The sequence below is a fragment of the Leptosomus discolor genome, chromosome 11 (genome assembly GCF_034619465.1).
Source record: "Leptosomus discolor isolate bLepDis1 chromosome 11, bLepDis1.hap2, whole genome shotgun sequence".
NCBI classification, from domain to species: Eukaryota; Metazoa; Chordata; class Aves; order Leptosomiformes; family Leptosomidae; genus Leptosomus; species Leptosomus discolor.
Window position 1 is genome coordinate 21,834,905 of NC_141401.1, and position 122,603 is coordinate 21,957,507.

Consider the following 122,603-nt stretch of genomic DNA (forward strand, 5'->3'; position numbering starts at 1 on the left):
ATGATTCTTGGTCTAAAATTGGTAAGCAGTTTTGCGTATATATGATGCTATTTATTTGTTTAGCATGGGCCTTATTAAAAATAAAAAACAAAAGCAAAAACTTGAGCAAGAGTATCAGCTGTCGCCTGTTTGGCCCGATACATTTGCAATGAATTTTATGGAAGAAAATGTTGTCCTAAACCACTATTGTTCCTCTGTTTCTGACAAGTAATGTGATATGCGGTGAAATCCTGTCCCATCCTACAATTTTGGCTGTTGATAGTATTCTAGGTCTCTCCTAAATGTCACAACTTTTATGAGAAGCATGGAAAATTCTGTATAATGAATCTTTTACCCAATAAGAAGATATTATGAACAAAAAATGTGCCTAGAAGTGTAAAGATAATAGTTTAATATAAAAATCTCTTGCTTTTATATTTTTATTGGGGGAGGAAAGGGAGGTCGCAAAATTTGTGCCCGCAGAAGAAAGAGGGTCATAGGTAACAATTAAATAACGCGTGTTCTTTGGTCTAATCAAAGGTAAACACTGGATATTGATCCTCAGCCGTCTTCTGCAATAAACTAACATCATACCAGCTATCCACACCTTTCTGTCCTGAACCACTCCTACCAGCTGTATCACTGAGCTCTTTTGTGCTGTGATCTATCCCCTCCTTCGCTGGAAGAGCAACAACGGCAATGCAGTGAACCACTTAATTTGGAATCGAACATTTCTGTTAGAGCCACTTAGTTCTGGTATCTTATAATCCTCAAAAAAAAACCAAAGAAAAATTGAAACACTTGGAAAATACAGAATGATGATGGACTCCTCTAATCATGGAGGTCCCAAGCAAAAGGTGCCAAGTACAGTTCATTATGATCACAAACACTGATCTATTTGAAATCTGCATCTAATCTGAGATACACTTTGTTTCAAAATGACAAAATAATTTTGATTTTACAGTCATGATGTTTGAGTCAACTTTTAAAAAATTATTAAATGGAAAAGCAGAATCTGCTAACAAATAATGTTTGCTAAATCTTATACCATAGCAATGCTGTGCTTTCAAATGTTGGGGTTTTTTTCCCCAGATAAATACTGAGATAAATTTTCCTAGCTCCTTATGTATCTCGCTATTGGTTGTCATCTCTAATATAAGCCTATTCTCTACCCAGTTACCAACTATGTATTAGAGAATTAACCACAACTGTTAAGGTCACATCAGGTCAACTTTAAAGTGATAAAACCTTAATGGAGTCAGGGATCACAAATGTAACAATATCTCTTATTTCTGTTTTTTACATGTCTGGAGAAATACTTTAAAGTTCACTAAGAAATACTTATCTAAACATACTAATCTTTTCATATTATTTCAAATATAGCTAGTGGAATTCTAAATCCAGTTGATACAATATTTCAATAAAATAAAACATTAAATAAATCATGTTGTGGATCTTAGAAAAATTATGCAAATCTGCGATCCTAATATATACGTATGTTACTATTCCCAGAGGGCTCTAAACAAAAAGAACCTTGCATTGTTGTGTTTGTTAAGATATTTAAAAATTTATGATATAATAAATTACCCCTCTTTTGTTTATTAAGACTTATCTAAAAGCTGGCTAGAAAACCCTTGGCTCTAATCTCTCTAATCTCAACCAGTGATTTTGTTGCCTCAGTATCTAACTATCAGAGATCCTCTAGCTAATACTTTCAGCATTTTTAAGGTGTTATGGTCTTACAGCTATATTGGATGAGAACTTTAAAAACAGTAAGATAATTACTTAGATGATATTTTAGTTCTGCAAAAAGAAATAGTACTTTTATTAAAAAAAAAAAAATTGTTGCTGTTTGGAAAGAGCATGTTTGTCCTTGTAGCGTTACTCCTGCCAACCTTGTTTCCCTTTTGTAGCTCCTCTTTTTCTCTTAAAATCCCCCAGAAGCTCACTAAACATCACTAGAGAGGTTCCTAAAACTTCCCTTTAGTTATGATAGAGGCTGATGGACTCTACAACTTATTTCTTAACAAAACCTCTCTTTCCCCCTGTGGAGGTTTGGTTTCTACTATTGACCTCGCTCTTTCTTGCTTCTCCTAATCAAAAGAATAACTGATGGAGCTAATTTCTGCACACCTTTTTTTTGAAAGGCTGCCATTAACCTCTTGCTAATCTTATTTGTAAAAAAAAAAATAATTTAAAAATATTGTAATGGACTGACATATTGGCCGACAATTTTTTCAAAATCTCCATAACTTTTTTCATATGTTCGCTCTTCTCCTCTTTTGTGTCAATACCTTTGTATCAACATTACTGTTAAGCACTTTCATTTTCTATATTGATATTTCTATTTTTTGCCTTCCACTAATCACATTTGTCTTGTCTTTCATTTCACCTCCATTTATCCCATTACACTGCATGTCTCGGTGCTCAAAGTTAATCTCCTCCAAGCATTTCTTCTGTTTTTCAGCTAATACTTCCGCAGAAATCCTTCAACTACACACAGACCTTCTCCTTCCAGTCAGCTAAGCCGTGCTGATTTCCCCTGTGCAAACCTCTTCATTAAAATCATATACAGTCCATGTAACTCAGGGTAGAGAACTACATTATTCTTGCTATATAGATACCCAGCTACCTATATGGGCGCAGGACGGCAGGGCCATTGTCGCGTGGAGGGGCAGCATCCGTTAGAAACTTGGGAAAGGAAACCAGAGTGAATGAACGGGTGAGTGGGAGAGCGGCGGATGAGAGAGGGAACAGGCTCGTGGGTGACTGGGAAGGAGAAACGCAGTAGAATCAAACAGTGCGGGGGTGAGGGACAAAAATAATGGAGAGATTCAGACAGAGGGCACTGCTGAAAGCAGACAACAATCACAGAAAACTGGGAGCAGAAAACGCAGAGATGACAGCACAGAAGAGCAGTAAACAGGGTGAACAGTTGCTGTCATGCTGCAAACGCAGAAGGTTAACACGCTGAAACGAAGGGACGGTGGCAGGACAGCATGTATCAAGGCCAAAAAGCTCGAGCAGAAAGGTTGCAACGAACATTTATTACAATAACGAGTGCAAAGCCGCCTCAGACCTCATCACTCGCCCCGAACTCGAACCCCTGGCAGCCCAGCGCCACGCCAGGAGCCAGCTGGTCCCTGGCCTCCGGTCAGGGGTCCTGGCCCTGTGCCCTCAGACTGCAATCGCTGTCACAGGGGTCCTGCCATGGCGTCACGCTGGCACCACACTGTGCGAGGGAAAGGGGGACGAGGCGTTTCAGCTTTCACCGCCTGGCAGCAACGGATGAAACGTGGCTGCCCCTGACCCTGCCCTCCGTACCCGGCAGTGCCAGGAGGAGGCTTGGCCGGGGCTGCAGGCCGCGGCGGGGCGGAAAGCCAGGTCCCTCGGCCCCGCCGCGGAGGAGGGGACAGCGGCAGAGCCGCCACCTCCGCGGCGGCAGCCGGTTGCCCTGGCGAAGGAGACGCCGCGCAGCAGCCCCCGCGCGAACAAAATGGCGGCGGGCGGCGGCAGCGGGGGCCGGCAGGGCGGGGGCCTGTCGGGGGTAAGGCGGCGGCCCGGGTACGGGGAGGCGAGCGGGGGCGAGGGAAGGGGCAGGGTGGCCGTGCCCACCGCGGACACTGTCTCGTCCTCGTTGCAGATGCGGAGACCGCCCGGCGGCCCCCTGTCGCCCGCCGCCGCGGGGACCGGAGTGGTGAGCGGCGGCTTGCTGGCCAAGGAGGAGCAGTACAAGTAAGGAGGCGGCCGGGGCGGCGGCCAGGCCCCGTCACCTCGGCCTTACCCCGCTCGCTGCTGGCCGCCCTAACGGAGTTTACAGTTAATCCCCTGTATCCGAGTCCCTCGACTAGTTCCCCCCGAGCGCACCTCTGACGGGAGCGCCAAAAGCAGTGGTTTGAGGTTCTCCCGCCGCCGTTATACACGGGCACCTCGGGCAGGCTGTGCGCTGCGCTAGGCCTTGCTTCCAGCCCACCGCAGTGGACATCAGATTTTTCTGGGTTTCAAACACTGACATCACATTTAAATTATGAATAAATAAGTGCTTAAGCCTGTTAATAAAGGCGTAAAAGCTTTAAAGCTTGTGGCTACGGCAGTGAAAGCACGTTTAAAAGCACATTTAAAAGCACTCACGCTGTCAGTTCTCAGGCCCTGTGAATGGTGAGGATGCACGAGGAGCCATGTCTCAGAAACTCGGTCACACTTCATGGAAAGCTATAAAGTGAAGCATGCAAGAACACAGGCTTATTTTAACCTGTACTTATGTATAGCGACACATACTAGTTACGTGATCAAGTAATGTACTCATACAGGATTCCTTCCCCGATCCCTGCCTAAGTATGCTTAAGGTAAGGACTCCCTTAAAAGTATTGAGGAAATAAAAGATGTAAAATGTGTGTTAAGCAATGACATGGCCAAAACCAAGGAGACCCATTACCTCTCAGAACTATAGTCTAAACCTTACTGTTTAATGGGTGTAGGAGTTTCATTACTATTGGTTTGACAGAAACACAGGAAATTGTTGAAATGTAACTTTGTTAATACCCTTAAGTATACTTTGGTGTTCCTTTGTAGGAGTTATTAAAATTTTACCTAGTTCAGGCAGAGATACTGTCATGAATACATTTATTTATTTAAAATCTTTAAAAAAACTCAGTGACGAGCATTCTTGCTCTTTCAGGCGACTGAATGCAGAATTAGAAGCAAAAACAGAAAAACTGGTGCGTCAGGTTGAAGAAGTAATGGTGAGTAGGTTATGCAGACTGTTACATAATTTAGCCTTGGTTCACATGCACCCAGGGTCAAGTTTCAAAAGAAAGTATTTTAGACCATGACAACTACAAGTATTTTGGTTTCAAATGCAATCCAAGCTTTTGATTTTATTTTTTTTTAAATTGTAAACTTCTACTAAAAACACATCCAAAAATAGTTTTTATATAATTTCATCAGGTAGGTAGATGTTAACATAGATGTGTAGAGCATTTGTGCAGATACATATATAAAACCACACAAAAAACTTGTTTAGTTCTTAAAGAAAAGTATCTGTAGGTGGTTTTATGTCTTAAATACTAAAAAATAATTAGTATTTGAAAATATACTGTTGCAATAACGTCCTAGAGAAATAGGATCCACATTGTTTAAGCTGAAAGAAATACAAAGAATAAGCAACATAAATAGAAAATACATACTTAGTGAGAAGGAAACTTTCTTAAAACAGAATAATTTCCTGTTTGTTGTCAGTATTGTCTTTTGACATTGGGTGGCATTGTACCAGATAGAGTCAAGTTTTTATACGAAACTTGGACAAATTAAAAGAAGGGAACAGGGCAGGTATGATTTATACCCAAAACAGTTTGGAGAAGGTGTTCTGCATATTAGATATATTCACTGTAAATGCAGTCACTCAAATAAGTCTTGAAAGGCAAATTATTAAGTCTTCTGGTAAGCTGTACTTGGACACACTTTTCCTGCTGTTGAAACCTCATTTTTACGTCCTGTGAAAACATACTCTTCTCTTGAGCTGTGACAAGCTGAGGCTAAGTGCTTGGCATTTGAACAGAGGCAGATGAAGCAGTCAAAATAGCATCTAGTCTTTTTACGGAACAGCAACAACAAAACCACTTTTTTTTTTTTCCTTCTCTGAATACAGCAGAAGATCAAATATTCTTAGGACACTTACTGTACCACATGGCACTGACAGATTGCACAGATATACATTTAACAACAACAAACCCCCAACAAATCAAAATAAAAAAAAACGCAACACCAAACCAGACAACTGCATTTAGTTCTGGATTATGCTTTCTGACTGTAACTTAGCAACATAGAAGCTGTCTGAACATTCAGACCGAATTGTTCTCTAAAGTACATACAACATATCAGTGTCCAATTATGGTCATATTGGATGAATAAAGATTCATTTTTAAGGCTTACTGCACAGTATGGAAAATTGAAAAATTGTTCCACCTGCTGTGCATTTGCTACTCCTATATTTTGGAGAAAAAGCAGGGAGGGTAACAGCATGTGAGATGATATTAAGGTGGGCAGAAGCTTTACAGGCAAAAGGCAGTTAAATATTGTGGAGCAGAAATAAATGTTAGGGGATAGCAATGGCATTTTAATTTTTAGCCACCTTTTCCTGTGTTTGAGAAGTTCTTTGACACAGTAGATTATAGTTTCCATTCTTTTCCATAGTAGAATGTAGTAGTTGTGGTCTGTGATTTACAAATATATGATACATCTTTAATGAATTATATTCCCCCAAAATTGACTTTTTTTTTTTTTTTTTAAATAAAGAAAGGCCAACAGGAGATACTATCTAGACCAGTTTCAGTACAGACTAAGTCACATGAAGACAGCAGACAGAGGTACGTGCTTTATAACTGCTGATATAATTCGTGGGGAGTCTTTCACCCTGACCCTGCACATGCTGACTTGCGCCCTAGTCATGCTCCGTTTTGTCTGCCTTGGCAGCATACTGGATTGGTGGACTCTATTTTTTTCCTATTATTTGAAACAATTGATACTAAGTAAGTGTTAGTTCCTTGTTGTTTCAAGGAAGTCTTAATTTCGCTGAAATGTTCGATCTGGGATGCTAAGTAGTGCCAACATCTGTGAAGAAGTAAGGTAAGGTAACAGGTGCCTTGGCAGTACAAAACAGTAGACACTCAGCAGTAGATGGTTTTAACCATTTCATCTGACAAAGCTGAGAAACAGATACAGGTTCACGCTCAACTTGGCCTAAATGTTCCTGGGGCAGGAAGTGCTTGATAAAAACCGAACACAAAAATCTACGACAGACAAACATTCAGCTGCCACCCTCTGGAACTTGGATATCATTACACTTCTGAGGCCGACCTACCTTTGGCCTGTATGAACACACGTACAGCCAGGGGTTTTGGCCCTTATGTTCCAACCCGTTAGCTCTGGAGTGGATACATAGCTGTATTTCCTTAGTTGTTCGGGGGTATTATTATTTACTTAGTTGTTCAAGGGTTTGTCTATTGATAGTACAGGAAGTGGGTGAATTTAAGATAGACTTTGGTAGGTTCCTAAATTTATGATGCCACTAATCTGGATAACAAAGATACAGGGCTGGACTACGAGGTGCTTCAAATGTTAAGCTGCAGTTGGGAAACTGTTTTGAAATAGTATATATGAAAGTCTGCTAGAGGTGATAAAACAATTCCTCTGTGCAGAGTAAAAGCAAAAACAAAAAGTGGGCTTTTTTTTTAATGAACATAAAAGGGTTTTTTCACACAAAAAAAGGTGTGACAGCAAGTCTGTGATAGAAGCCTGGCTATACCAGCAAAAGTTTGCTACTATAGTTAAAATTGTTCTTGAGCTATTTTAAAGCCATATCTGTCAGTTGTAGAGGAGGAAAAAAAGAAGAAACTCCATGTCTTATCAGTATAATCATGCTCTGCAAACAAATTCTGGATCATGCTGTAGTTTTATGTTCTGTTAGATGGATTCCGAACAGTAAACAGAAGATTTTTAAGAACAACAAACTGGAGTTGAGTTACAGGGCTGTTTTATGAAGTACTGTGATCAGAGAATTCAGCCCCACAAAGGGAGCTAACAGCTTTGGTGGTATACATTTGAAATGCATAAGAATGCTGGAAAAATTAAAAACAATATTGGCAGTTAACATGTCAGAGTAGCAGCTGATCAACCAATTACCTACATAAATTAAAACACCTTAAAATAGCCACAGTCTGTGTTCTGGTAAACATTTAGGTGAGAGAACAACTGAAATCCCATGCTGTAGTGAAAAAAAATTGGAAATGTGTGCTAGGAATTAGGCACACTGATTATCCATGAGTGAACATTGAGGCCATTCAATTAGATTAGTTCCAAGTATTTAATATTTAATTAAAATTTTTTTCTTTCAAAATTGTGCAAGCGGATAGGCCATAAATCTAAAGGAAGCACTTGAGATATTTTTGAAATATCCATTTGAGGTTTCCATTGATTCCTTTAAGGAGAATGAACACTAAAGTGACTGGAAAGAAGGGGAGAAACTGAAGCAAAGAAAGAGGTAGTGTGCGGGGGGAAGTCAGATTAAGATAATAAAAATAGAGTAAGCAAAAAAGTAAAAAAAAAAGGCAACAAATATTGAAGTCACTCTCTAAGTCAGTGTATATTTTAAAATTGTTGTTCTGGAGGTTTTGTAGTGTAATTTTTTCAGAGAAACTTGAATTGCCTGGAGACAAAGTGGCTCCAGTGGCACCGCATCGAAATCCGCTTTTGTTTACCCTTTCACTGGTCAGAGCCTGGGCAGGCCGGGGCGATGGGAGCTGCGCGCAGGGGCAAGCGACATACGGCTTGGGGTGGGCTTAGCGAGCACAAAGGGTCTGCTCGTGGCCCTGCTGCTCGGGTTTGCAGGCGGGCATGGGATCGTGGAGCACCAGCTTCTGGTTCAGTGGTGCCACAATGCTCTAGCTACTTCCTTGCACACCTTTTCAGGATTTACACATTAATGTCACGTAGCAAACAACTACAGAGCTGTAGTGGGAGGTTTTGAAATGGGTGGTCGCGTATGAGGAAGAGGAAAGAAACTATAAATGTTAAGCAAGTTTGAGGAATTTAGTGAACAACCGGGTGCGTTTTTTGTTGCTTTGCTTTGTTTGCATGGGTTTTTTTTGACAAGAAAGCCCTGATATAAAGATGTAGTACGGATAAATGAGTCTATTGATGGAAAGAATATTATTATTTTCTTGAGTACAGTGTTGTGTTTTCATATTTTTCAGAGTAACAGATAACTGCTATTTCTGTGGCAGCAAATCCTCACCTTCTGCATGCTCCTAAAGCTAGCCAATAGGAAGGAAGCATGAGGAAAATAGGGTAAACAGACAAAAACTAATCATCCTATTCTTGAAGTCTGTTGCCAACCACACACAGATGATTTCTCCAGGTTTTTTTTGGGATTAATAAAATATGGAGCTTTGTGCAGATAATTCTTGTTGGTGAATGGATGTCTGAGAAATTGTTAAAGGCAAGACCTAAACATTTGCTCAAATCAGCTGGGCAAAAAAACCTGAGGTGACTTGATGTGTCTGAAATTTAAATTTTATCCAAATCTTTTATAAGCTAGCATTTTAATTGAAGCAAAAAATTATGAAGGAGAGTAAAAAAAGTAGCCTTTCAGTGCAATAACACAAATCCATATAACTCATTCTGAAAGCAAAATAGACATATATAGGACAAGAAACTTGACCTGAATAGTACACAGCATGCTAAAACTTCCTGCTTGTTTCCAGCTGATTTTAAACATAATTATTTAACCTGAAGTTCAGTTGCTAAGAGGCATGGTTTCCAGCCAAGTAAGCAGATAAGAAAGCTGCTTTTTTTATTCCTCTTTTTTTTTACATCTGTAAAATGGATACAATATTTGTAATATGTATTTTAGAAACAATTCTGTGAGACTTAATTTATAGATTGCTCCCACCTCACACTCAGCTGATTGTCAATTTACTTGACAACAGTCTGTTGAGCATACAATTGCACGCCCTGTTAGGATGTAGAGGACACTGGTTTGTACCTTCATTTTCTTTCTATTCAGTCAGGGATTTGATGTCAGGTGGGTGTATTAACTACTGAGCTGCTGTGATCTTTGGTGACAGATTTTCCGTCTCTCTTGCTGAGGCTGGTAACACTGCCTCCTGGCTAGGTGCTCCCTGGCACAGGCAGTCATTGCTCTAACAAGCCAGTCGTTGCAGCAAGCGCCTGCATTGCAAGAGATGAGGCTCAGATGCTGGCCCACAAGTGAACTGTTGGGTTAGACACCCTGGACTCGCCAGGGGATTCAGATAGCAAATGAGGTAGGATGGAAAGTCAGAGAATGAGGCTCAATGTGCGACTGAACTTAGCCCACCTTCACTATGTCATTTATTCTAGATGTAGAAAATGTTATTCTTCAGATTCTAACGAGGTTGAATTTTTATTGTGAAATGTTTATTTTGTTATACGTGAGTTTTTTTGTTTTTTTTTTTCCTGCAGAAATCCGCTCTGCCCTGAAGTTTCCTCTCTTACACACTTATATGCCAAGGTAGCAAAGTCAAGACTATCCCGGTTAACTTCTCTTCTAGTATTATTTCCACTTATTACATCTGGTCTTGAGGCTGTGCTACAGTGGGGACTTACATGGGTGGGAAGCCAAGAGGAAACGCTGTTCAAAGCAGTGCTACAGGGACGGTGTTACCAGGGTTTCTCAGTGCCACTGGTGGTTAAGTGGACTTCTATCACGTTTAATTGTTGTGTTCTAAGTGTCTTCTTCTGTAAAGCATTGGCAGAAACGTTCAGTGTTTTGAACACCAAATTAGGAATTCCAAGTGCAAAATACTAGAACATAATTCACTGCTTCATTTCTCTCCTTCCCTCCCCCACCAGCATAATACTAAAGGCAGTACTGCTGTCTTCTAGATGCAATAATAAACAAGCAGTCAAAATAGTTGAATAGAGGAAGAGAAATATAATGGAAAAAGGAGATTGAAATTGGGAACAAACTCGATAGTCTCTAATTACAATTACTTTTAGGAGGTGAGCTAAAGATTCCAAAATACTGTCTTCAGTTATTTATCAGAGTACAGTAGGAAAAAACCCGCTATTTCTTGAAGAATATTTATTTGGATGAAAGCAACAAAAATATCGTAAGAGTTCCTGCTACAGGGAATTTGTAAGATTCAAATAATGCATAAAAATAGCATGGTTTTGAAGGTATGATAAGCATTTTTCAAAGAAATGCACTCTGTTGACAATCCAATAGTTATTATCTTGATAATAGCTGAGAGCCTTGCTTATGCATGAATTTATTACGAGTATGTGTGTGAAAACTCCCACAAGAAAATGACTATTGGATGTACTGTAATTTGGGCATATGGACATAAAAGTGGCAAGATAAAGACGAATGCAAATACAGCTGAAAAATCGTTCTTTTGAAAGTTCAAAAAGCATATTTTGAAAAGTGTCCTCGAGTCTGAATATATAAAAACCAAACACACACAAAAAAAAACCACTAGAAAAAAAAAGTAATTTCTAACTAATTAAAAAAAATTACTACTTTCTGAAAAAAATTTGTAGCTAGCAAACAAGAAGAAATGTGCTGCCGCGCCCATGGCTCAGAACAGACCGTACTCTGGAAGTAAGGGAAAAAGACCAACTTCAAGGTACGTTATACACATCTCTTTCTATTTGTAATAAAATATTTTAGTTGCTATTTTTGGCTGTCAGGTTATTTTTATTTATGTATGCTTCTACATTTATATATATTTGTATAAATAAATGTATGAAACTTTTGGTCCTCCTAAGTCAGCTCCACCATCTAGCTACCTCTGTTTACTTGCATGGAGCACCAAAAAGTGTTAGTGAACATGTGATGAATATTACAACAGTGAAGCTGTTGCTTTCTACTCAATCACTTCTCCAGGCTGGCAGCTAAACTGTTAACTCCTTCAGTGAAAGGATGCCTGATGAGCATATGTGTGGGAAATGTGTCATCTGAGGCAACCTGTGAGAGTACACTTAGGTGGTGCAGGCTGATTTGGGATCAGGCTTGTGATGGGAAACATGAGGCCCTCGAGGGTCTCCTCTGCTTTGGTGGATCTTGGGCTCACGGGACAAGAAAGAGTTAGTAATAGGACCATGGCTTTCAGGGGTTTCAAGCTGAAAAGCTTCAGCTCTTTAGATAGCAAATTCAAGGTTGTAAAAGCATTAAATGGAGATCTGGACAAAAGAAAAAGAGTAGAGAAATGCATAAATTCCTGGGAGCAAATTAAAACTGCCACAGGATTTGGACAAATAACCAAAATAGGATGAAAACTATCTGCAAGGTCACAGACTGTGGAATTGACCCAGGCCGAGGTTATCTGTCAGGACTTGGAAGGCACTTGTGGACCCTTTGGACCTCCCTTGGGTGGTTCAGGGGAGGCTGTCATGCTGGCACCGCATCATGAGGTTTGGAAGTGTGCGGGAGCTGCATGAGGACACTGACACGATCAATGTGATCTAACAAGTGAACCTTTATTTCCGTGTTTCCAGTGCAATATATAACCCTCGACCACACCCAATAAATACTGATTGGCTTCATCGCAAATAACAGCCCATAGTCCAACCCGATTGGCCACATTGTGAGTCATGTTCAAGTCACGTTCACAGATGTTCACACCCATCTTCAGGAATTAAAACTGCGTCATTACTGGCGGACTACTCTTCTCCTGCCCCTGTAAGATGTTCATGCCCCCTGCACCGGAAGTTGTTTATACTTTCAGCAGTTCCGGTACGTCCCAGCTCAGATTCTCTGGAAAGGCTGGATTGTTCACATGTCCCTTATTTCATAAATGTCCTCCCACAGAAGTGGAACTGTGCAGATACAGGACCTGCAGGATGAACCCAAAGTTGTGGGAGAAAGTGAGCAGCTAGGAGGAGTTTGGAGGCTGCACTGGGATGAGGATATACTGGAATAAGAACTTAGGAGCTTCCGATCCTGTGGGAACTAACGTCACCTTTTTATAAAAGAAAGCGTGGAGACACCCTATGCAGCAGATGTGTCACGTACCTTGTGTCTTGGTGTTATGACAACGTTGGTACGCAACTTCCAGGATCAGTGAAGTTTCCTAGGCCAGGCATAATGACAGAGAATTGGTGGTAAGGTAGGAGTACAGCTTAGAGAGGACGGAGTTCTGGAAGTTAACATGTGGGGGGAAATGAGGAGAATTTAAGGCGGAGGATAGTAGCTAAAGCCAAGAGAACATTCCTCTGTTTCTTTCCTTTACTCTGATTTAGTTATGAAGTTGTTGGCTGGGAGGGCCATGCCAAAATCCTCTCAGTAGCAAATGGTACTGGTTTCTCTGCCTTCTACATTACAATATATAAGAATCTGTAATTGTTTATGTGGAATACGGTAAAGGTATCTTGCATAAAGGAAATGAGAAATTACCATCCAGGCGTCTTTCATATGAATGCAAGCAATGAAGTTGCATTAGGTAAACAACTCTGCATGCTCTTAAAAATAGAAAATACACTACATTTTTGTAATTTTTTTTGTATTGTACATTGAAAATCTAGAGTTTGCTTTATTTTAGTTCAGAAATAAGAAACCTGGAAGTACAAAGTGCTGATGATGTTGCAGTACTGGAGGATTGCATGGATTTTTCTTTAGCAAAAACAGTAAGCAAAATTGAAGAAAAACTACAGAAAGGAGGCTTACCAGATTGTCTAGACGACGATATTATTCCAAGCACTGGAAATGAAATTGGAGCAGGTAGGTTTCCTCTCATGGTTAAGTACTTTGATTCTTACTTCCCAACTGTAATGAAATGCGAAATTTCAATCATGGGGAAATGGGATCTCCTGGGGAAAAAAGGAAGAGTTTCTGTAGAAATTACAGGGAAAGTTCTAAAGCCCTTAAGTCAAAGGAAAAGAAGGTTTTCCTTCTTTATGTAGTCCTAGAGGAAGATCAGGTCACATATGAATTACCAAGGGGAAAAGTAATTTTTTTTTTTTCTTGATTTCCACCTTTGTAGGAAGATATTTGGATGGTTATGTATGCTGAATACGTGCATAACATTTGATTGATTTCACTGGGGAAATAGAAATACACGGTGCTAAGCTTGTATTTCCAAAACGATGAGCTTCAGTCCTTTGCACAGATTTGGCCTTAAGAGGAAAAATCCTTTCCTCAGATCAATGCTGTGGATCTTAGTAAGTGGCTTAAATGAAGTAACGTTCAGGGTACAGTGCTTGAATGAGAATCCTCCAGATACTTTCCCACCCCAAATCGTGTGTTTATGCTTGTCCTAGAAATAGAGCAGGAAAGGGGATTGCAGCATTTCCCAGTGAAGCTACAGGCATGATGCACATCTGCCTTTTTGGCTCTGATGCAATAAAAGTGAGTTTATGTAGTTTCTTACAACGCTAAAACAAGCATGAAGTCAGAGATTCACTGTGGCTGTACAAAGTGCCCAAAACCTCTATTAATCTAACAGCATGGTGTCCACAAGCAGAGAGATAGCTTGGTTTCTCACCTCATGCAATTCTGTGCACGTCTTCCGTTAAATCTCCCCAAACAGATCTTCAGATATCTTTTTTGTTGTTCCTAAACTAAAAAGAAATTGCTTTGGCCTGCATTGGAAGCTTACACCAAATAAAGTGAAGGTAGCTCAGGAAGAGTTATTACTGATGTCTGGTAATCAGGTCTTGTGGACCAAGGGCACGTATTTGAGCGTTGAGAATTGTTTCTGTAACGTTACTGATGAAATGAAAATACTCTGGATTGCTTTTTGCTTTTTAAATTTGATATTGACTCTTCAGGACACTCCAAATGCCTCCTTCATACACTAATTTATCGCAGAGCACACGACCAGTGTTAGACTCACAGAACAGTCACAGTTTTCACGAACAAGGAAGTGGATATAGCTGCTAATAGGCCCTATTACAGAGCAGGCTGATGCCTTGGTGGGAATCTCCTGGTAAGGGATCCCTTAGGCTTCTATGCCTGTGCTACACTTTGTAGGCCAGTGCACTAATACAGTTTCATATCATTGGCCTTTCCCTGAGCTTCTGGCAGTACTCCTCCTGGACTTCAATTCCAGACCTTTATTTCATGATCCCAGGTTATCACAGCGCAGCCAACACAGTACCTTACACATTATTTTTCTCAGGGGCTGTTTTTGTGGGTTATAACTCAACTCTGCAGTAACAAGCAATGACAGAAGCAGCAGACATGTAGAAGGCTGAAGATGAAGCTCTATTTTATCTAATATATCCCCACACATACAAACAAAATACCTGAACATGTTTTTGCACTTCTTCACAACTAACCTTCAGATTATCTCAGGAATTCAATGCACCTCTTCTTTCTTGTAGGGTGTCAGAGACTCTCAGATGTCCTTTTGTTGTTTGCCATTCCCTGTAACCTCTTGGTTACTTTATAACCTAAGACCATCCTATCAAGTGATACACCTCCCCCATATCAGCCTCAGCAGGTGATTAAAATTGACCAGTTAGGAAGGTAATTGTTCAATTATCTTCACCTCTTGTGAGAATTCAAACTAATTTTGGATCGTAGCCACCTCCCAAGGCTGACCTGGTTCTAGTCATGCTCTTGGATTTTCAGCAGGGTTTACTACTACCTGCTGTTAATGACACACAGCTGTCTAAGACAGAAGAGAAGTCTGTGGACTAGTAACTGAGTAAAAGAGGTCACAAAATGGTAAAAAGAAACAAGCAGTTTTTGCAGGTAGTGGTATAGCCTTGGAGTGATCTGTCACGGAGCTTACATTGTTCAACATACAGAAAAATAATCTCGAAAAAAAGAACAATAGCTGGTAAATAAATTTGTATAGGAAACAATTATTTTAGGATAGTTAAAACTGACATTGAAGTGTTGTAGAAAAATCTCATAGTGGCGAGAGAGGTGATAGCATGGAGGATTGTATTCAGCATTAAAGAGTGCAAAGTAATGCTGATTGATAGAAAAAACAAATTCCATTACACCTACTTCTGAACTGGACTTTGTTTGATTATTACTAATAAAGAGGTCTCCAAAAGCATAAACTTACTGCTCATTCACAGTGGAAAAGGCAAATTGTTTGTTCGAAATCCTTCAGAAGATAAGAAAACCCAAAATACTGCACTGTGATCGTTATGCTATTGTATAATTGATGCTACCGCAGCTTGAGTACAACACACAGTTCTGTGTGTCCCATCTCAAAACCAAGACATAGAACTAGGAAAGATACAGGAAAGAGGATATAGTAGCAGTTAGAAGCATGGAACAACTTGAATTTGAATCTTGAATCTGAAAACAAAACCATTGAGGGCAATATGAAAGGTCCTGTAATGAAAACAGTAATGGCAAAGGGAAAGCTCTCTTTTTGTGATGCAGATGCTGGTAAAAGCCACATTAAATTAGATTTAAAGCAAAATATACAAAGTGGTTTTCATTCACATAACGTATAATTAAATTAGCCAACTTATTGTGATGCCAAACTACAATATGTTTTATGAAGAACATCTAACAACTTGATAGTATAGAGGCACATGAAAAGTATTAAACTTGATGGCTTCCATAGGGGCTCCATCTCAGGATGGCCGCTAGTTACCAGAAGCTAGCAAGGATGTAACAGGAGGAAAAAAGTCAGTCTGTATCTTATTTTTTCATAGTGTTTTCCTAAGTCCTAGTGATTGTTGGCCTCTGCAGAGTTACAACTTAAGATGCAGTTGGCAGCTGATAAGGGAAGGTGGGTGAGATGAAAAGAATTCCTGTTACAGCAAATGAACACAGCTACCTATCCATCCCTTCATGGTCAGCTCCAGATGCTCCTCCTCCTCTTTGTTCTTTTCCTCTTGAACCTGCTGTGAATAATGGTTATTCCTGTGTCGCTCGACTTGACCCACGTACTGTTTCCATGCTTTGTGCCTGTGGAAGTTCAGGGGGAGTTCCTTGGGAATGATCTGGGGAGAGGGTCGTGAATAGGGAGTAAAAGAACGTACTGTTCACACATAGCTTGTTTTGCCATGACAGTAGTACATTTCTTCACTGTCCAAGAGCAAGAAAGTACTTCATTTGGAAAAAACATCTGATTAAATTAATTAATTTTAAACTATTAATTGAATAATGTTAGCAGTGTACTTTAAAAAAAAGCATAGACTACTGTGTGGGAGGGGTATTTACCCATTAGGAGGGTTTTGCAGTCTACATTTAATTCCTTGTTGTGAGCAGTTTAAAACTACCGTGGATGTAACTACACCACTTGCAGCTACAGATTGATTGCGATGTAGGCACGCCCTCCAGTATGGATTTCTTGACTTCAGTCTCAAGGAATCAGTAAGTATGATGAAAGTTTCCAATAAGCTGCAATTTTGAGAATTATGAGTCTTTTACATTTTAAAGATGTCGAGTTCAGTCATTAAAAGGAAAAATCTATACAAAGCTTTGCCCAAGAATGAGAAACTTGCAATATTTATTTAGAAATCTGAGGTTTTATTTGCCTGTTTCTCTAATAATTACAACAACAGGGTCTGTTTCTAAAGTGAGTTCTTGCATCAGTCTTGCTTCTTTTCTGCACTGAATAATGAGTACTTGTGGATATTAAGTGTAACTTTTTATGTTCACAGAAGCCCAAATCAGATTTCTTAAGGCAAAGTTACGTGTTCTGCAGGAAGAGCTGGATAGTGTAGTGTGTGAATGCAGGAAAAAGGTAAGAGCTGAGCTTTCTTATCTGTAGAAACAGAGTAGGTTCCCCTTTAACAAATAATCACAACAGAATTCCCTCGACCTTTCCAAGTATGAAGAGCTAAGGTTCTGGTTTTTTAAATTCCTGAGAATTTGGAGTCAAGGATAGTAATTTCTGTGTAGATGTGATCTTGGGCTAAAAGCTTGCAAAATACACTTAATGAAAAAGAATTTGAGGCAGGAAAGAATCGCTGGGCATGAAGATACATCCCCGCTGTAGAGACACTGGGGTGCTGCAGAGTGCCCTGGCTGTCACTGCTGGGAAGGAGAGTGTCACCAGAGCCTGAGGAAGAGGAGGAGGATGCCGTCGCAGTCAGGAGGATGCGGTCGCAGTCAAATACAGATGTGGGCATACAGAGAGAAGACGAGTGGTGCCCAGAGCTGGCTGATGGGAGGAGAGGGATGTTTAGGGCAGAATGGGAAATAAAAAAGCTTGAGGAAACTTAAGTCAGGTGCTTTGGGTGGCCTTGGTGGAAAAAAGCATGGAAACGGCTGATCTGTGCTTCACTTTAAGTGAGGCTTTCTCCATTCTCAGGATTACACTTGATCTGGACGAATTAGGTATTTGGTCAGATCAGATGGAAGTGAAGGCATTGTGCAGCTACACTGATATTTTACTGTTAAGAGTGTCCTACAAGTGAGTTTTATGATCTGCACGGTCTGGCAATATGTTTTCTGGTGATGCTCAAGTATCTCTTGAACTGTAAAACCTGAAATAGTTTGTGTCCATCTGCCAGAGGGATCATGTCTTTTTCCTGCATTTGTAACCAAGCAAGGTTTTTGAACTAACTTTCCAGTTTATGCAATTAGATTATTCTTCAGAGTGCTTTTTTCCACCTGTTCCCCAGGCCCAAATGTGATGATGACATTCAGAGTATGTGGCAAACCACCTGTATGTTTTCTCTCAAGCTTTTAATTTAGAGTTATGGAGTAGGATAATATTAAATAAGTTTTTTGAGATAAGTACCCAGAGAAGTCTTCAGAAGCAATTAGATTTTGATTTTCTATCTGTACTTTATACCTTATTTCATTTTTATCAATGCAGGTGCTTCTGCATTTCAATACTTTTGTGCTGTGATCAGAAGAAAAATGTTACATTAGATTTTAATGCCATTTTCAGTTTCAAAGCAAATACAATTTTGTCAGTAGCTATTGAACTTCATCATTCCACGCTAAAAATACTACAGAATTCAGTTACTATAGCAGATGATAGAAGACAACCTTGCACCTATTCTTGTCCTGCTCCCATATCACTCTGCATGTAAATGTATAATTTTGGGTACTAGTTTCTCTGGTGTGAAAATAACTTTGTTACACTCAGAAGGTCACAAAAATTTTATATTGGCAAAGCCTTGACATAGATTCTGGGTTTTGTTCCAATTCACAGTCCAATCTGTTTTAAATATAAAGAAGTGGGAGTTTCTGAGGTGCATGCAGTCACATGAAACTTGGGGTAAGGCATGGGTATTTCCCAGGTGAGAAGTATGCATTCCTAGGGGCCGAGAGGACAGGAAAGAAAGACTTATTTTCAGAGAAACTCCATTTTTGTATGTGCCTTGATTTCTTTTTCTTAAAGAAATGAAGGGCATGATGGATCTCTGAAATAATCTACATTAGTATTCACTTACAATGTTTAAAAGGTTATGAAAGAAAAATGGCTTGAAATTCTAATGCTTAACGCCGGATGTAATTGCCAGTAGGTCATGAATCTAATACAGGATTCACTTGATGTTAAGAGAATCTTGAATTTGAATACTTGATGTATCCTGGATCATTAGCTTGCTTTTAAGTCAAAACCAGATAATCTCCTAAAACATAATGGGTTGGTTTATCAGTAATTATATTCTCTTCTTTTTCCCAGAGTTTTTCTTAATATGTGCATTTAGCTCTCCTCACAAAAATGTCACGAAATATCTGTGGGCCACTGTTATTCATATTATTCTATAACGTTTTGAAAGTTAGTTCTCAAAATCTTGGAACTACAAGAAATTAAATGTTTTACATGCTGCTACAAGACAGTTCCAAGTAAAAAGATGTGGAAAATTAAATGAGAAAAAGTGTTACTGTTTCTTAAGTCTTGTCCTGGGAAACTGGTGATCTGTTTTCTTAGTTCATCTTAGTTGTTTTCTTTCTTAAAATTGTCGTGAAATCCATCATGAAGGATGTAAACACTTAAAAATAATGTAATTTAAAAAAAAAAGTTATTTCCATACCTACAATACGTGTATTTTTTACTGCCTTTTATTTACAGAACTTAACTATCACATTATTCTAGTGCTTCTTTGCAATAATTTAGTTGGGGTTTTTTGCTAATTGCTGTCAAACAGGATGATGAAAATCAGAATTTAAAATCTCAGCTTAAAGATGCTGAAGAAGAAAATGCCAGACTGCAACGAACCATCAGTATGCAACGTTCTCAGACTGAGAAGTACAAAACGGTGTCACAAGAAGCAAACAAAAAAAGTGAAGGGTTACAGCAGGAGGTCATCGCGCTTGAAAAGGTATTGCAGGTATTAGTCTCGTTTATCTCACGTGAGGGAAAACATCGCATCATCCCACTCTGCACCCTAGATTGATGCATTTGGATCCAATGATCCCATTAGTGTTGCAATCTCTGATAGTAGTTTTAGAAATGTATTTTTAAAAGGTCTAACCACTTTTTTAAAGCAAGAAATATTTTGCTAATTGCTTTTCTTCTGTTTCTTCATATATTTCTGTGTTTTAAAACTAAATTCTTGTGTAAAAGACCCGCAAGAGACAAAACAACCTTTTCAGAAACTGTGGTCAAATTCACGAAGGAATCTTGACAAATACAGGGAAATTTTATTTTTCTGGGTTTAATTATAATTGTTAAAAGTTACTTGTGGTAAAAAGAGTTTTATTGTAAAGCATTGAACCTGGTGAACATTTTAAAAAAAACCCACCTGCAGCTTATATTAATACTTTTCTGCAGGTAGAGGAAAGGATGTATCTTTGTTCTTGAAAAGGGACTGTTTGAAAACCAGCCACTCCAATTTGGATGAATCAGAATTAACCTGGCTCCTGCTGTAGGCCACATACCCAAAATTGCACACGTGCCTGGCTGTAGCAGATGGCATGCATCCACAGCTTTGTTTGTTTGGAACTTAATTTTAGAGCAGCATGTATTTTTCTTTAGTTACTCAGAGCTAGAGAGATTGACTTCAAAATCATGTAATATATGTATATTGTGCAGTGCGTGTTCTATAACCAGGAGAACATTGCACTTAAAGATTTGGGGAAACCAGAACACAACTCAGCCAAGCAAAGTCTCATTATACTGCCATTAAATCATACTGTGCATTTGTATAGGCATGCTTTCATCTTAATGTGATGTAGTTCTGGCGTTTTAAAACTAGAATGTCCTACATTTGTGTGCTCTCTTTGTGCAGCTACCTGGAGGATTTCAGTGCCCTTAAATAAGTAAGCTGATTGTTGATTCTGTCAGGAAAAATATTCCCTAGTAGAGCTCACACTGCTCATGGGCTCACAGTAGATGAGGCTGAGAGATGTACAAAGTCATTTAGTCCATTCTCTTGACCCAAGACAAGATAGGTTATATTCAAACCGTCCTGGGCGTAAGTTTGTTTAACCTGTACTTAAAGCCTTCTGTGATGGCAATTTCGTCATTTCCTTAGACAGTCCGTGCTGGTTCCTGTACCCGGTCACAGTTAGAAAGTTTATCCCAGTATTTAGGAGATGTCTGTTGTGATGGAAAGCTTATCCATTTCTGCTGTACAGCTACCATATCCAAAAGGGGGTTGCTTTCCTCCCTGGTCTTTGCTCTGGATTGACCATCCTCCGTTGCTTCAATTATTCCTCATAGGTTCTGTTTTCTAGAATTTCTCAAGGTTACCGATCAGACATGGTCAAGACAAATAGTGGTAGTTCTTTAAAATACTAAGAAGGCAAAAAAGGCAAGTATGTGTAGTGAACGGTTCTCTGCTAATTCAGAAGTTGTTTTATGTATTTTTTCTGATACAAAAAATTAACTGCCAAAAATGTGCATTTAAAAATAATTTTGCAGTAATTGCTTAAATCTCCTGTGGCCTTAGCAATATGAAAACGGTTTTATTCTTTAGGTGTGAAGTATTATTCAGCACTGTATAATTGATGTAGTTGCAGATTAATTGTAGGCTTATGTTTAAAAACAATTTCCTGTGAACATGGGCCTGGATTTGTACTGCTGTACCCCCACAGCTCGCACTTTCAGTCTAGAGAAAGTTTTCTGTAGAGTTGAGATAGCACAAATGTAATCTCTGATTTTGGGGCTTTTATTGCTTTTGCTGTGATTTCTGTTGCAACATAAATGATGGAAGACTTAAGTTGTGATACATGCTTTCCCAAGCTTCCCTAGATTATCAACAATTTACGCAATTTCATTAATCCCCCAGGTACTTTTTGGTATGTGCCTAGGCAAAGATTCTCACTTAGTTTGCACGATTTACCTGAAACATGGTAATTAGTTTGCTGGTTTTACATTTCATTGTTTTGGTGTTTGGTGTCTGTCAGCATTTCTGTTGGAACACCCACCTCAGGCAGCACTGCATTCTGATGCTCCCCAAAACATCCATCCTTTTCTTTCCAGCGTTTCTCTTTTTTTCCAATCACTTGACCTAATAAATGATATCACCTCTCCTGTCTTTTTTCACTGCCTGTCTACAGGAACATTCCTTCCCCTGTGTTCTCTCTCACTTGTTAGTTCATTCTAACTTGCTGTTAAGCAAACGTTCTCTCTCAAATGTGTTCGGGGGTGGACAGGTGTTGCTGAGCTTTCTAGAGACAGAAGTGCTGTGCGTGCTTGCTACTGGGAGGGAAGAAAGCCTGCTGGGGAAGGGTTACTTAGGGACGAGCTCCCTGGTATCACACCCCCTACTGATCTCCCACTGCCTCAGCCATGACAGAAGAGTGGAGAAAATCCAGAGATTGAAATGAGATGCAGTTTTAGAACACAGTAGGTCCCCCCCCTTAGAGAAACATTATATGAGAAAATTAATCCAGCTTTTACTTAAAGTATTGAAGAATCAGCAGAAACCTTGCCTACTTACAAATAAAATACTTATTTCAGGCATTTTTTTAAGATGAAGAACTCTGAGTCAAATATATTTAACAGTGTACCCTCGCTGGATGACTTGCAAAAAACTCCTTGATAAAGTATTGTATATGAGCGTAAAGGCCAAAAAGCCCTAAAAGAATTATTAGAATTCTTTCATTAAATGATATGATTAGCCAATACATCATTTGCATTGCATGCAGACTGTTTTTTTGGTCATTAAATGCTTGAAAGGCTGTATTCCAAAGCTTTTCATATTAATGCAGCATAAAATACATAGCACAAAAGACTGAGTTGGCTGTATTCACAGCTCCATCATCTTCACACAAGACAAAGAGGCTTGCATGCTGTGCCGCCTGTTTTCTTGGGAAACATGGGGGTCAGTTTCCAGCAAATGAATTTGCATTCCCTGATGATGCACACACATCTGCTGCCCTACAAGCTGGGCTCTTACCCATCCTTTTTGAATCAATCAGATGGACAGGTTTGCGACAGAACAGAAATGTTGAAGGAATGTCTGGTTTTGTGAACCCTTGGAGGAGGCAGACTCACCAGCAGAATTTTGGAGGATCGGTGAGGTACATCTTACTCTCATGTTTCCATGACCCATTTTGGAGAAGATTCAAAGCTTCCTGGAAATACCTATTCCAGTCATAACGTCACCATCATGTCCTTGCTGCATACACTGAGCCTGTAGTCAATTAGGATGCATTTCTCGGATAAGCGATGTGGAAGCCATAAGCAACTACCACAAGAGCTGGTGTGAAATTGAGAAAACAGAACAATTAGTCAGAAATAAGGCAGTCTGAGGGTAAAAGGTTAACAAGCTCCCTCTCTACCCTGATTTGGTTAGAAGAATCTTTCTGTGCCCATTACTAAAAATTTGATAGTCTTTTAAAAAAAAAGTCTATTTCTTTTTCACAAATGACAATATGTGCTCTTTCTGCCGGAATTGTTTGTTTCTTCTACTTTGTCTTGTATCTGTATTCCCTGATCTTTAATCTCATTCTTCTGTTCCTCAGCTTGGTCTTTTTCTCACTTCCCCACTTACAGCACTATGAAATACTGTCATCTCAGCCAAGAGGGGGCCGTTTTGATTGTTGCCATAAACACTCAGTGAAGTGTTTTCTGCTAGATGAGATCGTTACTACCCTCAGCCACCTTCAGTAGGCTGTTTTAACTTTTTGTTGGCAATTGCATGTAGTAATCTCTGGCGAAAAGAGGTAGAAGGAACAGGTGGGAAGAAGCAGTGGGGAATATTCGTCACCATTCCAAAATCTGCCACAGCATGGACAGACCGGCAGTTCTTCCTCTTTTTCCTGACTGAGCATACAAGGTTTTTCAGTCAATCCTGTGGTCTTACATGATCAGCTCCACAATGATTCTAAGAGAAGTTGAAAACAAAGATGAGAAAGATCCTTTTTCAGGATTTCGAAGGAGAAGGGGATGCTTTAATGGTTGGATTAATTGTCTTTGAGAGAGATTCTATCTGCAGGCCAAAGAGGTCCATAGACTTCAGTTTTCAAGGGTGAGCCTTGCCGTAAATGCGTTGTCTGTGCAGGATTCATTGAAGTACCATTATTCATAATGTTTGTTCTTATCCTTTGCTGCTTAAATAGGAACTGGAGAATCTCAAGCGTGTACAAAAGCAGGCCGCAACCAGTCAGGGCGCCACAGAGGTTCGCTTAAACAGGGCCCTGGAAGACGCAGAAAGGTATAAAGTGGAGCTGAATAAACTGAAGCAAAGTAACAAGGTACAGTGGCTTAGGCAAACAAGTTCCAGTCTGTAATCCCTCAGTAATGCCAGAATGAGACAAAAGGCTTGGTCAGCTTTGGAAGCACTGTATCTCTTAGAGACAGTCTCAACATTTACTTAGAGCAAGTCACCAAAGGGCTTGGTAAGTTATTTCGGACGACACTATTGCAACCTATGCTGGAGGAAAAAATGTACAGAATAAAGTTACAGACTTTCTGATTTGACACATTTGTGTGAAAATTAGATGCGTTTAGAAAAAGGGAGTACACATACACACCTAATACATACACAGGCAAACCATGGCTGTTGTCTTTGAGATTTGCTAAGTTTTGATGTGGGAATATTTTGAGTAATCTCATTTATTTTCAGAAATGCCAGGTGTGGCTACCGTTTGTTACTTTGTTATGTAATGCCAGGTTTCATTGGTTGAAGCACTACTTTCATAAATAATACATTTCTCCTTTTCTTCCCATGGTAGGATGAAGCTAACCAAGAACTCAAAATAATTGAAGAATTAAAGACAGAAAACAAAAAACTGCAGAAACAAAAAGGAGAGCTAATGACAGGGTTTAAAAAGCAGTTAAAGTTAATTGATATTTTAAAGAGACAGAAGGTAAGGACCAGGGTACTGTTATATCTCAGTTAACAACCCATAGCTAAACGTGTCTGTTGTCAGGTAAGGTAGGCACATAAACCAGAGCCCCAAGACTGGGAAGCTTCAGTGCGAAGGAGCAGCAGCCTCACTTTTATTAGTGCCTGTCACTAAGATTTTGCTTTATATGAAAGGCTGCTCTTCTTTTTAGTTCACCCCTTTCCTAACTTGGAGCATACCCTGGCATGGTGAGAGAAGAATCACTAGCTTTAGGACCAAGAGTATCTGTCTGTTCAAGAACAAACACCATTGAGGCAGTAGCAGCAACTCCTTTGGTGCAGCGTCAGCAGAATCCATCTTAGCACGGGAGATTTCCAGCCCCCCCGCAGCGTGTTACTTGCCGTAGCAGCAGCCGCAGCAGCGTGCCCCTCAGGAGCGAGCCGTGCCATTTTAGACCAACCTCCTGCCTGGGTTCTCACAGCGGGTCCTTCTCTATCGTCATTGCTTCTTTCTGTGTACAGTCTGCGGTGGTCTGTCTATGTGCAGTTCTGCCCAGGTGCAGCTCTCCTTGTGTGCCAGACAAAAAAAAGAAAAAAGGAGTACTTCTCTTCAGTCGGAATCTACTAGACTGAAAGAGGGGAGTTGATCTCCATCCTCTTGTAATTCCTGGAGCATCGTGCCTACTTTGGATGACACATAACGTAGTAACATCTGCATGGGTGTTCCCATTATGCAGGGCACTTGCAGCCAGCTTTATTCTGAAAGCCCTTTCAGTCTACATGCATTTCCTATCTCCCTCATTCCTCTCCCTCAGGGCATAAAATGGAGGGCAGGGCAACTGCCTTTCAATTTCTTTAGCAGCTGAAGCTGAAATTGAATGGAGAGTCGGTAGTAGAATGCTTGCTGACAATTCCTGATGAAAAATCAGTGATACAGCTTTCATAGGTGTTGTAGTGATAACAGTACTTCAGATGATAGAACATAGCTAAAAGTGTATTTAACGATGGTATTTGATAAAGCTGTACTGATGTCCCAAAAAGGAGGGCTATTTTACCTGGAAAGAGAAACTTCAGCCACTGCAAAGTGGGTAAACACCTTCTATTTCTCAAAATATATTTTCAGCACCGATCTGTCAAATGAGCTTTGATGGCCCAAATTGAAAGAACCTGTGAGTTTACATGAAAGGAAATGCATGTGGGAGGAGTGAACACTAAAATGTGTTGCCCAAACCAAGTAATTTTCCACTCAGTGATGCATTTAGCCTTACTAGTTCCATCACACTCTTCCCTTACCAAGTACTTGGAATTGCGTGCTATCATTTGTATCGGTTTTCTTTCTGAGGCCACCTGAGACATATGCAGAGCGACGGGCTCCACAACGGTCCAGACAGGATCGTAACATCATAGAGTGGCTCACCTCGAATCGCTTACTCTGCCAAATCTAACGTGGTTCCTTTCAGGATGAAGTTAATGCGCTGCTTTTCGCGCTCTCAAACCGAAGCTGTGAGAGAGCTAAGGCAAGCAATGTATGGTGACTTGTTGAGCAGAAGCACCTTAGCAGGGGCAGCCTTTGAGATGAGGAAACAGAACGTTTAATTTGCCCTTTGAGTGCTGCAGCGATCACCAGACATTTTGTAAACACTCTTGAAGCTGCTGTGCCCCCCCCCCCGGGGAAGAACAGTTCTGTATGAAGTGGCAGCTTCATGTACCAAATACACATGCTTATCCTGAGAATGGGAATTGCAAGATGGAAATACACTCTTGAGTCAGAATGCCTCTCCAACGCAGGACAAAGGAGGATGGGTAACCGGAGTAAGGAAATGGGGCTGCTCGTGCATTTCCAGTGGAAGAGAAGTTTTCTGGCAGCGACAGGATGCAGAGGAGATCTGGGGGATTCTTCTCACAGAAATAGTGCCAGCTTAGCCTTGGCTGGCCCTTCTAGCTCTTCAAGTTTGAGAATGAAAAAACCCCAGCATTCACTCAAAATAAACTCTACACATTGTCCTCTGGAACATGAATGCAGTGAAATGGGTGTCAGAGAGCAGTATGTCTGTTTGACTGTGAACCAAAACCATAGTCTTAGAGAAACTCCATAAAACTTCATTAAATATATTTTTTAAAAACCGTGAATACTGTATCAGCGCTGCAGACAGTGGAGGAAGCCACTTACCTTTTGTTACAAAAGATGTTACTTACTCCCAGAGGAAGGATGCTGCGAGTTGTCCCTTCAGCACAGACTGCGACTGGAAGAGCCTGACAGAGAATGGACTGACTCTGCCCTTTGCAGCTCCTGTCAGAGGGCACAGGGGGAGGGCGCCCAGTGCTCACCTGTGCTCAAGAGGGGTCATCCCCAGGCCAGCTTCAAGTCTGCTTCACACAACCCTGTGTGTTGAATGAATGAGGAAACCCTGATTTGGGCTGTTTGTGTGGAGGATTCAGATGGGCGAGGCAGGTCCAGCTGGCCTGAAGGGGAGGACATGCTACCGCATGAAGAATGACCGGGGAAAAAAAATCCTCAAAAGGTATTAAATACCAGGGGTAGGAGGAGTTGCAGCTGGCAGCAAGCAGTTGCCAGTGTTCCACTTGGTCTCTTCAGACCATGCTCTGCTTGTCTTGAGGGGCAGAATTCAACAGAAAATCTGAAGTTTTAAAAGGGATTAAGGGAAGGTAGTCTGAGCTTTACAGAGCTGGAAGGTGTTAGACTGCCTGTGGGAACTGCGGTATGCTTTGTTGTCGTTTTGCACTGACAGTGTATATATAAAATATATATAAAAACCCCCTCACAACAGACTCCTTGAGGACATGAACTGTTTCCTGTTCTTCAAAACATAACCATTTTATTAAAATTTGTAGTAAAAACTTATTTAGCTGGGACATTTTGCTTTCCGCTTTGAATGCTGGTTGGTAAAGAGACTGTTCTCCAGTGTGGTGATAAGGACGTGTGGCACAGCCGTGACCTCTGCGGTGACATCAGCTGGAACCCAGGGAGCTTTCAGGGCTTTCCAGCTGCTGCGCCTTTTTGATTGGTAGTTCTGTGCAAACACACTGACCCTTTAGTACTTGTTTTCTCATCAAACACTGATGATCTTGATGACATTTTCCCAAGCAATTGCATGACTTGCACAGAAAATAGCCTTGTTAGGAGTTGAATGTTGTGATTGTTCCCTTCAGCGTTCTGTTTAAAGCACTGCGACACCCTGTGTAGCAGAAACCGCTTCGGGCTACTGTATGGGTGTTACACACCATCACGTGTGCACGGGGTGTAACGGACCACAGACGTAGGGTGTGATACACAGCAACACGGCCGCCAGTGGTCAGCTCCAGGTATTTCTCATTAAGGTTTAGTACAGTTACTCTTTCCTTTATGCTGGTTGGTAATTTTCAGTGGTGGTGTATATTTTGTTAAAGTCCCCGTTTAACATTAAATCACGCATATTAGAAGAGCCAGCACAGTCTTAATTATGTATTCAGTTTGTAATAGCTTTGAAGTTAAGCTGTACATTGATCAGCTCGAAAGAATGTATACCAGTTGTACCATACCTGTTCTTTAGAGGTCACAAGAGTTGTCAGATTTTCAGCTATTTCCATGCCTCATCAAAAAAGATATTTTTAAAGCAATGTAAGGAGCTGAGAAAAGCCTTTGGTCCTTTTTACTAGAGATGGAGTTGTGATGTTTAGCATAAAATTTATCACATTATCCCTACAGAAAAATATGAACAGCAGCTTAAACAGGTGAGCAGCCGTCAAAACCACTAGAATGATAGATGGGAAGCCCCTTTCAGCTGTCCCAGTTACACGGGACTTGCTTTGCTCATTCACACTATTTTACCTTCTGCTCCTAATTTTTTTTCTTTCTTTTCCTTTAAGATGCACATTGAAGCTGCTAAGATGCTGTCTTTTACTGAAGAGGAATTCATGAAAGCTCTTGAATGGGGAAATTATTGATTCCATAAAAAACCAACTTCTGTTTGATAGACAAGTCAGACGGTACATTATTTTGTCACTGTATATGAATGCTTGTTAATAGTTAATGACTGCATATCTCCGTGAACTGATTTTGTTGATTTTGTTTATGTTTAAGTTAACTTTTATAAGCCTGATAGTTTGTGTTGTAATAGCATATGAAACATGGAATTTCTACTTAAGTTTGAGGCCAAACTGTCCATTCCGTAACGAGCTTAGAAGCACAGACTGTGCAAGGAATATTCCAACAGTGAACTTTGTTATCACTTTGCTCTGTTTTAGCATTTAAACTCTACCTTATACAAGGTAATATTCAGTCCAAAGAAGTCAGGGTTTAGACTCAGAAAATTCCATGTTGCAACAGAAATAAATTAACCAGTGATCCAGCTGAGAAGAAGATGTCCTGTCCTTTATAAAACACGTGGCTGGACAACCGGCCTTGCTGGTTGTCTCTGACAGCTCTCCCCTCAAGGCTAGCTGGTCTGGCATCTAGTTTAAGCACCAACAGCTCTTTTACAGAAATAAGCATAACTGGTTGTAGCTATTGCATCTCACACCCTGGCTGGCAGAAACATACACGAGACTTGCCCCTCACTGTCCACACAGACTCTGTATCTGATACAGCTGATTTGTGTAAAATTGCCGCTTTAGTCAAGGTGAAGAATCTTCCCCTGGCCCTCAGCCGCTGCTTCGGGATACAGGCGGGCATGATGGCGCCACCCTCGCAGGTGCTCTATGAACGTTACATCCTTAAAGATTTCATTATGTCATCATCACAATCAAGAATGAGGTAAAAGTCTGAGCGTAGGTGAGCTGAGTGTATCGTGTGTACATTAGTACAGGAGCAATAAAAGCCTGTGCTGCTCGTGTGAACCTCTGTCAAACCTCAGCCAGTTCCATGGATTCCTCCTTCAGCGTAACTGAATGGGAACGTGGCACAGAAAGAGGAAGTTTATGCACTGAAAGAAAGGTATAAATGGTGAATCTGACCTCAAAATAGAAAAGTGTCTCTGCCTAGATCCTACCAGCAAAGGAACACGAACAGTGAAACAAATAACTCAGACCTACCCCTTGGCAACGGGACAACCACACTGAGATTAGTATTTTAGAGTAATGCCAGCGCAGGTAACTCTTTCCATTACAACCACAAACAGTGCAGTAAGAGAGCCTTGTCGTCCAGACTGAAAGGCACATGTGAATTTACACTGGCTCAGGTTTCTGCAGAGTTGCTGGAAAAACATTTTTAGTGTCACCAACTGAGAACAGCTGAGACCTCTGTAACAGTTTATTGATGAGAAATGCCAAGTACAACATACGCTTAAATAAAACTAACTGCTCATCAGTTTAGGACTCCAGTCTTAAAATGGAGACTTTTAATGCTATTAAAAGGGAGTTCCTCACTGTTCATAGCAAACGGAAATTTCATTAGAAATCAGGTGACACCTAGTGGCAAACGAGGAGATGAGAAGGGGGAAATTTCAGCTCTCTCCTGAAAATGCATTACCTCTTCTCTTCTGATAAGCTGACCGAAATTCCTCTCCGAGCATGTTAATGTCGTCTTCATCTTTGAGTATTCCCTGCAATAAGGGAAAAGAAACACACGTCGGAAGGTAAAACAAAGCGGAGAGATTGTTATGGATCTCTGAAATCTTCTACAGCAATGAATGTAGTACGTGATACCAGTGTTCCCTCCAACACAGATAGCCCTGAAAGCCGTCGCAGAACTCCAACAGATGAGTCTCAGACGGGCATGCTGGGTGCTAACCTAGAACCGCCCCTTTGGTTCTTCATGCAAAGGATGACGGGAACCCCGTGAAGATGCCAGCAGGAGCACTATGCAGGAGAGACGTTTATCCGTGTTCTCTGTCTAACAGAAGTGGTTATCGTCAGTACGGCACAGGCGCAGGCTCAGGAAAACGAAGCAACTGCCCTGCAGAGGCACTGGCTGGGGCGGGGCTCCGTCTGCCCCTTTAGTTGTGTTGAAGTTCACCCACACAAAGAAATTGTTTTGGAAATCAACTGATACTGAACAACTCAATCAGAAACTGTTTTGGGGAAGGTAAGCAGGAGAACCCAGAAATCTAAATCTCTAATTCTAAATTAATTTTAGGGCTAAACATGCATATGACCCACAGAACACACCTTGCAGTGTTTAGAGGAAAAAATAAATCACAAATTGCATTTATATTGGAGATTTTAGAATGAGGTAGAACTTTTCTATTTAACCATTTTGAGTGAAGTAACATGATGTATGACCCCACGAATCGGATGCAGGGCTGAAGCAGAGACAAGAACAAAGTCGAACGTCAGGGCCATGGAACGGGTACGAGCCCTGGGCGCTCTGAAATAGCCAAGACTTCCTACACCAGGAAATGCAAACCAGGAAACGGTATCGAAATATTGCCAACTTGAGTTATCCTTTAATTAAATCTACATTAGAAAATAACTCACTCCAAATTTTACAAATTCATGCACCCAATTAGCATATTAATATTTGAATAAAAATTAAACTCCGCTATATTTACAATGTTTTCCAGTATTGCAGAAAATAATTTCTTTAAATAGTTGGACAGTTCCCTCCCTACTGTAAATGCGTTTTTACATCCCTGAAGCAGCTCTCTGTAAATTTGTGAACCATCGAGTGATCTTTCTGATGACGATGTATAACTCCAAATAAATTGTAGTTTATTCCCATTACAATAATTGCTTCCATCTTTTTAACTTAAAAACACACGGAGGAACAGTGAGCTCTGGAAGTGCTCCTGTAAGCACCGCAACAGAGAGGAGGCCTCATTTCCATGGTAACAGAAGACCTGGAAGACAGCCACACTGTAAGAAATTGCTCCCAAAACCCCAACCGAGAAATTTGGTGGAAACGGGGTTTAAGATATGGCGGACCCCTTTCTGGCTAGAAAAGCCCCGCTTTATAATTTCCCCTCCACAGTCCAAAACCTGGTTGGGCAAAGCACTGCAGGAGCTTTTGGCGAGTTCTGAACACGGCATCGATACTGCAGCAGAGCCCAACACCCCTCCTACCCAGAGAGCATTTCTGTGAGTTGCTTCCCAGCTCCAAAAGAAAAGGGAAAGGTGAGCAGAGGAGAGCTTACACAGTAAGGACACCCACTGACTCCAGGAATTTACACAGTTCTGCAACCTCGCCTTCAACCAGCCAAGAGAAAACTGATTTACAGTTCAGAGCGTTAAAACACAATTCACTTACTCGAGGAAGATAACCCAATAGTTTAGACGCATGCTCTTTCAAGAGTTTCCGTCTCTCTTCTTCAACAATTGCGCGGATGTTTTCTTGTCTCCTCTCCTCCCACTGCCTTTCTTCAAGTTCACGCTCCTACAACAAACAAGTTTTTGTAACTGTTCAGTTTCAGCTCTGTGAACATTTGTTTCCACCAATATCCACCACAGTACAAAGAGAAAATTTTTTTAGTGGAGTAAATTTTGAACTTCCACTTCTTAACTCCTGGTCACAGGAAATCCGTTTGAAAAGGATGGAAAGGTGTACGTAAAAAACCCCACAAAGCACTGTTTAAACAACACGGGGCTGGTAACTAGAGAAAAATCTCGGACAAGAGAGAGGACTGAATGGCAGGACATGGGGCTAGTACGTGTTTGGTCTCATACTAGAAGCTCTTTTAAAGGCAGTTAAGTGTTAAGTTCTGGTTCCTTCTTGTCCCTGAGACAAGTTAGTCTGTTCCCGCCCTGCTGTTCTAATCCAGGAAAAGGAGAAACAGGGATGTATTTTCATGCTGATAACTAGAAACTGCAATTCACGTTACACATCGCATTTATACCCTATAAACAGGTCCAAAAACTGCAGTATAGGATTCCATGACTTGTTTCCAGTTTAGACCTTTTCTTCCTCAGATGCTAATTTGAGACTTAACCTAAAATCAAGGCTGGGACTCCCCTTCTCGCGCATTATCGGCGCTGCTGCCAGGGACGCTGAACAGGACAACAGTTGTGTGGCTGATCCCAGGGCTCCCGAGGGGAGATCTGCAGAGCACGGCAGGTGTAAGGGGCCCAGGGATGTTGCTGACTCTTAACTCTTGAGCTACAAAAAAAAAGTCAGCTCCAAAAAAGACTTTTTTCTTGCCAGCAAACCAAAACAGAGGCCCGCTTCCCCCTGCACATTTCTCTGCAATTCCTGTCTCCCTAGGAGCAACAGCCTCGTCACTCAGGACAGCACAAGTACTCCCATATCCAAATGCTTCGGCTCGAACCAAAGGCAACTGTGAAAACTCTCACTTTATCTGCAATGAACTGTTTGCGACGGTCTTCAATAAGTTTTTCCACAGCCCTTCTGTGTTCAAGGTGTTTCATTCTTCGTTTCTGAGCATTCATCTGTTCCACGCGATCATCCTCTGCAAACTTGGCCAACATCTGCTGTCTGAAGGCTTCTTCCTCTTCTCGCACCGCTTGTCGCGCCACCTCCTTTAAGGCAAACTGCTCCTCATACGTTTGCCTTAAGTCTACGCGTTGCCTTATTCGCTTTTCAATTTCTGCCTATAAAGGGAATTTAATAAAAGGCTGCATTACTGAACATATTTTGGACAATTTTAATCCTCAGCAGCCAATCTACTCAATTTATCTTGGAATAAATTCACTGTAGCTGTTGCCTTCTAGCATAGACAGCTGGAGCAAACGCTCCGCACCTGACAGCGGTCTCCGGTATTAACTAGTTTGGCAAATATCTCGAGATTCTCAAAATTAAGTCCAGAACAAAAGGAGATTATTTTTTTCCGCTAGAATGAAGTGAATCAACAAGACAAGTCATCCTCAGCAACTCTCTAAAAATAGCAGCGTTGCGTATGTGTTACATCTCGTTTGTCACCCCAGCGAGGTACGACAGAGGGTGGGCGGGACCACAGGAAAAAGCAAATGACATGCAAAAAGCAAGCGGTGAATTCACCTACTTGGCTTGGCTTAAACCTGAGCTCGAAAGTCACTGCGTTCTCCTTCACGAGAGAGACAGATGTATGAAGGGGACCATAAGGGTATTCAGAACCTTCAGCTGTCTTCCCGGTCGAAATGAAAACATAGATGGGGATGGCAGAGGAAATTCAGAGGACAGAACTGTCCCTCCAAACACTAAGTTAACACACAGCTGCTTGTCTGACTAAGAACATTTAGAAAACAGTGTTGGAAATAGACACTTTGTGCCAGAACAGAACTGAAAACAATTGAAATTCTTTTAATACACCTAAGACCATGTCAGAGTTAAGCTTTTTGCTTTGAGAGAGCTCACAGACCAAAATGGGCTCAGGGAGTCCCTCAAAAACATCCCAAAGTCACAAATAACACCGCAGACTTAGCAAATCCAGAGTGTGGAACAAAAACCCAGCCCAGCCCAGGAATAACCCTGCCAGCATTGTCAGAGGCAAAGTCGTGGAAATGGGGGTTCCGTGGCCTCTGAAGAGCCTCCTCAGATGCAGCAGGAATTGCACGTGGGATACACTCTCACCAAGTGAGTTCTTTCTCACTGCAACTCGGTGACAATGTCCAAAGACCGAAGGAACGCTGCTCCACCACAAAGGCATCCGAAGTGAAGGGACAGAGCAAGCCTATGTAAAATACCGCCTCCTGCGTTCACTTTATTACTTATTTTCTAGATCAGCAATTCAAAATGGTTTAATTTTCTCTGTAAATTTTTTATCTGGTCTGTTTGAATTAGTCTGCCCATAGCTACGAGTGCTCCATAAATTACATGTTTTCCTGCACGTACACTACTACTATATTTTATAAAAATTTCATCCAGACGGGCTCTGCTAACCTGCATGTTACGCAGGAGTTACGGCACAGCTGCAATATCCTCTCCACTTGCATTTTCCCTTAACAGTTTACACACAGGTACATGTAACATACACACAACACATAAACAAACCTGTTAGGTGACAAGTACCAAAATACCCATGTATGTATCTGCAGGAGAAGTCGAGGGAAAGTGAAATATTCCCTGCCCGATACACAGGTACTTCACTGACCGGCCAGCACTTACCATCTCCTTCTTCCTTTCTGCCTCCGCTTGTTCTTCCAGATACAGCTCTTGGCGGATTTGTTCCAGTTCCTCACGCTTCTGTTGTTCCCTTTCTAGCTTCTGGGCAAGCTATGACAAGAAGGAAAGTTTTCTAAATGACAGACAAGAATGTACAATAAATTTTTTCTATACTTTCAATTTTTCATACCATGCTTTGAAGTCTTTGTTTTTTCTCCTCAGTGTCTCGAACTTTAGCCAGCCGATCTTCTTCTCGTTGTTGCTGAATGTTGGCAAACTCCATAATTTTCCTATTTTCTTCTTCCATCTCCTCCTGTTTCCTTCTCCTCCAGATAGCTTGCTCTTTTTTAAATTCCTCAATATATGTCTGAGTTGCTCTCATTTTATCTAACTTCAGTTGTTTTTCCCTGCAGATGGAAAAACGTGTTTAAACAGTTATTAACGTACTGCAGAGTACCACTAAACAGACCACATGCTCGTCATTAACAATACATTCCAGAGACTAAGATTTAAATGACTCTCCTCACCCATTCAGCTAGAAATGAGATACCTAAATTGAAAATACTTATTAATGATTTGCCCCAAAAAGGGAATCTCCTGTCCAACACCTTTCTTCAGTAGAACAGACCACACACAAGTACTCACTATTGCTCCATTTTATACGCTCTCCATCAAAACAGAGAGGAGAAGGAAGCCCAACAGCCTAATGGCACCAGAGTCTCCTAAACTTTTTATTTATTTATACCAAACTCTTCCCCCCGCCCGCCATGACCGCCCTGCCCTCAGGAACCTATCCCTGCCCGTAAGACAGGCACACAACTGCCTCACAAAGAGGCAGGGCCATGAGGCGAGGCAGGAATCTGTCACGTGCAGTCACTTCCAGCACGACGGGCCCGATGGAAGCACTCCTTGAAATAAGCTGGATTTCCTAATTGGGGAACAAGGGCACGAGATGGACTGGAATGACAAGAACATTGTGATGTTTAAACAGCAAAGTCCACCAAAGTCAGTCCCTTGCTAGTAAAACGTGACAAGGGAAATATAAAATGGTTCTTAATCTATGAAATAAACAAACATAAACCAGTTTTCTATACAGAATTATATGACTTGTTTTGTTTTCAATTAATAAATAATAAAAATTCAGAGTAACTAACATTTGGTCCTCCTCATAGATCTTCTTTACAATTTCACCAATCATGAGTTTCTCTCTTAGAAACTCTTCATAAGCATCCTGCTTCTTCCTCTCTTGTTCCTCAAGCTGTTTTTCCAGTTCTTGCTGATACATTATTTTCTCCTGGTTTCGCCTCAGCTCTGCAGACCTTTCTTCTTGTGTTACCCTTTCGTACTCTTCCTTCATCTTTCGGGCTGTTTCACCCTCCTGTTTCTATGGGGGACAAAGCAGTGCAGGATTCCTCGTTACTCCCGCTAACACAACTTGTAATGGAACAACGCACCGCACAGAAAGGAGTTACACTGCGTTACACAGCAGGAATGGTTTTCACCTCCACCTACAAATACAGTGCCTTAATGTGCTTCGCAGCTTAACTGAGGAAGCAGAACCCTCAGCACCTAAACAGCCTGGGGAGAACGGGCAATGCTCAAAGGAAGCTGCGCATCGAGCGAAGGCAAGCAGAGCGTTCGGTGCGAGGGAAGGCAGCTCACAGCGGCGCGGTGCCCGGGGCACGGCTGAACTCTGAGGAACGCCCTGATCAATGCGTTGTCTTGGCAGCGACCGGCACAAAGCGGATTTTGTATAAAACCTTAACGTGATCGGAATCGCCTGCCTGATGACCAACATTATTCCACACAAAAAATCAAAGCTCACAATTCTTTCTGAAGTTCTTCAGCTATATGTCTCATAACAGTAACAACGTTTTCACAATCTGCTTCTGAGGTAAGGAGGCATCTTGATAAGCACTTACTGTACAAAGTGCATCATAGTTTGAACTGGGATAAATATTACACAACCAGTAAAATAAAAACTATATCCATTTGCACAGCTTCATTCACTGCTACTGTGACTGCAGTGGCAAAGCCAACCTTTTTCTTACGGCTGGTCATCACCGGCTACGGAGCCCTTCGTAACAGAAACTGCATTTCCAACACACACCGAAGGCCTAAACCTGACGATGTCCTAGATAAAAGGGTCAGCTTCAAAGGACACAATTTCAGCAGGATCCACGCAAAGAGTTACAGCACCCAGGGGCTGGGATACGCCCGGAGCTAATTACCATTTTCTCATACTGCCTGGCTGCTTTGTCAGCGATCTGCGCAGCTCGCTCCTTGCTCGTGTACGCGGATCGGAGCTTTTGTTCTAACTCCCGGAGTTCAAGGCTGGGGGGGGGAAAAGAAACGGATCCTATCACAAGGAAGCAAGTACCTGTGGGAAAAAATTGATACTTCCATCACGTTTTAAACATGATTGAAAAACATTATTTCTCAGGGAAAAGCCCAATTTTAGGTGAAAAAAATACTGCTCTAGTAAAAGAGCATAAAAATAAAACAGAACTTGTTTTAAAACAAGAACGATGTCTGTTTGTAGCTCTGCCATCGATAGGTGTGCATACATTTCATCTGATGACATAAACACACGTGCTTATAGAGCTGGGGAAGTGTACGTACATATCTGAGTGTATAACCAAAATGAAAGTTTTGTGGATTGGTGAGTTTTTCTCTTACTAACAAAGTTTGCTTAAAATTAACTTTTTGTCATACCTCGATGGTAAAATAACTTTTCCTTCCAGGTCAGATTCATTTCTGCTTCTGCTACAGCTTTCACAAAGTCTGTCTTGTCTCCACTTGACTTAGATCACCTCACGCTGTTCAGGTGCTGTTCAGACATCACGCCCCCTTCCCCCCTCTCACACCTCCCTTACGCCCCCCCCCCCCCCCCCCCCGCCAGTCTGTCTCACGTTCACCCCCAACACTCTTTTTGGATACTGGTCACTGGCAGCTGGAGTAACCCCTCTGATGACACCACTTCTCGAAAATCTGCCTTTTCTCATGTTTTTCCCAGTTACGACCTTCTCTGCTGCAAAAATTCGGGAAGTTAAAGCCTACTCTAAAACATACACCGCGTGCCTGATGTCAGCATACCAAAACTTCCTCTCCGTTCCTTGAAAACACCCCGTGCCACGACCTCCCTGCGCCTGAGACTCCATCCAAACCGTGACCGACAAAAGTCAAAGCCGAGCGGGAGGCGCCCGCCTGACCGAGCGCCTCCGCGAAGGCGCCGTTCCGAGCCGGGCTGACCCCGCGCCAGCCGGTCCAACGGCGCGGCGGGGTTTCCCAGCCGTTACCTGTTCTCCCGCACTTGCTGCCGCAGCTTTTCATCTTTCAGCTGCTCGCGGTTCAGCCGGGCCAGCTCGGCCGCCAGCCTCTCCTCTCGCTCCCGCTGCAGCTCCCTCCGGGTTTTGTTCTCTTCTGCCTGATCGGGACAACCGGAGCCGCGCGCGTTCAGAGCGGGCACACCGCAGGCCCGTGCGGGCCGCCGGCGGTGGCCGCCGGAGACAGCCCCGGAGAGGGCAGCCGGGCAGAGCCCTCCGGCGGGACGGCGCGGCCGCCCCTCCTCTGCCCTCGCCCAGCCGGGTCCCAGCCGGCCCCGCCGCTCCGCGCTCGCCCGTACACGCCACCGCCCCGCGGCTCCGGGCCCGATCCGGCCCCACCGCTCTTACCCGCAGCACGGCCTCCTCCAGCCGCCGCTCGCATTCCAGCGCGGCCCGCAGCCTGGCGGCCCGGCGCCGCCCGCCGCGCTCCTCCGCCTCCGCTACCAGCCCCGCACCCCGCTGCAGGGCCGCCTGCGGGCGACAGGAGAGAGGCGATGCCGCAGGGCAGCCGCGGCCCCGGGGCCCCGCTCCCTCACTCACCATCTCGCCCGCCCGCCGCCGCGCCGCGCCGCCATGGCAACGAGCGGGGGCGGGAGGCGGGGAAGGGTTTTCCCTTCCGGAGGAAGCCCGCCGCGCTGATTGGCTGGGAGGCGACGGGGGGCCCTGTCACGTGGCTCAGAGCTGTTCGCGCGGGTGCTGGCGGGGCCGGGGGGAGGGGCCGTCAGGGCGCCCCGGCGCTGCCCCTCGGCGCGGCGCGGCGCGGAGCGCGGCCGGTCCGGCCCCGGGGGCTCGGGCTCGGCTCCGCCAGGCAGAGCGGGGGAGGCGCGGGGCGGGAGCCGCAGCGGCAGCGCGTTCGCTGCGGTCTCCGTTGAACGGCAGCCCAAACGGGCGGTGGCCGCTGACGTCTCCGTGCGCCCGCGGCCGGAGCGGGTGAACAGCCGTTCCCGGGAGGGAGGCGCCCGAGGAGCCGCCCCTGCCGCCGCCCGGGCACGGGGCTCGGCCGGCCCTGCGCGGGAGGAGCAATAGGCGGCAGGAACAACCGCCGCGTTACCTTCGCAAAACTAGCGAAGGGCATTTACCGAATCCCTGCTCCCCGTCAGGGCACTCTGCTCACCTGTAACCACCCAACCTAGGTGGCAGTTAATTAACAATTAATCTCCTCCATAATGACGCGATGGATCCCGAACAAGTACAGGGGATAGAGGCACAGGGGGGAAACCGACAGCCAGAACATCAGCCGTGGGGCCTGCTTTTAACTGCACTGGCACCACACTGACTGCCAGTGCCCAAGGTTGGGAGGTGGTGGGTGGGATGAAGGGGCAAAAGATACGTTTGCAGGCCCTTCCTCCCCAGCGAACAGCTACCTGCCTCACCAGAAATACAAGGACTTTTCTTTGCTGCCCAACAAAATAACAAAATCAGGTACCCTCACCTCCCTTCTGGAAATAACAGCAAATAACCTTCTGATGTAGAATTTCATCTTCGCTCACGTGATGTCCTTAATCTGGAACAGCCACGCTCTAAAATGAGAACATAAGTATGCATTGGTTCAGTCTCCAGGACAGCAAGGCATTCAGACAGAAGAGCGAGAGTAAAAATGTTTGGAAAAAACGCACACAGAGCAGAGACAAGCGAGTCAGTTCACAAAGCTCTTTTTGAAATTGAGAGGTGGTTTGTATTGGCATGTACACAGTATTTGTGAGCAGCGTCTCTTCTCCAGAAGGGAGAGAACACAGCACCGATATCCAGCAAGATCCCAAAGGGAAAATATCGTGAGGTCTCCAGTCCTTGGTGCCTCATTGTTCTCTTATTTCCCAGACATTCCAGATTTGCTGCTGTGTGTTTAAAATGCAAAGAAGAAAAACAATGCAACCAGAGAATTCTTTTCACCAATTAATTTCTCAGTTAAAGACCTAAGAATGTAACACGTGCAGAACAGAGTGCAGTCCAGGCAGAGCTCTTCAGCTCATCTGAAGGAACAGAATAAAACTCTACTGGTTTTGCAACCAGCTGGGTCAGACTCCTCAAAAGTTTAAGTTTCGCTTCCATAATACAATTTATGAACTTTTTAGAATAACAGATAATGAAATACCTACTTTGCTATTGTTTGGAAAGGAATGAGTTCCAGCTGCCTAATTGCAATCAAACTCCTGTTTCATAGAGCCGTTCTTCTTGCAGCAGCCTGGTTGTGGGACTTACCGGGCAGTGACCTGCCCCTCACTCCTTTTTGCTGACAGCGTTACACGCTGCCAGGGCCTGAAGGGCTTCAGGTGACCAGCATCCAGCTGGTCCAACGTGGAGTTAAACCCAACGGTCCTTCCTCAGGGTTCACACAGCACGTTAATGAATTATTCAGTGCTCAGTCTCAGTATCACCACCTACTGATCAGCTCAGGACAGCAGGAATGAAGACTGCCGAGGAATGAAAATTTTGCTCATGATAAAAATGATGAAATGGAGCATTAAAGGGAAAAAGAGAGTTCCCTTTATTTTAGCCGTTTAAATGGAAGGTGATACAGGAGCACACAGCAGAAAAGGTCGTTAAATGAAAACGGTGAAGCCGTGTTGCAGGTTTCCCTCTTTTCCAGGGCGTTTTAGCAGATGATCATGACACGAGACAGTGACAAATGCGTTCCAGCTGAGATAAGATATGTGGGTCATGCTGACTTTGCAACATTATAAACTGCTGTGGGGGATAACACAGCTTCTGGGTGAGGTAATTTACCTTCTTTGGATGAAAAGATAAATGTGAACTAACAGGGAAGAGTCTGAGCTGTGCTATCGATCTATTAAAGACCTAGATAAGTCACAGAGAAACTAATGCTTGCTTTGCTCGAGATTAGTGATGGATGGGATAGCAGATTTAGCAGCTAAGGGGCTATCACTGTCAAGAAAATCTTAGCACTAATTTTTTTTTTTTTTTTTTTTTTTTACATTATCCTGGATTAGTAGGGAAAATACGTCCCATAACAGCAATAGGCAGAAGTGATCTTTTACTTATGACACTGTGGACTGTAAACAAAAATATTCCAAGGAACAGAAGTACTCAAGTGCTTCAAACATGTTCAGCAAAAATACAGCTGTTCCTGATGAGAAAAATGTGGTTTTAATAAATATTTAGCTGTAGTATTGAGTTTTCAAAGAATAAAGAGAATAAATGGAGCGACTCAGGCCAGAAGGAGTGTTTGTGCAAAGGACATGAACAGAAATTAGTCTTTTGGGGGCACCATGTTCTTTGCTTTATTTTTGCTTTTGCTCAGTCCTGCTGGTCAAGAGTACAAGCTGTGAGCTCTGCGTCGAAAGGCTGATGTGACTAAAACTATTAGAGTGCATTTACATCCACGTGTCGTATAGCGCGTATTTCTGGGTAAACTCAGAGCTCTTAACATTTCCTATTAATATTTATTACTCATTTATCCAAGTTTATAAAGCACCCACGTACTCTTCTGAGTAGACACACTGTTTTTAACAACTGAATACGTAAATTCCAAAGACCACAGGTGAATTTTACTCCACAGTGACATTGCACTCTGATGTTTCTTACAGAGGGTATTTTTGCTGGTTGGACATGAAATAATTGTTATTCTAGTCAAAAGGCCAGGATAACACCAAAACAGACTCCTTAGGTAGTTTGTAGAGCAGATCTTTAAAAGTAAAAGCTGTAGTGTTGTGCGACTACGCTAGACTCTGATGTTGTGCAGGCAGAAGGATTAGACAGTCCCTTCCAGGCCTATGGGTTGACAAAACCATTTTTCACCCCACAGTCTCTTACCTCCACACAATCCTTGTCGTTTCTTTGTTTCCACAGTAGCAATGCCAGAAAACATAAGTGCTTCTTGAAACATGCAGCCCAAACTCCTTTGGTGCTGTAAGACAAAAGCAGGGAGCTAGGACACCATTTGGTCACTCATTTTCAAGTCTCTCTCCTGCCAGCATTCAGCCTTTCAGGATTTGTTCAGGGTCAAAATGGGAGACTACCTTAGGCCCTCTGACTGTTTCTTTCTTAATTTCTTTGAGTGCTTCTGTTTCTCTGCAGTTCCTGTCCCATTCTTATTATTCCAACCAATACCAAGCGTGTGGCTTTCTGCCCCCCTCCCATCGATGAACATTATTTACATTGTTTAGTGGTTTTAAGTGTTCCATATATTCCATAGTTGATTATTTTCCTACTTTAATCTATATTGCAGTTCGATTGCTCCTTGTAGGTAACCTGAAAAAAGGCAGCAGTTACACCATCAACATCAGCCACGTTTTGTACAACATCCAGCATCCATTCAGCGAGCTGGGAAATGAGCTTTTACAGCACGCAGCAAAGTCTGGGCTTTCTTGCCAACTGGCTGCCTGGCCAGTAGATCTGTTTGGGTTGTGGAACAGGGCATTTCTCCTGTGCATTTGGCACAACTTCGCTAGCATTCAGCGATGAAAAAACAATTAGAGCGCCATGTCCACTGTGCTCTTTTTCCTCCAACCAGCCAACACTGGGGACAATACAAGTTGCAGTTACCAGGGTTTCTGCTTCACCTGTAACCATTTTTTTTAAGCAAATATTGTAGACAGAGCAAATATAGTTCTTCTATGTAAAGAATGTTGTAAACCCACTGCTATAATGATGCTTCTGGTTTGTGCAGCAAGAGCTTTATCCACTTACCTGTCACAGCCGAACTCCTGTCCCCCATGAAAAAAGATTAGAGATCATAAGTTCAAGCAGAAGGACTGAGTTCTTTCTTAAGAAAAAGAACAGCAATGATTTTTAGTTGAGAATCTAAATTGGGTATGAAAATTCTGTTTGTAAATGCTTTTTAAAAAGTTATATTATTTAATCAGACTTTTACACGTGAGCTCTAATTATTTGTCAAAAAGCGCCCCTCAAGATTAAAAGCTCCATTTGTAGTTTTTAATTTGGAAGCAGAAAGATTAAACACCAGACCTACATTTTTCCTGCTCTACCCTATCCTTGTCTTTCCTGGGCGGGGTTTCGAGGAGGCATTTGAGTAACCAGCCTGCAGTGAGCTCGTCTGCCAAAGCGCCCAACTAAATGGGGCAAAGGGATTGTCTTGGAGGAAAACCAGTCGTTGCCTCCAGCCCAGCAGCCATCGTCACCTCCCCTGATTTTGGCTGCCGTTTAAGCACTTGACCAGGTCACGGTTTCCTTTCCAGTATTTCGTACGCGGTGCCATCAGAATGTACACCTCTGGAAGGAAGAGTCATCATTTCCAAGGCCAAAGGACATACGGAGAAAAAACTTTAGTACTGAGCGTTACTCTGCTCCTCCCTATAGTAGCACCCATGGAAAAGAATACACGAGGTGAAAGGGTGAGATGGCAATACGCTTCCTAGGCTGCCTACTCCCTCGGCAGCACCGAGTCCAGGTGTCAGTACATATTCTCACTTGACTGCAAAAGAGAGCACCAAGAAACATACTTGGAAGAAAGCAGAACCCCTTCGTTCCTGCAAGGTACCACCAAACACAATTAATTCCAAAGACTTTGGTTTAACATTCGTGAATAATGAAAAGGGAGCTTAGCAAAGAGCAGAAAACTATGAAGAAAGATGCTGTTTGCAAACACAAACTAATCTGTCACCATAACCTTAGGCCAGCCAATGGAACGGGCAACTGAAGGGCAGTCATGGAGAACAAACGTCCCTCCCGGAAAGGGCTGAGAGCAACGCAAAAGCAATTCTGCTGCTTGCATCTGTCTCTTACGCGGGCACTTCATCCTGCCCATCAGCCTCAGCAGAGCCCTGGCACGAGCCCAGGGCTGAGGAAGGTTCTGCCTCCCTGCCGTGCATGGGGATGTGCCTAGAGGAGTCCTGGGGCACAGTTAGTAAAATCCCTGATGTTTTATTCAGGAGCCTTTAGAGAGGAGCAGAACACGCAGCAGTTAATGATACACCTCACTGCTGATAAAACAGCAGTTTTGTGCTCCAAAACAAATTCACCAGTGAAGTGGTGAATTGCCTCTATTGCTACGGCCAGACAAAGCCCACAGATTTCTGTCTCCAAGGCATTCCCAGTCCCTCACCCCTCAGCCTGATTTGTTTACTGGGAGCCTGCATGCCAGGTCTGTCAGAAGGGCACGCTGATGGGGGACACTGCATGGCTGGGGGGATCACAGCACTGCCAGCAGCTGCTGAAAAGCCTTCTTCAGTGGCTGCAGCTCAGTGCCGTGCTCTCTGCCCTGCACCCCGCTGCTCTGCACACCTGGATTTGCTGCCCAAAAGTGGGGCTCACCCAGCCCCAAGAGCTGTGTTTAATCTGCCACCTCAGCTGGACTCTCACTAGTCCCTGCTCTCCATCTAAGGCTTTCGCTCCGAGCAGTGCCCAGACGGTGACTTGTCTGTGCAGGAGCCTTCGGCAACTTCTCCCGCGAGCAGCGGGTGCTCTTGCTCCCGCCGGCCACTCAGCCCTCGCCTGGGCCGCAGCGAGGAGAACCAGCGATGCACAGGGCTTCCCCGTAGCAGACGACAAGCAGGCAGCTCACTCAGCTGACCTCCCGCCAGTGCCCATAATTATATTCCCACATACTCCCTTCCCCACCCCGACCTCCTCGGCACCCTGCAGGCAGCCACCCGCGCCGCGGCGGGCCCGGCGCCATCTTAGCCCAACGGCTTTGCCACGCGGCACTGCCCGTCTCTGCTCCAAAGGGCGCTCACGTAAGCCCAGCTTGTGCTTCGTGCTGAGACGATCCAAGTTGGTAGAGAGGCACCAGCCAGTTTGGGTCTCGGCGCTACTGCAGGAGAGCAGGGCTCCGTGTCTCCATAGAGAAGAAACTCTGATGACACTGTAACTACTGTTCTGCTTGGGAGGAGAGGGGAGAATGAGGGAGAACGGCCTCTTGGTTCACTGAGAAAATTTCAGATCATCATATAGAACTGTAAAAAGTAAAAAAGACAAGATTATAAAAGGGCTTCCACCAGTAAGCAACATTCGCTTCCTATGTGATGTCTTAAGACAAGTTGCTTACCTGAAATCAGAAAACCATGTACACAGACGTACTGGAACAAGTAACTGCAGAATTTGGTTGTGTGTTTAGGCCTTGCACAATGAGCAAACGTAGTTTTGAAATACACAGTTGCACTGAAATTGTATTTCTGCAATTTAGAAATCAAACCTAATCTAATTTGCTACAGCTGGACACCACCTGCAGAGTACTGTTGAAGTACTCTAAACATTACACACTTATCTTTTAAATATTGATAATGCCATTTTTCATTTATGTGACATGAAGTCCCACAGGGAATAATTATGCTAATAAGCCTTAATGATTCTTGCAAATAAATGATCAAACAAAATTGCTACTCTTGATTTATATTAATGGATGCCTTTAGGAGGAGATTTGTCAGGATGTGCTGCTTCTTGAATCACAATTCATCTTATTTAGCAGAAGAATGTACATAGTTTGTAAAACAGATTAAGTGTTTAAAATATAATGTGTTCACGGAGTTTCTGCAGTTCATAACATCCAAGCATTATTATTTTGCCTTATGGCAAATCTGCATTAAATGGCTTCTTCGTATACAACTTTCTTCAGTCCTTTTTCTCCCCTTCCTTTTGTCCCTTGTGGCTACAAAAGTCCTAATGTCAAAGATCTTTAACTCATGTAAGACTGTCCTAACAGAGGGACGCTGCTGTCGAACAACTTTACTTTTGCTGCAGTGAGTCTAGAAACACTTTTGGTGCTTTAACAAAAGCACATCCCGTGAAGCTGGGGACCTACAGAATTTCATACGAGACCTTAAGACAAGCAGTTTCTACTTTTCTTCTACTGTTGGATATGCTGGAAGTTCCCACTCCCCATCCATCTAGACTTTTGAAATTTTAAACAAGTTCATTTGGAAAACTTTTTACATGCACTTGCCTTTTAGATAATACATATGTTTGAAAGCAATATCCGTGTTCTTTTACACTGATTGCACTTCTTTTACTCCTGGGTATAGGGCAGGATATATTTTAAAAGTGTCAGAGGAGAGGAAGCTAAGGAAGTAACAGGAGAAGGAACTTTAAGCGTATGGATTTAAACTTCAGTGGAGCTAGAAGAAGAGAATAAGCACATGCTTTGTCTATGCAGCCAAACATATAATATATACAAACGCAAGGTGGTGGTGGGTCAGGATTAGAAGCAGGCAGCCAGGGGAAGCAGAAATGTGCTTCCTCAGCCTATGCAATACCCAGTGCCCAGTGGTGAAAGTCCTGTAAGGAGGATTAATTCCCTCCTTGAACAACTTTGTTGAATCGATCGACTCCAGCAGGATAACAGCAGAACAAAGGCATGGGATGTTTTTGCCTTTGAGGCAAAAAATACAGTTAAGTAATCAGTAATTTACTGAAACTTCCACCCATTCAGAGACTTTTCAGGATTTTTTCCCCTTTTTACCTCCTCCTGCCTGTCCAGAAGTTCAGTTTCCAAGAAGAGTTAAATAGCCTATACTGTGCAAACATTTTCTTTCTTCATAATGTAACCAGCTCCCAGGAGACATCACATTGCATCCACAACAGGTTGGTACTTCAGAGAGTTGGCATGAATGCATTTTACTACTGTCTGGATAAAACCATCATGAAATCCATCCAACACACAGCACTAATTCACTCCGTGCACAAGGCAGCCAGTAAGTGCAGCACAGGGATGAAGGTCTCTAATAACTCTCTAGAATGAACTGGTGGTTTGAATTATTTCTTCAAAGAGGAACATTCCTCCAAAGCCTGTCAGGTCAGGCTTTTCCTTTGTAAACTGGGGACTAACCTGGCAGAGCCTGAAAGCAATGGAAGTTCCAAACACCGAAGGGCTGCAATATTTAGGTTAATTTTCTCACAGTTTGTGGACTGATAATCCTCAGATTTGGCAATTCCACTTTATGAAAGTCTTTCTTCTGCAATTTAGAGCACCAGTCGTGCATGTGATGGTGGAGTTTGCCATTCCCACATTTCTGTTAAACAATGAGAAACTCCCGGTCTCATTCTGTTCATTCCTTGCACGTGGGTTTTTTAATAGCTCTCCAAGCAATGAGCAGGGGAACATTTTCAAATAGGTAATTACCTGTTGTATGTGACAACAGCAAAGAGACTGATCAACCAGTAGCACTGGACACGGACTAAGGATTAGGTGTGCCTGAATTCTGGCTTTGTCTGTAATTTGCTGCCTAGCATTCAGAAATCTATTTTATCTTGCTGCCTTTTCGTATGGCTGCAACAATGCTTGTCATCCTTGCCCGGGAGGAGCAGCACGCAGAGCAGTATGTTCAGACCTGTACTGCGTCCGAAGGCGTACACACTGCCTCGGACAGGCTAGGACCCTGCTTCCCCAGCTGCCCGCCTGCTTCCCTGCTTATGGCACATGGCAAAGCAGTACTGGTCTCATGCTCCGGCTGATGCAAGCTTCCTAGGAATAGGCAATGGCCCATTTTCCCAGGACGTCCCTGGAAGCAGTTTGGGCTCTCGGGGACACCCAGAGCGGAGGGGAGCACCACGCTCCCAGCCACAAAGCAGTGTGCCACCAGTCAGGAGCCTTAGTCTCGTCCCCAGCTCTCTGTGCCTCAGTTTTTCCAACACTAAAACAGGAGTCAGCCACGTACACCTCGGTGGACGAAATACACAGCACCCACACACGCGTATGTCTAACTTTGCACACAACTGAAGGCCCAGTGTTGACTTCTAACACTGAGGTGGTGCTAACGTGACACGGTGAGGAGCGACCAGGAGCTGTGAGTAAAAAGCCTGGATTGTGACTTGAAGTCAAAGGGATATTGCCACTGGCATGAACAAGGTCATGACTCACTCCCTGCTTTGTGCATACCGCTTTTTGCTTAAAAAAAAAAATATACACACACCCCCCCCCCCCCCCCCCACTTCTTGCTTTAACTTCTAAGTAACCATTCCCTGCCCCCATATCTGCTCAGACACATGCTGCAGAGATACAACTGTAGGTTAAGAAGCTCATTTTAGTATTTTCAGAGGGATTATCTCTGCTCTCTTTCTTGTCTCCATGACCTGTTTGGCATTTTCTTACCATCCCACAAGAGGTGCTTGCTCCCCAAAGTACTCTTTTGGGCACTCCTAGTTCCTGGCCTCAATTTTTCTCATTGTGAAGCATTTTTCAGGCCTTGCCTTACTTCATTTACATGTAAGGACTATTACTCCTCTTCCCCTTTCTGTGGTGATTTCTCTGTTGGTGGGTTTGGAATGACATCTCTCATCAGGCTTCTTCAGGATCCAAGAGCTCTGTTGGTACCTGACTTCTGCAGACAGAATCAGCAAAAAGCGTGAGTAACACAGTGTCTGTGTTAAATGAGCTTTCTCATTGCCCCTCCCTCTTGGCTTTGTTTGGCCACGGGAGCTTGATCCGAGATATTTTTTTGAATGATCACTTATCGCCTCAGAAAAGCATTTGATGTCTAGCAGAGTAAATTGCCTGAATCCGTCTGTCTCTTGTGTGTTGCCATTTCTAGTATAGATTTCTCCACCTTGGAATGGTGTTAAAACCTTCTCTCTACTGGTTACACAGGGAAAGCAGTCACTCCTAAACTGTCTCATCTCCTCCTTCCAGGTTGTTTTAAAATGTAGTGGTCGGTTGAATCCCTCTGCACATGATTTCTAGGTGGCTGTTATTTATTTCAAATGTTGTCACTCCTTATTCTCACACCATCTGGCCAGACAGGTCTGCTTTTATATACTGTAGATGTTCTGACTTAAGATACTTGCTCCTTGACAGTTCATGAACTTCAGTTAAAATTTACATATCATTTATTTACATTTGGATAATGAAACATTTGCTTACACTTTGCTTTTATGCATATAAACTGAGATTCCAAATGGATGTCACTATCAAATTGCTAGGAATTCATACACATTCCTTAGTGCTTATACAGTGGATTGATTCTGTTTTAATACTCACTCATTTTTATACTGTGTCTTCTAAATAATGAGTATTTATTGATTAATGCTTACAAGTACTACTGCATTTTGACACCAGGCTTTTCACTGGCAGCTGCATAAACCAAAATTACTGTTATCTAGTCTGCAAAAAAATCACTTTCTAAATATTTTCCTCTTTTAAAAACTGACTTGAAAAGACCAGTTAATTCTTACCTACTTGTTATGTAATGTACCAGTTTCCTGAAGGACTATACATTTCTATTTTATATCTAATTCGGGGGTGGGAGGAGGCAAACCCTTTCTTCTTATGAATTTCCGTATTTGAAAAACTGATTCTCTCTGCCTTCCAGGCAGCTTGTCAGTAAATACCCACCTTGCTTGGCTCCCAAGCTGGATTAGCAAGTCATGGGAAAGCATCCTGGTTTTCTGCACACAGTTTGGGGTGAGAGTTGGGTCCAGCCAGTCCAGATCTAAGGTGTGGAAGGGAAGTCCCCCTGCGTAAGTCCTCCTCTGGACACCTTGAGCTTGAGGACACAAGCTTGAGCCCTTGTAGCATCTTGTCCCCAGTTGAAAGCAAGAAAACAAACAAACAACAATATTCCAAACGTGCTTTCAAACAGGGACACGGAAGTTGGGACTATAAAATGAGATACATCTTAAATAATATATAATCCTAAATACCGAGTAGTCTTAGATGTAGAAGATCCACCTTCCATGCCCCCAACTGCATGAGATAATTTGTCTCTTTCTCCTCAAGAAGCAGTGAAAAGAAAATGGAGACTTGAGACTTTTTCATCCCCAAATATATGAAGCCCTCCCTAAATACTAATTTTCTGTCCAGTCCTAATACATAGCAATTTATTCTAAAGAAGACCATTTCTAGAAGAGCTAAGGTTATATATAGACTCTACTAAGCTGTATTTATCTCAAATTTGAACAGTTTAATTCAAACTGATCTGAGTAAAACCAGGAAAAATCCTAGACATTTGTTGACATGTATGTTCTAAATAATACTGCTAAAAATGTGTAATTCAGCAATAAAATGAGTTTACAAGCAAATGATATAACTATAATAATGCTAAACATAAGCTCACTCATGTCATACTGTAGAGGCAAAGCCCTTGTAATGAACTCATAATGAGGTATGGTAGAAACATTAAAAAAAGACAAGAATATCAATACTGGCACACAATAAATACCGAACCACACATTTTTGTCCTCTCTACCTACATCCCAAGGATATTTACTGCGAATTCTTTTTATGCTATACAGATTTCATTTAAACAAAGTTTTGAACTCGTTCTAGTTGGTAATCTTCTGAGTGTAAGTAGATGCAGTAATTAAGATGCTTAAACATAAAGCCATGAAATAACATGACATCCATGACATGCATCCAAGCTTTTCTGTAGGTCTCTCTCAGGTATTATTTTTATTGTCGATACCCGGGAAACAGCGATATTTTAAAATAGGTCAAGTAAGTTTTAACCTTAATAAATTAAAGAATTAACATATTTATGGCATGCTGTAATGTTGTTCAGGTGGAGGAGCTGGCACTCTCAGTCTCTTCAGGGCTGACAGAGGAAAGGGGTTGGTACCCCCAGGCCCCCCAGTACTGAAGGGAGGTTTAGTTCCATTCTCACAGGAGTCACGTGGAGCAGCCACGTTCTTGCTGCGCTTCGCCCAGGGAGCTAAAGCCACGCTACAAACCTGATCTACCAAGGACAGAAAGGGAAAATGAGCTTTTGCACCTCTTTGTATCAGACTGTGTCCAGCCCTGGGAAGGGATCTCAGCCCAGGGAGGGCAACTTCCACGGGTACAAACCAGAACTTGAAACAGGGCGTTCCCAGCAGAACAGCTTTCCCGATGCAATGCTCACGGCTCCAGCTGTGCGTGATGACCTAGTCCCAGGTGTTGTAACAACCTGCTTTTCGAACATGACACACCTTGACAGGCACTTGTCATTCGCAGGTCTGAAAGCAGAAGGCTGCACTGACTAGAGCTGTCTCAAGCCAGTACTGCTTAGGTCTGCCTGAAGATGACCAAAGTGAGTATTTTCCTACACAGTTTATTTTTAAATGGTGACTTTTGAAGTGCACTGTTAGAAGACACTAAAATACACTGTAGGCCTTGGCTTATTTTAAGAGTTTGCTATACCCTGCTCTTCCTGTAACTTCAGAATATCAGAAGCGCCTTGCTTCCCCGGACAAGTTTCTGTATGACTCACCAGTTCTGTAATTTCAGCCTCACATTCATGAATCCACAAGGCTACTGAATATTTATCAGATTTTGGACATTTCTTTTTCTCTTTTTTTTTTTTTTGGCTGAAAGATTTGCATTTAAATAAATAACAAAAGAAAGAGCTGAAAAGAGTCTTCCAGAACTCCCTTTCTCCCACATTACCTCTTTCAACGTTTGTACTGTCATTGCAGTCATTCTCTACCAAATCTTCCCAGGCAGACAGAGAATATATTACTGCTGCAAAAACCAAGATGCTGTTTAGGAACAATAACTGCATGTGATTACAAGAGTTTACAACATGCATATTGTTATGATACTTGTAGCTTTTTATTACTATTATTGAAAAGTCTACAATATTTGCTTAGTCCTTCATTAAAACTAATGTTGAATTTGCTGTTTATTACTTTTTTGTTATTTCATTTGATTTCTTTTCCTGGAAGATGCTGTACCAGAAAATGTGAATTTGTCTGTCTTTAATTCATTTTAAATTAGCTTCTCTCAGCATAATCTTTTTCTATCCTTTCCCTGGGCAATAGGCACTCTTCACACAAGAGAGTCTTCTGGCAGCTTTCCCTCCCTGTTTTGGTACAAATGCCACCAATGAGGACCTGCCACCCTCTTTGGTGCCAACAGAACTGAGATGCTTTTGCCTCTTAGTTCCTGCAAGCAACAGAAAAGAAGCACCAAGATCTCGTCTCCCTGCTCTTTGCATAGGCTTTCCCTTCCCCACAGGCAGCCCTGCGACACCTCAAACACCCACAGAGCAGTGAATAAGCTCAAGATCAGAGAAACGGGGACTCTTGCTGCTAACAGAAATAGCTGCTCAGGACACAAATAGTGGTGGGAAAAAGCTCTGAATCAGTTTTTCCTTCATCCCCACTCAGTTATGCAGAGAAAGCAAAGATGTAAATACACTGAAGAAAAAAAAAAAAGTATTTAAAAAAAGGCAGCAGCAACCTCAGGAGCTCAAAGCTGCTTCTGAGGGCCTGCAGGGAACAGAGGCAACTGCTACTAAATGGCCACTAACATCAGAAACAGCTAAGCTCGTCCTCCTCTCCCTAGCACTTCCCAAACACCACAAAGGCACAAACAGGATCAACCCAAGCTCCTCTCTCCCCTCCCCGTGTTGTGCCTGAGGAAACCTGCACCAGGGAAAAGGCAGCACCAGATGATGAACCGGAGGCAATTGGGTGTGTGATACCTCATCCTAAGTCACACTCGTAAACTGATGGTTTCAAGGGCAAGTTTTCCATTTGTAAGGGATTTTTCGTCCTTGCTGTTACCATGATGTGCTTAGAGGGTCATGGACAGCACAGCAGTGACTCACAGTACCACAGCTAGGGAGACAGGGCCTCTGTAAGAACAAGAAATTCCCTCCCTTCGCTGGAGGTTTGCTGGCCATTATGCTCATCCACTAACATAGCTGCAGCTGCTAAACTGCATTGCAAGAATATAAAATGCTTTTTCTATTACGGCACTTCCACGCCAGCAATTGCTGTAGTTACAGAAAGGCATTACAAAACCTCCGCAGGGAAAGGCTGCATCTACCCAATTCCCAAGTGGGCACCACGAGAAAGTTCAGCAACTTTCAGACCATAACACCGCATCTGTTCTGGTGGCGAGTGCCAACACTGACAGTTTTCCCTTTCTACATTTACTAATCCGTACCTTTCTAAACTCAGAGCAATTTCCTGTCCTGAGGAAAAAGTGTCTTCACATTCTAAATCCGCTTTAACGATCATGCCTGCCCCATTCCACTGAGACTGTTCAGAGGGAAGAGACTCTAATCTATTTAGCTGCACGGAGGGTTTCTCTCTGACACGTACTCTCCTAATAGACCATTTATCAGGATGAAGGGTGATCTCCAGAGAGTGCAGACAGCAGGACAGGCCTAGCCTGAGTGACAGTCTGTCCAGCAGAGATTGACTTTAATGAAGCACAGAATAAACAGGAAGATTAAGAGAGCGCAAAAATCACTGACAAGTTTTGAGTTCACCTGGGCAGCTTACTGTGCAGCACAGATCTGTCATCAAGTTATAAATGTTATATATCTGTTTGGTTGCTAAGGCTCAGACTAACACACAGAAATCACACACGCATTCCAAGAGAAAGCTTTCCCCTTGATGCTCACCCTTGAGAGAGGGTACCTGCTTTAAACACAGCAACACTCACAAGTTGTAAGTGGACGGGACTCTGGCGGCTGTCTGGTCTGCTCCCCTGCTCAGAACTGAGCCAGTTTCCCGCATGTTGCTCTGGGTTTCAGGTCTCTGACATTTTCTAAGTAATTCCTTTTCAGCTGACAACCTTTTGTAGATATTCATCGTGGAGTTTCTTTCTCTGCAACAGAAACGTGGTGACAGTGTGCATATATTGTATGAGACCCATCTTCGCAAAGCTCAGACCGTAGCATCTCCAGTTGAGCCTGAAGTCCCATTACTGCCAACGGATAGGAGCAGGTATGCCTGCCAGTTTTAATCATCTACCTCAGGGTGAGATCATGTCAGCATCTCTCTCCACTGGCTGTTAGTGGAAGAAGATCGACTCAGACACAGACATCTTTGGACAACGACTTTCATCTGCAAACACAGGCGCATAGCCCTGAGATATAGCCAAGGCTTGTTCTTCATTCTGACAAGCATGACTCTTACTCAGACACCTCTCCAACATCTTCATACTTATTTCTTTTGCTGGACTCTGGTAGAAATTGATAAATGGAGGCTGAGACTGAGGCTACGAACGGAGACAAGTTTTTCATCCAGTGATAATGAGCTGCAAATGTGGAAAGGAACCTTACTAGTACACCACCTCACAGCTAGAAAAGCTGTGTAGGCATCTACTACCAACTCATTACAGCGTAGGCATCTACTGCCAGCAAGTAACCTATTAAATCTTCTTGTCTCTGGATGAACTGCTGAATTTAAATACACCATTTTGGTAAAGCAAAGAAATCAATCATTCTTCTTTCTGCAGATGCTAATATTGAGGAGAACACAGCGTGCTGCCAGGATATACGTTATTCCCAGAAAAGGGAATGGGAGTTTTAGCTCTAGTTTCTAGAGCAGCAGAATTAAGTCAATGTTAACTACTTCCAAATAGTTTTGTTCATGCATGTCAGACAAACTCTTTACCGAAACAAAGAGCGTAAGTTTCCAAACAGAATAACAACTACAACACACATTCTTGCTGCAAAAAAATCTCAGGAGCACCTGTAGTTTTGACATAAAGTGGCTACATAAAATCAGCTTTATAGATGCTGTTCTAGAGTTCACACCCTCTAGTTTATTTCCCTGTAAAATTTCTGCTTTGTCTGCACTAGTACTCACATACGACATCCAACCCAACAGACAACGGCTGCTCCACTATAGACTTTTGTGGGGTTTTTTCCTTTAAAGCAGCATAAGGTCCTTCTGTGAGTACAAGACTTGAAATTATATGTGAAACAAGCAATATAAAAAGTGTAATCTTAGGTGGTTTAGGATCCAAATCTGCCCACGGTGCAATTAGACACTGTCAACAGATGATGGCACCAAAATTCAATCTGTAAGCAAGTACTACTAGATAACTGACAGATTGCTTGGACAAATACATCAAACAAATGTACTGAAATTTAGCTAATTTAAACTACGTAAAATAGACATAAACTATGCAAAGGCTGGAATGCACCTTTTAAAATAAACCATCACCTTTCCCCTGCTCCTTCTTCCTCCATGCCTCAGACTTCAATCCTTAACCAGTAAACAAAGACTTTGCCTTTCAGAGCGTACACAGGAAAATGAGACATTGAGTCAGTCTTCTGAGGGATACTGTGGTTAGATATTCATGTTACCGGAGTCATCATAGTCTCAGTTTTTGCTAATCTTGTGCCATCTACAGCAGAAAGCATTCTCTTAAAAAAGCACTGGCTAACTACAGGATCAGATGTACAATCAACAATGTGAAGCTCCAGCATGTCTCAGCAGTAGACAAGCTTGTGCTTCCAAATCCATAAATAATGTGGCTGTTAGAAGTCACAAAGGTACCACCCCTCCATAGATATTTTCATGAGTTTCTTAGTTCGGTCTTTGTCAATTGCTCTGGTTTAAACACCGTCAGTTTTGGCTAGCACTTGAAAAACCATCTGGTATATAAATATTCATCAATTAGTTTATGAGAAATATAGTCTCCTTTCACTGCTTCTTAGGTAAATATGGTGTACAGATTTAAAATTGCAGGAGCAGTACATATGATTTAAGATTTGGTAACCTGATTAGTAACAGGGTTTCTAATGCAGATTATACCTCAAAGCAGGAAGGAAGGTGTTAAATAATTCAAAGTACAACAAACGAACACTTCGGTGGTTAACAATTTACCGTTCTTTAGTCCTTGCAGAGGTTTAATGGAAGCTATGTTGCTATTCACCATATGTTAGCAGAACCATCATTAAAACTGTAATTTATTATTGGAATGAGCCTCAAAAATATTATGCCCCAGCATCATGTTCTGGAACCAATGGTCAGGTCAGCATTTTTTTCCATGGTAATATGCTGAGCAAGACAAAGAGGTCCATTAATCCTGAAAGGCCAAAATCCGAACAACTATAGTTGTTAGAAGTGTAATTAGCAGGTTGAATTCTGAAGCCCAGAATAATACTAGTGACTAAACAATTTTTAATGGGTAGAATGCACTAATATTTCACAAAAGGTATTTAAAACTAAAAAAATACTCTAAAGCCTAACGATGGAATGTAAAGAGTAAAACATTTTTGACACCTAAAACATTCATATTTTGCTATTGCCAAAATTACTGCATTGAAACGTGAAGGCTTAAAACTGCATCTTCTGTGTTCAGAGATCACTGTGAAAGCAATTTCTATAAGCTGTCCACTTATTCATTCTAGCTCATTCATTTACTGATAGGGCTGTCATTTTTTGACAGACAGTAATGAAAGTATTAGTAGCTGTTTTACCCTGCTTTGTACATTTTATATGCCTTTCCTCATTAAAGAATATTTTGACACATTATAACAAGACAACATTATTCTCTATGCTTTATGCACAGGTAGCATCTTTATACTAGTATGTGTCTGGTAAAAAACAGCAAAGATTTTTATTATTAGAAACTGTACACTCTGTTTGCTTTTAAGGTATGACAGGGAAAGGCTTTATATGAGACATCAAAATCTTCTTATTCAAATATGCAAATATGATTGAGTTTTACACCACTGAAAATAAAAGCAAGATTCAAAACATACCTTCATTCTTCATACAAAGTATATTGTAGGGATTTTTTTTTTTTTTTTTTTTTTTTTTTTTTTTTTGAGTATTACACCTTGGTCACTTGCTCAGGAAAGGCCTGGTAAATGAAAACACTGGAATGGAGATTAAGGAAATACTTTGTTTCTAGCTCTACTAAAAGTTCTATATATATGCTCTGCGTATCTGATTTTCATTGAGGGCTAATTTTAGAAAGTTGTTTATTCTCCATATTTCTGACTTCGATCCATTAAAACCTTTCCTTTCTTCAACTTCCCACTGCAAACTTTTTACAGGATTTTCTGTTAATTAGCTAACAAAAAAAAATATGCCATGTTTATACCATATATACCAAAACTGTTAATCTGGGTTTGGCTTCTGCATGCAGCTGTAGTAAAAGCGAAAAACAACAATAAGGGTTGGAGTTAAAAGGTCAGAGTTGCACAGTTAAAATAGTAGCACGTTATTTCTAGTTCCATAAGTAGCTAAAATCAAACATCAGGGCAGATTAGAACTGAGTTTGTTCAAATGAACTATTTTACATCTTTTGTTTGCATTACTGTTCTTCCTCACAAGACCACTACACCAATCACTAAATTACCGAAGTCTAACCCCCGTCCTTGTCAACAGCCACATCTAAGCATTTAAGTATCACTTTATCCTGAAAAACCACCCTTGGCTGATGAGCGAACAGCCTGCCAGCCTCATACACAGGCTGTAAAAGCAAATACGATACTCAGAGTCATCACGCCACTGGGCCTTTCTTCCAGCTAAGTGGGCGACACTGCTAGTATGGAAAGAGTATTTGCAGAGAGGTAGATAACACTGACTGATCTAGGTTAAGTTATTCTTTCTCACTGACAAAGGGAATTCAGTAAGATACATACTAGCCTGACTTCCTACTAGAATTGACCAGTATTGCAGCATACATCTTCTGCAGATTAGATTTTCTTAATGACAACATCTCAGCTAATCTCATACTTCTAACTGGTGTGCTAGATCGACTCTGTGAGGATCCCTGTTGGGACCACAGTACAGGGGAGACTCACCAACAAGGCTTCGAATGGGCTGAGTGAGGTGTCGCAAGGAACAGAGGCGTGGCAGCAGAAAACTTCCTATGGCTTAACAGCTCTGTCCCAGACTGTTCAGCCACCCAGACCCAAGTTAGTTTTGAATTAACTCCAGCACAAATACAAGGCTGGCATCCTGAACTGCCTGCGCTGTAGATGAACCAAGGCAGGCAAGGCTGGTGCCATAGGTATCCGAATCAGACAACAGGTTAACATGCCTATTCACAAATCATTTGCAGAGCAAAGGACCTGGAAATTAAGAATCCCAGAAGCAATACAATACCCACCTGATATGGCTAACCCCTCCCAGGAAAAAAATTAGCAAAGCTCTGATTCCAGCTAATATAAATCAGAAGAGAGGGACAGGAGGGGCAGGGGAGGAGCCTGTGACTGGTAGTAAAACACCAGAAATGTAAATGGAATGAGTTCCTCCACTCCTGGAACACTGCTCAATGATGAGGGGATAGGGAAGCTGAAAAATCTCAGGAGGAGCTTCAAAAGGCCACACCTTACTGGCCACATAATAAACTTTTTCTTTTAAAGAAAGGTGTGAGGATTACAGTACTATACTTATCTTTAGCCAGCTCCATATTCAAAACCAAAATACCATGCTCCGTTCTCCTGGGATAAATGTATGTGTGTATCTATGCATTTTAGTAATTTATATAAAAGTTAATCCAAGGGTGTGATGAGAAATGCACATTACATTTAAATGAGCAGAGAGAATAACAAAGAAAACAGATGAATCCCATTACAGGTGTCTGAGGAAGAGAATACGGATGTGAAGCTCCATTTTGAGAACTGTAACACCTGTCAACACTAAAATACCCCAGCAGGAATTAGAAGAGTAAAGCCTTTAACAACAAATCTTGCAAGTTACTGATGTTTGACCTGTGCATCCACAGAGTAGGTTGAAATTAATGGAGCAAGGTTTAAACTCAGCCAGGGTGTTTAGGATACTTTTGTGTTCTGGGGAAATGTCGTCTTCATCAGGCAGAATGAATTTCTGTCTTTTACTAAGAGAAATCTAGTAAATGTAGTATTTTGAACCTTCTGAATTTTCAGACCAATGTACAGAACCAGAGGACTAAAAGTAGTGTTTCACCCTCAAATGTAGCACAAGCAAGAGTTATATTCTAAGCTATTTGAAGTAGCTTATATAAACTGGCAGCGTGCTCTTCACTCGCTTTTAGTGACAGCACTAGAAGGGTGAGGTAGGTTCAAGAACAGAGGGTACAACAAAGTTCAATCAACTTAAGACCCTCCTTAAGAAACAAGTATTTGCCTTGTTTATGCAAGTTCTCCCTGCTATGAAAGCAGCAGTCTTTTTGCTACAATTATTAGAACAAAACTTATGACACCTGCAGTAGGATGGTCTCGAAGTTGCTCCTTTCACTGTCTGCCCAGGCTACTTGAGCAGTGAAAGTAGGGGGGTGGGGTGCAAGAGGGAGCCTGGCAGGCACGCTCTGCTCCCTCTGCAAAGCGCTCAAGCACAAGGAAGCCTAGAATAACAGTTAACTATCTCTTACCTCAGTAAGCCTTCTTATAAATCCAGTCTTCTACCTTGGAAAGAGACACACAACTTTGGTTCAATCAAGTTATAAAATTAAGCAAAACATTCTGCATAGAAAGCTTGCAAAACACCAGGCATACATGCACATGCATTAGCTGTCACAGTCTGTTCCTATATTATAGGGACATTATAAGAACAGTATAGTGTAGTACATAGTTGCCTTTTGATTGGCCTAAGGGTTTAGTTATTATCTATCTGTGTTCACATAACCAGTCTTTACTCAAAGCTTAGGGTAAGAAGGGACTTTCTTGTCCTCCCCAACAAGAAGGGCAAGGTTGACACAAAGAATCACAAAGCGATCACAAAAGCATCACTACCTACATAAAGACATCACAACTAACAGAAACTGCTTAGGCACAGCCGCCTACCACAGCCTTGTCTATTGTCTATATTCATTTTTACTCCTCAACAGATCATAATCCCAGAACAATAAAAATGAGCAGTTCTACTGCCACCCAGGGTATCTGGTGTCCTCTCAGTACCACCCTTCCAACTGCTATTGAACAAAGAAAGAGTCAATACAGGAAAAATAACAAAACAGAGGATATTTAAAAAAAAGAAGTCTGTAAGAGAAATTACCCTTATTTAGCATGTTCTCTACAAACAGCAGAAATGCTTAAACCCAATGATGGGCAGAGATAGTTACCCCAGTGGCCTGTAAACAACACAGTAACCTGGATTACATGTGTCAAGTTAGAAGACATTGAGGCTTATGGATGAGCCCATAATCAACAAAACCCTCCTCTATTTTTAACCTGCTTGTGCAAGACAAGCAGAACAGGAAAATTTATTATAAATCGAAAAATTGCTATGAGATATTTAGCATAACCCAGAACTTCTCTTCATGGGGAAGAGTCACGATATTCGAAAATCAAGAATCCATAAAGTACGCAAAGTAACAGTTCAGCCGACTTAAATGCAAGACCCTTTAGGTCCAAACATGTTATCTAGTATTTCTTTTAGAAGATTCTCAGAAAAGTCAATTTATTGTATCTTGCCACAGATAAAGAACAAGTTGCTGATAGGGGTACAGTGCTTCCTTCAAAGGATTGCAGTATAAAAGGAGTCACTATAACTTGTTTTGTTAAATCAGATATTAGCTCTTGATCTGCCTAAAGGACTATTTTGAGAGGGAAACACGTTACCTTACTTTCACACAAGAGCTCTAAGTCCCAGAATTTTGGGCAAGTAACTATGTGGCTTTCTGCAACATGCAGCACTATGCTCAACATTCGAAAAGAAAAATATTACAGGATCCAAATTACATTGAAATTTGGCTTTCAAGATTCAGAGATGCTTGGATTTTAATGCTTAACTTATTTCAATATTTGAATCTGTATTTAGACATGATTCCCAAAACTTCTACAAATAATGAACAGTTGAGACTAGGAGTTTCCATGTGCTCTGGTAACAAAGAATTAGTTAAAAATTTTCTTTCTAGTCACCTAGTAAAAAAGATTCCGATATTCTGCTCTTCTCCCATACACTGATCTATCCAGGTAATTTTAAATTAGTAAAGCAAAAAAATTACAGGTTCCTAGAAGACATAATGCTTATTTACAGTTTTGCAAACTATTAGAATATTTTCTACAAAACAAAATGAGCTCCTTTTACGCTTATTTGTCCTTAAAAAAAAAATCAGAGAAATAAAAATCAGAATTAAAAAAATAATTTTAAACCAGAAGAGGTTACTGTGTTTGCAAGAGGAAAAGAGGAGCTTTAACTTTCCATGCCAAAGGTGGGAAACTACTCCACTCAAAGTCAAGCCTGTTAATTGTTATTTTGAAGGTTATTCGTACCAACTGCAAATGGCAAGGCCATTTTCAATCATTTGCAGTACAGGGGATGTCCAAAACTCACATCCAGAAACAGGTTAAGAAACTGAGTATTTACATCTGAGTGATGTAAATGAAGGATAATTTGCACATGCACAAAAAATCTCATATTTTAATCCCGAAATATCAGTATTGTAAAACTGTGTTTAAAATTCAGCATGTTCAAAACATAATAGTACTTTGGTAAAATAGTATGTCCTTCCAACTGTCAGTCATCTAAGTGTGCAAGAAAGACTGGGTCCAAGAGACACTCTGTTCCTAGACGCTGCTGCCTTTTGCTATGAAATCTAAACGATGGTTAAAACCAGCTTTTTTAGCTAACTACAACCCAACGCAATAGTATTTGGCTGAACCCGCAGACAATTCAAATAATCCAGGGATTATTAACCGTTTGCTAGTAAATTTAACCTTTAAATGAATTTACTGCAGACTGAGGAAACCAGACAAGAGAGAAGCTGGATTGAAGTTCTAAGGTGAAACTGCTCTGGTTTCTGCAATGAGCCGAACCTGCAGAGCGGCTGGAGTGCAGGGAGCACGCTGCTCAGCTCAGAGCTGCCTGCAGGTTCTGTGAAACCTGGCTACATCTTGCAGCACGGCTCATCAACTGCCATGGGGAAACCTACTGAAGTACAGCCTGCAGGGTACAGTTTGCAGCATGGACCATTCAGAACGTGGCTAGAGAAATGAGGCAGTTATGAGCATACTTGAAAGAGAAAGGACCTGACTGTAATTAGAGAATAAGTGTGCATTAGAGGCTTTTAAAATTTAATTTGGATAACAAATTACATCTCAGTTCTCTTTCCTTAACAACAACAAAGCTTCTGACCTAAAATAAGCTTCTTTAAAACTGAGTAGAGCAGCTATTACTCAGCCTTAACATTGTACTGTCACTCTGAAAACACCATCCGATAAGGTCTTGTTGTACTTGTCCTGCACACGTACAACACAATCCCTGCCCCAAAGAGTTTGCAGTTTATGTTATAAAGTCTAATTATAGCGTAAGCATAAACTAGGAACCCTCTTACAAGTGGCAAAATTCTAAAAAATCAAGATAATTACAACCCTAGCTCATCCTGATTTATGAGGCTATTTTTAGAACAGTATAGGCTGATGTGCTCTGAGCTTTTTCATATTTGCATTAAGTCCTCTCTGATTCCTCCTCTGAAATGTCTGCATATGCCGAGTCCATGTGAGATACTACCACTGGCACTTGTCATAAGAATTAAATCCCTCTCAAGCTTGTTTACAGCTCAGCACTTGTCATACTGCTCCCCTGAGCTTCATGGCTGGTTGGTTTTTTTCTTTCTCTCTGGCTCTGTGAAAGATTTAATTTCTTTTTTGTTTATGTGTGTATTTACACTTGCAGGTGCAGAAAAGAAAAAAATTGCTATACCCAGATGTTTGAAGCTGCAGTAGCATACATACAGCTGAAATTAAGGAGAAAAACTTGGCAGATAAAACCAACTTTCTCATACAGTATTCTGCAGCATATTTAATAAACCTATCATGTTTCATTGACAAGAAGACTCTTGAATTCAATTTTAGGAAGACCAGAATATTTCACTGTTGCTGTCTCTGCTCTTTTGCAAAGAGCTTTCTAAAGTCTGAAGGTGGTACAATTACTCGTAATTTCAATTTCGCTAATAGTATCTCCTTGTAGTGGTAACAGACTCAATCATCAATACAGCTACTGCATAGCAAACTGTCTTAGCTCATTACTGAATTAATTGAATCTCAGAGAGTTTTATCCAGATTTTTCATGCATGTTTCAAAAAATCTATTGGATTGTTTACAAAATTTTACCCTCTTACTTCTGCAGTAATAGGAGAAATCATTGCCTGGATTGCCTGTAGAGACTCTAGTTCCAGTATCTCCATTTGACAACTGCAGCTGGTTAACCTTGCAATTCATTTGCCCCACTACATACTCTTAAAGGTCCATAAACGGGTGCAAAGATTAATGAGCTGTGATTTCACGGGCAACTACCGCAGCTGCCCATCTACAAACACAGTAACGGCTTGTCTGCTTCACCTTCACAGCACGTGCAGGCCGAGCCTCAATTTCTTTGGTCAAGCTCAGCATGCGCATTGAGAATCTTTCCTTAGATATGCACCAGCTGAGGTCATTCGCACAACTATGTGCAGAACAAAATAGTTCTTTCTTGACTTCCTTTAATCAACTTCTACCTTTTCACTTTTCTAGTCATGCGCAATCTGTAACAGAACTTGCTGATGATGGGAATGGTAAAAATACAAGTGTCTGATGCAGAGCCTACTGGAATTTTAAAGGACATTTATGAAAACTAAATGGGCGAATCTGCTTTTCTTTTAGCTGTTTTTGGCTTCAGTAACTTCCTCTAGAGCTTCCACTGGGCACTGTGTGGAACAGCCTGACGAGTGGCTCTGTGACATGACTTCTACAATCACAGTGTTCTGCCTGCTGTCGCAGTGGGGAATCAACTTTGTTGATTTTTCTCTGTATTGCCCAGTTATCACCAAAATAACTTAAAAAAAAAAAAAGGGAAAAAATTCTTTCTTCAGTGGGGTTCAGTAAATTCCTGATCTTAGAACTGATCTGGCATAGCATTCAAAATTTCAGGGTATTAAGAGAGGCACAAGACAGAGAACTATTTCTTCTTTCTAAACCTTTCCATTTTATATCTCAGCGTTACTAACTTTGCTATGCACAACTAGAATATACGCTGTCAAACTGATGGCAGAGCAGTAAAGACACGTTTGTGTAATAAACCACAGGAAAGTCCATTTCCCATGCTAGAAGAAAGTACATAAGGATAGTTAAACCGAAACTGCTTTTACAGCATCCCCAAAATGTGAGGTGTGGCACAAACCAAAAAAGGCAGCACTGACTTAAGATGGTCTCCAGCAAGCGTAAAGGCTTCCTAACTCTGTGCATGTTCTTTTCAGCAGATTAAACAAAAGACAAGAGACCCTAGTGGACGATATGGGTGAGGTGCAGAAAGCACTTTTCGCCTCCCTGGAACCAGACATGGCAGTGAAATGTATTTAGCCTGACAGACAGGAATAATTACTCAAGTTTGGATGGAGTGAACTTTGTAAATTATTGACCTTTACCTAATTGGTGTACATTATACTCAAGAATATCAGTTTACAGTCAGGTCAAATCTCTGTGCTGTGAAGTGACTGATAACAGTTTGGTCAGATGCTGCAGAGAATCTCATGATTCTTGAGAGAGACCTCTACTCTCATTAACTAAAAGACTAAAAGCAAAAGTATTTTGCCTATACATGTTCTATATTCCACTCACAGTAAAGTTCCCATTTGCTGCTGTTTCTTATTGATCTTTTATTTCAATAAGGCATCTTGACAATCCCATGACACTCTTCGTTTGCTGTCTTGTATTTTCTCTGGAGACTGTTCAGCAGAATTCCTATCAGCTTTAGCATCACCTATAAGGAAGAGAATATGTCTGTTATTGCAGGGAAGATCCAGGATGGATTGCAAGTTCAGGGTGGATGTATCTTACCCACTCTAATTCGGGATAAGCAAGAGACTGACCTTTAAAACATTTTTTTCATAGTTCCCTCCCCTGCTCCCTGCAATTTATTTTGTGCAGGGTAACATACAAATGATATAAAAGAGATGTGATCAAGAAACTCTCACAAAAGTGCAAGTGGACTTCCTACACTGCCACCATGTACCCTCCTCTATTGAGTTCAGTTTTTCTAAAGATTTCCTTTCAGGCTGAATTCTTCCTAATTACTCACAGTACTGGGATTCATTTTGAGTCCCTCGATTCTGTCCCAGGTTTACCTAGTAATAAGATTTCACATACGAATAATGTTTCATTTAAAAATGAAAGTGTGAGTGATGAACGTCTTCCTGGGTAGCAGAGTAGTTTTCTACTTTTTAAAATCTTGAAAATTCAAATGTTATTGTGTAGGATTTATATTGAAATTTAGTCTTCTATACTTGCAATAGGGTGCTTGCCTGGATGAACCAAGAATGTTGAATTTGTATACATCTAAAAACATACATCAAATGCATGCAAATTATAAAAGCCGTACTATAACCTTTAAGCCTTTACGCTGAAGGATGTATAGGTCATACTCAGAAAAGACTTTTACCAGTGGCAGCAGTTAATTGAATCATACACAACTAATAACATCTCTGGAGATCCAGCCACAATAGGCAGTTTCCACAGGAACTGATCCAATAGCTTCATTACTTGCAGCTGTTTGCTATACTGAGGCTTACTGTGTTTATTCCTCTTACCGAACGCTTTCCTCCTGACAAAGCTGGAATTTGTCTATAATTCCGTACAGATTACTCCAAAAGCTGTATTTCCCCAATCAGCAGCAACTGAATGGCCTAAACTGGCCATGCTGTTCTCTGCTGCTGCTGCCAGTGGTGTTTTTTCAGCCTTATCATCTCCATGATTTAGCTCAGCATATATCTGCAAAAATGGGTTGAAGTGAGACTTAGCAGCTACAGGGGGAAATGGCTGCTTCAGTCACTGGAAATGTTCTTACAGAATCAGAGCCTTACAAGCCCCTGTTTAGCAAATTATAAGACTAAACTTGGACTCCTCTTGTAAAACTCAAGCTACTTTCATCTAAAAAAATTGTAACAGCTAAGTAAAAGAAATGATTATAAACCAAAATTCACTGAACTGTTTGTGGTGGTGTAGAATGACAGTCCAAAGGGTGCTTGTGATGCAGGTTTAAAATGGAAGGGAATCATCTTTTATTCCCCTCAACTATATCTGTGGCTGTAACAGATAAACTTTCAGATACATAGCCCTTCTTGCGGTTGTGAAACTGAAGCAACAAACTGCAGCGAAGTACAAGCTGGGAATAATTATTTTGAATTCTGTTATGTTAATTTCCCAGTTGAGAGAAAGGGCAGACTACACAAGTGAAGAGCACAAGAGTGTCTAGTGGAGAAACTAGGAGGGTTTTAAGATCCTGCAGGATGGGGAAAGAAATGACCATGAACAGCCAAAGATCAGCTGGAAGAATGGTGCCAAAATGCTAACTGCAGTATGTTTTAGTTTTATGCTGGACTCAGTTCATGATTTTTAATGTCCATTAAACACTGGAATTTTAGCTCCCAGGCTCATCTTTCAAACATCTTTCACGATAATGTTATTTAAGGACCATATAAATCTATCATCCGGTTTGATACTGGCAGTACAGCCTCGCTAGTATTTTAAACATGCTAAGGGAAACAACTGCAAAAGGAAGGGAGGAAGCTTTACTTTTCCCTCCACTGTATAAAACTGAGGAGAGTAGTTCTGGACCGAGTGGAATATTATCCATTCCCATCCACAAGTAACTTTTGCTAGGAAAAACTTCGGTATGTTTACTGTATTTTAAATACAGGGTGTATTTTCATTTCCTTTTACATCATCAACACAGCCTCCTGAGGGACCCAGAAGATAATGGATTTCTTTTCTGAAATAGCAGTAAGTTTTGGGGTATTAAAAAGTATATTCTGCTTTAATAAATTTGTCTTACTAATTTAAATTGAATCAATATTAAGTTCCAAGCAGGTCTATAACAGTAGAAGTTCTGTGCATTGAAGTTTCTCTTGTAACAAAGTTGAAGAAACTTCACAGGTTATCCTCAAGAAAGGCCAAGTCATCATCAGCCTTAAAAAAAAAAAAAAAGAAAAAAAAAGAAAAAAAAAAAGAGGATGACACAGCCTGCCTTTACACTTTCCTGCTGTGGTACTTAATAGCCTGCTATCTCAGACAAAGGTCACCGAAAAGTGACATTCTCCAGTTTTAAGTATGTTTGTTTTAAACAGTATTGTTAAGAGACTCTTCAGAAGAACTGACAGAACTTGATTATTTCACAAAGATTAGTGAAATGCCCCTGTTCCACACTAAGGCACATCGTACTATAATACAAAACAACATCCACGCCACGTGTTAAGAGCTGCTTTCTGGTTCCACCAAGAAAGATCGTGCAAGCACTCTTGTCTCCTCTAGGATAACTGGCCTTTCTACGGTCTCAAGAGCGCATCCACTATGTGTTATCCATGAAAGAAAATAGAGGGGAAAGTCACATAAACAGAAGAAAAGCTTCCCTTGCATGAATGTGTCGCCTTAGGCTCCTTTTGGGAATTCTGATCTGATACAGATATGCACAGCTCTTTGCTATCTTTCAGAGCCACTAAAGTTGGACATATCCAAATGCTCCAGTTCCTCAAATTACAATTTTAGGAATCAGCAAAAAAGCATCACTTTATCAGATAAAGCAGGTGAACCAACCTGTCCTGCATGTTGCACACCACAATTCATGATTAAAATTCTGAACTTACTTTTGCTTTCCTCTGTAGAAGGGTCTTTTGCTTTCCATGACCAGCCAACAACTTAAAAACTGATTATACACCAACCTTCAAGAGAAGGAGACATTGCAAGATACAAAGGATTGTGACGGGGCAAACAAGTCATTTAAACGCTATCTAACAAATACGCTGCATTTCACTAAACATCCTGGGAAAATTATACCATGGGCCATCAACTTGCTAGCTCAAAGAGAAAGTGAAGTCTTTCCAAGAAGATTAAGTGGCAAGACACAAATCTCAGCTGAATTCAGCTGAAAACTTCAGAAATGGGTACACAAAATTCAAACCTCATTTCAGGCAGCAAACACCCATGCAATTAAAACATACACAATTTAAAAACTATTAAGTATTCATGTTCCACTTCTTCTACAGCCTTAACAGAGAAGAAAGCAAGGACTTCCAATTTGTTACTAGAATATCCTGACAGGATCAGAATGAAAAAGTCACAAAAGGCTCTGAGAAACAGACCCACAGGTTACTTTCCTTTAGTTGAAAGGATTCTTACTGTTTATGAGCAAAACATAGGAAGGTGACATTTTCAAGGCTACCATATTATCGGTATGAGACAACTCTTTAAAGATACTACCATATGCTACCCCATTCACCAAAATTTTTGGAGCAAACAGCTCTTTTGAATTAAATGCTAATATTGAGAATTTAGTAAACTAAAATAAAAAACAAAGTTTATTTACATGAACTTCATAACATACGAGATTCCTTTAGCAATGCTACTTAAAAAAATGCTTAAAGAACGGAGAAGCAGTTACTGACAAGCTAACACTTTTTGATCATGGAATTAATCTTATTTTAAATTGTCTGATGCAGCCTATATATGTAATTGGAGCATTTAATTTTCTTAATGTAAAGCTAAATTTACCCAAATTTAATGCAGATATACATAACAGTTATTCTTGTGGTTGTCACAAAAACCTCAGCCTCTCTGAAATAACGGTTTGAACAGTAAAAAGCCTCAACAAAACAGCACATTTTTAAATCAATAAACACATGAGCTTTATAGCACCTTGCAGGCATAAGAACTACATTAGTGTCCCTCAAAATGAAGTGTTTCACAGCTAAACATTTCCACTTTTTTTTTTTTTTTTTTTTTTTAATCTGGTGCAACACAGGAAACATCAACCTCACATGGTTACTTTGGGTCAATGAAAGGTCTGAATATAAAATTTTAATTAAGCGTTTTAGAGTTAAAACAGTGATCCAAACCTCAAAGGAACATAGCAAAGAACTTCCTGCATAGTGTCTGTAAACCAATGTGAAATACTAGTCAACATACTTTCCCTTTTAGCATCGAATTAATGGGGAAAAATTAGAGAGTCAAAATTATGCATAAAACTGTAACGTTCAAAGGAGATAACATGCTGGGCTTCATCTAAGAACCGTCCTTTTCAACTACATTAAAACTGGAGTAAAGGTTTTATTAAAAGCAAAAATCATTCAAGTAATCATAAAAGATACTTACCAATTTTTTTTTATTAGAGGCATATTAAGCATACATCAAAAAAATACAGGATGCAACTAGACAATAAGCTTACAAGCCTCAAAAACCAAACACTAATGAAAACAAAAAGAGAACAATCGGGTATAAAATTTGCCCTACACAAAAATTTCTAAACAGTCTCTAACAAAACTCTACTGTGACAACCTATGGCCACAGTCTTTGGTGGAATATTAGTATATCCTACAGCATAAAAAAATAACTGCTTTCTACATGCCAGCATATAAGTAACAATGCTTAATGCCTGCAGAAGAGCTTTGAGATCCTTTATTTGAGGCTTTGCAGAATACGAAGTGTTACTCAAGGCTGTTTACCCTGACCTTCAGTTTTGAATGCCTCCTGGCAGTAAAGCACCACAATCAAACATGATTGAACACCTCTTGCCCTGGGTTCTTCTCTCTCTCTCCCCACTTCCAGGAAAAGTGGGCATGGTTTTGTTATAAAAAGTTTGTTGTTTAAAATACATCACCCAATGCTTAGAACTCAGTATGTGCTATGACTTCATCTCACTTTTTTCCCCTGGGTTTACTCATCCATTCTGCTAAAGGTAAGCCAAAGTTTCTTTCCCAAACTGCACAAGGCAAACTGAGACACTGGCTGCACTTGAGGAAGCTCCGAGTGTCCGAATCCTCACTGAGCATAAGCTAATAATGACAAGTTTTCCATTAAAGGTAAATAATGAAGATAGCATACACATGGCATGCAATTTCCTTAAGGATAAACATTATATAAACCAATCTGCAACGGTTACTCAAGCAAACACAGTGAAGCTCTTGAGATGAGGGGAAAGGGCGATTCTAGTATGGATACCAAGAATTAACTTTAAGTTACTATTTTTTGGTAAGGCAATGAAAACTTGAAGTAAAATGTCTCTCCAAGTACAAAAAGAGAGGCGGCGCAGAATAAGAGCTACTGTTAACTGAATGGAAAAAACCCCAAAACCTTTTAAATGACTCTGAAACGAACAAAAAAAATCAAATTATGTGCAGTTACGTTCAAATAACTCAAAATGAATTCTGTGTAAGTTGATCCTCCGGGGTGACTTCAGCCAAAAGCACCAATCAAATGTATCTCTAGGAAATCTCCCAAATAACATGACAGAGATTAATCTCCGTAATTATGCAGTCTCCTACAGCGTTTATCAGTAAAAAACCCTATACTTCATATAGGAAAAATTGCAATGAATTTTAGCTTTGCTCCTTCACAAAAATTCCATGCCACTGATTACACCTTACTTGCCTATTTAAAGCTATCTGATGATCTTGCTAGAACATTCTAGTTCTCTCTCACCTCTTCCTTGGGAAGAGCTACTAGATATTTGGGCGTTTTAGACCTATCATCACCTTTTTAATAAGCATTCTCTCCACATGCTTTGAAACAATGCTTTACATATTAAATATCTAAGAATATATATATACTTCTGCCAAATCTTGAGTTTTATTTTCCAACTTTTCTCAACAGTATGTGGCCAAATTCTAGTTATTAAAATGGTAAATGTTTTTTAAAAATAATTGCATAATAAAAGACAAATGTGAGGAATTTACCAGCAAGTATCATACAACTGATTCCAGCTGAACTTAATCTTTTCCAACACCACATATCAGAGCATTATTCAAAATACATCATTTGCATGGAAGATCATCATTCAGATTAAAAACACTATAGAGCTTTCTCTGGTTTTAAACACAGATGCATTCAGGAACTCCTTCAGTAACACACATCAAGCTCCATAGCTGATTAAGTCCTTTAAACTGTCTTCATTGTGATGATGTATTTTATAACCTTCCACATGTACATGCATGAAGACATCAGACTGGTTAATCATACCTTGAGTTAACATTTTAACTAAAATCTTTAAAGAACAAAAGAATACTGCAACTTATTGCTCTCAGCTTTTTCATGTGTCTTGTTATTTGAAGTTCTTAAAGTGGCAGACCTTGAAGGGCTGTGACTAGGTAAATTGTTCCACTTTTCTCTTTAAAAGTCTTCTAAACCTGCATGGGTGAAAATTAAAGAGGCAAATCAAATTTTAAGTCATATAACTCTAATTTACAGTTTGAAGCAACTTTTGAGATTTTGATATTGACGTGTTTTATTTAGAGGATTCAACAACAAGCTGGATGGTCTCTGGATTTTAATACTGTTGCTGATTAGACTCATTTAGCAGCTGAGCCCAGTTAACGTAGGAGGACTGAGTAGACTCGAGGTTGCACACTGATGGCCCACAAAAATGTCACTACATGATCTGGAAAAGTTAGCACAACTTACCACAACACGCAGCTACAAAAATATGTTTATGCATAGGCACTTGCTCATTTAATTCTAAAAAAAAAAAAAAAAAAAAAAAAAAAAAAAAAAAAAGACCAACGAAACAAAAAGTCTCACATAAGTGTCAAATTCACAATTTTAAAATGAAGGAGTTTTTGGGAACTGTCACTAAATCTTTTAAAAAAATATGGGAAGACTATGCCCAAAGTTTCAAGCTGAGCATAAAATTATGCACAAAGACAAAATTTTGTTGCAAATATTTACTCAAAAAGTAATAATTTACAGCAGTGCTTTAACAGCTGTTCAAAACATTTAACATTCATTAGAAACAAAACTGTAAGTCAAAAGCACATTCTGAATGTTTCAAATGGAGCAATGAAGTCGTAAGAGCAAGCTATTGTTAATCATATGCATTCCTACATCTAGCTGCTAACTAGGAGACAAAAAAAAAAACAAAAACAAAAAACCAAACCAAAACCAGCAGCCATCTTTCTGTACACAATTTAGACTACAAAAAGTCCTGAAATTGAACTGTACAATTCTACTTTATATGCCCTTGTGTCCTTTTTGTAACAGTTAGCCAGTAGCAGCTGCAAAATGGCAGAATGCATGCCAGTTGGTGTTTCCAGTTTGGGTTTTCCTTCTTTTTGTTTAAAACAGTTCTTACATTAAACCGTACTTTGGTGTGACTTACAGACCGTTCCTATGGGTCTACGGCTAAGAATAATTAAAACAATGATAAAAGTCTAATGGCTACAGTACTTTCAGCAGTATGTTCTACTTTATACAAATATGTTCGGTATTTCTGCACAGCCTGCACACTGAAAACCCCACAAATATATATTTTTTTATTGTAATAATTCCACTTTCACTGAAAGTTTATTAAGGTAAGCTTACAGCCTGGCAGGATTACACCTGTACAGAGGTGCATAGATTCATATAATTCTGTTTACATGCTTTTACAGACAGGAATGTGACACCAAGTCCAAAGGTTTATGTTTACCCAAATTATCAGCAGACCAATAACCATCATTACAAGTGTGCTCCATTTCAGCATCAGAAGTGAATTCATACTAAATTCCACTGTTTAATGATATTCGCACTGAAGGATTTAAAAAAATATTTTCTTGGCAAACAAATCACCTTATCCCGGGCTAGTTAACTATAAAAATTAGAATGTATTCCTTCTTTCAAATGTCAATCTAATCAGATATATCACATTCAAGAGACAGGAAGATAAATTTGAACATGTTACCTTTTGCAAATCTAGTTAATTCAGTTGTACATACACATACATGCTTTCTTCATATGCAAAACTTCCCTTTAGTGTCTCTTTCTCTCCTCCCTCTCCCCCCAATTTTTAATTTTTAATAATTAGCATCAGCGAGCACACTCATCAGGAATGGTCCATGGTGTTCTTACCATTGTTTATAATAAACAATAAAATTGACATAATTTCAGCTTGCTTCACTTTCATCTGTCTTGTTTACAGCTGTTTCCATTCTGTTGGGACTGCTTTCTTTAGAAGTCTCATCTGTTTGTTCAGAGAGCTGTCCAGCTTGCTTTGATGAAGGTGCAACATTACCTTTTTGAAGAATTTCAGTAGCTTCATGCTCTAGTACCTCTGATGGAGTCAAAGGCTCCAAGTGAATACTGCCTTGTTCACTAATGTCTGAGCTAACGGATTCAGGTTCATCTCTTTTTCTCAAGAACTGCTCAAAACTAACATCTTCACCCAATGTGAGTTTTAAGTCCCTTGCGTTCATTGCTGAAAGTGTAGTTTCATTCAAGCCATGTACTTTAGTCTGCTCATTCAAGATAACATCATCTGAACTTCGGCAAGTTTTCAACCCGCTTTCATCACAAACACATTTTTGTTTCTCATCTACTAATTGTTTGTTATTATGTGAATCACAGCATGCTCCTTTCTCATGCAAAGAATTCTTTGAGCTGTTGTCAGGGAGTTCCAAACTAGGGACATTTTCTGTATTTGACAATGACGAGCTTTCTTCATTTTTTTCGACCGATGCAACTTTTTTAGTTTGATTTCTATTGCATTCTTTTGTTTCGTCTGAAGAGTCACGCTCTTGTTTGCTGAAAAAAACCAAAACAAGTTATTTTTATAACAATAAAGCAACACAGGGCTGTAGTCTGCAAAGCAACACTCAGAAAGGAGTATTGTAGATTTCCTGTTCCTTATTTCTCACAAATTTTCCTAGCAAGATGGGCTGAATTTAACAGCTGCATTCTTCTCACCTATTTTCACACGCAGCTTTGCATTTAGCAGTCAATTAGTACTCTTTAGTTCTTGCATTTCATCTCCAGAAAGGAAGGTTAAGTTGTCCCCTTTGTGTGACACATGAATTTTCCAAAATACAGTTAAGTTTCTCTGCCTGCACAGACTCTTCAACACAGATGCAGATACAACTACTTGAAAACTTTTGTTGATAATGTGTGGAAAAAAAAAAAGCAGCCAGTTTGTACCTTTATACCGACCAATTGACTCTGCAATACTAATTAAAGTGAGTAAAAAAAGCTAACAATTGGAAACCTAAATTAACTTGAAATTAAAATTTAGTTAAGCAACTACAAATTTGGATTCACTGAAAAAGTGAATCTGTGAAGTAGCATTTTCAGTCCCTTTTTGAAGTAAAACTGTATGTTTACAGAAAGGAAATATAGATCAGTACTGAATTACACAGAAATAAGAATATACTGTATAATAGAATCAAAACCACAGCATATGGACTTTATAGACACACTGATTGTTTCAACCTTGTATTATTTCAATAAAGCCACATGCATGTAGTGCTTTAGGGTGACCAGGAAAAAAAAAAAAACAAACAAAAATCAGAATGCTCCAAAGAAAGACCGGACGGTACACTTCAAATGCCGTCTGTGCCCACAAAACCACAAAACTGTCTGGTTATATTGCTATGTGCAGTTCGCTCATGTGTTCATATTCCAACAGTCAAAATCCTAAATACTAGTTTCTAATATTTCTCTTCACTTGTTACAGGAACACCAGCTTCTCCCATCCTTTCAACGATGGAGCTCAATTTTTGCTGTAAGGATGTAAATTTGATAAAAGTTTAATATAATTTCTAACCCACTCAAAATTTTTCAGAATGAGAAGTAGCTCAAATTACCTACAATGATGATGGTGACAGAAAAAGGAAAGGGGGGGGGGGAGATGAAAGAACAACAGTTGGTCTGATTTCAGATATAAATTCTATACAGATAGTGAAATTCGGAGCAAAGTCTATCAAATTAACTTTTAAAATTTAAAACGTGAATTGAAAATAGCCTCTGAACGGTGATATGCAGACAAAAGATGCGAGAGAGAGAGAATATCACCAAATATCTCATTAATCAAAATGCATTTGTACTTTATTTCTTCAAATAGTTTAAGAAATGGTTTGACATAATTTTTGGCTAAAACCACTTTTAACATTACCTAAGCAACAGACAGTTCCAGGACCCTTAAAAGGAATAACCAATTTCCTGCTACTATGTTTTTATGATATATTTTCAAGCTGAAAGTCTAGACATGTTGTTCTACTGATGCAGGAATTTAAAACAATTAATGGGATTTGCCTATATGCTAAATTATATTGAATTTACAGAAAATGGTTATTCTGGAAGAGGTGCTATATACTACAAACATTCAGAAACGTGTTTTCAAGTTTTACTTTCACTTAAATAAACGAATCCAAGAATATTCCATTTCCTACTTCAAATTTAATTCAGAGGAACATTTTCAGCAGGGATAAGAGACTGCTGAGACATCCTTGAATAGTAAAATCTCACCAGTCACTGAGACAGTCATAAGAATCTTTTCATCCTGTTACACTGATTTTTCATTCATAATAAGGAATTAAGAAACAGGCAAGCCTCTTTACCAAATTACAACCTGTATTTGCTACTCGTGTCACACAGAAAGGTTTTTTGTTTTCATTTATTGGACTATCTAAACCAGCAAGTGACAGTCTCAAACACACAAGCAAATTTTCTATCCAAGTTCTTCTCCTTTCACTCAAACTTCTAGAAAAAAGGGGAGAAAGGGTAATATGAGGGAAACCTCAACACTAAGTTCCAGCACAAAAACCAGCATTCAGAACGACCTGTCTGAAATAAATGGTTTTGCCATAACTGTTCCCAATTACCTCATGTAATTCCAGAGAAACATTTAAGCTAGAGAGAGCCATGTAAATACTAGTAAATATTTGGAATTGTTTTCACAGGAAAATCCAGTCTACTCTTTATGAAACAGTGTATATACACATGACCTTTAGCTACTACTTTCCAACAAGCAGCCTGAGGGCAAGGTGTAGCTGCAAAGCTAACAAGCACAGTATTATGCTTTATGTGGGAAGTTTTGAACAGGTATACATAAAAAAATAAAAGGAGTTCAAATAAAAGGGTTACTAATGCCTCATTAGCACACACAGAGCAGCGTTTCCGCACTGGAAGTCCCAGATGGATTACATGTATGCACACACACAAGATTCACTGTGAAGAAACTCTTCAAAGGACAAATTTGCCCTTAACTTGTAAAAGGAACACAACAATCTCCCCTCACCTTCTAGTAACCAAAATCCCAGCTTCATCCAAACCCAGCCTCTCATTCTGACTCATTTTTGGCAAAACGCAGGAAGGAAGGGAAAGGAAGCAGGGACGAAGAAAAAAAAAAAACCCAAACCCCTCATTTCTCATGCAGAAAAATGCTGTCTCTCATCAGCATACCTTCCCATGAGCCATTTATACCAATAAAACAGTATAAAAATAAAATTTAACAAGTTTTTGTACAAGTCACCATCACAAAAACAATTATCCAAAGAACAGTGATCTTTTAGATCACTAAGCACAACAGTAAGTTCATTAGTTAGAACAGTTCTCCAATTAATTAATTTACTCCTGCTGAGAACTGCAGATGAATAAGCAAAATCTAGCAACTGTGACACACTAAAATCCTGCAATAAAAAGAAAAATCATACAGGACTTCAAGAAATCATTTCTAATAGAAAGTCAGGAGCTGAAAAAGAACAGCCTTCCTCCCATTAGGAATGAAACGTACTCTTACTGCTCTATGTGCAATCAATACTGGCTACAGTGTAAGAAAACTAAAATTCAGACATCAAAAAGACTCAAAAACGTGAGAATGATAACTGTATTACATAGAAAGGAGAATTTCAGTGAACAGTTAGAATGTAAAATCTGACTTGTTTAACGAAAATAATGAACACATTTTCTAAAGCATGATATAAACCATGGCCAGACTATACTAATGAACCAGCTGTCACTTCATCTATATGAAATCAGGTTTTAGAATAAGACTACCTCGAAGGAGGCGCATTAGACATAATTTTGAATCCAAGAGATGAGTCCATCAGGTGCAAACATACACCCACTCCAATCTACAGATGCCTAGAAATTAAAGGGATTTTTTTTTTCTTTTTCTCACTGTATAGAAAACAAAAGATTTGGGTGCCAAGTGAGGCTGAAGGAAGCTAGGCTCTGAATATTTGTCATTTTAAAATCCTGCTAGCTCAAGCTTTTTGCTGCTCTTTGCTATGCCTAGTCACTTAAATTTGTTTGGAGTATTTTATTATTTTATATTGGTATTTTATATTAAGATTTCAAAAATCATTCCAGGAAAAATTCTCCGTCGAGCAAGAAAAAAATCATATAACTTCAGAACAGAACTATAAACAAGTGACATCTGCACATCTGCATACAGAATAGTTGCAAAGTATGTGCAAACACACCTTCAGCGTGTGGAAAAGTATTTCCAGGTAACAAAACTTGTATTACAGCTGCATTTATTTTAACAGCTTAGTGGGAAACAACACTAGTTTTGAGGCACATTCTTTGATTGTTCCCACATACTGATTTGGTTTGCATTGCTCCACAGTCCTGAGGAAAATGTCCTGGAAGCTCTGATCCACAAGTGCTTCAACTTCTAACAGAGCTGAGTCCTCAAGAGTCCAGAACAACAACGGATTTTCCACACGGCTCTGAACATGTGCTCAGTATGAGCATTCTGTCCAGGGAACACAAATTTGGTCTAAAGTAAAGCCTCAGAACCACAGTGCAGTGAAGATGCAGGATTCTCCAAACCAACGGCTTTCATCTACTGATCTGCTCCTGCAGCACTACTTACTTGCTAATATCAACATAACTACCCTGGCTTAGTAACAGAGAAAGTGTTTGAGGACTGAGAATCTCTGGGCTAGAGCTACAATACTCCCGATGTCTGTCTTAAAGCCCATAAAGTATTATCAAAGTTCTAACAGAAAACACAGAACTGACTTATATATTAAAATTATTTTTGTCTACTTAAACACAGGGCTAGGAGAAAGTAGTACCTCTTATTAAATTAGAATTATAGTGACTGTTTACTAATCTGTAGCTTAAAGACAGGGCTAACTTCTAATACCTGAACCATTTAGTATCAATTCTTAAGCAGGCATTTTAAGTGAAAGTAAAATTTCAATTATTTGGCATATGACTAGAAGACAGACAAAGCAGAACATTTTCTAAGAAGAAAAGTAACCTACAGACTCAGAGAGACTCTGAAAGAAGTTTACTTTTTTTTTTTTAAAGACACTATAAATGCCTATGTAACAAAACCTATGATTTTTGTTTGACTAAGCTTTTAAAGGTTAAATTTGCACCAACAATTGTGAAAGACCACTAACTGGAGTAAGATATTTCAGGCTGTGGGAGTAATAATTTAGATGAATTAAACGAAGTATAAGTCTGGCCAAAATATGTGCCAAAAGAAATGTATAAGATCTCAATTATTTCCCCAGACTGACATAAAAAAATCCACAATTTTGCCTATTTTTTAAGTGTAGAGCTATAATTGTTAGTTACCCAACCATTTCACATACTTGCTCTGCTAAGAATTTGGTTGAGTATGCCTTCAACAAATGACACAGGTTTTTTAAAAACCTAAATGAATATCCAAGAATTAACATTTTATACTGTATTTAAAATTGTTTCCCAATTGCCCCAGTAATACCGTTAACTCACATGCAGTATTATAAAAAAATGCTTCTTTTAACAGTCTGTACAATTTATTTAATGTCTTATGAATCTTGACTAATTTGCAGTTTGAGCACTACTAAGAATGTGTTTTGACACGTGGAACCTAAATTCTACATGTCTTGAGTAAATAAATTACAATCATCATTCAAAATCTTCTATCATAGAAAACATATTATGAAAATACTAATATAAATACTTTTGCTCAATTACCTGAGAAATAACACAGCACATGTTGGGTACCTGATTTAAAGATGCAGCTGATCATTGTATTTACCTTTCAAAAGCTGGTGTTTCTGTTTTTCCTTCAGATAAACTAGGTCCTGAAATTTTCTGCAATAATTAATGATATTTCTTTTATTTTACATTCACGAGCAACTGATTACAATATAAAGTTGTACAAAGATCACACTGACATTCCCATAAATCTGCTATGTAGCAGAGACTGAGCATGGATCTTAGTACAGACGTTTGCAAATAGTCTTCCAAGTTAAAAAGAAAACAAAACAAAACAAAACCCCTAACAAAAAGAAAGCAAAACTATAAAGCTAGCAAAAAAAAAAGCAAAGGAAATGCGAGAGAGTTGAGGTTAGTATATTTTTTAAGCATTACACAGTGTATTAGCCCTACAGCTGCTATAACATTAAGGAAGACTTTAACAAAATGCTTGTCACTTAAGAAACTTTTGAGGCTTTATTAAAACTTACCCAATGAAACAACTTTTTAACTCTAAAGAAAATGAACAGCCCTCCCCTCATTTTTTAGAATAGTAGAAAAGCAAGTAACTGAAACCAGCCATCTGGAAACAGCCGCAGCAGTCTTCTAAAAGCACCTCCTCTGCTACAGGGCATCCTGCCCATATAGTCTTATCTAGGAAATTGTGTCTAAGTGACAAAATTAAGAAATCAAACTTTGTCTAAATACAACTATAAGTTAATTTTGATTTTAAAATAGAAAAGATCACTGTACATAAAGACTAATAACATCTTAAACGATTATTTGTACCACAGCCTCTTAAGTATTTAAGACTGTGTAAACAATGTTACATACTTTTAGCACAGTATTTTTTTTCCCCCTCAGAGGTGGTACATTTTGTTTCAATGTGGGCAAATTCTAGAGCAAATATTTTAAAACTGTATGGTAGTGAAGCTTATTCTATTTACTAAAATACCCATTGCTATGCTTCTGTCATACTTTGTTACATTTCTGTTACACACCTACGTTATACGCAGATGACCCATGCCAAGAGACAGTTTCCAACTTAAAATTACTGCACTCTGCCTCCTACCACAGAACTTCCTTTCCTGTCCACCATCCTCCTCTGCCCTGGCTGACCACGTTACCCTGTAAGAACCTCCAGGACAGGCAGATTTCTTGACTTATCTCTCTGAATTTTAAATGCTATGTTTTCAAACAACCCAATTCACCGATTTAGATTTTCAGGGGTCTGTCTTTTGACCTTCTGCTGCGTATTTCCACAAACAGCCTGCACGTCAAGTGGCTGGCTGCAGAGAAACAAAAGGCATTCCCTGGCACCTTGGCAAAACCCATCAGAGTTCCACATAGCCCAGACCACATGGAAGGGCAGCTCACTGTTCCGAACGGTCTTGGTTCGGAGGTGGCTCGTTCTGTCTGTGTTCTTCATCTTTTCTGACCGTAAGGGCTAGAGTGTGAGGGGGGTTGTGGGGTTTTTTTTTGTTTTGCCTTTTTTTTGGTTGTGGGTTGATGTTGCATGTTTTATTTTTAAATGAAAGCCAGTATCAGGGAACACAATTTTGTGGAGCAAAAAAATGACAATTTGACATTTTCTATAATGCTGAAACACAACATGGGATAAAAAAAGAAAAACTAAAACACACCTGAAATGGTAATGGAGTCTATGGAAACGTGTTACTGTGTATATCTGAGAATCTTGCTTAATACTGCTGAATGAAGATGAATACTCTTCTCACATTTCTACAAAATCATTGGTTCTGTTAGAAAACTTCACTAACCCCTTTGCATTCTGGAAAGCAGGCAAGCAGTGCTACAAGAAAAATCTTTACTACGTCTGAGGACTTCTCCCACTCTCTTACCAGCTGGGATTTCTGTAAGAGATTGCTGGTTTTGAAAGGCAACAAAAAGACAACTTCTTACAGCAAAAAATTCTGTAAAACCAGAACTGAAAGACAGTATTTTTGGAAAAACAAAAACCCACAAAACCCCAATCACCAAAAAAACCCGCAGAAAACCAGGAAGAGGTACTACAAGACCATTTAGCCTCTCGATATGCAGAAAGCAGGTGAAAATTTGTACACATACCTAGAAAAAAAAATAATTCAGTTCTGAAGAGGCATTTCCAAAGATTTTCCTCCTTAGAGAAGTACAAATTAAAAAAAACAACTCAAAAAGCTACAGTTCAGAGTCAATATTTACCCAAACCTCAGGCGATATTTCAGCTCAATTTCCAGGTTCCCTGCAGATGAGGATACACAAGACAACTAAACTATTCCTTCATTGGAGCCTGGCAAACAAATCAACCCAAACGGACTGACTGCAAACTGGAAATCTTTGGGTGTGGCAGACAGACTAAAGGTGTCCCTCCAACACTGCCATATCTTTCTGTAGCAAATCACAGAAAGCTAAATTTTTGCACTACGCGTATCTTCTGAACACCATGACCCGGTAGCATACATATAGTTAAAAAAAGAATTGTCTTGCATCTTCAAACTAGTTAATGAAGTTCAGAGATATTGTTAAGACTGTGTGGAGAAAAGAAAAGACATTACCTCTAACTTAGGTTCTCTCTCTCTAATGGAGATTTCAGTCTTTAACCTAGTGGATAACGAATTAAGATTCAATGTTTTAGAATATTATATGGTTAAAATAGAGACAAGGATTAAGATATTTACAGTACGAAAGCAACTTGGTAATTTGAAATCAATTTTAAAGTTGATACTTAATTTGAGCTTAAATGTACTTCAGAGTTCCAGAAGAGCATTTCAGAATTTTAAAGTGTTTTATTTGGTATAAAAAGACTGTAAGATAAACTTGTTTCATATAACCTGTGCCAGTTATCACCTTACGAAAACCAGGAATCAACAGTCTTAAGATGGTTAGCAATACTTTTATTCCAGTGCTTACTGCAATTCTACATGAGGAATAATCTCCCCACCATAAAGGCCTTTTAAACCACGACTGAAGAAGGACCTGAAATGCTCAATGAAGTGCATACAGCTACATTACAACCCAACAAAAACATTCTGCCAAACAAGCTCAGTTTTCTTTTAATTGTCTGCCATAACCCAGATACCCAGAACACAGCTGTACTCTACTTTAGGGCAACTGTGAAACATCGCAGCTGACCTCCAACTACTGTTTGGAGGAGACACTTCCCTCAAAATACTTTCACAGGCTCAGTCCATACATTAGATGGGCTATAAATTATTTAAATTTATTGACTTTTAAAACCACATTAATTAAACAGCTTATCACAACATCACTAAAATTGATTTTCTGTGTTTATAAAAGAAAACGCTATCGCAAAGATAGTAGGAAGTATGTCTCCTACAAAATCTTGAGTCATCAGTTCCAACATAAAATCTAAACTTTCAAAAGTTTCCTATAAAAAAAGAAAAAACTGAACAAACCCCTCAAAGTGCTTATGCTTGTATCTTCTTTGTTGATGCTGCATTAAAGGCAAATTTAATCTGAAGTACGGTGCTGCTTCTGTTATATTTAAATAATGTTATTAATGTTATTAAATAATGTTATTAATGTTATTAACATTATTAATCATAAATTAAATGATTCAAGACCGCAGTGAGTCTTAATGGTTGTCTACAACTTATGAAATACTAGACAGAAAGAACAGCTCTACCAACTTAAATTTTATGAAAAACGTATACCAATATTAGATGGATATCTACCACATGTATTTTCCTAGTTTAATCCAGAAAGGAGTGCAAACCCCAGACTTTTTAAAGAATTTTAGCACATACTTCCATCATACCATAAACACCTTCTAACACTGATGTTCTAGCAGCTAAAATAATGACAAAAAAAGGATTGTTTTAAAATAACATTGCTATAATAGCACTGTAGCAACGCTCATCTAATTAACAGTAAGAATCAGGGTAAATCAAATGACAACACATTTTTTTGGGTCAGGGACTCAAAATACTCTGAAGTATTTAATCAGGAGGAGCAACACCAGTAAAAGATTATGCAACACCAAGTATTTAGCTTAGCTTCACTGCTTCAATGATTTCTATCCAAGAGCTTAAACAAACATGTTGGAAATAATAATTTGTCTAAAAGCAGTCACTCTTGAAAGAGCAGAACAATTTAGACACAAACAAATCAGATACTGTATATCAAAGGGCAAAACATACTGTTCTTCGTCTGAATAAATGTTAAGTTTTGCCACCACAGTAAATGGGTACGAGTTGGACCCAGTAAGTATAGATTGTTTTAAATACACTATAAACAATACTTTATGTGATCAAATTCTCATAGATTTCTGTGGCCATGTTTTATAGCTTATAAAACAGATTAAAACTGGCTAGTTTATGCTGTTTTGGAATTGAACAGGGTTTATAACATTTTGGAATAACCACATCTTTGTTAATATGGTTTATGTTGGATTCCTGACGTATATTCTCAACTTTAATTCTGTTTAGCAATAGGAAAGGGAGGAGCAGCTGATACAGCAGAGGGCTGTGCTGCCATTCAGTGAGATCTGGACAGGCCAGAGAGTTGAGTGGAGCAGAACCTGATGAGGTTCAACAGGGGCAAGTGTAGGGTCCTGCACTGAGGGAGGAATAACCCCACACACCAGTACAGGCTGGGGGTCGACCTGCTGGAGAGCAGCTCTGCGGAGAAGGACCTGGGAGTCCTGGTGGACAGCAAATTGACCACGAGCCAGCAATGTGCCCTCATGGCCAAGAAGGCCAATGGCATCCTGGGGTGCATTAAGAAGAGTGTGGCCAGCCGGTCGAGGGAGGTTCTCCTCCCCCTCTGCTCTGCCCTGGTGAGGCCACATCTGGGGTACTGTGTCCAGTTCCGGGCTTCCCAGTTCAAGAGGGACAGGGAACTACTGGAGAGAGTCCAGCAGAGGGCTATGAAGATGATGAGGGGGCTGGAGCATCTCTCTTATGAGGAAAGGCTGAGATATCTGGGTCTCCTTAGCCTGGAGAAGACTGAGAGGGGACCTTATCAACACTTATAAATATCTAAAGAAGGGGTGTCAAGAGGATGGGGCCAGGCTCTTCTCAGTGGTGCCCAGTGACAGGACAAGGGGCAACGGGCCCAAACTGGGGCACAGGAAGTTCCACCTGAACAAGAGGAAAAACTTCTGTACTTCGAGGGTGACAAAGCCCTGGAACAGGCTGCCCAGGGAGGCTGTGGGGTCTCCGTCCTAGAGATACTCAAAACCTGCCTGGATGCAATCCTGCGTGACCTGCTGTAGGTGACCCTGCTGTAGCAGGGGGTTGGACTAGGTGATCTCCAGAGGTCCCTTCCAACCCCTGCCAGTGTGTGAGTCTGTTTTAGAAAGTACTTCCTTCTAATTTGTAATTAGCAGAAGTTTCATAAATGGATAGTAAACCAGAGAAAACTATCACCATGTGATGTTCCCAACGCTTTTACAATATCAGAAATCTTAAATCCCATATTTCTCCAACAGCAACAACAGTAATGTACTTTTTACATCTGTGGAGCTACACTGCTTCTGGAAAGAACATTTTGAAAGTAAAACAAAGATCATGACCAACTCTGGCAAGTACAGCCTGATAGTCTGCAATTTTGAAACCTCCCTAGAACTCTCTAAAAATTGATTATTCTACACAAAAATAAAATTCTAGTTAAGAACAATGAAAAAAACGCCCCTTAACTGTCAATCCCTTTAAAATGCCCCCAAAATCTAGCAGCTAAGCACAAAATTTCAGCTTGATTGAAGTACTCAATAGAATGGACTGGCCATAAAACTGAAGAGACTTGGAATAAAAGACAGGTAACTAAGGACTTAATTTAGACACCTTGAAGTCTAAATTTGGGCTGATCTGAAACTTTATTTGATACATGAGGAGTCACCCAGGACTAATGGAAGAAATCTGGAGTCAGTCAACCAAGTAGACTCTAAAACGCACAGTCCAAGCACAGACAGGAGTACACTCATTTCTGAAATTCATACACAGTCTCATTGCTCTCACATAATAAAATTATGTACATTTGCACACACACACAGAGTTTAAGTCATAGCAACTGTCTTCCCAGCGATCTGTCATGTTTTCTTACAACCAAAGAGTTACTCCCACAGCTTCTTTGGGTAAGCAGTACTGAAACTCAGTTGGAATCTTTTGCCAAACTTCCTTTTTTTGTCCACCCCTAACTAAAAGTAACCTCTTCTAGGACAACTGTAGCTTCAAGAATTTCTAGTAAACAACTTTGTTATTTACGTGGCTCAAGGTACCTTCCAGCCACTCAACTGGACCATACCCAGCATTATAAATATAAATCCATTTTTCAACCAAAAGAATAGAAAGGTCTGTGGGTTTTGTTGGTTTGTGTGGGATTTTTTTTTTTTTTTTTTTTTAAGAACTCCAGCTTTTAGCAGAAATTCCCCATTTTGAAAGATATAATTCTAAGTAGAGCCAATGATTCATAAGCACAATTCTCCCCGAAATATCTGACTGTATGAGCACTTACTGGGAAGGTACATGTGAATGCACAGAAAAAAGAAAAAGCTGCTTCTATGCTATGGTGTTTTACACTGTTAACGACTGAATGGGAAAGGAAAGATGGTGGCACTCATGTTACTTGACACTGTCTCCAGTTTCTCACCTGTAAAATGGGGTTAGCAATGAAGACAGCTACATAATAACTTACTAATATTATAATGAGTAGTGAAGCATTATTACGCACAAACCTGCAGTTTCAAACATTTAACAGAGTAACAGAAACAAACATTTAGTTTCTTCTCAGAAAGACTTTCAAAACAAAGGTAATACAGAATTTGCTAATCAAGCAAGGTTGCTCTGCAAGTACATGTCTTTTAAGAGCCCATAATGCAGTGACATTCAACATCCTAAAAATAACAAAAGAGAGACAGGTTAAAGTACATACAAACAAAATCTTAATTCTTTGACCATAATCTAAACTGGTTATACCACACATATTCATGCTCTGTCCTTGCAGATGTGGTCCAAAATGTTGCATTATTCATGTGACTTTGTAGTTGTTGGGACCATCAGGGATATTTAATATTGCATTGGGCAGGTCTACTTGTATGGTTTAGTACAAGCTTTCCACATGAGTAACTTTTCTGAGATCCTCACACAAACGGAATCAGGATTCCACAATGCCAACTGTTTCTTCGTGAACTATTTACGAAAGCTAGCAATTCTGTATGTAGCTTACAAGCGTTTTAACTGCAAGTCTGAAATTTAAAAAATTTCGGCAGTAAAGCTGTAAAAGAACCAAATGGTAATATTCTAAATGAGCATTCAAAAGAGGAATAATTCACATAACTTCATATCGAAGCGTCAATCTAGCGTACTTTCTGGGAAATTCTTAGAGAACATTTCTGAAAGCCATGAAAATCTGCAATCATATTCCAGTTTTGTTGTTGCCGGAAACCTGAATGAAAGTGAAATATTGCAGATTCAACTTCCTCTGAAATGCAACAGCATGTTCACAATGAAAACACAAACCCACTGTGCTTTTTTGAACGCTGCTGCGTCAAAATAGAAGTCCTGCAAGAAAAACCTGTGGTAGGTAACTGATGCCTGAAGTTGAACAGCAGCATTCAAGATGGAACATAGCTTCTGTCAGAAGAAAAAAAATAAGTAGCAAAAAGAACAACAAGACTTTAGAATACTAAGTGTGCAGATGCTCAATCACAAAATATGCATGAGAGACAATGGATGATAGGGTCCTTGCCATTATTAACAATACCACAGTGGTTGCAGAAGCTCACTATCACCAAAACTGTCACTGTTGGAATACTAAAAGTGAAGAGGACAAAAATACTGGTAAAAATGGATTAATCTCAGAGAATTTGATTATGCAGAAAAAGAAAGTGCTGCAAATCAAGAACAGCTTGCATCCATCAAAAATAATCTCTTATAACTAGGAGTGACTGATCTCAGAGTAAGATTAGCTCGATCTATTAGGTTGCTTGGAAGACAGTAAATGAGAGATTCAACCAAGACACATATCCACTGTAAGCAGGAGGCTGAGTTTGGAGGAACATTAGATGCTCATCATGACAAAAGGAAAGCTCATCATATACCCAGACAACCTGTTGACGGATAAATTTGCCGTAGATAATCTAGAACTAAAGATGAAGTCAGAAGCAGTGAAATCAAAAGCAGCAGATGTCTCAGCAGCTTGAGGTAGAGCATCCTTGAAGATGAGAGATGATACCAAAAGAACAAGGTTTGAATGAACTGTAGCTGCTCCACCCTCAGAATCAAGGCTCAGTAAATGTATCTGCTTCCATCCCATGCTTTCCACTCAGTATTTAAGAGCAAAAAGAAGCTTAGCTACCAGAGCAAAGCAGCTAATAAATTCCTTCGGCCAAGATTCAGTTTATGCAGTTACATGCAACAGGAGTAATTCAAAGCATATTTTGCCACTACATACTGTAAAGTCATTGGCAAACAAAAACGCAACTTACTTGACTATTAAATAGATCAGGACTTGTACGGTTTAGGGAACACCAAAAGAGAATGACAAAGCCCTTTAGTTTCAGAAGCTAGGATCAAGTTCAGAACAAAATGGGCTTTGATGTCAACACATATATGTCACCATTTCCACAAGCTAGAGCTTGGGATGATACTGATAGACTTGAGCAGCAAAGAAACACTGCAAAAATGAGCAGCAAAGAAACACTGCATCACGTAAGTGAAACTCCTGGTAAGCCTTTCTTCAAAGGAGTATAGCCCCCGAAAAGCTTCAAAGCAGAGAACATTACCACAGAACGGCCTTTGCCAGGCTACAATACTGGGAGAAAAGACCAGACCTGCTGCCTAAAAGATGCAAGAAGAGAATACCACAGCTTCAATGCATGAAGAAAAAGGAAAAGGTCTGGTCAGATCCTTGTTTGCTTACATACCAAAATAATCCCAAGCTGGACTGGGTTCAATTTTCTGGTCCACAATGATGTATCAGTGAGCCAAGGCAGTATAGGATACCTGCTCACTTTCAACTCCCCTGCAACAAAAATGTCTGCTGTCAGTTCATTTAAAAATATGTTAATTGTTGCGCAAAGCAGAGAGTTGAGCATTAGAAGAGTACTGGCATAGTTACTAAGCCTTATTCCTTCAGCACAAGGTGGATCACTACACAAACAAGGCAACTTTATGTAAAGTAACAACTTAAAAATTAATTCCTCCTGGAACATCTCCAACGAAGTTATCTGTATTACTAATGGCAGAATTCTGGTCCAAAGACAGGTCTGATCAACACTACACAGAGCTCATGGAACATGTCTGGTCATTAGCAACAAAGATGAGTTTTACAACACATACAGTCTGATATATAATAAGATACCAAAAGATACCATCTGAGAGATGCAAGAGAAGATCCAAAAGCGTTCAAGATTGTAACTGTGAGTCAGTGTTTATGATGATGAAGTGATTTCCAAGAGCCCCATAAATAAGTCATACTTCATTGAATTATAGTCCAAAGAATGGGAAGAAACATTCATAGATCACTGAGAAACTACACAGCAAGAGTTATGAATATTGTCTGCAAGTTCCTCTTCTTCCAAAACAAACCAGAGTACCATGAAGAACCATCCCGCAAAAAGATGAACCTTTTTGTGTGTACTCTGTACTGCAAATAATGAATTTAAAAAAATAATAAAATCTGCTACACAGGTATACTCATGCTCTTAGGTTTAGCAATGATACATTCTTGTCCAAAGTATCAGAGAATTAGTATACAGAACAGGACAAGATTTACTGAAATTGATGAAGTCCATGAGCACGACAGTTTCAAAAAGCACCATCACAGGTTAGATCACCTCATGTTGTACCAGTAACTAATCTTATGCCAAAATCAGAGCTCTCAAAAATGACAGCTATCTGCATCTGTCCTAATCTAACAGCTTGCAGAAACAAACCTGTACATATTCTTGCCTCCACTTCAAATCTTTTCAGCACCCAAATTTCCAAGTAATACATACTTTGTATATCCAACATTCTTAAATATTTTCATATGACATCTCTGTAATACACTCAAGACGGCAAGATCCTTGGGCAGTACTGACAACAGCCTGCCACATCTGTACCGCTTTCCCCACCGTCCAGTACATCTATAACCTTTCCTTACATACAGGTCAACAAGTATTAATTTCCAACACCTAATGCCAGCTCCAAGTGGAAAAGCTTAGGTTTTCACAGCTATCAAAGCTTAATACTTTATTTTTCCATTGTCTGAGTTTCACTGAAATCTAAACTGCAAAAGGACATGTGCCACCCTGGATTAATGAAGGGAATATAGCTCACCCTCCTGGATGACTCTTTCCAGTGTTTTGTCCAATTTCAATATTATGTACTCCAAAGTCAGAAACTTCATTTTTTAAAGGCTTTTTGGAATGCTTTCCCAAATTAGCTTCCTTCCCCTGTTCATTCCTGCCAAAATAACTTCAATTGTTTTCAATAATGTCTATTAGCCATCCCATCAGACCACCAGTTTTATTCAACTGTATCACATACTAAACAGCTACTATTAGAGGTTTGACGTTTATAGCATATATTTTGTTCTACAATTACTCATAGCCAAAAGGATCTCTATGTTTGGTTCAGATGACAGATTAATCTAGTACCCTCTCTCTTACTGGCCACTTTGTGGAAACTTAAGAAAGAAAATACTTAATAGTTAAAAAATAATCTATTGGGGATATTTCCAACACTCAGTGAGGGCTGATTGAGGCCTATAGATCTAAGAACTTCTCCCTCTGTTGGAACAGTTCTCATCATGCATGAGAATATCTAATCCCTTTTAGAATCCTGATATAGGCTAGATGGACTCAATAATACCCTGTTGTTAAATCAAGGTTAAACTATTTTCTTCCAACTTCTAAAATACCTTTCTCTGAAGTTTAATTGACATTTTTGTTCCTGGTTTAGAGAGAACTCAACTGACACGCCTCTGAACCTTCAATTAAGGCGTAAGCAGACTCAGGCTACAATGTAAAGCCTCAGGTACTGTGCCAGGATAACCAGGGATGGCTTGGCACATCTGCTTTTTTTAAGGTTATAAAAGCCCCACACAAACCCTGCAACACAATCTCCACAATACTACTACTCTTCAAATCCTTAAAAAACCTGAAAGCCAAAATCCTCCTATTAACTTTTCTTCGAAAGTCGTAATTAAAAAGTTAATACAAAACTGTGTAGCTTTGGCATATAAATAGCATTATTTTGAAAATAATTTCTGAATTATTTATAAAATATTAAGACTGAATTTGTCCTACTTCAATAAAGGTCACTTCTTTTTGTATTCATATTACTATTATGTGAAGAACATAAAGCACCCATTTAATAAAGCTAGTATTAAAAGCAAGCTGAATTAACAGTCTCACTACATCTAGACTTCGAAGTCAAGATTGAGAAGTTCTAATACTGCAAGAATTATTTATGTCTCTTTGGCCAAACAGAACAAGAACCTGATTTTGATTTTGGCTGCAGTAGGTAATATTTTTATCTCCTCATTCTGGTAACTGTGGACACGGTAAGAGCAAAAAGCACAAGTAAGGGTCTATGCTCATCCATATATTTCAGATTCCACGAAATTCAAAAGAAACCCAAGTTCAAAGTGCAAATTTTGGCCATCTTCACTAAATTAATAGAAATAAACATTGAGCAGTAAAATGAAACTTACTCAGGTACTTGTTCAGCAGTTGGGATACCTACAGAAACTGAAAATAAAAATAAAGGATTTAATTAAAAATACTTTAAAATGTAGGAATACAGAAGTACTCTGTTTCAAATCCAAGTACACAGAAATAATGCTAATGCATCTGAAAAAAGGACTGCAATAACACCAAGACATCCACATGTAAATATTTATACATGTATACTATATAAAAAAGACACTATGTGCACTCACCTTTCTCTAAAATAACTTGACAAGTATGAGTGTGGCTTTCACTCAGATGTGTGGCCATTCTATCTAAGCCAGAGACATCAGTCAGGAAATCACAGTTCAGACACACTACAGTCACACCTCTAGAGAAGAGAAAGTAAAAAGGAAATATAAATAGTATAAATGGCTGTGAAAACAGTTTTCTTAACTTACAGCAACTGGACAGACTATAAAAAAAATAAATAAAATTTCCTGCAACTTTAGATAAGACAACTCACAAAAACATATTCTTACTTTTTATACTGCAACTGGCACCCGGAAATCCCAGTCAACGACCAGGGCATCTCCATGCTGGATGCAGTACACAGAACACCGCTTTAGACAGAAATTTAATCTGTAAAGCACGAGTTTCTCTGTTTTGGTGGGTTTTGTTTGATTGGTTATTTGTTTCCCTCACCCTCTCCCCATTTTGCACATTATGAATAATCGAAGAATAAAGAAATACAAATATTTTTTAAAACTGCTCAGAGTTAGGAAAGAAGTTAATAAATGTGGACAAATAACAAATATTTGTCACTGAACAGAACGCTGCTAGTGGAAGAACTAACATTTTTATTTCCCTGTTCTTTCTAAATTGTGGAAGCCTAGAAATTGAAGAGGCTCTAATCTCATTGAACTCATCAGTTCACTATCAGAAAGTAAAAACATAATGATCTGTAACTGAAAAAAGCTGAATTACCGTAGCTCTTCTGAATGCTTCTTATAGATCCAAAATCTTTTACTTGGACGAGCACTGTGAAAACTAAATATAAGAAAACATTACCACTTAGACTGGTTTTCTTGAGTACATTACTCCATATACCCCCTACACTGTACTGCAATTTGCTTATGACAATGCATGAAAATAGAAAGCTCAATTACTGACCTGCATTATCCTAAACCAGTAAATTGCTGAAAGCTTACAGTATAGGCTTGTGAATCTCAACTCTAGTTCAAAACACTGGCTATCTCATAAATAATGAGTTTGGGAGGGGGAAGGCTTAACTTTGTCAGCACAGTCCTGCAAGAACATAGAGACACCGCTTCCATCAGCAGTTTACAGCTCTTGAAGTACTACGGCGGTAGCTATACAATACTCCACAACAGAACTGAAGCTTTGCTGAACTCACGCTTCCTAAAGAGAAGGATTTAAATAAGAAATCAAATTTTCAGACAACCTTTAAGTTCTCTCATATGCAGGTTAAGTATGTGCCAACACTGTACTCCCACCTGAAACAAAAAACAAGCAGCTGAGTACAGGAGCTGCTACTGCAGAAACACCCTCCAAGAGCCTTCCTCCTCACTATCCCTTGTTCCTTACACTCACCAAAAAACGTGATGATGAGTGCTGCAAGGGGTCACAGTAGGGGGAGCATTAACGCATCAAGGGGACAAAGGACAAAAGACTGGCTGTTTTACTGTGTGGTTGAATCTGACAACACCCAGAACATGGGCAACAGCAGAAACAGTTCACCTTAGATTCCCTTCTCCCCGTCCAGAGTAAACTTCCTCATGTACAATCAGAATTACGCACATTAATTTTTTATTTTCTTTTTTGGAAGCATGCAGCCAGCAGGTTATACGCATAAAAGCATGTAGATCAGCCTAGGTCTTACATAAATAACAACATATAAAACACATACAAAAACTTGTGAAGTATTAGGTCATAAATTCAAGCATTCTAGCATTCAAAAAATGCCAAGGCGTTTTATACATACATGTACTTAAACAGACAACTGCATTCTGTATTTTCCTGCAATATATTTGGCTAGTTCAGGGCACAGGATTAACAAGGAGGTTTTCAAAATCTTGTTTCACTATCACTGCTACGTGATCTGTGTCTAATTATCGCATAGTATAACTCTATTGCTCTGAAGACTCACACATTTGTTTTCTTAACAGGCTTTTTTACAGCTGTCATCACTAATATCCTACACTGCCTCACAATCAGTAACAAACCTCCTGCAAAATGAGATGTTATTTTTATGGGTGTCCAGAAGTAGTATAAGGAAAAGTATCCATTTGAGTATACTATTTTAAGACATCCTTTACGTGGTATTCTGAGCACAGATTTCATTAGTAATAGCTGTGGCTGTATGCATTCAGCACTTGTAAAATGAGATCAGGTATTCAATCTGAAACCCAGAGAACACACAACAACTGGTCTGGCTGAAATGGTTATGGAAGATCCCACAGAGATTCTGAAGCAAAGATAGAACGCTGCCTGGATTTTTAAGGCAAAACGAGAATATGGGGTTTAGGCCCTCATTACAAAGTAAAAATCCAACCTTACACATTTCCTTGCCAGTCCTATGACTCAGTCCAAAATTCAGCAATAGAAGCACTTAACACACCTTACAAGATTTAGGAAGTATCTGATAACCCAATAAAAACTTTAAAAGAGTTCTTACCTCATCATGTGATTCACATAGGCTTTGCTACAGCTAGTGTTGTATCTGCATAAGCTACAGTGGACGTAAGCAGGAAAATGGCTTGCAAAATCTTTTATTTCTGAGTAACACTCAATGCATTTGTGAACTCCCAAACGATACCTAACAGTAACATGAAAAAGTTAGTATCAACACTTGAAGACGAGAACTCTTTCAAACTTTTTGCTTTAAGTCAGTTGCAAGCGTGTGCACATTAGGGGAAAAAAAAAAAAAAAAGAGGAACTTAAAAGCGTATCAGTTATTCTAACTTGTGTTAGCACACATGAAGAAAATTCTGTTTTTTCTTGAATTATACTGTCATTATGACCTTATTAAAAAAGTGAAAGGTAACGTAAGCATCTGTCATTGGCTACCCCTGGAAACGAGATACTGCAGGAGACGAGAAGCTCCAACTTCAGCTGCTGCTATTGTTTCTATGCACTTGAGAAGTACTTCAAAGAAATGCTTCATCCATCACAATGCACAGAAAAAGCCTTTGGTTTTCCTGTCACTCCTGATATTCCCTACAAGCTCTGAAATATCTACAATACAAGAATGTAATCCTGCTCTTCCCCAGTTTTGCTCGCTGTTCTTGGATGTTTTGGAGAGCTACACACTGTGAGTGTTAGCACCTTATTGGAAGGGAGACTTCTAGAATCTCTGACAAAGCAAATTGCTAACTCAGCCAATGAAACTATATTCTAATCCATAGAACACCCATTAAATTATTAACATAAGGACAGGAAAACCCAGTAAATCGTAAGGACAGCATTCTCCTGACAGCTTGCTTTTACTGTCTTTTTATATATTTTTTTTTTTTTTGGTAGCTCCCCAAATGAAGCTATCTCCTAGGACAGACAGGAGTTAAGCTTTCAAATGACGGGTTCAAATAAAACCCTTAAAAAAAAAAACTGAAGGAGGAAAATACTTTTCCATTCACAAGAAAGCTTGCAAAGAACACCCAAGCAGATGTATTCCTCTCCACTGATCATTTTTAAACATAAATCTGCCTAATGAGTCAGTATTTGAAGAGTCTGTGGCTCACTGCAGAGAAATACTCTAAGTTTAGAAGAGAAAAGTTTCGAGAAGATCTGTTCTTCCATCTTAAATCACTACCAACAAAACTGGTGAATGAAGATTCAGGATTATAATCACAGTACCAGTATGTGGAAAGTTCATGTACCTGCTTTTTCTGTAAAACTGAAGTGTCAAGTCTTCTGTATTGCAGTATTAGAAGTTATTGAAAGATAATTAAACGATCAGTTATTTATATTCAAAGTGCAGCTAAGATAGTTTAATACTAATATTTTACCTCAGATTATGCAATGCTGTATTTGTAATTTTTTTTTTTTTGCTGTTGGTCCACGCATTTTGCTTCTTTGATGTTGTTGATTTTGCTTTTCCTTTTGACTTATTTGTATTAGATTTGTTATGATTTTTAGTGGTTGTGTTTTTAGCTTTAGGTGATAACTGAAACGTGGAAGTGCTTGTGCTAACAGAAGATGTAGCTGATGATCCTGATTGAAGAGATCCAACAGATGCTCGAATAGTCACCTACAAGTACAAAAAAAAATTAAAAAATCTATTTAGATTTAAGCTTTCTAAGTACCCATTTCTATTTGTCTCAAATTCTAAGCCACTTTAGGACAAAAATCATAATATAAGAAACACTGTTCAGTAAAGACTGCTTTGAAAAATATGAAATGCTGTTACCTATAGTAAACCTAACCTCAATAGTCTATTGGATGCTTAAAAAGCTCTTGTTTTGGTGGAAATCGTTAGCCATGACAAAAGACACAGCTCTCCTTTCAGATCCACAACTGTCTACATCCTGCTTTCTCAAAACAAGAAGATGTAGCTGCGGAAAAGAAACAGTGTGGTCGGTCCAATTAGCCCTCCTAAGAAGAGTATTAAACAATCCCATTAGTGCCTGGATTTAACAAAAGCCCTGGGTCTCATTGCCTCATGATTAGGCAATCTACCTCCTTCAGGTATTTTTGCTCCTCATCCTGGACCCCCAAAGAATAATTTTGGTTTCTGACCTCTCATCTGGCATTATTGCACTCCCTTGTCTTGCCCTTAAATTTAGTTCTCCAGTTTTCACTTGCAGCATGACTCCTAATTATACTTCTCGCCCATACTCAGTTTAGAAGCATCTCATCTTCTAAGCCTGGTTCCAAGCTCTTCAGTCTCATAATCTACATCCTGTCAAGGTCTATTAATACCAAAATTTTAACATAAACTAAGCTTTTATTAGATCACAAATACCCTGAAATCTTTAGAAAACTGAGGTATTGTCACAGAACAGAGAATCAGTGCTTTACAGGCCAAGCAACACAATCAACATTAACTTCAGCCATTTTCCCTTCCTGATTCTACAGCAAATGAACTGTGAAGAGCTTATCAAAACATTTATTTTCTCCTCCTTTCAATTGAAAGGACATATATCTTCATAACTCACCAAAACACTGTAGGAAAAAGTCCTGAAATCTACAGGAAAAACCCTAGTCTAAGTGGTTCCTTCTTGAGAAATGGAAGAATTATTTAAAGATAGCCTAAGTGTTCTGAGGAGACCCAAGTCTACTTCATAAAACATCTAGCAGAAGTTGTGGGGGTTTTTTTCCCCCCTTCAAATGCTGGAGCTAAAAAACCCTGGTGAATGCAGTTTTAAGCACATATTGCCTATGGAGAAGTAGGTTTTGCACTCTATATGACTTCTTGCCACCACCTTCCACAGGTTGAAAATCTTTTACAAGAAATTATGCTGACCCCTCAAGACCAACATGCAGATTATCTCCTTTTCTCCTAGCACAAAAAAGGATAAATGAGAGGGGGCAAATTAACCAACAGCTCAAAAAAGCAGCAGCACTGACTGGACTACTGGCATATACATGTATGGAAGAATGGGACAGAGAGCAACACCACAGATCACCAGGAAGAAACCATGAACTGTGCTTGGCTATTCTTGGCTACTCTTGCAACAAGAGTATTGTTTAGAGTTTTAGAGTGGCAAAAAAAAATTATTTGCTTTCAGAAAGAAAGAAGAAAAGCACCTCTTCCTATTCCACCCCTTTAACAATTTTTTTTCCCTTTGTCCCCTCTAATTTTCCTGTATCAACACTTACCTTTGTTCCAGGAGGCAATCCTTCTAACTGTTTGGGTTTCCTAAATGTTCGGTGATGCTGAGTCTTGTGATCCATTTTTTCTTTGCATGTCAAAAATTGCAGTCTGCATTTAGTGCAACGGTATATTCCTTTTTTCTTTTAAAAATGGAAGACAATCTATAGTAAGCATGAATGTCATGGTAAACAAAACTCCAACCCTAGCTTGTCTCAAGCAACAATCATTCGGTTTCCAAAACATCAACTGGACAAATCCCTGATATTGTACAAAGCCAAGATGCTGTGTAGGAATTGAAGAGACAATATTTAAATATTGGAAAATGCAAGGCAGTATCATGACTAAGAGGAGGAGGAATCAGGTTACCAGTTACAAGACAACATCTACTTCATAATCTTTTTCTCTCCTTGAACTAGCGAAAGGTTTGTGGTAACCTCAAGAAAACCAGAACACATTACTACAACTGATGAAGAAATGAAATAGCAGAGATATTCTTTCGAGGATATTCAAGAGGTCTTTTTAGACAGGTACCTGCTACCACACAAAAACATGACAAAGTCTAAAATTCCCTTAAAGATTTTTTCAAAAGCAGCAGTCATAACTCTTCTACCATATTTTGGTAACTATTCTTATCCAGTGACAACCATACAAATCAGCTATGCTTCCCCAGCCCCGAGAGAGATTCAATACAAAAATGTAGCATTTTTCTAGCATTAAGAATTGAAAATATCTGCTTACCTGATGCCTCATGTAATGATGCATATACGGGGTTCCAATTTTAATTACTTTGAGGCAAAATGGGCACAGCAAATGTTTTGTATTTTCATGAACTGTTCTAAAATGTGTTTCTACATCTGAAAAAGCTGAAGATCTGTAGTTGCATACCTAAAACAAAAAGTTTTACTTTCTTGTTAAAAGTTAATTGACAGTAGAGACAGGGGGTTGGTATAATCTAAATACAAACAAGTCACTCAGATACCTGGCAAACATATGGCATTTCACCTGGCTTATGATTGTCCTTCATATGTTGCAAAAGAACTTGCTCTGTTTCAAATGATAATTCACAGATTTTACAAATCGCTAGAAAAAGTGAAAAACAAGAAAAAAGTAAAAATTTGTTTGGGGTCATAAGCAGATGAATTATAATACATATGTATATGTGAACTAGATCTATCTATAAACGTAAAGCAATCTAACAATTATTCTACGCTTCAGAAGAAATTCCCTGCACGGTTTCAGGAAGCCAGGAGTGAAAGGCCCTTAAACAAAATGAAGTCTTGCACTCAAGCTTTCAATTAAAAAAAAAACAAACCAAACCAAAAAGCTTTTTGAAATATTTTTTCCAGACACATTGCTCTAACATAAACTGAATGAGTGCTCAGCTCCTACATTAAATCTCAAGATTATTGCTCTTAAAGTACAATAGCTTTATTCTGAAGTTACAAACCAGCAAGATAAGTCAGAAAATACCTAAAAATTTTAGGTCACAAGAAGATTCAACGTGATACAATCCAACTTACTGGATGACTCGTAAGGCGTGTGTGTACTTTCAATGTGGCACTGCAGTTGGAACGGGGTGGGAAACTGTCGGTAACAGTGCTGGCAGGTGGTGTGGCTTTCCCAACTTTCACTGCTCTGCTTCTCAAGCTCCAAGTGATGTTTCATGTGGTTCATAAATCTTTAAATGATAACGAACAGGTGCAAAACCCTACATTTTAACATTCACTATATATGACATGTCACATGCAAGATGTGCAGGATTCTTTAGAGACTTTACTCTGTAAGGACTTCTCCATTAAAAAAAAAAAATCTAAGGAATAAGTAGTCGTTCAAAAGGCAAAGGAGGAAGCTGACTATGCCAGAAATCATCTTTCAAAGCTTAAAAAGAAATCTTTACTATTATAAGGAATATGCAACGTATCTGAAACTTGTTCTCAGACTAAGCAATCTATTGCATTTTTCATGTCTGCTTAGATAAAATTCTTGCCTTGAAATAAAGGAAAATGAGCAAAGGCAGCAACAATAAAATGTCAGCTATTCACACTTCACCACTATCAGAGTCTCAAAGCCACTTTCCGAAACAAGTATAACTTTAGCTCTGCTGAAAACTGGAGTAGCAAGAACATATCTGCAATTAGGACGTTATAGCTTTATCTGAAACTACCTCCATTTAAAGCTGGCAGGGCTCCAGGAGCTTTCTTTGTATAAAGCATTTAGGACTGAAGTGGAATTATGAAGGACAGTTATCAAAGAATGCCATTGTGCAGCTGACAATCAAGAGTATGAGAAACTTGGTATGTTACTACCTCAAGTTACCACCTTTTCCTCATGAACATGTCTACGCATCCGTAGCAGGCACCTATTCTGGCTGAGAAGTCTAGCCACTCATGACAACGCTGGCAGGTCACCATTACTGGTGGAGCAGCACAAGGACAGGTTGATTGCATAACCCACTACTGTTAAACTTCAAAACCGGTTCTATTTCGAATGTGCTTCATCACAGTACAGCCAGAGGAACTAGTAAATGTAGGTCATACCCACAACAGGAATGTAGTTCTCAAAGCGACCTTGGAATTGGAAAAATGAGCAAGGAGAATAGTCTCTTGAGCTCAAGCTTTTAATACCACGCAGTTGCTTAAAAAAAGAAAAAACTACCCCCAACCTAACTGAAGATATCCAGGTACCCAAGCAGAAGAAAGGAATTGACACTAATACTGCATATTACCTCATCAGAACATTAATTCAAGGGTATGTTCAACCATAGATCTTTTAGAGGAAACAGGGGATTACCCTGATGAATCACTTTGTGCTTTCCTGAATTAAGGTCCAAAAAACTTCCACTGGAAGTAGAGAGGCACTATGTATGTATTTTGTCCACTATAAATGGCTAAAGGTAAAATATACTTTGGAATAAAAATTCTGAAGTTACAGAACTACAGAATACAGCTACAAAGTTACAGCAAAAATTAATATGGCTGAAAGTCGACTCTAGAGGATTTGAAAGAAAAAAATTCCGTGCTCATTTTGAATGACTTGCTGTCACGCAGGCACCACAGCACCAATAGCCTACGATATAATGCTGAGTAGAAAATAGTGCCTGAAAAATATTTTTTAAAATGAACCCAGTATCTTAATAAAGTCTTCTGTGGACTACGTGTCATGATACTGCAAGAAAGGCTTATTTGAGAAGTATTATGCACACAAAACCAGAAGAAAAACCTCTCAGCCCCATACCAAACATTGTTCATTACATTTAAAACAATAAATTGCAAGGAAAGAAACGCCATGATTAACAGGAACTACAAAATCATAAGAGTAAACTCTTTTAAAATGTAACAACACACAACACTTTAAAGCTGCTTAAGACAAATTACCAGCACTCTTACTTGGGATTTACACATACTGAACGATCAATAGCAAATTTAATGCTTGTAGTTCCATGAAACTTTTGTTTTGTTCAATAATATGGGTCTAACGGTAGCATAAACCTTAATTTTAACCTGCAGACTGTGCCCTTTGAATGAATAGTCCATCTTTCAGTTTTACATTCTGCTACTTCAGCTTCCCTTGAAGAACGCATGCAAAGAAGTTCAATGACCTTAGCTTCCAAAGGAACAACGGCACGAGCTCATCTACCTATTAAAACAGCTTACTGAAGTTTTTTGCAGCATTTGGAAGTAAAATTATTCTGTCAAAATAACAGATGCTACATAAGCAAACCACCAACTATTAGTCATTGTGAATCCCTAAAGGGAATTCACACTTACATCTACTGCTATCACCATCAATCCGGATGGCAAACAGTAAAATACTTTGTGTTGCCCTTTCTAACCCCAAAGGTCCTACAGCTGCTCTCATTAAAACTCTACTGTTTATGTTAGACACCATTAAAATTTGTACTCTAGTCTGTAAAAAGTTTAAGTTATGGCCTTACATGCACAGTAAAAATTAATTCAATTTCTGTTCAAGTTGCGTAATATTACCAGTTTTCAAGGAGATAAAAATTTCTATTCCAGAGAGACAGATTTTTAATGCATGAGACTATGTCCTATGGGCTGTAAGTGATTAACAAACAATTAAGAAAGTGAGTTCAAATACCTTATGTTATTTTTAAGAACTTTCAGACAACTGAAGCACTTAAATGTTGTATGAGTCTTCTGCTCCTGTTGTACCTGCTGGGTGTCACCTTCATGTTTCCCATAGTAAAAGTCATTAACTAACATAATCAATTTTCCTTTCTCAGATTCAGCAGTCTTGTTGGTTGTGCTTGAACACTCCATTTTGGCCATTCCCAGGAAAAAGTTATTTACCATATCTGGACAACAATACTGGATGGAAAGGGGGAGGAGAAAAGACAAAGGTCACCAGTCTCTCTCACCAAACTGCATCAATGACAACAGCATCTTAAAAACTGAAGCCACTCACTAACTAGGGTTAGATGCAAAGGTCAGTTCTCTGACACACTGACGTTATTCATATTCACATATGGATTTTGAACGGTAGATCTTTAGGTAATGTTTAGGTAATAAATTGCTATATATTATAAAAACGGAAAAGGGATTATTCTCATAGGTTCATGTAAGATAAATTTAAGCTAGAAATCAGAATACCAGTGTTACCTTACTCATTATAAAAGTGTCTACTTCATTTAAATTTAATGACAAGAAAGAGAAAAGCAGCTTGTATGCAAGTATTTTGCTGACAAGTGTAAGTTTACTGAGAACTTAATAGAAAGCTTTATCTTTTATTTCTTTGGGGAGGACATATGTTGAAACCTGCAGAAGTTCTTTCCAGCACTACTGAAAAATTCAGAAATTAAGTCACATGACACATTGTTGAAGCTTTTTTATGTCAAAGCGTACACAACGAATGCTTAACCCAATAGCTGTACTATGAAACTTCATGCTGAAAAAGTGTGAAGTACTTCATTCAGAAGATGCTATGAAGTTTCCAACAGTGAACAAAATTAGAATGTTTCAGAGGACAGATCCTTCTGCTGCTGAATAATGGTTCTTATTGTGCAGGACTACTTTCTGTAAGCCTACTAGTAAGGAGCTCATTTCCTATTGTGGAAGTATAACTCAGTATATTTATGCCACATAGATTAACAAAAAAATTAATTAAATACTAAGTAAACCCACTTCTTCAATGGTTCTTTAATTCAGTTGATGTGCTCAGTGCAAGAGCTATTCCCTACAAATAACGATGACAGATAAAATCCTTGTTTTTTTCCACTTTTATGTATGTTTCTTCACTGTGTTTCGCAGCTGAAGAAGACAGTAGCTACCATTTAGGGTATCTTAAGCCCAGTAAATCAGAATTATCTGTGTTAAGATTAACTCAGAGCCTCACAGGTTTCTATTACACAGTAGTTCATACTCCTTTCTGCATGGGTTATTCACACTGTATATAGAGTGCAAAGCTATTTCTCTGTCGCCTGAAATGGAATACACATGCTTGAGAATTGCATGAATCTTTGCCAAAAAAATAAGAAATATTTTCCAGGAAACAATGTTTCCAGAAACAACAACAAGTAGTTTCATAAGCAGACTAAGTGATGATTAATTTCTGAAAGCTTTGTTTCTCACAGTGTTTAAGTCTGAACTGCAAATTAAGTTTTTCCCCTCATCTTAAATTTTTTGGCTACCAAGGGCTGCATCAAGATGAAAAGGTAAGCTTATACTGTCATCTTTGTCTCAGTAGTGACCTAACACAGATGTGGGTCAACTGGCTACCTATTAATCACAGGCATCTACTTTCATCAAATTCACCTGAATCTGGCCAATGGTTCAAGAAGTCACAGCTGTGGCAGAGAGAAATCATACAGAGACAGCAAATATGCCTCAATTCATTGGAAAAATAAGGCAAAAAGTGGCAAGATTTAGAACCCTCATACTCCGTTCTTCCTCTCCGTGGCTGCACGACATTGAGCATTTGGGTTCTGGCTGATCACAGCCAGAAGCCAGACTATATTTGTACCAAAACATGGCGCACTCTCTTAACTAAAGAGAAGCCCACAAAAGTTTGCTATAACATTTACCAGCCCCAAAGTATTTTACCTTCATATGATTTTTTAGAGGATCCATAAGATTGAAATGAATATTGCATTTTGGACAAGCTCGTGGAAAAGGTCCTCCATTTTTAATGGTGCTTGATGCAGCATTTGTACCTGTAAAATTTAAAATCTGTTAATACTCAGAATTCACAGACTACTCCATTTATTATTTATTATTCTAGCAAAATATGCTATTTCAAATGAAAACTGTTATAACTGATGTAGCTGTGGTAACCATAAGCAAGGTTTTACAGTCATCATTTAACTACTTTTCTTTTTTTCCAAACTCAGTTTAAGTTTGTTCTGTTTGATACAGACCTAGAAACAACTTTCACAAAATCTTAGCAATAAGGAAAAAAAAAAAGAGGGGGTGAAGGTAGCACGATAGAGACAAAGCATTAATTCTGTGCTCCACCAACCCCAGATAGGATGGATCTTTTATGTTTTCAAGAACTTTTAACTTTCAAATGACCATGTAAAACTTGTTTTATGCCATGACCTGATCATCATCACAATAAGGTTCAGATAACTGGTTTGGGGAAGGAATTTCACCATCTAATTCTCAATGAGGAAAACATTTCTCTCAGGACAGTTGCTGGAACCCAGGCCTATTCAGATGCATCATTCCTGTTGAGCAAAGGTGTCTTTGGAGAACCTGGAGAATAAATCTCTAAATAATTACTTCCAAATGAAAGGAAACAGTATTTCTCTTATCAACATAAAATGATTAATAGCTTTTGAGCAAAAACAAAAAAAGCTTTGCATGAGCTTAAACTTTAATGAATAAACCCAGGCTTCCAGTTTTCTCCAAACTGCTAAAAAAACATTATACTGAGAGCTACTTTTCCAGATGAAGTTCTCTTGCATTCTCAAGTCATTCACAGATCTGGAGGACTCCATGCTGAGTAAGTAGTTTAGAAGAGTTTAAACACAGGAAGAGTTTTAAGTAACATCTCCACTGTAGAGTCAACTGTGCCCTGCCAGGGCTATGAAAAACCGTAACAAAACTAACCACACAAATATATCCACCTTATAACAAGTCAGTAAGTAAGTGTAGGAGCTAAGAAATGACCATGCAATAGCATTACATATTTTTTCACAACAACAGTCTTGCACAGTCCATGAAGTGGACGTGGATCAAACTGTTTTTCCTTGAAGATAACAGTAGTATTACTAAGAATCATAACGAAGCAGAAGTCCTTCACATGAGTGGATGGCCATGCAAGAGATGTACCGCAAAACCGTGCTGCATGTCTTTGCTATTATGGTTTGTAAAACACGTTGACATGTGACAGCTAAGCACGAGCTGAGCTGTAACAAAACAGGTTCTGCAGCAAGATCTCATGTTCTGTGGTGCTTCAGTGCTGGATTCTGTGAAAGATTAGAAATTGCTATGCTAGCATGGGATGGCTTAAATACAAACTCATAAAAACGAGGTTCTCATTGAATATGATCTACTTCTTCGTTACTGCATTTAGTAACATCCTCCCGTTATCTTTTGTGTATTATAGGCTGCAGCACAATATCTGTTTTACCCAACACAGGGTGGAGGAAAAGTTTTTGCTGCAATATTCCATGTTAAAGCCACTTCCTTCTGGTTGCTGGGGAAGAGCCTGATAGCGAACCAGCTGCAAACAAGACATGCAAAAAGACCAAATATGAAATTATTCCAAACAACAGAATCACACTGTAGGTAGCTCCTGATTTGAACATTATAGGAGACAGTATGTGGTTGGAAATATCTCAAGGTCAAGAATAAATCCTTGTCTATTTCAGTCAGCTGAAAAGCACCTTTTGGCTCAGGAGGAAAGTGCACCTAATTATTAATATGCTGAAAGCACTAGACTACTACTCTTCTTGCAGGGAGGGAAAGGTCTTTCAAAGAACATCCTCTCTTTCAAACTTAAATCCCCTTCCTCCCTTCCCACTACTATTTTAAATCGTATCAAAAACACTGCTGCAAAAGAAAGGTTGGAACTGCAAAACACACTTTGCAATAGTTATTCGAAGTACAGAATCACAGAATAATTCAGGTGGGACTGCTTTTGTCCAACCTTACCAGGATGCTCAGAGCCACGTCTAGTCAGCTTCTGAGATTCCACAATCTGAGTCCTTGCTGCCTTGCCTGAGATTCCTAAAATTATTTTTTTTGATTCTGTTCTTCAGATTGGTTAATAAATTCAGCAGTCAGAATTCTTTGAATCTTGATTTTATGGTTGGTTGGTTGTTAAAGTCTCAACTCTCTATTCAGTTCTTTGATATAGAAAATCTGAACTAAGAGTATGAGGTCAGGGGCATTTATTGTGATCATCTGTCTTCACAGCCACTAAACAATTTAATTAACCATTGCTTCACAGAATTCAAACATGCCTGCTAAACAATAAAGGTCTAACATTTGAATAGGTAATAACCTATTGTAAAGGTATGTAAATCCTTGCATAGAAAGGTTTTTCTTATTTTAAGGCATAAGAACAGAGTTGCTTATTTACATTGCCTTAATAGCATTAATAATACTGACCAACTTAAACATTACAAGCGTGCTAGCTTTTTCCATGAGACAGCTGCATGGATTGACAGCTAGACTATTTGATCTACCCTACCTTTTGAAGATACATTTTGTGATGGTGTTACTGTTGGAGAGTTAACTGTTGGTGAAACAGCTGAATTGCTTCCCGCACCAACCTCATTAGGCTTGGCCTTTTTTGGAGTTACACTGTTGCCTTCAGAAGTAGCAGGACGCTTAGATACAAAAACACTCTCATTCAGACCTATAGTGGTTTAAATTAAAGAACCTCAGTTTTTTTTCCATGGTATATTGCGAACACATTAGCGATGCCTATACTTTAATGGACGGACAAGTCTACATAAAGCAGTTAAGATCTCCCTAAAATAGTAAGCCATACAGAAGTTAAGAAAACAATATCCAACTCAGGCTGAATATTCTAAGGCCAGTGGAGAAGGAAAAGGTAAATGCAAAGAGATACAGACCCATCCCTGAAACCCAGTAAATCATACTGTGACCAGATGAATTTATTTGGCCTACTCTTCACATCTTGACCCACAGTAAACTGAGACAAAGTGAGTTCACAGTAATAAAGTTAAGGTAAGCAGCTGGTTTCTTCAGTGCCCACTATGTGGAACAATCTCTGCCCTTCTGATGATAAACATCTCTCCCTTTTTCTGGTCCTCTGTTAATGCTGGTCTAGTTTGTTATTCAACTCTAGAAGGTTTGAGACTTCACTTTGTATGCAAAACGAAAACAGTGTTGTAACTTCCAATGACCAATCACAGTACGCTTATTTGAAAGAACAGGTGATTCACTTACTGTTTGCCATATTCCTCCTAAAAAAAGAAAATCACTAAAAAATAACTCAGAAATTCAGAGGTTCAGTGCCTCATTAACATGCCCATCAACACTCAGCTCCATCTTTGTCCTGAAACCCACGTCTCTGTCACTGTAAGATTACCCTTGACGAGGTAATCTCAATACAGAGATCAGTTCTCAAACAGACCTGAAAGAGCACTGCTACATACCAAGGAGCCTGAAGTGCCAGCATGGGCCTTGCACATCTCTCACAATCACAGACTGCAAACAGCCTTAAGACTACCATAACTATGGCAAGGACCAGACTTTGGTTCAGGTCGTTTTGTCTGGAACTATTCTTGTACATTCCCCTCTCAGCAGTCTAGCTGCTCCAGCGATTTCCTTCGGTGTAATAAGAAACTGAACCACTATCTTTAGAAGTCTTTTCAACAAGCAGAGGTAACTTGTGTCACATCAAATTAGGCAAACAACTTCTGAGAAGAAACAACAGGCCTAGGACAACTCTTCACAGCCAGCCCTCCACAGAGACAACTCTACACGGGTCGACAGGTTCTGCTGGTCCTCCCCGGCACACAGTGTGGGTCTAGGACAACTCATTGCAGCCAACCCAATGCGCCGAGCTCAACTGTCACAGACCTTTTTCTGCTCGTGTCTATGTGATGAAACTTGGAAATAAATGCAAGAGCAAACCATCAAAAATAAGACTTATTAGACTAGCTGATGAGCTATGGCGTGCAAGTATTCTACGGGGCTTCTATTGTTGTAAACTGAGACCTTTGAAATACATTCATCTGCTTGGCAGTATCCCTTCAATCAGTCCAGAAGACTGTGGCCTGAAACAAGCTGTTCATAATAGGCATCTCTTTGCCCTTCTGCACCTTTTGGAGGCCAACAATGAACATCCAGATGGTCAGGTGGCACATTCCCAATGTGGCCCAGAGGCAACGATGAACAGCTTCAGAATGGTTGTTAGCGTGACCCTCGGTGCTCCGTGCTCTATCAGATTCCACACAGGTAGTGCAAACAGATGAGCTTGTCTACCATGTCCTCTCCTACCTGGACAACCAACATAGCTGTCTTCAAACCAGTTGAGAAGAGGGCGAAGCTCTTCAGGTAGGTAGGTATTCCTCTAGAGTAGCAACATACTCCCCTCAGGTCCAGGACAGTCACAAATGCTAAGGCTGCAACCATTTTGGCCTTAAGGGCAAACTCCATGTTCATGTCAAATTCTTGAAGGTCAACTATTGATACCAAATGCTTCCTTATATTCTGAACCAGGCAGACACAGCTGCCTTTTAGAGCTGCTCCTATGAAGCATTCCTTTATGGCATTCATGACAGCTATTTTGTAGTCACAGTGAATGGACCATGGCGGCGTGTTATGCACCAGTGTTTTAATAAAACGAAACGACCGCTTGTACGGGGCATGCTGTTTGTCTGGCAGAAGGGAGTACAGCACCAGATGCACGTTCCTGTACTACTTTGCCAGGATCACTCAGACCTGGGCAAAAAGTTTGGGGGCTATGGCAAACGTGCCATCCATGTATCGCTTGTTGGATGTTTGCAGAATTTGCAGCTAACTTGTTCTGCCAAATATAAGCATCCTTCTGGATCCCTCTCCAATATCACCAAGGAAGAATGACTTGTGCACGTCTGGTGTTGGTGAATAGATCTTGCATTCCTCAGGTAACACAAGGTTATCTAGGCTCACTGGGCCCAAAGGTACTGCATTTAATTGATTTTGCCTTCACTGGATTGTTTGTAAAGCTGCTGTTCTTGGAATTACAGCATGAACCGCTGAGCTCAAGTTGGACATGCATAAATGAACAACCTCTGTGGTACCCTCCATTGTTTCTTCAGCTTGCCACTTTATCTCTGTCACAACTCACAGAAACAGAGAATCATTTAGGTTGGAAAAGACCTAAAAGATCATCAAGTCCAACCTTTAACGTTAACACTGCCAAGCCCACCACTAAACCATGTTGCTAAGTGCCTCATCTACATGTCTTTTAAACACCTCCAGGGATAGCGACTCCACCACTTCCCTGGCCAGCTGGTTCCAATGCTTGATAACCCTTTCAGTAAAGAAATTTTTCCTAATGTGCAACCTAAACCTCCCTGGCACAACTTGAGGCTATTTCCTCTCAACCGATCACTTGATACTTGGGAGAAGAGACCAACACCCACTTCCCTATAACCTCCTCCCAGGTAGTTACAGAGGGTGATAAAGTCTCCCCTGAGCCTCCCTTTCTCCAGGCTAAACAATCACAGCTCCCTCAGCCGCTCCTCATACGACCCTTCACCAGCTTCGCTGCCCTTCTCTGGACACGCTCCAGCACCTCGATGTCTTTCTCGTAGTGAGGGGCCAAAACTGAACACAGCATTCGAGGTATGGCCTCACCAGTGCTGAGTACACAGGGACAACTACTTCCTTAGTCCTCCTGGCCACGTTGTTTCTGACACAGGCCAGGATGCTGCTGGCCTTCTTGGCCACCTGGGCACACTGCTGGCTCACGTTCAGCCGGCTGTCAACCAGCACCCCCAGGTCCTTTTCTGCCGGGCACCTTTCCAGTCACTCATCCCCAGCCTGCAGCGCTGCGTGGGGTTGGTGTGACCCAGCTGCAGGACCCGGCCCTTGGCCTGGTTGAACCTCACACAGTTGGTCTCAGTCCATCGATCCAGCCTGGCCAGATGCCTCTGCAGAGCCTTCCTGCCCTTGAGCAGGTCAACACTCCCACCCAACTTGGTGTCATCTGCAAACTTACTGGGGGTGCACTCGATCAGCTCATCCAGATCATGATAAAGGCATCGAACAGAACTGTCCCCAGTCCTGGCCCTGGGGAACACCACCAACTGGACTGAACTCCATTCATCACAACACTTTGGGCCCGGCCATCCAGACAGTTTTTTACCCAGGGAAGAGTACACCTGTCCAAGCCGTGAGCAGCCAGCTTCTCCAGGAGAACGCTGTGGGAAACAGTGTCAAAGGCACTTTACTAAAGTCCAGGTGGACAACATCCACAGCCTTTCCCTCGTCTACCAAGCAGGTCGCCTTGTCCTAGAAAGACATCAGGTTAGTCAACCTGCCTTTCATAAACCCATGCTAACTGGGCCTGATCACCTGGTTGTCCTGTACGTGCCGCATGATGGCCCTCAAGATGATCTGTTCCATAATATTCCCTGGACCAAGGTCAGACTGACAGGCCTGTAGTTCCCTGGATCCTCCTTTATGGCCCTTCCTGTAGATGCGTGTCACATTTGCCAAGTTCCAGTCAACTGGGACCTCCCTGGTTAACCAGAACTGCTGGTAAATGATGGAAAACAGCTTGGTGAGCACTTCCGCTAGTAGTTGCCTCAGTACCCATGGGTGGATCCCATCCAGACAGACTCTGTGTGTGTGTCTAAGTGGTGTAGCAGCTTGCTAACCACTTCCCCTTGGATTATGAGGGCTTTGTACTGCTCCCCATCCCTGTCTTCCAGGCTATACCTGTAGAAATCTTGCCACTTTAACATTTGCCGCTGAAGGAAAGTGGGAATGTTGACTGATCTGGATCACCTCTCAGTTCCTCGTGTGAATTCTGGCCATGCATTGTCCAATCTGTTCACAATGCCAAAATTTAGCAGAAACATCTCCTTTGCTGAGTCTATCGAATACATAAACGTACCCATCACAAGTGAACTTTTCCCTTCCTCTCTGGCTTTGAACTATCACAGCCATCTCAGAAGCAGCAGCCAAGCAGTATGATTTTTGCAAGGAAACTTTGTATATATAAAAAGTGTAAGAAATAATGAGTCACACAACTTGTAACACATGCTAGCTGATTAATCACACACCTTCATGCTAGTCACAAAGTGCTGGATATACTGAAAATGAGCCTTTATCAGTCGAAAAAATACACTGGATCTGGCAATACTTTTTTCCATCTAAATGAACATTATAAGATGACATCAGTTGATATTACAATCAGTCTAATGCACTGAAAAGCAAAGTCTGACAACACAAGGCTCCAAAGTTTATGTCATTAAACATTATACAGTGTTACGTACAGGGGGAAGAAAAAAGCAGCTATACTATGTTCTAGAAATCCTATTTGAAGTTATAACCCAAAGTTCTGCGCTACAGTTAAATGACATTAGGTTGTTTCTTTCTCTTATCAACTACTATGGTTATACCCACCTGTTACATTCACTGCTGGCCCAGTCTGGTACTGTGGAACTCCCGAGTTCTGTCTCACACCAAACAGTATACCAGATGTATTATCTGGTGCAGCTGGTGGAGAATCCATAATATAATCCTAATAAGATATTTTCAAGAGGGAAAAGAAATTTGAGGTTTAACATTTTTTTACTTGCAGGCTTCAAAGGGTTTATTTTAAAAACATATGATTGCTTAAAAGTACTTATAAGTACTCAGCTGTAAATCAAGCTAATCACAATCTCCCCTAAATAATTTATTTTGACATTTTAATAAGTTAGCAACTTTCATCAGTGGTTGTTAATTTATTCATAGCTGCGTATCAGAATAGTAAAAACAACCGTAAGACCTGGGAAAGTCCATTTTAGGAAATATTACTAAACCTGTTTGAATTGCTAATTGTAACTGCTTTTGTTCAAAAGCCTGACGATGTTTCAAATTATACTTGAACCCTTTTTCGAAAAATAATACTTTTTTTTCCTTCAACGCAAACTCAGGCATTTGCCTTGTACTCTTGCATAACACCTAGATGCATTCTAAAAGATCAGAAAACAGAACTCAAAAGTAGCCCAAACTTGCAGCAAGCAGAAGCTTCTCAAAGCAAGATGACATTAAGTCAAACTCTACTAAGTGGTTGAGCTCTACTGAAAGTAAAAGTGTTATCTACAGCATGTTGACTGGGAATGGCACTCATTCATGATATCACTACAGGTCTTTTTTTCTTTGATGTGGATAATTTTGTGAGGACTTCTGGAAACAATATGATCAAACCCTCTTTTCAAAGCACAGCTAACGTAAAAGTTGGTTCACAATTCTCAGCGCCTTGTTACATTAAGTTTTAATCATCTTCAAGTACAGGTATCCTCTTACACTTCAGTTTAAAATGTTTGCCCTCTAGTACCACATATAACCTAAAAAATGAAACAGTCCATATTTATTGTCTCCAACACTAAAAACTGTTAAAACTAAACACCCTCACTGATCACTCAATAGGTAACATTTGGAGGGAAAAGAAACGCGGATTTTAGTTCTCTTTATTCCAGGTTGGGTGGCGAGGTACAAGAAACACACTTTCCAAGATTTATCAATACTGCTCACATCTTAATAGGCCATTCATTCTAACGCAATCTGAAACATGAAATATTTTCAGCAACAGCAATAAGGAGTTAATAAAAACCTTAAAATAGAGTTAGGTTTAATTACAACATTAAGGTATGAACAGTAAAATATTGGCACTTGTTCTTTCTACTCTGAAATAATTGGGTTTACTTCATCAAGCTGTACTGTCAAACAAAAGACTTGACAAAAGTAGCTCCGTTTTCCTAATAAATAAATAAAAATCACCCAATGCACATACACAGACTTTTGTCATCAATGTATCCATAGGAATGTCCTGGTTTGAGCTAGAACAGAACTAATTCTGTCCAGTGATTTTACTGTTCAGCTAAGTCTTTTCTAAGTAACTGCACTTTCTGAAACCAACAGGGTACTTTTCCAGGCAGTGACAGTGCTTGACATCTATAGTTACTGCCAAAGAATGGGATGCAGCACGGCTAATGCTTATACTCACTCCTATAGAAACCAAGTTCACTGCTGAGTCTCATGTACCACGTTGAGGTGCCGTAAGCAAAAGGGTCATGATGAAGTAAAAAGGTTGCACCCGCGGCAAGGAACGAGCCGGACAGGTGACCCAAAACTGACCAAAAGAGTATTCCATTCCATATGTGTCATATTCAGTAAAAAGCCATTTCGTTTTGTTTCTAAACCCTAAGTCTTTCTCCCTTATTCTCTCTCTCTCTCCCTCTGGGGAGGGAAAAGGGTTAATAGAGAGCATCTGTTATTTGTTGGTAGCCCTAACCCATCACAGAAACCAAATTTTCGCTGTCAAGATCTATCTCAGAAAATGCTTCCCATTCACAATCGTGCTACTTATTTGAAAACATCCCTGTGGAAGTTACCACATTTAACTACCACCATGTTGACTAAACTTGATGGAAAGAAGTCTAAGGAAGTGCACAAGTACACATACAGGTATGATAATCTATTTTAGGACTCCTAAGTACCAGAAAAGATTTGAACAAAAGGAAGATGCTTCTCCCCATCCTGCCTTGTAACTCTCTTAAATGAAGACCCTGCAGGACCTTAATGATAAGGAAGAGCTATTCTTTCTTCTTGTGAGTGACCTCACCCAACATAACCAAATCAAACATTCATGTTCCAGAGTAGTTGTGGAAATAGTTACTAAATTTCTCTGCTCTATTTATTATGAGTAACAGCCTCATGAGCTGCAGTCACAACAGAGCAGGTGTTACCATAGCCACCATGGTTGCAGACTACCTAGGGAAGGTACAAGCGCAGGCAGCTTAGCCCGCAAACCCCACTTCAAGCACAACTAATGCTCAGGTACCAAGCCTGTGGGAGGTTCTTAGCATTGAGGACTATGCACACCACCTACATTTGAAATATGACTAATACAAGAGCTACACACAAAACCTGCTTCTCTTACTGCTCCGCAGTTTGTTTGGTTTTATGTGCTACTAACATTGTACTTTCTTCACAATAATAGGCTGGCTATTTTGATGGCACACATGCATCTCCCTACTGTATAGTAAACATATATGGTGAGCGAGAGAGAAAAGTAAACACAGACACCCTGGAAATTCAAAGTCTCAATTTAAAAAAACCCCGTCACTTTCAAAATGTCCTTTTCTGTTTACTATCATTCTTTTCAAACCACTTGGCCCTACCATTTTACATACAGATAAAAACAATATTTTCCCATGCTTTAGAAAGCAAGAACATTTTAAAGAAAAACCAAGCCAGATTTTCCACATCACTAAAAAAAAAAATCAAATATGTACAGGTGCTCTCACATGCAGAAAGGCAAAACCCAATCCCTTTATAAATTAATTTTCTAGGGCTCAAGTGAAGAAAAATAATCCAACATCACTCTTAGTTTTCCAAGAGACTACTGAAAATATTGGGTTCATACTGTGCATGCTAGACTTCCTAACTGTGGAAACCAACATGGTAATTGGTAACCAAATCCACACAAAGAAATTACAATGCATGGTATCGGACCTTTGCTCTCCCAAAATTAACCAGGAACAACTGGAACCTCCCACTGAGGTAAGTGCCTATTAAGTAGGGGAAAAATATGGATGAAATTGGCTGGGGCTTACTGGAGAGCATTCCGAGCACTGAAGTATGGAAAACCTTCACCACTAAGAAGAAGTTTTTCCTGAAGAAGAGGATAGCCCTATGGTGTCATACACAACAGCAGTAGCTCTGACCAAATTAGAATAGCTACAATCAGTATGACTGAAGCCAAATCCAACTCAATTTCTGGAACTGAATTAACATACTGCAGTAAAAAGAACACAAAACCTAGACTTTTACAGGAAGACTGTGAGTCAGGCCTGTGACTGGAAAGGGGTATTTCAATGATAAAACTGGAATATCAAACATTGACAAAAGGTAAATTATAAACCTAAATGTTATGAAATTCAAGTATGTGTTTCAACCCAGCTGGTTCTCAAAAGCAGTCAGTTCCCACATAAAAAACTTTGACATCCTGAGATTAAAAAGTATTGCACCATCTCAAGAATGCAAAGGCACTCTGAAGAACGTTCAGCTAAAAAGATGTCCTGCCACAATGTCTAGTCATACTTCTAGGTCTTCTTCACATCATGATACTTCAATTTCAAAAGGTGAGTTTCAGCATCTGGAAGCTGAAATCCAAACATGAAACAATTCCCAGAAAAACTTAGTTGAAGCCCTTGCCACTTAGGAAGAATCGAGTTGGGAAGAAACAGAGAACGTGTGAACAAAAATGTCACAGAAAGCCCAAGGCAGAAAATCATCAATATAAAACAGGTGGCCCAAGTGAAATAAAGACTAGATAAAGGTGGTGGTGGGGATCAAAAAACATACGGAGCTCTTGAATGAGGACAATTCAAACCAAGGACATGAACCAAAATACAGGTAGTATATATCTAACACCAAGAACCGCAAATGACAGTGTGGCAAGAGTGATATTAAAAGTCACAGAACTTTGCCCAAGAAGCTGAACTATAGTACACATCCAACAAGCCTCTTTCTCCATATAAAGTACAACATAATCAAGTGGCAGGAACAATACAAAACTAAGAAAGCAAATTTTCCTAGATAAGGCTGAAACTGGAAATACAATTCTAAATCCAGAAAAGTGAAGAGATGGAAGATTCACTTTCAGCATTTCTTAAGTAAGCAAAAAAAACCCCAGAAAAATCTTTCTAAAGGTACTCAAGAATTTCTTAACATCCAAATAATAGGATGTTACATTTAGGATAACTTAAATAAAATTAAGAGCTCATGAAAGCCATGATCAAAATGTCAATACTGTAGAGAAATCATATAACACATGATAATTTCAACAGTGGAAGTTTTAAGAGACCGCAGAATAGCTATGGGCTGAATATCCCAGAAAAGGACACATTACTTTCCAAAGCATGTCAGTCTAACTTGGAACAGGCAGAACTAATACACAGATGCTTTTCTATGCCGTGTACCTCAAAAGTCACATTTCAGGCTGCAACTTCTTCAAAAACGTGTTTCTCTACTCTGCAAGGGAAGAAAAACAACCTGCAGATCTCGGCAAAGTGAGAGTTTAAAACTTAACTGAAGTCTCATCTGTGACATTCCTGTTGAAAGTCAACTCAATGAATGAAAGAACTCTCACAAAAGAAGTGCTGTGTGCATGGTGTCTTTAAAGGAAATCACTGCCTTGACGAGTTACATCCAGCTTTCCTTTTGGAGCTCAGCTTTCCTAGGTCTGTTTAATGAAATCTATGTAGAGGCCCCTGGCAGCTTTAGCTGTTAGAACAGAAACATGAGCATGTATGTGTAAGGGAAGTAAAGGAGGGGGCTTTCTTTTGCAGCAAAGACTTTGCAAGACTTCCTAGCACTCATTTGAAGGATTTAATAAGGCATACTACGTTGTAAGCAAATTTTTATAAAAATAAAATTCAGACTTGAAATACGTGTACACATCATGTGAAGTAGCAGACCCTTCTGTATTAATCTGTCCTGCTTTATAAAGACAGATTTCAGAGGACTCCAGAGGCAACCTAGATTTCCCACTGTTATCTGGACTTCTGATTATATAATTTTTTCGGCCTCTTAGATACAGTAACAGACTGACTTAGCTAACCCACTTCACTAGACACGTTCACAATTCCTCTCTGCAAACTATCAATCAACTGCTGAAGACTCAAAATTGAAAAGCACGAGTTCTTTCCTAATGAATCTGCCAAAGATTCAGCTACACAGCTGATAGGCAATGATTACATCGCATTGTTTTTCTTAAAATACAACCCCCCATCGGCAATGATTTAACCACAAGCCTTAAGAACACCACCTAATTCTCATGTTTTAATAGCCTTATTAACTATGTTCATTCAGACTGATTGCCCTGTTCAGCAAATGCAGAATACATTAGGCTGCATGACTTTTATTTATACCAAAAGACTGACAGCTGGGACAACTGCAGGTGTGTCTATTTGCATGGATGATGGATATGGTGCCTACTGTCAGGCTTCAGTTTAACCTGACAGTAGTAGCTAACATTATAGGCACATTGTCTAAACAGTTTCAGCTTAAATTATTTTAAAGAAATAACATCACATCAGAGTTTACCTCACACAAATATGAAGTGTTAATCTTCATTCTCTCTCACAAACGTCCAATGGCTAAGGCAATAAAAACAGCACCTAGCTTGACTCCCTGAAGTTATTATTCTGAGGTGCTGTGGCAATCCAGGAAGATCTATCATCCATGATCTATGTATGGAATTCCCTTGGCCTTTTCCAACAAAACAAGTATGTTGCCAAATTGTTTCATCTACTGACCCAGCAACTTTCGGTTGCTTAAGTCTGCCTTACCATACCACTATTTCACTAAAACTGCCACAGGAACCAAAAAGCAAAAACACCTAAAGAGCTACCACTGCAGCACCCTCTTGAGAAGTGAAAATCCCAAGAGAGGCACTGTAGAAGCCAGGTGGGAAAACCACAAAGTTACTTTAAACACCAAATGCAAGCTATTTAAAAATGAAATTAATTTATCAATACAGAGGATTCATGTCTGAGCAGAGAAATCTGCAAAATTTAGAGAAGTAGAATTTCCATCGTTTCTCCATACAACATACACAAAATAACCTCAACAGTACTGACAAAATAACCTCAACAGTACTGATTTCCCTTATGCCTAAGATTTTCATTTAATGTAATTCCACTGTTACTAAAGCTATCACCTTTGAGTCCTGCAAATCAGTATTTTCAAATATGTATTTTAATTTACCAGTGCAAGGTTATGGTCCTAGAATCTTTACAGTTTATATAATGTTAGCCTATAATCTAGTCCAGGTCTTCCAATGACTAGCCTGAGTCAGTATGTTCCTTGTTAATTTATTAAAAAATAATTGTACCGGAGTATTTTACGGTTTAAGGGAATAAAAATTTACCTGATTGAGTATTACAGGCTGTGCTGTTACAGTAGTCACTGGCCTGGATACAGGTTGAGCCACTACAGGAACCGTGATATTTCTTGATACTGGCTGTGTCGTCACTGGAACGGCTACAGATCTGCTAGCAGGCTGTGATATTCCCGCACTTGACCCAGGCATCTGCTGTGTGGATAAACATCCAGCAACTGGTCTCTGCAGTGTCTGTGAAGTTCCTGAAACATTCACTGGTACAGACAACGGCTGAACGGCTACAGAGCTAGCTGTAGGTCTGGATACAGACTGAAAGACTGATGAAACAGGCATGGCACTGGGGCTGGAGGCAGTTGTCGCATAATGGTGACTGTCAGGCTTGAAGGTAGTAACTGTACCTGTTGCAAAGGATGCCAAAGTTATCTTCAAACAATTTTGCAGTCAGATGTTTCAGAAGTGTTGTGGATTTTTTGTTTTTAATTACCATATTAGGACAATAAAGTACCTCTACTGGGTGCACCATTCTGTATCCCCCTTCGTGATGAGCTGAGGTTGACTCTGTTCAATATATCTGTCAAAAGTTACATTTATCTTAATTGCAGTTAAATTAATAGCTTAATTGCTTTTCAAATAAAAAGTAGCATTCATACCCACTAATTAAGCCAATTAGGATTGGATTTATAAATTACAACACTTTTTCTAAAACAAATACCTGGCAAAACAAAATGTCATTTGTACAAATTAAGATGACGTTCTACTTCCCTTAGGCTAGTTCACCTAAGAACCTCAGTTTTTATTTTCTTGGAGACAGATTAACACACAAATAAGAGTGCAAACAAAAAAAAGAACATTTCATAAATATTTAGCTTTGCTGATTATAATACATTTATTCACTTCTGTTTCTCATATACATAGTAAGTTCCCCCAATACTAGAACTGCTCCACACTAAAGGAAACATTTTCTCTAGACCAGTAACTACACAATTTGCTTCTATGTTACACAAAAACACAGCACTTACAAACTTGTTTTTAGACCTCATGACGTCCATTTTCCAATGCGAAAGAAAAATCAACAGAAAAATCAAAGGACTTGTGTCGGAATGGTATTACCAGAGGACTGACCTTCTTACATGTTATATCCTACATGGTAGTCTATGACCAGAGTTCTAGCTCACCATAAACACATGGAATTTCTTAGATTTGGTGTTTACTCCCTAACTAATGCCACCAATATTCCCTGACACTTTATGTCTTAGTCTGGAGTTTCTGATCATTCCAAAATGTTACAAAAATATTCATCAAATCAAAATATTTTTCTACTGCCAGATTCTCAGTTCTGTTAGTGTGGCTGTCAAGTTTCTTGCTCCGACATGTGAAAATATGCATATGAAATTAAACTGATCCTCCAGTATCTAACCAACAAGGTTTAAAGTACCTTCCCAAACCAGGGTCAAATTACATCAGGATCTCAAACAATAGATCTTGAGTATCTACACATGGTGTTTAACAACCTTAAGGCTGTTGCCACCAGCAGTGGCTCATTAGTATACACTACTCACGTTGATAAATAAATCTAATAGCAGTAGAGCTCAGAAGGTCACAGCTTTCAATGTGTCACCTGCATTTAGATCATACTAATGAAAAAGCAGCTGCAACCAACAGATCCACACAGGTTTGCATTTTTTAAGATATGAGGAAATGTCATCCTGTAATAGTAATACTTTTTTTACTTCAACACAACAGTAACTATGAACAAGGATTAACTTAATTCAGGATTTAGCCGAACACATACTTTCTTGTGTTTGTTAATAAATCTATACCTCACATTGGAATTCCAGAGTGAGATGAAACTAAAGCCTTCATCTCCCTACAAATAAAAAGGCTATCCTGAGCGTTACGTCTCACAAAGCATACTCAGCTTCAGTCAGTCTGATGCGCACACAATTCGCATCCTAAAATACAAAAGTAGATTTTACTGTTTTTAAAAAGAACATTTCAGGAAGTCAGTGATTTGAAGTTACAAACTAGATTTACATGACTCAACTGATTCATCATAGACTTGATGTGCCCCTTCCCCTCCCCCATCGACGTGTTATTTGTCCTCTTTAGGTGAAACAGCACTGAAGTATAAGACAGCTAACATGCAGAACAACATTACAGGTTTGTATCAATATGAAAAAGGAAGCAAGAACAATTAGCAGTAACGGTAGAAAAAAATGAGGAGTTGCAGGAAATGGTAAAGGGAACAAAGCATGAATTACTTTCCATCCCAGTCAAACTAATCCTCCAGTACATCAGAAAAGGCACTTTATTGTACATGACACTGTGCCAGCAGGTCAAAGTTGGGTTTTTAACTATTTCCTTCAAGTTTTCCACACCAGTCCGCATAAAAACTGATAATTGCATTGTAAGGAAAAAGTTTAAAATAACTGCTACATATTGCAGAAAATATACCTTTCAGAAAAACTAAGAACTACATGCGAGTCTCCATTTGTCATCTACTTTTTTAATCCGATCAGACAGGAATTTTCTCAGGTAAAAACTAAACAACTGTGACAAGCAAAGTTGAGTTCACTGGGTCTTGCCTATCACCAATAACAAACTGAAGCCTGACTACTGCCAGGCAGTACTACTTACAAGCCAGAGAAGAACTGAGGTCATTCTTCCATAGCTGTTTTTGATAGTGAAGTAGAAGATTACAAAGAGAAAAGTTGAGGAAAGGGAAGGAAAAGAGATAAAGCAAAAGGTTATACCATAAGTGATTTTTACTTGTGTCAGGACTGAGTATGGACAGCACTAGAATAAGATGCATACATTGTAAGTCTCTCTTTTACAAAAGTCCTTGAAGTTGCTGAGTTGTACCAAAACTATAGTTTTCACCTGAACTATTTCTATCCTTTATGACTACAAAAAAACCCCCTTGGGACTACAATGACTGCAGTGAAACTGAGCTATTTGTTGTTCCAACATATGCCCAGTGCTTTAATAGTTGTTCTGTGCCATGACCTACTGCCAATGACCAACAACAATCCAGAGGTCTCTGGACTTTCCAGGAAACAGGAAGGGTATTTTTCAGTCCTTCTAGAAGTTTGTAACTGCAGAAAACTTCTTAAGAGTAATTTTAAAATAGGCTTCAAATTTTCAACAAGATCTAGAATATTTTTAAAATATTAAAAAATATCAACCCTTAAGAACTATTTCCAGGTAAGAGAACTTTAACATCAGCTTCAGTATTTTAATATTTAAGACATAATTTTCCACTTCTTTAAGCTAGTGTAAGAAGCATTAGACTTATTATCCCAGTGAGTACCAAAGTAAAATAGAGTCCAGATGCAAGATGAAAGTATCATAAACTAAAACGAATGAACAGCTAATAGCTCCAAAGTCCATGCAGCAGAGTGTGATGGAGAGCCTAGTTTAACTTTTTGTCTTCAGATTCTTCACTGCAAACTATACACCTTCAGAACATGACTATGGAAATCTTGGGTATGAGCATCGCAGAGATGACGCAGAAACTGAATGCAGTAAACCTCACCAGACAAACCTGTGCATTCAATAGCGAGTGAAACCTTAGGTCAAACCTCCTAACAACTGACAAGATGGATGATTGCACATAGAAATCAAAGTTTCATTACTAAAATTAATTTACATAACAAAAAGAATGTTCTCCATTACTTACCTGCCAAAGCCCAAGCACAGGACAAACAAGGAATCCTGACACATCTGCTGTCATCACAATCACCTAACCTCACTCCCTGCACTGCCTGCATTAGGAGAAAACTACAGAACTTGATGAACAAAGCTCTTTAGTTTACAGGGGATGAATTAACTTATTAATGTCCATCCATTCAGACTCTCCACCAACACATGAAATGTGGGGTGGAGAAAAAAGAGGGACTGTAACATGAAGACTTAAATTCATGCGCATTCCTAGGGAGACACTTTCAAGTACATAACTAAGTATCAACTATACTGACAGCGATTGCATGCATGGTTTCAGCATTGTATATGTTAGATTTTTAACCATATTGTTAATGCTAAAACCTTCAAAAGTCCTTGTTTCGACTTAAGAGATGTAAGCTTAGAGGTAGGCAGAGCTGTGCACAACCTGAGTTTTAGGACAGAATTTCTTAAGAATTCCAATTTTCAGTACTACAGAACAGCTTTAAGATGTAGAATTTCTTAAGTCTTACTGTTAAAAATGCTGTATTTTCAACTTTTGTAATTTTACAAGTTTTACACCTTGATGCATCTGTTTTAAATTACGGAAAATCTTACATGTACTAGCGGGCTTCGAGCTTGAGATTTCCCCAACAAAGATTGGCTCATCATCATCATCATCCTCCTCCACTTCTTTTACTCTCTTTTGCCATGGTTCTAGCTCCTCTTCTTCACATTCCATAAATAATTCTGCCATCTTGAGACTAGACAATAAAAAACAAAACACATAGCAAAACCACTCAGTACTTCCATGAACCAAATGTTTTGCTGTTCAGTAAAGTTTACTGCACTTGATGATAATTCCCACAAAATGGTCGTCCTTCTTCAACCCCCACCCCACGTTCTATAAAGGCTGAACCTGACCTGATATAGAAGATCTTCAAAAATTGACACCACATCACCTTTCTGATAATCACTTGAATTCTCACCTTTGCTATTAAAGATGAGAAAAGACCAAAGATATCCTCCACATAATTTACACTATTTGCGTATAATCCACCAGTAACTATCAGAGGAAGCCTCTGACACCACAGTGAAAGGTATCTTTTAAAAAATACTCCTTTTCCAGGTAAATTATCTGCAAGAAATGCGAAGACCCTACTATGAAGCATGTAATTCTGGCACAACTAAGTTACTGCAACACTAGTTACAGCTTTATTCTCTTTGCATCTAAAAAAACCCAACCCAACCCAAACCCCACCCAAACCCACAACCTACCACAGCCCCACAAATTTCGTAATATTTTGCCAGGGCTTCCCATATAGTTACACTTTCTTTAAAACCCCACAAAATTCTCCAAAACCCAAACAAAAACCAAACAAACAAAACCCAAAACAAACCATCCACAAAAACATTGGGGGAAAAAAAAATCCCACAACAACAAAACCATAAAACCATATCCACAACCCATCGCATAGTGTTTTCATTATCAATTAGGACTTGATAAAAATTTTGCATAGATCTCACTAGACTGAGTCCCTTGTGCTTGGAGACTTGCTCTTGCAGTACAGAAAAAAAAAATCATGTACGAAAACAGTAATGAAAATACCTAGCTTTTGGAGCTAACCAAATTAACATCAGCACCTCTACTCACAACTGGGTTTATTTGCTTTTTAAATAAGTGGTGATGACCAATGAAGTTTTCTTCTTTCTTTTCACTTCCAGTAATATAATCTTGAAAGTATTTCTGAATAATACAGGAAATGAGAAACATTTTTATTTCTTTAGATGCTACCAATAATCTAACTTGTAATAAGACCTGTAATTTCATAAAACCACAGGGCTGTCTCGGCAATAACCAGGGTCAAGATCCCAGTACAACACTGTTTGCTTCGCCTAAGACACGGAGCTTCACAAAATTCAATGTCTCCATTTTTTGGTAAATTGGAGGGGGAAACGGTAGTTTTGCATGAGGAACCCAACAGTAACGCCAGTCAAGATAGGAATTCCTTGAAATTAATGAGCAGTTAAGCACAGGAAATTCAATTCATCATTGGACTGCTTTGACAAAAAGTGAAGAAAATCTGAGCAACAGTTCCTTTCATGAAGGCCACAACCAATATATTTCTACTCTTATTACCAGCCTACCGCCAACAAAGCCCATTATGAATACTTCTCTCATTCTTGCACTGATACAACACCTACCTGGCAAAGCAAAATAGTTAAGGAAGCTTCACTTCCACTATTATGCAGTGACATGCAGTTGTCTGACACCCCCTAAATCTGATAGCCAGGGCATCACACAAGCACTAACGTACATGATTATGTCATCAGAGACTATCAAACCTTATACACAAAGCAATAAAATCAAGATTACACTCAATCATAAACTGATATTTCCTAAACTATTTATCTTGCAAGATGAAGCAGGTGTTTATTGAACGCATTTTTCTGTACAATTTCCCATGACTTTCTCCTTTCCAAAAATATTTCAAGAGCAACATATATATTAAGTCATGGGTCAAGTTCCTTTTTCAAAATTATGCAATACTAAGAATACCCCTCATTATCTGTCAACGGTGTTTGAAATGGAAGTCTTCAGCACAGACAATGAGAAGTAATATCTAATAAGAGAAGACAATTTCAGGATAGGAGTAATGTGCTGCTAGATTTGGTGATAGACTGCAGAAATAATTAGTCTGTGGTAGCTTATCACAGGGGAGCAGACAGCATCATGCCCCTGCTTGCACTGAAGTGCACGAGAACGGGGCTGCTGGTGTTACACACTGAGTGTCTTGGGGATAACACAAAGCAGCACAACTATACTTCCTTCCTCCATCAGCTTGGGGTGCTGAGGTTAGGAAAGAAGAGAACGAGACACTAGATTCTTGTAAAGGGAAAAGAGGAAGAGCATGAAGCCAATTTCCACTTGACAGAGACAACAGGGGCCACATGCCAGGTCTTGGAAAGAGAATCAAGCCTGACTCCTCTGTAGAAGGACGTTCTTTAGAATGCCTTTTCTTTACTAACACAGAGGCAAAGCTTATTAGACTTCAAGGCAAAATGAAAGACCATTTTCAGAGATTTTTTTCATGGAACTGACAACACGAGTTGTGGGCTTTTTTATTGAAAAATTTTAGTTTTATTTGACCTCATGGAAAAGAGTAATAAATTCTAAAAGGTGCTCAGAGAATACAAATGCAAGCACTTGTATCTTATATGAAAAACACAAAACAGCCACAAGCAACCTATATGTTAGCAGAATTCTAACAAGATACATGTGATACCAGCTGCACTAGATGCTCTTTTTTAACACAGTTAAAAG

The 122,603-nt window shown here is 39.9% G+C and overlaps 3 protein-coding genes across 4 annotated transcripts; 1 reads left to right on the forward strand and 2 right to left on the reverse strand.

The window, feature by feature from the left end:
- Nucleotides 1-3,460: 3,460 nt before the first annotated feature.
- TEX9 (testis expressed 9) lies at nucleotides 3,461-28,979 on the forward strand. Of its 2 annotated transcripts, XM_086471306.1 has the most exons (12): nucleotides 3,476-3,526; nucleotides 3,623-3,714; nucleotides 4,658-4,721; nucleotides 6,274-6,344; nucleotides 9,979-10,027; nucleotides 11,059-11,144; nucleotides 13,059-13,237; nucleotides 17,095-17,177; nucleotides 19,540-19,713; nucleotides 23,903-24,037; nucleotides 24,518-24,652; nucleotides 28,498-28,979. In XM_086471306.1, the coding sequence occupies exons 1-12, from the start codon at nucleotides 3,476-3,478 to the stop codon at nucleotides 28,573-28,575; spliced, it is 1,197 nt and encodes a 398-aa protein (XP_086327432.1). In that variant the 3' UTR covers nucleotides 28,576-28,979. The 2 variants fall into 2 exon arrangements, with proteins under 2 accessions (XP_086327433.1, XP_086327432.1); XM_086471307.1 differs by having other exon boundaries at nucleotides 3,461-3,714.
- A 796-nt stretch (nucleotides 28,980-29,775) lies between these two features.
- On the reverse strand, nucleotides 29,776-38,469 carry MNS1 (meiosis specific nuclear structural 1). Its single transcript, XM_086471343.1, has 9 exons — nucleotides 38,275-38,469; nucleotides 37,900-38,027; nucleotides 36,832-36,934; nucleotides 35,755-35,984; nucleotides 34,791-35,007; nucleotides 34,604-34,711; nucleotides 32,854-33,111; nucleotides 31,814-31,939; nucleotides 29,776-30,170 (listed from the first exon to the last, which is right to left on the reverse strand). Exons 1-9 carry the CDS (start codon nucleotides 38,467-38,469, stop codon nucleotides 30,072-30,074), a joined length of 1,464 nt encoding a protein of 487 aa, XP_086327469.1. The 3' UTR covers nucleotides 29,776-30,071.
- Nucleotides 38,470-71,202: 32,733 nt separating this feature from the next.
- Nucleotides 71,203-120,050, reverse strand: ZNF280D (zinc finger protein 280D). The gene is made up of 16 exons (XM_086471375.1): nucleotides 119,897-120,050; nucleotides 116,124-116,189; nucleotides 115,646-116,016; nucleotides 109,126-109,243; nucleotides 101,629-101,738; nucleotides 99,668-99,897; nucleotides 97,090-97,247; nucleotides 96,549-96,649; nucleotides 96,308-96,454; nucleotides 95,575-95,709; nucleotides 93,762-94,003; nucleotides 92,432-92,572; nucleotides 90,721-90,783; nucleotides 90,006-90,124; nucleotides 89,778-89,814; nucleotides 71,203-72,950 (listed from the first exon to the last, which is right to left on the reverse strand). Exons 1-16 carry the CDS (start codon nucleotides 120,033-120,035, stop codon nucleotides 72,314-72,316), a joined length of 2,814 nt encoding a protein of 937 aa, XP_086327501.1. The 5' UTR covers nucleotides 120,036-120,050; the 3' UTR covers nucleotides 71,203-72,313.
- Between the last annotated feature and the right edge of the window lie 2,553 nt (nucleotides 120,051-122,603).

Excerpts from the sequence above, each read along its gene's own strand:
- TEX9 (XM_086471307.1), top strand. The coding sequence starts at position 3,476 with ATGGCGGCGGGCGGCGGCAGCGGGGGCCGGCAGGGCGGGGGCCTGTCG. Across the intron at positions 11,145-13,058 it reads GGAAAAAGACCAACTTCAAG|TTCAGAAATAAGAAACCTGG; the intron begins GTACGTTATACA and ends GCTTTATTTTAG. Across the intron at positions 17,178-19,539 it reads TGTGTGAATGCAGGAAAAAG|GATGATGAAAATCAGAATTT; the intron begins GTAAGAGCTGAG and ends GCTGTCAAACAG.
- MNS1 (XM_086471343.1), bottom strand. The coding sequence starts at position 38,469 with ATGGTGAGTGAGGGAGCGGGGCCCCGGGGCCGCGGCTGCCCTGCGGCA. Across the intron at positions 38,028-38,274 it reads TGGAGGAGGCCGTGCTGCGG|GCAGAAGAGAACAAAACCCG; the intron begins GTAAGAGCGGTG and ends TGTCCCGATCAG. Across the intron at positions 31,940-32,853 it reads AACAGTTCATTGCAGATAAA|GAGCGTGAACTTGAAGAAAG; the intron begins GTGAGAGTTTTC and ends TGTTTGTTGTAG.
- ZNF280D (XM_086471375.1), bottom strand. The coding sequence starts at position 120,035 with ATGGCAGAATTATTTATGGAATGTGAAGAAGAGGAGCTAGAACCATGG. Across the intron at positions 99,898-101,628 it reads CTCTAAAAAATCATATGAAG|TATTGTTGTCCAGATATGGT; the intron begins GTAAAATACTTT and ends CTTTCCATCCAG. Across the intron at positions 72,951-89,777 it reads ACTGCTGAACAAGTACCTGA|CAAACAAGAGCGTGACTCTT; the intron begins GTAAGTTTCATT and ends GGTTTTTTTCAG.